This window comes from Tribolium castaneum, chromosome 1 (assembly GCF_031307605.1).
Source record: "Tribolium castaneum strain GA2 chromosome 1, icTriCast1.1, whole genome shotgun sequence".
NCBI classification, from domain to species: domain Eukaryota; kingdom Metazoa; phylum Arthropoda; class Insecta; order Coleoptera; family Tenebrionidae; genus Tribolium; species Tribolium castaneum.
In genome coordinates this window covers 2,023,559-2,146,565 of record NC_087394.1, presented here as the reverse complement: position 1 = coordinate 2,146,565, position 123,007 = coordinate 2,023,559, and the positions used below count along the sequence as shown (strand labels likewise).

Below are 123,007 nucleotides of genomic sequence, written 5' to 3'. Positions count from 1 at the left end.
AAATAAAATTATGGCCTTTTAGTTGTCGGAACAATGTTAAAAAAATTTATCTTGTCCAGCTCCGCAAATGCACTATTGCAGTTTTCGCCCCATTTCACCCCGAAATCGGTTTTGTCACACAATGCCCTTTTGACCACCAATTCAACAATAAAAAAGACGTTTTTCAAAAATAAAATTATGGCCTTTTAGTTGTCGGAACAATGTTAAAAAAATTTATCTTGTCCAGCTCCGCAAATGCACTATTGCAGTTTTCGCCCAATTTCACCCCGAAATCGGTTTTGTCACACAATGCCCTTTTGACCACCAATTCAACAATAAAAAAGACGTTTTTCAAAAATAAAATTATGGCCTTTTAGTTGTCGGAACAATGTTAAAAAAATTTATCTTGTCCAGCTCCGCAAATGCACTATTGCAGTTTTCGCCCCATTTCACCCCGAAATCGGTTTTGTCACACAATGCCCTTTTGACCACCAATTCAACAATAAAAAAGACGTTTTTCAAAAATAAAATTATGGCCTTTTAGTTGTCGGAACAATGTTAAAAAAATTTATCTTGTCCAGCTCCGCAAATGCACTATTGCAGTTTTCGCCACATTTCACCCCGAAATCGGTTTTGTCACACAATGCCCTTTTGACCACCAATTCAACAATAAAAAAGACGTTTTTCAAAAATAAAATTATGGCCTTTTAGTTGTCGGAACAAAAAAATTTATCTTGTCCAGCTCCGCAAATGCACTATTGCAGTTTTCGCCCCATTTCACCCCGAAATCGGTTTTGTCACACAATGCCCTTTTGACCACCAATTCAACAATAAAAAAGACGTTTTTCAAAAATAAAATTATGGCCTTTTAGTTGTCGGAACAAAAAAATTTATCTTGTCCAGCTCCGCAAATGCACTATTGCAGTTTTCGCCCCATTTCACCCCGAAATCGGTTTTGTCACACAATGCCCTTTTGACCACCAATTCAACAATAAAAAAGACGTTTTTCAAAAATAAAATTATGGCCTTTTAGTTGTCGGAACAAAAAAATTTATCTTGTCCAGCTCCGCAAATGCACTATTGCAGTTTTCGCCCCATTTCACCCCGAAATCGGTTTTGTCACACAATGCCCTTTTGACCACCAATTCAACAATAAAAAAGACGTTTTTCAAAAATAAAATTATGGCCTTTTAGTTGTCGGAACAATGTTAAAAAAATTTATCTTTTCCAGCTCCGCAAATGCACTATTGCAGTTTTCGCCCCATTTCACCCCGAAATCGGTTTTGTCACACAATTCCCTTTTGACCACCAATTCAACAATAAAAAAGATGTTTTTTTTTAGAGTTTAGTTTATTCCCAAATAACTCGAGAACGGTACAGTTTGACGACATGAAGCAAGAGTACCTTTTTTATTAAAAAATAATTGGCCTTTTGATTTTTGACATCAAAAATACGTGTTTATAGGCCGAAAAATTGAGTTATCACCTAAAAACTGGAAGGGCCCCCTTGTCACCGGAAATGTATAGCATTTACAAGATTTCCGTTTACACCATATCAAAGAGCGTCTTTGTGTCTCTTGACATGCAAAATTTCATAATAATCGCATGAACGGTAACAAAAATATTTTCAAAAAACCATTTTTTCTACAGCCGTCAAAAAATCGTGACATTTATGCATGGTTACCTATGCGCGAAGTTTGACGTTTTTTCACTGTGAAAAAATATTATTTTTTCACGGTTTCACAGTGAAAAAATAATATTTTTTAACTGTGCAGGCAACTCGATTTTTCAGATCATTTTGTTCCAACTTATTTCTGTTACAATTTTAGTAACACGAAAAGACATCAACAGCAACCGAAATGAAGAGACGGATCGATAATGAGAGGTAGTTTTAAAGGTTTTATAATTATACAGAACAATATTACAAAACAATAATAATAGATATTTACTTTGACATATGAAAATTAAATGTGCATGACGAAAACGTGCCCCCGTTTATCCCCAGAGGCCTGAGTGAAGACGCTTGTAAATGAAAGTTATTTTCGCCATTAAAAGAAGCCGATGTAGAAGGTTGAGTGATTTTGTTTTCTTCTGTGGAGGAAGAAGGTTGAATTTTATTGGCAATTTCAATTTTATTATTCAAAGAGTCCTCGATGTAACTTTCTGCCACTGTGCTGCTTCTCCAGCCCCCATGACGTTTAATTGAAATTAGATCACCTCCAGCATTCGCCAAAAGAGTGGCAGAGCTTCTTCTGAAGCAGTGACCAGTATATTTTTTAGGTTCGTCTTTGTTAAGCCACTTTGCAATCAAACTTGGTATCTCTCCGATTTTGTTAATTCCAACATTTTGATTCACACATTTTCCGTTGGTATACTTTAAAAATAAACGGTCACTAGTCGCCCGTGGAGGCCGCAAAGCTCTATATTTTCTGACAATTTCTATATTTTCTAAATTTGAAACAGTAAATATTCGTTCGCAGTGGGTTTTTGTATCAGGCACCTTCACAATTAAGACAGACTGTTTATCTTCTATGTCAGTTAGCTTCATTTTAACTAATTCTTCACGTCGAAGGGCTCCCGATATACCCAAAATTAGCACAGTCTATAAATAAAACGAGTTGTTTTGATTTGTATTACACTAATATGATAAGTTTACCTTCATCAGTAAATATATCTTGTCATCTGCTTCATTAATAAACTTGCTAATGTCTTCTTTGTCTAAAATTTGCGACTTCTTGCTTCTGTAACCTACGCTTTTGCTTTTCAGGTAGGGCACTAACTTCGGAAACTTACGTGTATCGATATTCTCTTTAACGTTTAAGGTGGCTTTCAACATCGCATAAAGGGCCCAGAGTGTTGGTGGCTTTAAGGTGGTAGACTTTTCTTCCAAATACGCCAACAAAACATTTTCCGTTACTTGATCAATCTTTTTCATAGAACACCACTGCCGAAACTGAAGATACGTTTTTTCGTACTGCGGTCTTGATTTAGCAGGCAAAAGATTCGACACTGCCGCGCTTGCAATTGCATCTATTTCGTTTTCGCTGCTAAAATCCATCACACTTCTTCAACAAAAATACCTATTGTGACAAATTTTTCGCAACTATCACTTTTATTTATCATCGTAACCATGCAAGCAACTCGATTTATCAGACCATTTTGTTCCAACTAATTTCTGTTACTTTTTTCTTCATCTGGAGGCTGTAGAAAAAACGTTGTTTGTATTTCGTGGCGAAATTCATGTTTTAATGGCGCCTTCGAATGTCTTTTAGGTCTCGACCTGGCGGTCTCGACTAAAATAACATTCTCAGGCGCCATTAAAAAAACACTCATTTCGCGCACTTAATACAAAAATTACTATTTCCATACCAATTTTTGAAAAATTGTAATTTTCCAATTTTTTGTGGTGGGTCAGTAAATACTATCCTATCTATTCTTAATTGTAGAGGGGTATTCGTGGTTAAAATTATGCCACATATTTTTGAATCACCCGATATTATCAAGTTATTATCTAACCAAGTTTCAGTGAATGTGTGTAGAACAAAAGAATTATCTAGATTTATCTACAGGCTGCTCAAAAACTGGCGCACCAACGCAGTGGTACGTTGTTGAGAAGCACGTGTAGATCACGGGAAAAATGTTAAAAAAATTCCTAAAGTCATATTTTAAAAAATCTTGAGCTACAAACTTATTGTGTTAACTTCTTTAGTTATCATTATTTTTTTATATTTCTATGTTTCATTACCAGGTAATCGTTCCGTAACAAAACGATGAATAATTATTTTTAAATTTACTATCAGATTTTAGCAGTTTTTTTAATTTAAAAAAATTAAAATTCATCCAAAAAATCACAATGTGTAGATGTGCAAACACTGGGAATTATTTCCTAGGAAACCGTTTCAAAAATAATTTATTTTTATTGTTGATCAAATTCTATTGCGATCATGACTGTTAGACAACGTTGCCACATATCATTTATCTAAAATTAGTTATTTATCAATAACTTTAATTCAAAGAATTTTTTTACTATTTTTACCTTTATATGTAACCAGTTCTCTACCACACACCAATGAGTTGGTGCGCCAGTTTTTGAGCACGCTGTATACTGACTGTTTAAATTTAAAGATCTACCTTTTTAATGAAAATAGCAACAGCGGATTTGCATTTTTTTTTATTGAAATAGGGCACAAAGGTAGACTTTATAGTTATAGTAAGTTATAGTTATAACTAATGGACCCAGAAACCCAGAAATTAAGAAAAAATTTTTTGCTTAAGATTATTAGAAACCATTTACAAATTTCATTATGTAAGTAATTTAGTTTTGATAAAAAGAATGTTGTTTGCGCTTTGCATTGATCTGAGACACTTTTATTTTTGTATATATATAAATATATATATATATATATATATATATATATATATATATATATATATATATCTAAAGGCCATTAAGTTAATTTGCAACAACTAACAAATTAGCAAATTTGATTTGATTTGCGTTGTTAACTTTTAACACCGAATTAAATTTTAACAAACCATTTTATAAACGGGCCCCAAACATTATATTAAATAATCACACTAACAAGAAGTAATAAATAATAATTAACACGAAAGTATTTGAATGGCATTAGTCGGACCATTAATTCAAAAATATGTACGATATAAAATAATTGAGAAATTTTTTATTCAGTAATTTGTTAAAATCGGGTAATTAATTATGAAGTCGCAATTTATGGCACTTTTTACACATTTCTAAAAAAATTATTGATGAAACTAATTTTTATCGAGGATTAATTTTTTATTCGTTTTTACTTTTGTTAGCTCTTTTGTAACAACTAATAATAATAGACAAAAGTCTTGTATCACTCAAGGATGAAATATCACGGGATTAAACTATTGAAGCTGGATTTTTAACCACTAAACAAATATTTGAAGACGTAATCCGTTAAAACACTGGATTAAAAGAGAATTAGGACAAATTGAATCAGCAGATTAGACTGTTGTTTATCCACCACGTTTATAAAAGAGATTCTGCTCTCGATACCTCAGTAGATATCGCAATGAAAGTGCCAGTACTGATAGTACTAGCCCTCGTGGGCTTGTCTAGTGCCAAATACGAGGGCTCAACAATCTTGAGTTTAGCATTGAAATCGAAAATGTTGGAACCGCCATTCAGGCTGAAAAACACTACCACAAATCGAGACAAGCTTTAGGTTTGGGAAAAATTACTTTTGACCAATATTTACGCCACGTTGAGGTAACACTTGGAAAAAATAACTCCCGTTTTTAGTTATTGTTTTAAAGATTAATGCTTATTTGGCCCAACTGGCTAAAGACTACCCCGACACTGTCACTCTAGAAACAATCGGACAGTCGTACGAAAAACATTCCCTGACTACAATCCGATCTATTCTTACAGCATCTCCTCTTTCACGACAGCTTATACCGTTTATAGGTATGTGTCTATCGAGGAGAATCATCGGCACGACCATCAATCCTGAACACCCCGAAATATTGTGGATTTCATTTCCTGATCAAGCTGGTTTGGGTAACTGAACCGTTAAAACCCATCAGACCGGCTTCCAATTATTAAAGTCCAATATCAAAAAGGAGTCTTTGCATTTCTACTAAAACAATATAAACTTTGTAATTCATGTTTTATTATAACTATATATATATAAATGTGAAATATGAAATGAAACAGATTTAGTTGATCGAAACTGAAATTAACATGCCGCGTTGAACTTAAAAATAGCTACTTTAAATTCAAACAAAAACTGAACCGCAGCTTTTGGTTTCTCTGGTATGTTAAGAGACAAGAATTGCTCTTGCGTAACAACTGTTAATGAAACGTTCACCCATAGAATTAACAGCTATCTCAATGCGACCTTCTAGCGATGACTCTCTAGCGTCAAGTTGCAGATCATCCAGAACGTGAATAACATCCTTGCGTTGCAGGCACATCACAGATCCTTTCTTGTCAGAATCCACATGCATTGCCATAACAAAAGAAAGAGAAGGAGATTTCTTACGTTCATCAAAATACTTCTTATTTGTGAAAACATTGTAGTACCAATTTTGAAAGATTTGTTTAAATGCGTCTTGTACAGTATTTGCACCACATTTTAATTCCATTATTATCCCAGATTTATCATTAAACAGTACTATATCAACTTTGGTGTTATGAATTGGAATTGTTATTTCGTTTCCGAAGAGAAATCCTGCTTTACTACATGTCAATGTAATTATACTCTGTAAAGCTGCCTCATTCAATGGATCGATAAGTGTTGAACGTTGAAGTAGACAGGTTATACTATTTTGAAAATTTGCTAATTCTTCTTTGAACTTTGCTAATGAATCACCTTCATCACAGAGAATGGTTAGCTTAGAAAATGATGCTGAACAAGCGTTAGCCAATTCACTGTTAATACCAAATCTTTCAAAAAAATAAGCTCGTAGCAGCTTCGTAAATTCATCAATTAGCTCAGCGTTAGGTATTTGGAGTTTGTGATCATCAAATGAATATGTTAAGTATCCTAGAGATACAAGAAATCGAACAACTATTTCTTCGCAACAAGTCAAATTTTGATTAACTAATATGTTATGCAAAGATTTCAGATCGCTTAAGTCTAACGGTGCTAACGTGAATTGAAAATCTTCTTTAACACCTTGTAGAAGTTCATACAACAACGTTCTCACGTTGCCCTCTTCAAATAGTTTAGACATATTGTGAATGTAACCAGATTCTTGCCAATAATTTTTTAAAGCACCTTCTCCCAGAGATAAATTTTTCAAAAACTGCACAATCGTTTGAGGATTATATAGGCATTGTTTCGAGCCATTTAAATACCCATTATATTTAGCCTTCGCTTTTTCTCTCAATTCCTTCTTTACTGCAAACCGATCAAATAGAGTACAAACTTCATCTTCAGTGAATCCATAGAAATCTTGGCACGGATTGTTGGTTCCGAATTGCCATCGCAATACATTACCCAATAGGGTGGAAATCGCTACACCACCCACATCCAAAATTCCGGTAATAAACGCTCCTTTAAAGATCTCAGGAAATGTTTTTAGAGCATATCCAATTACTTCAATTGGGAATGAGGCAGCTTTCTCTAGCTCTTTAAGCTCAGTCTCTGGATCAGCGTTCTGCACATCATACAACGCTTTTGAAATGATCGAGTCGTACTCGTCAACGAGTAGAAAAACCTTTCTTTTATGAAACTTATTCAGATAATCTGCCAAGCATCCCAACCCCTCGATTACTTCGTCATCTGGAATTCCTTTGTAGGTAAATTTGCCACACCATTGTTCGCAATCCTCTTTTTCATCGTCTTTCAACGGTGACAATTTGGATTCGTAAAGGTATCTGTGTTGCTTAAAAGCCCGCGATATAGCTCTTCTACACACATTCACTGCATCAGATTTGCTTGTCACGTTAGCAGAACAGAGAAAATTTATTTCGATTATCGGATATTGTCCGAAATGAGTTTTTACAAACTTCTTATTCTCCATGACTTTTAAGTTGAACCTTGCTGAACTGAACAGTTTGTAATTGTCTTTGTCTTCCAAAACCGTTGCTTTCTCCTTTCCATTTTCATCAACTTCCAACTCCAAGAATCGTTGCATCATGGTTAAGTTTACAGTTTTGCCAAATCGGCGCGGTGCGGTACACAATACCATAGGTTTTTTGTCCGTTTCAAAAACTGCTGACATCAACGCACTTTTATCAACAAAAGTATCGGATTCCAAGACATCTTCAAAATCCGGTGAAAGGGTAGATTTTAAACGTTTCGCCGGATTATCCTCCATAATAAACAAACTGCCTGTAACAATGAATGAAAACCACGAATTAATGTTTGCACAATAAATCGAAAAATACTACAAAGAAATGGGAAGCATGATAGACAAACCTTGAGTGAGTTTAACAAACGTTGAATTTTGAATTAACCCTTTAACTTATAATTTATGCAATAATTACGTAAGTTTGAGTATGTACAATATGCACCTTTTACGGACATTGTAAGTCAATGGATTAATGACAAAATTCAAAATAGAATTTGTAATAGCTCTAAGCTCTTTATGCAATAAGCTGCAAAAAACAAAGGCATTTTGCAACGTATTGCATACTAGTATTTTTTACGAATCAGTCACGAAAAGCAACCATTTTGATATGAGTGATTCTGAAGATTCTTAAAATCAAAGAAATTATACGAGTCTGCTTATAAAAACGGATGTTTCTCCAAGAGGATATAATAAATTTGATTCCTTGAATATATTAATGATATTCTACAGAGTGGAAAAAAAATGATTTTCATCAAGTCTCGTTTGGATTACTGATGTAAAAATACGTAGTCCCGCTATACGCAAATAAGGACGGCAGTACTCTAACCAAAAAGAATTGAATATTGCCATTCTCGATTTACCTTATGTGTCCAGGTCGGATGTACGCCTCTAAAATGTAGGACAGTAGGTATTTTCTTACAAACTGTACATGGAAAGTGTGTGTTACTACAGTTCCGAAAATTGTAATAATTTGTAATTGTCAATTTTATTGATTGATGACATTTATTGACAGAAATCCCAATGAAGCGGCACAGGAAACATTTCCATGAGAAAAAATCTCACAAGCAACTAGATGAAAATCATTTTTTTCCACTGTACTTTTAAACAATAATTATAAAATAATGTTATTTTTTAACACTAGTGACATATCAAAATACCTGTTTTTCATTACTAAATTGTAAAAAATAAAGCAAGCAAGATTGACCCATAGTATTAACTACACACTGTTAACAAGCACACCAACAATTCAAAAACAGTTTTAAATCTTTTATACGGAACAGAAAAAAATAAACAGGTATACCCTTGTAAGTTAACCTTTATAAGTTAATCTTTACCCAAACTCTGAATAGATGTCTTATACTTTCTTTGTGAGTATAAAATTAGTCTCGAAAAAATTGACCTCCACAAATGGTGTGAGTTTGGTGGCTTATACTCTAGCAGGTGTAAAAAACAAGCATTTTTTTGTTGTCATGTACCTAATTAATAATCAGATAAATTTTCTAAAATAAATTAAAAAATGGCAAATACTAAAGAAAGTAAAATTGTAGCAGAATATTATACACCATTAAAAATAAGACAACAATCTGACCTCCAGCAATTTAAAAATAGTTACAAATCTTTTACTCAAGATAAAAAACTAAATATACCAAAAAATATCAAAGAAGTAACTCAAATGAGAAATCGTAATTTTGCTATAGAATATCTCAATTCGACCGTAAATAAAAAACTAACAAAGACAGATTTTTGCAAATCTAAAAGTATTTCCAGAAATTCCCTTAATATGGGACTAAATTCAGTTGGAATTAAGATTGCATGTAAAACGAGAACAAACGGGAACAAATCAGAGCAATCCGGAACAAAAGAGAACAAATCGGAACAATTGGGAACAAAAGAGAGAAAAAGTAAAATAAAAAATAAAAAAATATTCGATAATGTAGAACATAAAGCAGGTAGTCGTAAAAATACAAGTTTAGATGAAGAAGCAGACGAATTAATTAGTAAATCTTTGTAAACTTTTTAGAAATAGACAGATTAGAAGATGGAGCAAAAATAGTTGGTTTCAAACAAGAAGTTGTAGATAAATATATTGCAAGAAAAGCAGTTAATTTATTCCTTGAACAATTAATTATGACTGATTGTGAGCTAGAGTCCGCTAATAATAAAATAGATGAATTGGAATATAAATTAGATAACTACAATAATTACGATCCTAAGAAACTAGCAGAATTAAGAAGCAAAACAGTAGTAATACCATCAAACATCGATGATGTAAAGAAAAGGACTTTGAAAATATTTGAAAGACATACTAAAAATATGAGAGCAATAAATGAAAAGATTCAAAAATTGTAAATTAAATGGAAAGTACTGTATTCAAGAATTTAAATATATTCAATGAAGAATATCCAAAATTCCGAAAAAAGTTTTCAAGTCTCATTCAACAAGTTAATAAATTAAAAATTATTATTTTTGTTCTTATGCTTATTATCGTAATTGTAATTATTGTTTTCTTAATTTATTACTTCAACACTAATAAAAAATAGCGATTATGTTATGTTATATTATGATGATACTAATACGTGTCCATAAGCTAATGTATCTGTAGAATTAGGTAAAAGGTATCTTTTATCATCTTTCCAACTTAGAGACTTTTTCTTTACTTCTTCAGTAAATATATCATGTTTATGACTCCTGATCACTTTCTGCCTATGAAAGTATTCTTTTTGATTAAACAAGCAATTTTTGTAATCTTCAAAACTTATTTCTTTCTTCAATACTGCTTTTTTGATACCTTTTAATTTTTTCGAAACAGACGTTTCAGTTCTGTAACTGTACATTTTTGACCTTAAACCTATGCATTCTAATATCTTAATACCATTCAATTCATCTTTGAACTTCCCTATTACTTTCTTATTTTTATCCGAATATAATGGATGATCCTTTGGATAATCAGCTGTATCAAAATAGTTGGGATTGTTTTTCATAAATTCATAGAAATCGGCATTTTTAATCTCATATATAAGCTATCAGTGTCTCCATAAAGAAGTTTTACGTTTTCATTAAATTCTTTTTTAATTACATTGTAATGGAAGTTATACATTAACAATTTCGATAAATCTAATACAGCTTGTCCAATATAAATTGGTTTATTAAACAATACTTTTGTTTTAAAATTGTGAACTGCTGCCAGGTGTTTGCTAAATATAGTTCTGTGTTTAAAATTAGGTTTGTTTATCGCTTTTTGTAATTTTTCTTCATCACAATATAATTTAATATTTTGTTGGTTTCTAACAGATTGCATAGACTTACCATATGGGGCATTAACCATTAATTTCCAGAAATCTTCTGCATTCGGGTGCTTTTGATATATTTTCCACATATGTCACATTTGACTTTACTAACTCTCTTTTTCCTTGGTTCAGCAAATAAATCATCATCAAATGAAAATATTTCTGAATTCGCTTCGCTCATGAGGACTCTGTCCGAATTCCGCAAAGGAGGCATAACTGATTTTTTTCCGTTTTTTATTTCCTTATGTAATTGCTCTTCAGCTTTAATAATAGCTTTTATTAAGTCTGCTTTATTATATTTTCTAATATATTTGATGTCTAATGATTTTGCAATATTAAACAGTTCAGATAAACGAAGATTACTTAAGTTCCTTCGTTCCATTTATTATAGAAAAAAATCTAACAAACAATTTTTAGTAAATAAATAAATCCATTTTTATGCAAATCTGTTTTTATATGCCTTTTAAAATTAGTTCTAGTGTAATATCTACCACAATCACATAATAAACGAGTAGAATTAACTGCTTTTTTACATTGTTTACATGTTTTTTCATATTTATTTCTATAGTTATAAAAATCATCTGGACATTTTAATTCCAAACAAATGAAGCAAAGACTTGTCATTTATTAGAAAATTTATTCATCAAAGACTTCAAGATTACGAAAGTGTATTTTAAGAAAATCTTATATTATATATACTTCTCATATCGTTTAACCTTTTCTGAAACATTTGTCGTGCTTCTTGGTCATCGTTATGTGAGCAATTCATTTAATTTATTACATTTTTTTCATAAGAAATTATCTATAAACAGTGCATGATAAAACACACTGTCCCTTTTGAGGTAAACTTGTGATAAGCCTCGAGATTCAAAAAAATATGTGTGGTATAGGGAGGAGGTGATCAATTTAATGTTTATTTAATTAATTGTCAAAAAAATAAATACTTGTAATAAAAGGGATCTAGTACAATATGCGAGGCAATATGGGACCTACGTATTATAAAAAATAAAATAAATAAAACTATTAGATGTAATTATATGATGAAGACAAATAACGTATGGAAAGAATTTTATCTTCCAAGAAAGAAGAAGCGAAAAATTAAAAATTAAATTATTGACATAGATAATACTGTTACTTGAAAGTTTATGATCAAGACGTATTTTTCATATTAGACAATGATAATCAACCTTTGTTTAAAGGTAAAGATTTAGCAGAAATATTGGGTTATGAAAAATCAACAAATGCTATAAGTAAAGACGTAGGTAGGTGTTGATTTTAAGAGAAAATTGATAGTCGTATTTTTTTGGAAATATGTTGTTTTTGCAGAAAAAGAAAAATATTAATCACAAATAATTTGCTTCAATTCATGGGATTTATTGAAGAAATAACGCGATTTTAAGAACTTTTTAAAGGACTAGGAAATCTCATACGAAGAAATAGATTATAAAAATGCTAAAGCAAATTTGTATAAATATATACAAAATGATTAAAAATTTTAAAGAATTAATAATGATGTTGAATAACAATAAGGCAAAAAAAGTTAGGAAATATCATTTTAAATTAGAAGAATTGCTAGATAAATAGGAAACTAACGTTAACGAATATAATCTTTTAAGGCAATACATAATTATGAAATTAATGCAAAGTTTTATTTGAATATAGGAGAATCACTCGAAAAGATAGTCAGATAAAGCAAATTGAAACGATAATTGAAATTAAGAGAGATGATTAAAAATATTATCAAGTTAACCAAAGAGCATATAATAAATAGTATAATAGTTTTATAGCAAAGATTCGGTAATAAACAATATAACAACAATTGTGGTAAAGACATGTTTTCATTATAATTTAATCGATGATGATAATGTAAACAGATAACTCATCTTTGATAACCTAAGCACAACAAATTGTGCTTAAAAAAATACAACTTTTAGATTACTTCAATATATATATATATATATATATATATATATATATATATATATATTTTTTTTTGGAATGCAACTAACTTTGAGAGAAATTGTGTTGTTGATAGAATGAGTAGGTAAGGTTATTAAGGCTTCAAGGTACCGAAGCGATTGTTGAGAATTGGTGTACTACAAGTTGCATACTTTTTTAGACCTGTTTTCAGTGACAGCTGTCAATCATCAGATAGGCATCCGACCATCAGATAGGCATCCGACCTTCGCCTCGGGGTGTCTTGTCCCTTCTCATAAAATGCAAATAATGTAAACAAACTGAATTCCACTATCGCCCACGATAGTTTCTCTTATTTCAGAGATTCAAGCAACATACAGCGAAAAATACGTTTTTTATTTTGTTAAAAAAATTTGATACTAAAGAATAATAAAATACTAGCATAGTTTTGTAAAAAATAATACACCATTACACCATTTATTTATTAGGTTTTATGTTTTAATTAACCGAATTCTGCTCGCTATATTATCTGTCATGTGCATTTCTAATTGGATCACTTGCATTGAAAAAATATAAAATAAAATTAATTGGTGAAAACAGTTTAACTTTAAAAAAGTTACTAGGAATATCTCATTAAAATGATGAAAACTTCTTTAAACCCGCTTTTTCGTCTGATAATTTTATCCAGGTAATAAATTCTGAAAAATACATTGTTGTAAAAATTTATTGTAACTATACTCAGTAATAATTATAGTACAAATAACGTATCGAGAGATTGTAAGATCCAGTCTTAGGGATATAATTTGTTTACGTTACGCATAGTAAAATAAATGATACTTTTATAATTATGTATTATTTTAGAATTTAGGAATTATTTCTCGTTTTTTTATTAAATTTATACAATTTTTCTATAACTAGCTTGCGAAGATATAGCTGCGTTACTCTTACATTATATAAATTTTGTGTATTTCTTTAAAATATAAGTAAACATTGCTAAAGATCGGGTACCTGAAATTGAAATCACATGTAAACAAAAATGTTTATTAGAAAGTTTAGAAAGTTTTTCATAAGCTCATGAGTCATAAGACTTGTATTTAGTGGAGGGTTTAGGGTGGTGGTTGGTACTTATATATAATCAAAACATATAGTTCTACAACTTCTTTACTCTCGGTGTCGGTGCAAGGACTAAAAAAATTTTATACGTGGGAGTTAAAAATAAAAATTGTAAAAAATGTATGTATTATAAGAAAAAAAACCAAACGACGCCCCCTCATAAATGTTTTAAAAATTGGAAAAACACTTCAACTTCAATGGAAGCAGCAATTATTTTGGATGGATTTAAAAAATCAGTAGACATGCATAACGTAAGATTTAAAAACCTCATAGGAGATGGTGATAGTAGCGTCTACAAAAAAATTCGTAATGCAAGACCATACGGGCCTAATTATTTTATTAAAAAAATTGAATGCCGAAATCATATACTACGAAATTTTTGTACTAAAATTAGAGAAATCGCTAAAACTCCTCGTTCTGACATAAATATAAAAACTTTTTTGCGCAACAATTATTTGAAATTTAGAACCGCAATTGTTTCAGCGATAAAATACAGAAAAAACGAAAACTGTACTTTCGATCAAAAAGCAGAAAACCTGAAAAATGATATTTTAAATGGACCTGCACATATTTTTGGTAATCATTCAAAGTGCGCTACGTATTTTTGTAAAACAGTTGGTCAAATAACAAATGCAGTTGCATATTCTGACTTTAAAAATAGTTACTTGTTTGATTTGTTCATGCAGGCATTAAAACGAGTTGCAAATTTATCTTCAAGTCTATTGTATGATGTCGATAATAATTCTGTTGAGTCATTTAATTCAGTAGTTAACAAACTTGTTGGGGGTAAAAGAATAAATTTTTCAGAACGCGGTTCTTATCATGGCAGATGCTTTGCGGCAGTCGTAAATGTAAATAACAAAAACAAATTTGTGTTTAAAATTATGGAGAAAATATCAGGGAATAGTGGCATTTACACCACAAAATTTTCAAATCGCTTATTAAAAACCAAAGAACTTCAAGCTACAAAATTAAATAAAAGAAAAATTCGTATTCAAAGTGCAGATTCGGATTATGGTGCGACTAATGACATAATAGACATGCCAACAGAAACATATGACAAAATAAAAAATGAGTTCTTGAATGATTTGGCTGCTTGCGATATTTTAAAAATTCCTTTGTTAACAATTGGTCAACGTAATAATGAGCATATTAATATGAAATGTACGACCAATACAGCGAATGCTGTAAAAGATATCTTGTATCGTGTGGGATTATCTAAATTTAAAAAATTACCCGAACCACTACAGTGGGAAATTGATAATGATGAGAAAGCAAAGGAGAAGTTTGAACAGACCACAGGTATAAAGGTAGATTCATGCGGCTTTTTTGTTGATAAAGAAAAAATTTTTTTAGGTGTAACACCAGATGGGTTAGTGGGTTCAAATGCTATTGTTGAAATTAAATGTCCACTTAGCGCAAGAAACACAAATATTAAAACTGCCATAGAACAAAAATTGATTAAATACTTAGAAATAGATTCTCAAGATGATAGTAAAATAGTTTTAAAAGAAAAAGATAATTACATGTATCAAGTACAAGGTCAGCTCCACATTACTAATCGCCAAACTTGTTATTTTATAGTATACACCTGTACAGATTTAAAATATTGTATTATTGAGAAAGACGATAGTAAATATTGGAACGGAAGAATGATAGATTGTCTTGAAAATTTTTATATGAATGCCATGTTACCAGAAATAATTGATTCAAGACATAGTCGCAATTTACCATTAGGCAGCATAATAAAAAAGGTTTTGTAAATAATATTTCAAGTTTAGTTTTAGAGATTTTTACATAAATACATAATATGATGATAAGCATTTTAATAATAATTATAATTTTTAATTTGAACAATAAAAGTAAAAAAAAACTTCCTCAGTGGGTTGACACCTTGTCGTGGTGAGGGAGCTCAGTAGTTCTATCGCAAAACCTGTGCAGAACGAAACTAAGTACAACCAAAGTTTTAATCATCTTTTTTTATACTTTTTTTAAAACAGGAATAATTTTATTGTTAAAAGTATTCAAAAAAATAGCGAGCGTGATTACTCGTATTTCAAAATCTCATAAGATACGTTGATAGCAGTGTCTACAAAAAAAACGTAATGCAAATCTATAGGTACCTAATTATTTTGTTAAAAAAATTAATTCCGAAATCATGTGCTTTAATTTTATACCACTATTAGAGAAATCGCTAAAATTCCTATTTGTGCCGATACATTTCTCTGTCTTGAACAAATGCAATAAAATTATTATCTTGTGGGTCACCCCAATGGTGGTTACCTCCAGCGGTGCGTCCTAAACCTTCTTCCAGCTAGCTACGCATTCGAAGAAGGATGCATTAAAAGTTGCCTACTTACAATTTAATTTTTGCTTTATATCTAACAATTAAGAACAGTTAACAAAAATCTAAAATATCTCAGGTCTGTATTTTTAAATTTCCTATAAAATGTTTTTTTTAAATTCTCAATACAATGCACCGTTATCAAAAATTCGTATCAACTTCATTAACAGACATTTTATTTAATAAAAAAATATCTAGGCATTTATTTCAATCAAAAATGACTCTTCGACCTACATTTACTTATAAAGAAACACTGCAAATGTCAAGAAACTCTTCAAGTCTAAATTTGCGGCTAAAAACAGTGAAAACAGTTTACACGTAAAACGTATGCGCCAGCTCCCAGAGGGTCTAGAGCCTTAATGGTCAAGCTTATTTGCCTGTAAAGTATGCTATTATAAAGTAACTGCGAAAGGCAATTAGTTAACTTTAACAAACTAGTTGAGTTTAATGAATAATTGGTATTCTGAATATAGAAACAACTTACAGTACGAGTCAGCGTTAAGCAGACATTTTCTCTGCGATATGTAAAAACCTTTTTGGCCTCCAGTACTGTAAAACGTGAATGACAGTTGCCCATTCATGAAAGGTAACTTGACCTTTAAACACGATGCTGTAAACTGGTAGCAAACAATTAGGTAAAGTAACCACAAAACACTGGACGATTAGACATGTTTAAGATACAAACCGTGCTTACCATAATTAAGTTCGTATAACGAAATACTTCTTACCTATAATTATTTAATTCAATCGACCATGGTGTATATTTAATTAGTGAAAATATAAATCCCCCGGAACAGCGCCACCTATACATACGTTTGGGAACCACAAATGTCATTGATTCAACCAAACCAATTCGAAATTTTACACAAGTTTATCATTCGGCGTATTATTAAAATATTTGGATAAAATGTCTGTAACATGGTATGTGAGCCTTGCTAGGATATTTAAGCTTCGTTCAGTCATAAAATTTATGAAATTTAATTCGTATGTTCGTGGATAAGTCAACGTTAACCTCAATATAAATATCAATATAAAGCTTGTCGGCCAAAAAGTTTTATACAAATCTCATGCGTTAAGTCATTTTACAGCGCTTCAACTAATAAGGCACTCGCCTTTCAGGCTCGTGCCTCAAACAAAGTTGTCGCGCTGTAAAATGTGACTTACCGCATTCGAGTGTAAATAGCTATTACAAAAACACAAATTCAGATAAGCAATTTTGCCTACCGTACAACACGTGTTACAACTTCCTAGTGATAACAGTTATTATGTAATTACTGCCATGTTTTGGACGCGAAAACAATTACAATATAAAAACCAGTGGTCGTGGGTCAGGATTCAGTTATTTGATTTACTTTAATTTTAGACACAATCGTTGAAAATAAACATAATGTCAGACGAATTACATTTTACTTATAACATTTAATAAATATCAAGACAATCAAGACTTACCTGTTAATCGATGCACAACACGCTCACGACGCTCACACGCTGCTACAAGGTGTCAACCATAGAATAAGAGAGAGGAAGAAGCGAATCTCTCTGTCTACCCCTCGTTTTTCGCGAAAGCGCCACCTAACCCTGAGAGAACGAACTAATTCGATAATAGCGGGAAATTCAAACAGGACATTTTATTTATTTTCCAAATTTAAAGAATTATAAATGTTAAATGTTTCTGTACTCATGCACTGTTACGAGACATTTTAATAAAAAAGCATCTGTAACAGTTGCAATAGCACAAAAACATTTAACATCGCTTAATAAAATGAAACAAAGTCTTTTCAATAAAAATTTATTAAAAAAATAATAACGTGCTGGAATGTATAGGCAAAATTAATTTAACTCGAATTGTTCTTCATAAACATACTCAGATGTAATAATATATGTAAATACATTGTCTAAATATACACAATGATCCAGAGAAACTGAGTATGTTGGCATCAGATTAAATTATTGAATTGCTACCTGAAAGTGTACACTATTGGTATCCTTTAAAATTTAAATTCAGATTGCTAACAGACACAGTATTTCGGGATCAGTCTGTATAAATACATCAGTTTTGTTGGTTTGATTACTTGTCTACAGACTGTTCAGAAAAGCAAAAAAATATCAAAATTTTGCTTGTAACCTTTAACAATAGTCCAATTTTTAAGTCCCTTAAGGCTAAACTTAAACAACTATTTTTCGAAATTTATTCACGGTTATAAGGTTTACGGACGTTTGTAAAAGCGGCCCTAACACGTACTTTAACAGTTTGATGTCAAAGTTCTTGATAAATTTTGAAATTTTTTAAAAGTAATCTCGATTGCATCATAGTTATTAGTAAATTACTCAAACACAAGGGAATTACAAGTGTGCTAAAATTATTTTAAATAAAAAGCCACATATCTGATATACATAACTATAACTGGAAGTTAACTGATTAAAACTACCATGTAATCATTTAAATTTATAATAATAGTAGGCTTTAATATTGATTAACTTGTATGATACTTGTAGAATACGTTTTTTCGCTTAGTTTCTAAATTAAGCAATCACAAAAAGGACAAACCTTGTTTTTTTAACAGGCATAGGCGTTATAACATTGTGTAAAACAACATAAAAGATTAAGACATAGAGGGACATGGCGAATTTGAAAACCTTGAACCATAGCAAGTCCTAAACTCCCTGCTTTCACAAAATACTAGCTTCGCAACTACAATAAATTTATTTATTATTATGATATACCTATTAATTACTGCACATTATATTTAACTCGTCTTCATGGGATTTTCAATTACATCCCAAGAACCGTTATCATCTCCAAGGACGGTCTTCATCTCCTAAACATCAAGAAATTCCCTTATTAGAGAAGTTTGTGTGATCCTTCTTGGTGTAATATGATTATATTAATATCTAGAAATCGCAATTAATTGTTGTATAGACACCTTTCAATAACGTTTACCTTAATTTGCCTTAAGTTGATTCATCCTTCATTAAAACACTGTCATTCACACTATACACTAGATTCAAATAAAAGATCCATATAAAAGTAGAGATGTTTGATCACAAAAACATCCAAAAAATCACGTTAAATCGTTTTCTGAAGTCTTTAAAACACATTAAAACAAAATGTCGCCAAAAACCGCAACGACAGCAAAATAATCGGCTGTTGATAAATCAAAGAATTAAAAAGAGAAGTGTGCGCACGTCGATTATTTTTAAGTGAACCTTCTTTACTTTTAGCAAAATGTGTGACAGATTCCTTTAAATTTACAGATTTCTTTGCAACTGACGCGACCTCTAAGTTGGAGCACACGAACTATTTTAGCCGTTTCCCCCCTTTGCCCCACCCCTCCCGGTGAACACATAATTTGTATACACTTTCAGGGGCCTGGTGTCAACCAGAGACTTGGAATGTGTACTTCGGAGTGACAGACCGGGCAGAAATGCAACGGCGCAATCGTAATGGCTGCGGGTGCGTGCTGGGTTGACTCCGGACCGCCCGCCGATGAGCTGGGGAGTTTAGGGCGCGCCTCACAGGTGGCGACAGGTAGATACAGGGGTGGGCCAATCGCAGGCATGGGTTTGCGCGGCTATTTTTCGATGTTGAATTTACAGGGATCGCTAATCACGGGTTGGTATTCTCAAATAAAACAAATTGATCAACCCTTAAGCCCTAATCATACTCCTAATTGGGAAATTCAAACGAATTTTTAATTAATTATAATTAATTAATTAACTAAACCGTTTTACCCGAAAAACTAAATTTTGGTCCGGTGCTACTTTAATGGCGGAGTGTTAGTAACTTGTTTTTCATTGGCTGGAAATACTAGATTAGATCGAAAATGGCATTATTTTTGTGTTTTTGCGATTGTTTTGGCACGTTTTACAAACAGAAATGCAGTTATTTTGCAAAATTTTGGTAAAAACAACTTGGAAATGCACTAAATTGTGTAAAAAATTTTGGTGTTTTTTTTAAACTTTTCTTTCTGAAAAAATACCAAATTAGACTAAATTTGAGCTTGATTTAGCTTGTTTTTGAATAAACTTTTGCCAAAAAAAAACAGACAAAAAACACAAAATTTGCTCGAAAATAGTATATTTTAGATTTTTTTTGAGTATTTTTTTTGGAAATTGCTGTAATAGACACAAAATTTTGTTTTTTTGAAACATGTGTTTGAAATTTTTTCGAAATTTTTTTAAAATTAGCTGAAAAATTACTTAAACCGCAAAATTTGGGCTAAATTATGACTATTTCGTTCAATTTGGCTTGTTTTGAGCCAATTTGCGTCAAGAATAAGCCGAAAATACAACGTTATGTTTTTTTATTTTTTTTGAGCGTTTTTAGCACGTTTTTGAACTATTATTACAGTGTTTTTGCGAGATTTTGCTATAACATAATAATAATAATATAAAAAAATACTTTTGTCGATAATAGTAGATACATTGTTTTTGCGTTTTTTTATTGTTTTGGCACGTTTTACAGACAGAAATGCAGTTATTCCGCAAAATTTCGGTAGAAACTACAAGGTGTCAACTGTCAACCACAGAACAGTAAGGGTTAAGAAGTGATAATCACAAATCACACACTATAGATTGGAAACTTAAATGAGATGACCTTGAATACAATTTAGCTGTGATTCAAACCAGTTGTAATTTCAGCAAACATGCGTTGGAAGGCGCTAATTGTGGCCAACTGAACGTAACCGATAACTACAATTTCTGTTAGTTCGGTTGAACTATGTTGCAGCCGCAAGGTTTAAGGGTGGTTAGGGTCTTTTTTGGTCTTTTTCGTTGTGACTCCTGAAGAGGCCACACGTGCGTTTCGAGGTTAGCTTAGCTTTTCCACGTTTTTCTAAATTATAAAATTAAGTCATATTATAAGTAAGTTCGCGCATTTACGTGTATAAAATAATTCGTGGTCGCGCTTTTGTTGCTACTGCAGTAATTGATGGAGCCTTCTTCTTCAAAAGTGTATAAAATTAAGTGCTGTGTACCAGGTTGTAATGATACAACCAGTAAGCGACATCGTTTTCCTAAAGACGTCGATTTGTGCAATTCTTGGGTACAAAATATTGGTTGTCCGAAACTATCCACTTTATCAACAGCAGAGCTTTACAACAAGTTTGTGTGTGATATACATTTTGAAGAGTATTACCGGGTACCTGGTACGAAGAGGGGGCTACGGAAGGACGCCATTCCAAGCCTGCAATTATCTAGTGAGTTGCAAATCTAATTAATGAGCTTTATTTATCCTGGGTTAATTTTGGCCATTATTTTAACATTAGTTTTGTTAATTGCAACTATGCTTGAGCATGCCTGTTACGATTATCAATTAACCCCGAAAATACAATGTTTGTCATGATTAGAGCTAAGAAAATTTTAGATGTTTGAAAACTATAAAAACGCCAACGTCGCATTTTCTCTCATAATTAGGGCTGGGCAAGGAGGTGGAGGTGAGCTTGTCAGCTGTTATGGTAGAGCCTTTGCCTGGGACTTCAAAAGATCTAGATTCTACACAAGTTGTTCTGCAAGGTGAAAAAATTGTTACAATAGCGGCTGTGACTATATTCAATATTCAATATAAATTTATCACTAGATGTCCAATCGTCCACGTCAGGTACATCTCCAGCCACAAGAGAAGAAGTTTTTACTCCTCCTAATCTTCCAACGAAATCTTCAGGTAAAATTTTAATGTTACCTGTTGTAGGTATTTATATTATATATGGATAAATGTTATTTCAGATGGTAGAAAGCGGCATGGGATATTACAAGCTGTAGGTGCAAGGCGAGCCAAGGATTTAACTCCAAGGTGCAAAAAGTTTTATGCGCTCGTTGGCAAGTGGGCTCGGCAAACTGCTGTAAAACAACACAGGATACGCAACTTAACGAACCGATTGCGAGAAGCGGAAAAAGTTGAAAAAAACTATGGCCAATGTGAAGAATGTGTCAAGATGCTGACACATTCTGATGGTGACATTCCGATGGCAGTAATTGAAGCCAGACAGTACCGCCTGTCAACTTTCACAAAGCCTGGAAGCTATTTGTATTTCGTCACATCAGAATGTGTCAGTAGATTGTTATTTTATATTCCTAGAATATGCTATAAACAGTTCATTTCTGTCCTTTTACGGGAACTTCTAAATAGTGAACTTGACTTTAATGTTTTAAATTGTAACATACATCCTACTTTGGGCAATAGTGTTGTTGAATTTCAAATTAGAGTTATGTTATTTTATTGGGCGAAACAAATAAATTTGATTTTAAAAGGGAACAGAAACGAATTTTTAAAAAATAAAACTTCACGTGCGACGGACCCTATCAAAGTTCATGCCCACAATATGTACCTTAAAAGAAAAAAACGGAATATTTAACTTATTGTTTTATCATGTAAGTTTTATTGATTTAATAATACATACATATTCAGAAGTGTCTTTTTTTTCCACAATTTCTAACCTTGCAGGTGCAGTGCAAAAGGCTTTTTGAAGTTAATGGAATGAATATTTTTAAAGCAATTGCTACAAAACATTTGTTTTAATATATTCATTCTGTTTTCTTCTACTAGCCTTTTCACTTGCATTTAAAGTTTTTAGACAATGAATAAAGTTTATTTATTAAAGTTCGCGCCCTTCACCCTATAGTACTGCAAACAAACGTTGTAGGGCGCTGACATTCAGTTTCGTTCAAATGCATTACAGTTAGCCATCTATAGTGTGTGATTTGTGGTGATAATTCCCTAGTAAATCACTGGCAACACGAGAATCCAGCGCCTCTGGTGCTGAAGTGCGTTACTACCACGGTAAAGCGTCACGTTTGAATAAATTCCTTTTATATTGTTTTTTATTATTTTTATCTTACAAGTTTCATTGCAAATTGTTTAAAATAAAAAAATATATTTTCATTTTAAACAAAATGAAAACGTTTTATACTTATTTTAAACAAAATTTGCAATGAAACTTACAAAAAAAGTTGTTTTGGGGTAATAAAACACAGACTTTGTTAACATTTTTATTGTACACTTGAGTAACATAACAAATTAAATTTTTCAAAAAATTAAAGTATTGTATTATTTCTTAATTATACAAAAGTTATCAAAAAATTAAATCAGTCAGTGTTGGCATGTTTTGCCTGTCTGCTCGAGACTTAAAACAAAATAAGGTCTGCTTTGCAATGACTTTTACCTTGTCTGTCAGCAAACAGTTGCCCACGCTACGACCACGAGGAGGTACATGCAGTGCACTGACACACTCGAGCGCAAATAAGAAACTTAAAAGTAAATTCTGAAATACCCTAAATAGAGAAAACGCCAAAATTTTCAACTTACAGGATCCTCAATTTTGCAGGCATTCCTCCACAATTCTTGAAGCTTTGGATTCTTAGGGAAGGTGAAGAAATGCTTATTGGACTGTCCTTTGTTGGGAACATAACCACTGGTGCATCCGGGGTATTTGCAGGAATATTTGCGATAACCAGCCATGACTAAAGTTCGCTTGAGTAGTAGAAATCAAAAATCCGTCACTCCAGCCCAGAGACCAATGCCTTTAAAATAGAAAGAAACACCAATCAAAAAGATGAGGTTATATTAACAAAAGAAGAGATACTTATCTTTTTGGTCGGCGCTCAACACCAGGAATTGACTCACTAACGAACTGTAATCAGAATTTTTGCTTTGATTAAACGATTAAACAAATAATTGCTACATACTTCCGGTAACACGTTGAACGATGAGTGACAAAACAACACTGTTGTCATTGTTACGTCCACATTTGTGTGAAGACAGCTCCCCAAACCAGCTCCGCGAATTTACGAAGAAACCCGAATATGAAGCCAGTTTCACACTAGCAAAATAAGTTTCAGTTTGCGTAGATGTGTGTTTGGTTGTCAGCTTTGAAACCGTTTAATAAAATAAAAATCCGAAAAAACACTAAACACCCTCTTAAAAATGACATTTTAAGAAAGTCACGTTGCTAATAGCGAAAAACTCAATTATTTACCTCAAACTGCTTTTTAATTTTTCCCACTTTTTCACCTAATTTCAATATTTATAGCTCCGCAAATGCACTATTTCAGTTTTCGCCCCATTTCACCCCGAAATCGGTTTTGTCACACAATGCCCTTTTGACCACCAATTCAACAATAAAAAAGACGTTTTTTAAAGATAAAATCACGGCCTTTTAGTTGTCGGAACAATGTTAAAAATTGTTATGTTGTCCAGCTCCGCAAATGCACTATTTCAGTTTTCGCCCCATTTCACCCCGAAATCGGTTTTGTCACACAATGCCCTTTTGACCACCAATTCAACAATAAAAAAGACGTTTTTTAAAGATAAAATCACGGCCTTTTAGTTGTCGGAACAATGTTAAAAATTGTTATGTTGTCCAGCTCCGCAAATGCACTATTTCAGTTTTCGCCCCATTTCACCCCGAAATCGGTTTTGTCACACAATGCCCTTTTGACCACCAATTCAACAATAAAAAAGACGTTTTTTAAAAAGAAAATTATGGCCTTTTAGTTGTCGGAACAATGTTAAAAATTGTTATGTTGTCCAGCTCCGCAAATGCACTATTGCAGTTTTCGCCCCATTTCACCCCGAAATCGGTTTTGTCACACAATGCCCTTTTGACCACCAATTCAACAATAAAAAAGACGTTTTTTAAAAAGAAAAGTGCATTTGCGGAGCTGGACAAGATAAATTTTTTTAACATTGTTCCGACAACTAAAAGGCCATAATTTTATTTTTAAAAAACGTCTTTTTTATTGTTGAATTGGTGGTCAAAAGGGCATTGTGTGACAAAACCGATTTCGGGGTGAAGTGGGGCGAAAACTGCAATAGTGCATTTGCGGAGCTATAAATATTGAAATTAGGTGAAAAAGTGGGAAAAATTAAGAAGCAATTTGTGGTAAATAATTGAGTTTTTCGCTATTAGCAAAGTGACCAGGCATGCCGAACTGATATAGCCAAATCGAACCCTCACTGAAATAGGTTTTACTGATGATGCGGATAGATGGCCTTAGTGTTTTACGGGAAAAAGAAGTCCTATTGGCGGATTTAAAATTTCAGATTATTGAAGAAAAACGTGGTACCGATGCGCGGCTGACAAGTAAAAATTTCACAAACGTCAACAAAATTTGAGTTTATTTTTTATAATTTCACGTTAATTTTTCAAAGTTTTATTAAGATAGTGGTTCAAGGTGTCGTGTTTGGGTTAGACTATTGCCTACTATCGGTTAGGAACAACATGATCTCCAAAAATATAACGTAGTAATGAGCTCCAGAAGGTTTTCGTAGATAGGTGCGTTTTTCCCAAAAGTGAGTTTTTTGAGACCGAACCGCAAGTGAGTCACACTGCGAGGTGACTCCCATAGACGGAAGTTACAAACATAAGGTGCCAGTTTGGCTGATTGCAAGTATGTCTTTATCATCGATACGGTCACGACTATTTTGTTTTGTAAACATAATGGATTTAATAAATATCTTTAATATAAAATGTGATCGTGTCATGTTGGGTAAAATTCTTCCATCTGTGCTGTCTGTGTATCCACCTTTTCAAATACAATTAGAAAATTTTCATAATAATTGTATTTGATAAGGTTTTGACATCATTTTGACGTGAGCAAAAATTAAAAAAATACAAAGTAATCGGGATTATTTTAAATTCGCGCCATTTTTAGTACGTGATGATGCGGCTAGATGGCTCCAGCTAGGAATTCATTACCAACCATTATGTTCCGCTTCTATAAAAGTATTATTCTAGGAAAGTGACTTTCTTAAAATGTCATTTTTAAGAGGGTGTTTAGTGTTTTTTCGGATTTTTATTCTATTCAACCAAACATACATCTACGCAAATTGAAACGTATTTTGCTAGTGTGAAACTGGCTTCATGTTCGGGTTTCTTCGGAATTTCGAGGAGCTGGTTTGGGGAGCTGTCTTCACACAAATTCGCAGCGCCACCTACATAACCCGGTGGTGTTGGTTTATTATTAATTATAATTATTTAAAAAATGTTTAATAGAACAAACTTAGTCTCGCAATATAAAGCCTTCGCTAGGTCCCTCAAGGGGGCACAGGTAAAAAACGTTGCCTTGCTTCCTTGCGGAATTAATTGGCCAAAACGCAAAAATGTGAGGTTGTCTATTTTTAATTTTCCGTTTTTTTAGAAAATTAAACCCAAGTATGGGGCCACAACAGTTGAAAAACTCGACAATTCTAGTGCGCCCCCTTCATCAACCCCCACCTACTTCGAAAAAAACAAAGTAAAAAAAGTTAGGTTATGTCACCGATAAAATCACCCATAATTTAATTACAGGGGCTTGTAGCTAGGTCCCACTTGATTAAAACATGGACCACGACAATTTCCTCAATTCAGGACAAGTTTATTAACAAGGTTTGTGAATTTCGTGCGAAATTGTAAACATAACCGCACTTTCCAGAGGAACGTATTTTGGGCTTCCAGTGGTGTGGCAGCGTCGTCAGTGGTCGTAGAGCCGATCCCTGAGCCCCCACCGGTGCCCCCCGAAGCCGCAGAGACAGTTTCGGAAATAGTCAGTCAAGTGAATGCGTTAGGTGAGCCCACTTTTGCCTCCTTGGGGCTGGGGGGCAAGACACCGGTCGGGATCGCACAGACGTGCTTCGAGTACCTCCATATAAATCTGGGGGTGCCGTGGTGGGAGGCAATAGTCATAGGAACGCTAGTTATTCGCATTTGTTTGTTTCCTTTGGTTATAATAGCGCAGAGAAATGCGGCTAAAATGAACAATTACATGCCACAGCTGCAGGCAATTCAGCTGAAGATGACCGAAGCTAGACAGTCAGGGAATCAGTTGGAGGTGGCGAGATATTCGCAAGAGTTGATGATTTTTATGAAGGAGAAACAGTTGAATCCGCTTAAAAATATGATAGTGCCTCTAGCACAGGTACGTTGACTGTGGGTGCTGTAGAAAAAACTGAATTTTGGGCAGATATTTTGGGATAAATCAATGAAATAATTTTTAGATGCCCGTTTTCGTGTCATTTTTCATGGCTTTGAGGGAGATGTCCAATGTCCCGATTGAGAGCTTGAGGACAGGGGGGCTGTGGTGGTTTACTGATTTGACAGTTCCTGATCAGTATTTTTTGATGCCTCTGATCACAAGTGCCACACTTTTTGCCACAATTGAGGTACACTTAATTTTTCATTATTATTATTTTTATTTAATTTAATTTTTTAGTTGGGTACAGATACAGCGAAACTGTCATCACAGAATTTGCAAACGATGAAATACGTGTTGAGGGCCGTTCCTGTAATTGTCCTTCCCTTCACAATTAATTTTCCGGGGGCTATTTTGTGCTATTGGGTGTCTTCGAATTTTATTTCGTTGCTCCAAGTTGGATTTTTGAAAATTCCAAAAGTGAGGAATTTTTTCAAAATTGAGCCAATGGTCACGCATAAGAATTTGCCAATGAAGCCCAAAGGGTTCACGGAGGGCTTGAAGGATTGTAAGTTTGAAAATTAATTTCTTTTCTTATCATTGAATATTTTTTTAATAATAATATTACTTAGAACTCGGTCGAGAATAATGACATTGTTCCCTTTTTAAGTGCTAAAGTATGATTCTTTTTCCCCTAAAAATTCGCAATATTTTCGTAATTGAATAGTTTTTTTAAATTTTTACATAATTTATAGTTTTGAGGTTTTGGACAAAAAAAATTATCTTTATGTCGAAAACAATTTTACCTTTAAACTCGATCTTAGGCGAGAATTGATTCAGGAGATTATTTTTTGCTATATTTCCTTATATCACGTATTAAACCAACTTTTTTCGCTAAAAACTAGCTTAGTTTGCTATATTTCACTCGAACAAAGTGGTTATTTCTGTAAAAATGACGTTATTTCACTATTTTTCGAGCTAAAAACCAAACTTTTTCGTGGAATTGTTTTCAAAGTGGCCAAGAAATCGCCGATTTAAGTTTAAAATTATATTACTTTTCAAAATTTTTGTTATAAATTTGCACAAACTGGTGAAAAATAATTTTTCCTAAGCCAAAAATACTACACTTTGACGTTAAATTTAAATTATTATTATTGTTACTACTATAATTTTGCTGGATTTCACTCGAATAAACTAAAAAATTGTATATTTCAGTAAAGAATGCCATTCATTTTCTTTTTTTTTTTCGAACTAAACACCAATTTGTTTCCAGTTTTGTTCAAACTGAAGGAAAAATCACACATTTCTGTTGAAAAGTATGTTATTTTTTATTCCTTTTGAGTACTTAAGCAAGATCTTTTCGAATGTTATTTTTAACCATGTTTCTAAGCTAATTATTCACTTTTTTGTCAAAACTTCGCCGTTTTGTGACGAAATTTTGTATAAACACGCTAATAAATCATGTATTTAACTCTAAAATGAAGTAATTTTTCCCATTTGTTGAGCAAAACGTGAGCTAAAAATTCATACTTTCCGGTAGGTTTTGCCCGAAAAAATTAAAATTAAAAAGAACACTTTTTAAACTTGCTTTTGAGCAAAAAAAACCAAAAAAACACTCATTTTGCTGGATTTGACTTAAATACATTGAAAAATAGCATATTTCTGTAAAGAATAGCATAATTTTTACTATTTTTCGAGTTAAGAAGCAATTTTTTCGCCAGCTTGTTTATCGAATTTTAATTCGTTTGAGCGTTTAAATAAGTGTTTTTAGTATAAATTCGATATTTTTATTTTATTTTCATTCTTAACTACGTTTCTAAAGACCGGTCAAAAATGGTGTTACAATTTTCTTTTTTCGAGATTAAAAAATCATTTATTTTACTAAATTTAACTCAAAGAAACCGAAAAATTGCATATTTCTGAAAAGAATGTTATCATTTTTACCATTTTTTGAGCTAAAAACCAATTTTTTTTCGCGCAGGTTTTCTTAAACTGGTATTTTTATTCATCAATTGAATGTTTAAGCTGTTTTATATAGAAAGTGATTATTTTCACGTGTTACTTTTTAATTTGTGTTTTACAGCGTGGACTAACTTAAAAATCACACGCGAATTGGAGGAACGTCAAAGAATAGACGAAATGCAATTTCAAAAAGCTGGACGTGGCCCCATTGTCAAGACTTACAAATACGACCCAACAAAACAGACTTCATCGGCGATTAGTGCCAAAAAACGGTAAAATTTGTTACGGATTTAGGTAAACAAATAAATAATTTAGTTTTATGAACATTCTCAACTTATATTTAAAATAATAATAATTAAAAACTAACCCAAATGAAAGAATAAATGTACACATAAAATGGCAAAAAACAGTCTAGAAAAAAACACAAAACAGTGTTTAGTCTAATCTTAAATAAAAATCACAATTATTGACTACTCTTCTCCTCTGTGTGCGAGACAATCCACGGATGTTTCATCACTTGACTCAGCTCAAGCCTTTCATTTGGATTAACTACAAGCAATTTCCTAATCAAATCTTGCGCCCCCTCGGAGACATACGGCGGAAACTTGTAGTAGGCCTTGCTGATATTCCGGTACGTCTCCTCGAACGTGGGCGCTTCAAATGGGGGCTTCCCTGTCAGAAATTCAAAACACAAAACGCCCAAACTCCACAAATCCACTTTTTCGTTGTGTGTTTGCCCCACGACCATTTCAGGCGGGAGGTAATCAAGGGTGCCACAGAGAGTAGTCCTACGGGAGGAGGGGGCGTGTACAGACCACCCAAAATCAGCGATTTTGATTTGGCCTTGGGCACAAAGTAGCAAGTTCTCCGGTTTTATGTCTCTGTGAATGACTTTCTTCGTGTGGCAGTAACTGAGAGCGTCCGCAATTTGGCGGATGTAGCGGGCGCATGTCTCCTCCGGGAAGCGCCTGTTGGGGGCTGCTTGCAGCGCCTTGTAGCATGTGCCTAAACAGGGGGGTTATCAAGGTGGAAAGTGGGGGCACAGTGGTCCAAAGTGGGGAAAACACCCCCGAAATGTTCTTTTAATTTAATTAATTGATTTCTAAAACAACGATGCAAAAAATTCCTAAAAAAACTGTATTGGAACAAAAATACCGCGATGTTTTTCTTCAAAAAAATTGGAAGACAACGTAATTTTTTTAGCGATATTTTGTTCAAACTGGCTAGAAAATCACCCACAGGTATTTATGTTGAAAACTACATTATTCTTGAGTTCTTTTGAATGTTTAAGCATGTTCTATGCGCTCAAACTTACAAAAAACAAAAAAGATGGTAATTTTTTAATCACGTTTCTATGGTAAAAATTTACCTTTTTGTCTAAAATTCTGTATGTTTAAAATCACGTAATTTTTTTATTTTTTTTAACGATTAATTTTTTATTTTTTTGTTGTGAATTCGCTTTAACTGGCGGACAATTAAAAAAATGAACATTATTTAATTTTAATTAGTTTTTTATCAACAAATTTAAAATTCTTCGTTTTTAGGAAAACATGAAGCACGTCTTCGACCAGAAAAAATTAGGTCAAAAAAATGTTCTTTTTCACTTTTTTTTAACTAAAAACTCGAAATTTTAATTTTAATTGAAAAAAAATATTTGTGTTAAAAGGTCCCTTTTTTCGTTAGATTTTGATAAATGCCAAAAAACAGACTATTTAAATTCTAAATAGCGCAGCCACCTTGATTTTTTTCAAACCCAAAATAATAGTAAGAATAATAACAATATATAGCTAACAAAAATAGATTTAGTAATAAAAAAGTGAAAAATGAATCTGCTTTTATACACAATATTACACATTTAAATACAACAAATAAATAATATGTCAAAAAACTCATAAATATAAATTTTTCATTCAACTTTGTAGTCTAAACCATTTTTTTTGTTTTTTTTATAAAATCACAAAAACGTCGAGCTTAGGTGTTTCTGTTGTCATTCCATAGATTTTTTATCAATGAAAATATTGATTCGAATGAATGGAGAAAACTAGTTTTTTAATTCATTTTTTAAAGAAAACTTCAGTGCTATTCAAAATAAAATTTATTTATCAAATATTTTACAAAAACAAACCTTTATTAAAAAAATTGTTAGTACAAAAAAAATTCGAGGACGATTTTTTAAAAATTCTGTTTTCAACTTTGTTGAATTTCATTCGTCAAACTTTTCGCCAAGACGTCTCAAAATGTTCATTAGTTTGAAAAATTAAAACTATTATATAATATTAACACTGAAAAAACTTGAGAATTATCAACCTTAGCATAAAAATAGCAGAAAAAACGCTTTTTGGCATAAAAGCATAGTTTTTTAGCCAAACTGACAAATAAAAGTTAAGAAAATTGGTTCATTTGAAAAAGAAAAGCTTAATTAGCAAAATGCTAGGAATCCGAACTTTAGTAATAACTTTCAATATAATAATTTCTCGTATATATGACATGACTTTTTTTACCGATTTACAAAGTTTTATCAAAATAAATTTCGTAAAAAAAAGTATAAAAATTAAATCTACTTTCATATAATATAATATTACAAAACAATGCGAAATAGTTTTACTGACATAACAAATAAACAGTGAAAATACATTTTCATTTAATTTGGTAACAAAAACCAACATTTTTTTGCCTTCAAATTCAGTGCACCATAAATTAAAAATTTTAGTTTAAAGTCTTCTTAACACTGATAATTCAAAGCTTACTCTCGTCATTCCAGATTTTTCAACATTGAAAATATTTTTTTTTGGGAATGGAAAAAACAAATTTTATTGTTTTAAATTGTTTTTATTTAGTTTATAATAGTCAGCCACTTTTCCGTATCCAATGTATTGACCTCAAGACGTTTTTTTAAAATAGTAGTTAATGGTTTTATTTTAGTTAAGACAGCTTTTAGTAGTAACTTTGTTCCCCATTTAACTTAATGTAATAACTAACCCACAAATTTTATAAATCTTTCTCAACCATTTACTGAAATCATTCAAAAATGCTTAGTTTGCAACTTTCAGAAGGCTCTTCTTTTAGAAGATTTTTCCGAATAACTCTTGTTTTTCATTCATTGTTTATTGAGCCCCAATTTAAATGTGTTTTTTTGTTAATAAAACACATGAAATTTAATGATTTCACCAATTTCTGGCGGGTTTTGAGCAGTTTGGACCACTGTACGTGGGGGCTTACCATTGGGGGCGTATTCCAGTATTATGTAGACCCTCGACTCGTCGTGAAAATAGCCATACATTCGCAGAATATTGTTGTGTCTCAAGTGCGACTGAATCTCGATTTCCCTCCGCACTTGGTGCTCGTTATTGAAGTCTTTGATCGCACTTTTGAACAGCACTTTAAGCGCAACGACAAATTTCGACTGTTTTTCGCGAGCTAAGTACACGTTTCCGAATTTACCACGCCCGAGGGGCTTCCCGATATCGAAGTCCGCCAAGGTCCAACGCCGCCCCTTCGAACTCTCCTGAGCCGTGTCACTTGCAGCCCCCTTCTGGGCCTTGTTCTCGGAGAGAGCCCCCTTTTGCGCCGGGGGGCCCTTTTTCGCCGCGGCGCGCGGAACGTTGTTCTCCTTGTTTTGGCACACGGGGGCCTTCCTTTGGGACATATTTACAACAAAAACACTTCACTCCGACTTAACACTTTTGCACAATTTCAACTTGTGATAAGTTCGAATTTGAATTGTCACTTCGTAAGTCAACGGTTTTTCAACTGCCAACACTCCAACACGAAAAACCCAAAACAAATTTGTGTGAAGACAGCTCCCCAAACCAGCTCCTCGAAATTCCGAAGAAACCCGAACATGAAGCCAGTTTCACACTAGCAAAATACGTTTCAATTTGCGTAGATGTATGTTTGGTTGTCAGCTTTGAAACCGTTTAATAAAATAAAAATCCGAAAAAACACTAAACACCCTCTTAAAAATGACATTTTAAGAAAGTCACTTTGCTAATAGCGAAAAACTCAATTATTTACCACAAATTGCTTCTTAATTTTTCCCACTTTTTCACCTAATTTCAATATTTATAGCTCCGCAAATGCACTATCGCCCCATTTCACCCCGAAATCGGTTTTGTCACACAATGCCCTTTTGACCACCAATTCAACAATAAAAAAGACATTTTTCAAAAATAAAATTATGGCCTTTTAGTTGTCGGAACAATGTTAAAAAATATATCCGAAATTGAATTAAAATCGGAAATAAATCAGGCTGAATTACCGGGCCTGCTAACAGATTATCATTTATACTCAATTTATTAGAGCTTTACATGAACAGTCAGACTACAATCAACTTGGTACTATCACTGTTTTCATTAATTATAATTACACAACTGTGTGATAAGTGAAAAGAATTTTCGGTAGAATCGTTTACTACGAGTTCCAATTTTAAATAATTTTTCATGAACGAAATGTACGTACCCCTCATTTAGTTTATGATCCCTAGCTCTCCTTTTCTCCACCGACAACAAACGGTTTAAAGCTATTTTGCGCATCAGGCGGCGTTTGCTTAAAAGGACCGTAAACCATAAACCATAAACCGCCCATGTGTTTTGTTAAAATGTTTTTCACAAGAATTCTGTGAAGGGTGTCCAGTAAATTATCATTTATTGCATCTTTATTTTCTATTTCCCAAAATCGGACAATATTATTACCAAAACAGGCGAGTTATGATAACAGGCGTGCATAAATTGGGCACTATTGAATCCCCAAATACCGGGCACCCTCTCTTTACGTGTTCGAGTCCTAGAAATTCGGCACCGCATCTTATCAGGTCAAAACGGATTATTACCTGATCACCCCTTTTCGGACATCACAGAAAAAATAGGCGAAAAAGACAACTTTACCAAAAAAATTTATTAAAGGTGTGAACATCTAAAAACAAGTTATTTTGTTTTCTTGTAATACAAATTTACGTAGTTTGTGCCATTCTGATACAATATACCTAGATGGCATTGCCACATCAGCGACCCCACTTGGTGCCTATTTCCAAGTCCCTGTACCACTTATCACTGATTTTTTTCCCTAATCGGGACAACAAAGCACATTTGTTGGATATTATCGCAAATTACGTAATCCTACCAGCTGTTCGATAAACTTGCGGAAAGTGCGCCAGGGCACAACCCGGCAACGCCGCCCTACAGTGTGGCCAAGTTGCGTTTTTGAAAATTGGTCCCAAAATCGAATCAAATTATACAAACCAGGCGTTCTTCGCCCGATAACGAGGGGCAACAGCTGGGCGAGCACGTCTTTTTCCAGTCCCCGACCTTAGGGTTAGGGTCGTACTGCAAGCGCCTAACTTCGACTTTGGGTTTTTCATTTTTAACGTCCGAATCTCGTACTTTGGGGTACCCGAACTTCTTCTCCTCACTTTTGGTTAGAGGATTTTCCATCTTATGAGAAAACGAACCGATCTTTAGCACTTATTTTCTCGCATTGTGACTATGACATTTGTTTTGGAAAAAAAGACAAGTACGAAACGTCACTTGATTTATTGTTGCCAAGTTCCGGTTGTTTTTCCCGGAAATTTTCATTTCCCCGGATTTGGGACCGGGTTAGGGTTTTTGCGTGCGACCGTTGGCAGCGGTTTGAACTAACCCTTGTTCTGTGGTTGACAGTTGACACCTTGTAGCAGCGTGTGAGCGTCGTGAGCGTGTTGTGCATCGATTAACAGGTAAGTCTTGATTGTCTTGATATTTATTAAATGTTATAAGTAAAATGTAATTCGTCTGACATTATGTTTATTTTCAACGATTGTGTCTAAAATTAAAGTAAATCAAATAACTGAATCCTGACCCACGACCAGGGTTAGTCAAGCGGCATAGGAGAAATGGTTTATTAAATCATACTATCAACATGCGGCGCCACGTGCGTTATCTATGCAGATTTCTGTAAATTTGGGGTACGTGGCACGGTCGTTAATAGAAACTACTTATGCCATCTTTTGGTAGTGTGATTTCAAATTAAATCCACGAATTTATCCAAAAATCCAAAATATTAAGCAACCTTTGGCGAGCAATGTCACACTGCATTCAACGATGTCAAAAAGTTTTTTCAATTTTAAATGTTTCAATATCCAATTTGAATTATTCTGCTACGTGTTGTGTTCGTGGTTTTCTCTTTTTATTCTTATTTGAATTCGTTTGTTGGTGTTATCTACTCCTAAAGTAATCTCAAAAACATTTAAGTTTAGACCTTTTGAAGGCTAAAATTTGGTAAGTCGGGATTTTTTTGCCATCAAAAATACTATGTAATACATCTCCAGCTCTGGTGTGGACCTATTATACACTTAAAAGGCAACCTACAACGTTTATTAAACAACTTCTGGCTGGCTGGAACACATGATTCTGGAAACAGTGCATCTCCAAAAATAACTTCGAGAATTTAAACCAAATTTCATTTTTTGAGTGGACATATATGATGGACACCGTTTAAGACTTCTCCCTTGCACATAGTGTCTTTTATTTAATACACTCGTTCATTCATTCATTTGTACAAAAGCCACAAAAACGTATCTTGAACTCCCTCCTTTTTACCGTTAAGTTTCAATGTAAGGACTCCACCAAAGTGGAGTCCTTACATTAAAATCAGAAAAACCTCTTACTCATAATAAGTTCATATAAGTAAATTTGTTGTAAAGTCATCTACGTGGGTCTACAACCAACACGAAAACATACAAGAAACGTTTGCACAAACTATTAAAAACACTACTTTTCTGTGAAAATTGAATTGGGCACATGTCTAAAACTCCAATGGTACCTTATTGGAGTCCGTATTTACTTATTTAGTTCTTTAATTTTTTTCCAAGTTTCAAAATAATGTTAAATAACCGGTTTTTGAGGGTGAGGAAGTCGCCAAATTAATATATGGAAGCCAAACACGACATTTATTTCTTATAATTCATGTTTTCATAATTTGTGAAACGTTAATTCATTAATAAATTATTTTCATTCATTGTATTTATTTTTTCTTTATATTTATAATACTAACAAAATTTTGCAATTAAACACATTTAACCGATTTTCAATAAAATCGGTTATGTGTGTTTAAATTGTAAAAAAATAAAAAAATTAAATTAATTGTATAAATAATAAAATATTTAAATTTGCCGCCAATTTTAGTTCCTCATACTACCAAGATATGGCGCTATTATCGAAATTTTGACAACCAGTGAATTACGTGTTACTTGATTTTCTATAACTACTATATTCTATGCCCACGACCACTGGTTTTTATATTGTAATTGTTTTCGCGTCCAAAACATGGCAGTAATTACATAATAACTAGAATAATTATATTTATTATACTGTTATCACTAGGAAGTTGTAACACGTGTTGTACGGTAGGCAAAATTGCTTATCTGAATTTGTGTTTTTGTAAAGGTTTTTAAATATCGCAGAGAAAATGTCTGCTTAAGGCATTACGGTGACGAAGCACTTTGGAAAGAGCTAGCACCATGAAATTTCCAGCGGACCAGTCAAATCACGGATGTGCGTTTTCAGCACTTTGCGACGTTGCCACGTTTCTCACAAATTATAAGAAAATAAATTATTTACTCATTTTCTTTTAAAATTCAAGTGTATTGTTATTAAAAAAAATAAAGTAAATGCAATTTCAAACTTGTTGTATCTTTGAAAGCAATGGGGGATGTTTACTAGATAGTTTACTAGTTGACACAAAAAGGTGAAACCGCCTAATAAAGGCAAAACAAAAACGAGGAGGGCATGCTACCCAATTATTTAGGGGGCAGATTCCACCTAAATAAGATAATTATTCGTTAATTTCTTCTTCAAAAACATTATTTAAAAAAAAAGTTAATAGAACGACATACTAATTCAAACAGATAATATTATTTATTAATAATATTAAATATTTTTTTCTAGTACTATTTCTTTTTGTCGACGCATTTAACCCATTCCACATGAAAGCCCATTAAATACTCTACCTTTCCTGAAAATTTCAACCCTGTAAAAGTTTGGGAAGACATCCAACCCTTAGTTTGAAATATGTCAACATTTTATTAATAATATTAAATATTTTTTTCTAGTACTTTTTCTTTTTGTCGACGCATTTAACCCATTCCACATGAAAGCCCATTAAATACTCTACCTTTCCTGAAAATTTCAACCCTGTAAAAGTTTGGGAAGACATCCAACCCTTAGTTTGAAATTTGTCAACATTTTATTAATAATATTAAATATTTTTTTCTAGTACTATTTCTTTTTGTCGACGCATTTAACCCATTCCACATGAAAGCCCATTAAATACTCTACCTTTCCTGAAAATTTCAACCCTGTAAAAGTTTGGGAAGACATCCAACCCTTAGTTTGAAATATGTCAACATTTTATTAATAATATTAAATATTTTTTTCTAGTACTATTTCTTTTTGTCGACGCATTTAACCCATTCCACATGAAAGCCCATTAAATACTCTACCTTTCCTGAAAATTTCAACCCTGTAAAAGTTTGGGAAGACATCCAACCCTTAGTTTGAAATATGTCAACATTTTATTAATAATATTAAATATTTTTTTCTAGTACTATTTGTTTTTGTCGACGCATTTAACCCATTCCACATGAAAGCCCATTAAATACTCTACCTTTCCTGAAAATTTCAACCCTGTAAAAGTTTGGGAAGACATCCAACCCTTAGTTTGAAATATGTCAACCTTTTATTAATAATATTAAATATTTTTTTCTAGTACTATTTCTTTTTGTCGACGCATTTAACCCATTCCACATGAAAGCCCATTAAATACTCTACCTTTCCTGAAAATTTCAACCCTGTAAAAGTTTGGGAAGACATCCAACCCTTAGTTTGAAATATGTCAACATTTTATTAATAATATTAAATATTTTTTTCTAGTACTATTTCTTTTTGTCGACGCATTTAACCCATTCCACATGAAAGCCCATTAAATACTCTACCTTTCCTGAAAATTTCAACCCTGTAAAAGTTTGGGAAGACATCCAACCCTTAGTTTGAAATATGTCAACATTTTATTAATAATATTAAATATTTTTTTCTAGTACTATTTCTTTTTGTCGACGCATTTAACCCATTCCACATGAAAGCCCATTAAATACTCTACCTTTCCTGAAAATTTCAACCCTGTAAAAGTTTGGGAAGACATCCAACCCTTAGTTTGAAATATGTCAACATTTTATTAATAATATTAAATATTTTTTTCTAGTACTATTTCTTTTTGTCGACGCATTTAACCCATTCCACATGAAAGCCCATTAAATACTCTACCTTTCCTGAAAATTTCAACCCTGTAAAAGTTTGGGAAGACATCCAACCCTTAGTTTGAAATATGTCAACATTTTATTAATAATATTAAATATTTTTTTCTAGTACTATTTCTTTTTGTCGACGCATTTAACCCATTCCACATGAAAGCCCATTAAATACTCTACCTTTCCTGAAAATTTCAACCCTGTAAAAGTTTGGGAAGACATCCAACCCTTAGTTTGAAATATGTCAACATTTTATTAATAATATTAAATATTTTTTTCTAGTACTATTTCTTTTTGTCGACGCATTTAACCCATTCCACATGAAAGCCCATTAAATACTCTACCTTTCCTGAAAATTTCAACCCTGTAAAAGTTTGGGAAGACATCCAACCCTTAGTTTGAAATATGTCAACATTTTATTAATAATATTAAATATTTTTTTCTAGTACTATTTCTTTTTGTCGACGCATTTAACCCATTCCACATGAAAGCCCATTAAATACTCTACCTTTCCTGAAAATTTCAACCCTGTAAAAGTTTGGGAAGACATCCAACCCTTAGTTTGAAATATGTCAACCTTTTATTAATAATATTAAATATTTTTTTCTAGTACTATTTCTTTTTGTCGACGCATTTAACCCATTCCACATGAAAGCCCATTAAATACTCTACCTTTCCTGAAAATTTCAACCCTGTAAAAGTTTGGGAAGACATCCAACCCTTAGTTTGAAATATGTCAACATTTTATTAATAATATTAAATATTTTTTTCTAGTACTTTTTCTTTTTGTCGACGCATTTAACCCATTCCACATGAAAGCCCATTAAATACTCTACCTTTCCTGAAAATTTCAACCCTGTAAAAGTTTGGGAAGACATCCAACCCTTAGTTTGAAATTTGTCAACATTTTATTAATAATATTAAATATTTTTTTCTAGTACTATTTCTTTTTGTCGACGCATTTAACCCATTCCACATGAAAGCCCATTAAATACTCTACCTTTCCTGAAAATTTCAACCCTGTAAAAGTTTGGGAAGACATCCAACCCTTAGTTTGAAATATGTCAACATTTTATTAATAATATTAAATATTTTTTTCTAGTACTATTTCTTTTTGTCGACGCATTTAACCCATTCCACATGAAAGCCCATTAAATACTCTACCTTTCCTGAAAATTTCAACCCTGTAAAAGTTTGGGAAGACATCCAACCCTTAGTTTGAAATTTGTCAACATTTTATTAATAATATTAAATATTTTTTTCTAGTACTATTTCTTTTTGTCGACGCATTTAACCCATTCCACATGAAAGCCCATTAAATACTCTACCTTTCCTGAAAATTTCAACCCTCTAAAAGTTTGGGAAGACATCCAACCCTTAGTTTGAAATATGTCAACATTTTATTAATAATATTAAATATTTTTTTCTAGTACTATTTGTTTTTGTCGACGCATTTAACCCATTCCACATGAAAGCCCATTAAATACTCTACCTTTCCTGAAAATTTCAACCCTGTAAAAGTTTGGGAAGACATCCAACCCTTAGTTTGAAATATGTCAACATTTTATTAATAATATTAAATATTTTTTTCTAGTACTATTTCTTTTTGTCGACGCATTTAACCCATTCCACATGAAAGCCCATTAAATACTCTACCTTTCCTGAAAATTTCAACCCTCTAAAAGTTTGGGAAGACATCCAACCCTTAGTTTGAAATATGTCAACATTTTATTAATAATATTAAATATTTTTTTCTAGTACTATTTCTTTTTGTCGACGCATTTAACCCATTCCACATGAAAGCCCATTAAATACTCTACCTTTCCTGAAAATTTCAACCCTGTAAAAGTTTGGGAAGACATCCAACCCTTAGTTTGAAATATGTCAACGTTTTATTAATAATATTAAATATTTTTTTCTAGTACTATTTCTTTTTGTCGACGCATTTAACCCATTCCACATGAAAGCCCATTAAATACTCTACCTTTCCTGAAAATTTCAACCCTGTAAAAGTTTGGGAAGACATCCAACCCTTAGTTTGAAATATGTCAACATTTTATTAATAATATTAAATATTTTTTTCTAGTACTTTTTCTTTTTGTCGACGCATTTAACCCATTCCACATGAAAGCCCATTAAATACTCTACCTTTCCTGAAAATTTCAACCCTGTAAAAGTTTGGGAAGACATCCAACCCTTAGTTTGAAATTTGTCAACATTTTATTAATAATATTAAATATTTTTTTCTAGTACTATTTCTTTTTGTCGACGCATTTAACCCATTCCACATGAAAGCCCATTAAATACTCTACCTTTCCTGAAAATTTCAACCCTGTAAAAGTTTGGGAAGACATCCAACCCTTAGTTTGAAATATGTCAACATTTTATTAATAATATTAAATATTTTTTTCTAGTACTATTTCTTTTTGTCGACGCATTTAACCCATTCCACATGAAAGCCCATTAAATACTCTACCTTTCCTGAAAATTTCAACCCTGTAAAAGTTTGGGAAGACATCCAACCCTTAGTTTGAAATATGTCAACATTTTATTAATAATATTAAATATTTTTTTCTAGTACTATTTCTTTTTGTCGACGCATTTAACCCATTCCACATGAAAGCCCATTAAATACTCTACCTTTCCTGAAAATTTCAACCCTGTAAAAGTTTGGGAAGACATCCAACCCTTAGTTTGAAATATGTCAACATTTTATTAATAATATTAAATATTTTTTTCTAGTACTATTTCTTTTTGTCGACGCATTTAACCCATTCCACATGAAAGCCCATTAAATACTCTACCTTTCCTGAAAATTTCAACCCTGTAAAAGTTTGGGAAGACATCCAACCCTTAGTTTGAAATATGTCAACGTTTTATTAATAATATTAAATATTTTTTTCTAGTATTATTTCTTTTTGTCGACGCATTTAACCCATTCCACATGAAAGCCCATTAAATACTCTACCTTTCCTGAAAATTTCAACCCTCTAAAAGTTTGGGAAGACATCTAACCCTCTGTTTGAATTAGTATGTCGTTCTATTAACTTTTTTTTCAAATAATGTTTTTGAAGAAGAAATTAACGAATAATTATCTTATTTAGGTGGAATCTGCCCCCTAAATAATTGGGTAGCATGCCCTCCTCGTTTTTGTTTTGCCTTTATTAGGCGGTTTCACCTTTTTGTGTCAACTAGTAAACTATCTAGTAATCATCCCCCATTGCTTTCAAAGATACAACAAGTTTGAAATTGCATTTACTTTATTTTTTTTAATAACAATACACTTGAATTTTAAAAGAAAATGAGTAAATAATTTATTTTCTTATAATTTGTGAGAAACGTGGCAACGTCGCAAAGTGCTGAAAACGCACATCCGTGATTTGACTGGTCCGCTGGAAATTTCATGGTGCTAGCTCTTTCCAAAGTGCTATCGTCACCGTAATGCTTAACGCTGACTCGTACTGTAAGTTGTTTCTATTGTTGTAATGTACAACTTTCACTTTCCTGTTAAATGTGCAACCCTCAATCCTTAACCGCTCGTGACGCCCCCCTTCTGGGAGCATGTAGTTTTTCCTTCTTAAAAAGGACCGTCACAAAAATGAGGGAAGGAGACGCGATGTAGAGCTAAAAGTAAATTGTTGTAACGTTGTAAGTTGTTGGAAGTTTGTAGAGAATAAATCTGTTGAATTTTACACCGAGTATATTAATATTTCCCCTTTCTGAAGTAGCACGAAATCGTGGATACAACACTATTCTTAGGTCCAAATCGCACAATAGGTATTTTTTTTTATACTTGGAAGTAAGTAAATAATCTCATTTATCGGAAGAAAGGCATACCTATATTCAGAATACCAATTATTCATTAAACTCAACTAGTTTGTTAAAGTTAACTAATTGCCTTTCGCAGTTACTTTATAATAGCATACTTTACAGGCAAATAAGCTTGACCATTAAGGCTCTAGACCCTCTGGGAGCTGGCGCATACGTTTTACGTGTAAACTGTTTTCACTGTTTTTAGCCGCAAATTTAGACTTGAAGAGTTTCTTGACATTTGCAGTGTTTCTTTATAAGTAAATGTAGGTCGAAGAGTCATTTTTGATTGAAATAAATGCCTAGATATTTTTTTATTAAATAAAATGTCTGTTAATGAAGTTGATACGAATTTTTGATAACGGTGCATTGTATTGAGAATTTAAAAAAACCATTTTATAGGAAATTTAAAAATACAGACCTGAGATATTTTAGATTTTTGTTAACTGTTCTTAATTGTTAGATATAAAGCAAAAATTAAATTGTAAGTAGGCAACTTTTAATGCATCCTTCTTCGAATGCGTAGCTAGCTGGAAGAAGATTTATGACGGGTTTAGGACGCACCGCTGGAGGTAACCACCATTGGGGTGACCCACAAGATAATAATTTTATTGCATTTGTTCAAGACAGAGAAATGTATCGGCACAAATAGGAATTTTAGCGATTTCTCTAATAGTGGTATAAAATTAAAGCACATGATTTCGGAATTAATTTTTTTAACAAAATAATTAGGTACCTATAGATTTGCATTACGTTTTTTTTTGTAGACACTGCTATCAACGTATCTTATGAGATTTTGAAATACGAGTAATCACACTCGCTATTTTTTTGAATACTTTTAACAATAAAATTATTCCTGTTTTAAAAAAAGTATAAAAAAAGATGATTAAAACTTTGGTTGTACTTAGCTTCGTTCTGCACAGGTTTTGTGATAGAACTACTGAGCTCCCTCACCACGACAAGGTGTCAACCCACTGAGGAAGTTTTTTTTATAATTTAATTTTTAATTTTTCGCTTCTTCTTTCTTGGATGATAAAATTCTTTCCATACGTTATTTGTCTTCATCATATAATTACATCTAATAGTTTTATTTATTTTATTTTTTATAATACGTAGGTCCCATATTGCCTCGCATATTGTACTAGATCCCTTTTATTACAAGTATTTATTTTTTTGACAATTAATTAAATAAACATTAAATTGATCACCTCCTCCCTATACCACACATATTTTTTTGAATCTCGAGGCTTATCACAAGTTTACCTCAAAAGGGACAGCGTGTTTTATCATGCACTGTTTATAGATAATTTCTTATGAAAAAAATGTAATAAATTAAATGAATTGCTCACATAACGATGACCAAGAAGCACGACAAATGTTTCAGAAAAAATGATAATAACGTATTAACCTTGGCAAAACTAGATTTTCTTAAAATACACTTTCGTAATCTTGAAGTCTTTGATGAATAAATTTTCTAATAAATGACAAGTCTTTGCTCCATTTGTTTGGAATTAAAATGTCCAGATGATTTTTATAACTATAGAAATAAATATGAAAAAACATGTAAACAATGTAAAAAAGCAGTTAATTCTACTCGTTTATTATGTGATTGTGGTAGATATTACACTAGAACTAATTTTAAAAGGCATATAAAAACAGATTTGCATAAAAATGGATTGAATTTATTTATTTACTAAAAATTGTTTGTTAGATTTTTTCCTATAATAAATGGAACGAAGGAACTTAAGTAATCTTCGTTTATCTGAACTGTTTAATATTGCAAAATCATTAGACATCAAATATATTAGAAAATATAATAAAGCAGACTTAATAAAAGCTATTATTAAAGCTGAAGAGCAATTACATAAGGAAATAAAAAACGGAAAAAAATCAGTTATGCCTCCTTTGCGGAATTCGGACAGAGTCCTCATGAGCGAAGCGAATTCAGAAATATTTTCATTTGATGATGATTTATTTGCTGAACCAAGGAAAAAGAGAGTTAGTAAAATCAAATGTGACATATGTGGAAAATATATCAAAAGCACCCGAATGCACCTCCATAAAAAAAAGATTTCTGGAAATTAATGGTTAATGCCCCATATGGTAAGTCTATGCAATTTGTTAGAAACCAACAAAATATTAAATTATATTGTGATGAAGAAAAATTACAAAAAGCGATAAACAAACCTAATTTTAAACACAGAACTATATTTAGCAAACACCTGGCAGCAGTTCACAATTTTAAAACAAAAGTATTGTTTAATAAGCTGTATTAGATTTATCGAAATTGTTAATGTATAACTTCCATTACAATGTAATTAAAAAAGAATTTAATGAAAACGTAAAACTTCTTTATGGAGACACTGATAGCTTTATATATGAGATTAAAAATGTCGATTTCTATGAATTTATGAAAAACAATCCCGACTATTTTGATACAGCTGATTATCCAAAGGATCATCCATTATATTCGGATAAAAATAAGAAAGTAATAGGGAAGTTCAAAGATGAATTGAATGGTATTAAGATATTAGAATGCATAGGTTTAAGGTCAAAAATGTACAGTTACAGAACTGAAACGTCTGTTTCGAAAAAATTAAAAGGTATCAAAAAAGCAGTATTGAAGAAAGAAATAAGTTTTGAAGATTACAAAAATTGCTTGTTTAATCAAAAAGAATACTTTCATAGGCAGAAAGTGATCAGGAGTCATAAACATGATATATTTACTGAAGAAGTAAAGAAAAAGTCTCTAAGTTGGAAAGATGATAAAAGATACCTTTTACCTAATTCTACAGATACATTAGCTTATGGACACGTATTAGTATCATCATAATATAACATAACATAATCGCTATTTTTTATTAGTGTTGAAGTAATAAATTAAGAAAACAATAATTACAATTACGATAATAAACATAAGAACAAAAATAATAATTTTTAATTTATTAACTTGTTGAATGAGACTTGAAAACTTTTTTCGGAATTTTGGATGTTCTTCATTGAATATATTTAAATTCTTGAATACAGTACTTTCCATTTATTTTACAATTTTTGAATCTTTTCATTTATTGCTCTCATATTTTTAGTATGTCTTTCAAATATTTTCAAAGTTCTTTTACATCATCGATGTTTGATGGTATTACTACTGTTTTGCTTCTTAATTCTGCTAGTTTCTTAGGATCGTAATTATTGTAGTTATCTAATTTATATTCCAATTCATCTATTTTATTATTAGCGGACTCTAGCTCACAATCAGTCATAATTAATTGTTCAAGGAATAAATTAGCTGCTTTTCTTGCAATATATTTATCTACAACTTCTTGTTTGAAACCAACTATTTTTGCTCCATCTTCTAATCTGTCTATTTCAGTAATAATAGGTTTTAAATCTTTTTTCCATTTTTCAAGACAAACTAGTTTGTCCATTTATGACTGAAAAGTTTCTAAAGATTTACTAATTAATTCGTCTGCTTCTTCATCTAAACTTGTATTTTTACGACTACCTGCTTTATGTTCTACATTATCGAATATTTTTTTATTTTACTTTTTCTCTCTTTTGTTCCCAATTGTTCCGATTTGTTCTCTTTTGTTCCGGATTGCTCTGGTTTGTTCCCGTTTGTTCTCGTTTTACATGCAATCTTAATTCCAACTGAATTTAGTCCCATATTAAGGGAATTTCTGGAAATACTTTTAGATTTGCAAAAATCTGTCTTTGTTAGTTTTTTATTTACGGTCGAATTGAGATATTCTATAGCAAAATTACGATTTCTCATTTGAGTTACTTCTTTGATATTTTTTGGTATATTTAGTTTTTTATCTTGAGTAAAAGATTTGTAACTATTTTTAAATTGCTGGAGGTCAGATTGTTGTCTTATTTTTAATGGTGTATAATATTCTGCTACAATTTTACTTTCTTTAGTATTTGCCATTTTTTAATTTATTTTAGAAAATTTATCTGATTATTAATTAGGTACATGACAACAAAAAAATGCTTGTTTTTTACACCTGCTAGAGTATAAGCCACCAAACTCACACCATTTGTGGAGGTCAATTTTTTCGAGACTAATTTTATACTCACAAAGAAAGTATAAGACATCTATTCAGAGTTTGGGTAAAGATTAACTTATAAAGGTTAACTTACAAGGGTATACCTGTTTATTTTTTTCTGTTCCGTATAAAAGATTTAAAACTGTTTTTGAATTGTTGGTGTGCTTGTTAACAGTGTGTAGTTAATACTATGGGTCAATCTTGCTTGCTTTATTTTTTACAATTTAGTAATGAAAAACAGGTATTTTGATATGTCATTTGAGTTGTCAAACGCCCTTCATTTTATCACTAGTGTTAAAAAATAACATTATTTTATAATTATTGTTTAAAAGTACAGTGGAAAAAAATGATTTTCATCTAGTTGCTTGTGAGATTTTTTCTCATGGAATGTTTCCTGTGCCGCTTCATTGGGATTTCTGTCAATAAATGTCATCAATCAATAAAATTGACAATTACAAATTATTACAATTTTCGGAACTGTAGTAACACACACTTTCCATGTACAGTTTGTAAGAAAATACCTACTGTCCTACATTTTAGAGGCGTACATCCGACCTGGACACATAAGGTAAATCGAGAATGGCAATATTCAATTCTTTTTGGTTAGAGTACTGCCGTCCTTATTTGCGTATAGCGGGACTACGTATTTTTACATCAGTAATCCAAACGAGACTTGATGAAAATCATTTTTTTTCCACTCTGTAGAATATCATTAATATATTCAAGGAATCAAATTTATTATATCCTCTTGGAGAAACATCCGTTTTTATAAGCAGACTCGTATAATTTCTTTGATTTTAAGAATCTTCAGAATCACTCAAATCAAAATGATTGCTTTTCGTGACTGATTCGTAAAAAATACTAGTATGCAATACGTTGCAAAATGCCTTTGTGTTTTGCAGCTTATTGCATAAAGAGCTTAGAGCTATTACAAATTCTATTTTGAATTTTGTCATTAATCCATTGACTTACAATGTCCGTAAAAGGTGCATATTGTACATACTCAAACTTACGTAATTATTGCATAAATTATAAGTTAAAGGGTTAATTCAAAATTCAATGTTTGTTAAACTCACTCAAGATTTGTCTATCATGCTTCCCATTTCTTTGTAGTATTTTTCGATTTATTGTGCAAACATTAATTTATGGTTTTCATTCATTGTTACAGGCAGTTTGTTTATTATGGAGGATAATCCGGCCAATTGTTTATCATCTACCCTTTCACCGGATTTTGAAAAAGTCTTGAAATCCGATACTTTTGTTGATAAAAGTGGGTTGATGTTAGCAGTTTTTGAAACGGACGTTCAACCTATGGTATTGTGTACCGCACCGCGCCGATTTGGCAAAACTGTAAACTTATCCATGATGCAACGATTCTTGGAGTTGGAAGTAGATGAAAATGGAGAGGAGAAAACAACGGTTTTGGAAGAAAAAGACAATTACAAACTCTTCAGTTCAGCAAGGTTCAACTTAAAAGTCATGGAGAATAAGAAGTTTGTAGAAACTCATTTCGGACAATATCCGATAATCAAAATAACTTTTCTCTGTTGTGTTAACGTGAAAAGCCAATCTGATGCAGTGAATGTGTGTAGAAGCGCTATATCGCGGGCTTTTAGGCAATACAGTTACCTTTACAAATCCAAATTGTCACCGTTGGAAGACGATGAAAAAGAGGTTTGCGAAAAATGGTGTGACGAATTTACCTACACAGGAATTCCAGATGACAAAGTAATCGAGGGGTTGGGATGCTTGGCAGTTTATCTGAACAAGTTTCATAAAAGAATGGTTTTTCTACTCGTTGACGAGTACGACTCGATCATTTCAAATGCGTTGTATAATGTGCAGAACGCTGATCCAAAGGCTGAGCTCAAAGAGCTAGAGGAAGCTGCCTCACTCCCAATTCAAGTAATTGGATATGCTTTAAAAGGATTTCCTGAGATCTTTAAAGGAGCGTTTATTACCGGAATTTTGGATGTGGGTGGTGTAGCGACTTCCACCCTATTGGGTAATGTATTGCGACGGCAATTCGGAACCAACAATCTGTGCCAAGATTTCTATGGATTCACTGAAGATGAAGTTTGTACTCTATTTAATCGGTTTGCAGTAAAGGAGGAATTGAGAGAAAAAGCGAAGGCTAAATATAATGGGTATTTCAATGGCTCGAAACAATGCCTATATAATCCTCAATCGATTGTGCAGTTCTTGGGAAATTTATCTCTGGGAGAAGGTGCTTTAAAAAATTATTGGCAAGAATCTGGTTACATTCACAATATGTATAAACTATTTGAAGAGGGTAGCGTGAGAACGTTGTTGTATGAACTTCTACAAGGTGTTAAAGAAGATTTTCAATTCAAGTTAAGACCGTTAGACTTAAGAGATCTGAAATCTTTGCATAACATATTAGTTAATCAAAATTTGACTTGTCGCGAAGAAATAGTTGTTCGATTTCTTGTATCTCTAGGATACTTAACATATTCATTTCATGATCGCAAACTCCAAATACCTAACGCTGAGCTAATTGATGAAATTATGGAGCTGCTACGAGATTATTTTTTTGAAAGATTTGGTATTAACAGTGAATTGGCTAAAGCTTGTTCAGCATCATTTTCTGAGCTAACCATTCTCTGTGATGAAGGTGATTCATTAGCAATGTTCAAAGAAGAATTAGCAAATTTTCAAAATAGTATAACCTGTCTACTTCAACGTTCAACACTTATCGATCCATTGAATGAGGCAACTTTACAGAGTATAATTACATTGACATGTAGTCAAGCAGGATTTCTCTTCGGAAACGAAATAATAATTCCAAATCATAGAACCAAAGTTGATATAGTACTGTTTAATGATAAATCTGGGATAATAATGGAATTAAAATGTGATCCAAATACTGTACAAGACGCATTTAAAGAAATCTTTCAAAAGCGGTACTACAATGTTTTCACAAATAAGAAGTATTTTGATGAACGTAAGAAATCTCCTTCTCTTTCTTTTGTTATGGCAATGCATGTGGATTCTGACAACAAAGGATCTGTGATGTGCCTGCGACGCGAGGATGTTATTCACGTTCTGGATGATCTGCAAGTTGACGCTAGAAAGTCATCGCTAGAAGATCGCATTGAGATAGCTGTTAATTCTATGGGTGAACGTTTCATTAACAGTTGTTGCGAAAAAGCAATTCTTGTCTCTTAACATACCAGAGAAACCGGTTCAGTTTTTGTTTAAATTTAAAGTAGCTATTTATATATAGTTATAATAAAACATGAATTACAAAGTTTATATTGTTTTAGTAGAAATGCAAAGACTCCTTTTTGATATTGGACTTTAATAATTGGAAGCCGGTCTGATGGGTTTTAACGGTTCAGTTACCCAAACCAGCTTGATCAGGAAATGAAATCCACAATATTTCGGGGTATTCAGGATTGATGGTCGTGCCGATGATTCTCCTCGATAGACACATACCTATAAACGGTATAAGCTGTCGTGAAAGAGGAGATGCTGTAAGAATAGATCGGATTGTAGTCGGGGAATGTTTTTCGTACGACTGTCCGATTGTTTCTAGAGTGACAGTTTCGGGGTAGTCTTTAGCCAGTTGGGCCAAATAAGCATTAATCTTTAAAACAATAACTAAAAACGGGAGTTATTTTTTCCAAGTGTTACCTCAACGTGGCGTAAGTAATTTTTCCCAAACCTAAAGCTTGTCTCGATTTGTGGTAGTGTTTTTCAGCCTGAATGGCGGTTCCAACATTTTCGATTTCAATGCTAAACTCAAGATTGTTGAGCCCTCGTATTTGGCACTAGACAAGCCCACGAGGGCTAGTACTATCAGTACTGGCACTTTCATTGCGATATCTACTGAGGTATCGAGAGCAGAATCTCTTTTATAAACGTGGTGGATAAACAACAGTCTAATCTGCTGATTCTTCGATAAAATTGAATTGAATTTGTCCTAATTCTCTTTTAATCCAGTGTTTTAACGGATTACGTCTTCAAATATTTGTTTAGTGGTTAAAAATCCAGCTTCAATAGTTTAATCCCGTGATATTTCATCCTTGAGTGATACAAGACTTTTGTCTATTATTATTAGTTGTTACAAAAGAGCTAACAAAAGTAAAAACGAATAAAAAATTAATCCTCGATAAAAATTAGTTTCATCAATAATTTTTTTAGAAATGTGTAAAAAGTGCCATAAATTGCGACTTCATAATTAATTACCCGATTTTAACAAATTACTGAATAAAAAATTTCTCAATTATTTTATATCGTACATATTTTTGAATTAATGGTCCGACTAATGCCATTCAAATACTTTCGTGTTAATTATTATTTATTACTTCTTGTTAGTGTGATTATTTAATATAACGTCTGGGGCCCGTTTATAAAATGGTTTGTTAAAATTTAATTCGTTGTTAAAAGTTAACAACGCAAATCAAATCAAATTTGCTAATTTGTTAGTTGCAAATTAACTTAATGGCCCTTAGATATATATATATATATATATATATATATATATATATATATATATATATATATATATATATATATATATATATATACAAAAATAAAAGTGTCTCAGATCAATGCAAAGCGCAAACAACATTCTTTTTATCAAAACTAAATTACTTACATAATGAAATTTGTAAATGGTTTCTAATAATCTTAAGCAAAAAAATTTTTCTTAATTTCTGGGTTTCTGGGTCCATTAGTTATAACTATAACTTACTATAACTATAAAGTCTACCTTTGTGCCCTATTTCAATAAAAAAAATGCAAATCCGCTGTTGCTATTTTCATTAAAAAGGTAGATGTTTAAATTTAAACAGTCAGTATACAGCGTGCTCAAAAACTGGCGCACCAACTCATTGGTGTGTGGTAGAGAACTGGTTACATATAAAGGTAAAAATAGTAAAAAAATTCTTTGAATTAAAGTTATTGATAAATAACTAATTTTAGATAAATGATATGTGGCAACGTTGTCTAACAGTCATGATCGCAATAGAATTTGATCAACAATAATCTACACATTGTGATTTTTTGGATGAATTTTAATTTTTTTTAATTAAAAAAACTGCTAAAACCTGATAGTAAATTTAAAAATAATTATTCATCGTTTTGTTACGGAACGATTACCTGGTATGAAACATAGAAATATAAAAAAATAATGATAACTAAAGAAGTTAACACAATAAGTTTGTAGCTCAAGATTTTTTAAAATATGACTTTAGGAATTTTTTTAACATTTTTCCCGTGATCTACACGTGCTTCTCAACAACGTACCACTGCGTTGGTGCGCCAGTTTTTGAGCAGCCTGTAGATAAATCTAGATAATTCTTTTGTTCTACACACATTCACTGAAACTTGGTTAGATAATAACTTGATAATATCGGGTGATTCAAAAATGAGTGGCATAATTTTAACCACGAATACCCCTCTACAATTAAGAATAGATAGGATAGTATTTACTGACCCACCACAAAAAATTGGAAAATTACAATTTTTCAAAAATTGGTATGGAAAAATGGTTTTTGAAAATATTTTTGTTACCGTTCATGCGATTATTATGAAATTTTGCATGCCAAGAGACACAAAGACGCCCTTTGATATGGTGTAAATGGAAATCTTGTAAAAGCTATACATTTCCGGTGACAAGGGGGCCCTTCCAGTTTTTAGGTGATAACTCAATTTTTCGGCCTATAAACACGTATTTTTGATGTCAAAAATCAAAAGCCCAATTATTTTTTAATAAAAAAGGTACTCTTGCTTCATGTCGTCAAACTGTACCGTTCTCGAGTTATTTGGGATTAAACTAAACTCTAAAAAAAACGTCTTTTTTATTGTTGAATTGGTGGTCAAAAGGACATTGTGTGACAAAACCGATTTCGGGGTGAAATGGGGCGAAAACTGCAATAGTGCATTTGCGGAGCTATAAATATTGAAATTAGGTGAAAAAGTGGGAAAAATTAAGAAGCAATTTGTGGTAAATAATTGAGTTTTTCGCTATTAGCAAAGTGACTTTCTTAAAATGTCATTTTTAAGAGGGTGTTTAGTGTTTTTTCGGATTTTTATTTTATTAAACGGTTTCAAAGCTGACAACCAAACATACATCTACGCAAATTGAAACGTATTTTGCTAGTGTGAAACTGGCTTCATGTTCGGGTTTCTTCGGAATTTCGAGGAGCTGGTTTGGGGAGCTGTCTTCACACAAATCCAAAACAAGCCAATTCAAACACAGAAAGGATTGTTTTTAATTATTCTGGGACGCAAAATAATTAATCACAAGAAGCTTTCTAGCCCCTTTAATTGAAAAACACAAGAAATAAACTGCTAGGTGCGGAAACACGTGGGGAATTTTCTTTCGTGTGGTTGCCGACCAGAACTTAACCTCGAAATTGGTCAGAATTTTCGATTTTTCTCCCTGAAATGGCACTCCTCGGCCACCTGCGGGGCCTTTGTGTCGTTGGGACCCACCTCCGGGTCAGTCTGGTGCGGCTGCACGTGTTGTCAAGGCCCCCACGGTACAGCCCCCCGACCGGGGGCCGTTCCCTCTACTTGTGGACGAAGCCTTCGCAGCGTGACTTGAAGATCGCGGACGACATCCCGGACACCTACGACCTGATTTACCGCAACACTATGGGTAGATACGTCCTGGGGGCCCAAATAATCACACTTTTGGCCGGAGGCGCCGTGTTGTTGGGGTACGCCTTATTGTCCGAGTATGAACACTTTGAGGGCGAGGTCACGAAGTGGAGCCCCACGTCTCGGGCTACCGATGACCAGGAAGTGATTTATGCCGCGTTTTTTGTACTGTTTGCGATTTCGATTCAAACAATGATCAGACGTGTCCCCATCAGGATTTACAAAGTGCCACAAACGCCCAAATATATTTCCATCAATTATGGCCCCTTTGGGAAACAAAGGTTCAGTTTTAAGAGGGGCGAAGTCTTTCACGGGAAGGAGACTGGGTTTTTGCCATGGAAGGAAAACAGATACGTTGTTCAGACGAAAAAAGTCAAGCGGAATTTAATTATGCTTGAGACTTATTTCAGAAAACCGGCTGATATGAACATCATGTTGGGGGAACAAAAGGATCCAGATCTTGAAGAGACGTCCAGTAGAAACATTTAAAGCGTTTTATTTTTATTAACTTTAACAAGATGACTGTTAATATATAAAATGTACAGCTTTCTTGATCAAGTTGGCCAAACTCTACTGTTTCCTTAATTGATCAAGGAAGCTGTGATATAATTTATTGCAATAAATGTAAAAATGTCGCACCAGTCTTAAGTCTAGGCCTGTAACAATGAATGGCGGCTAAAATAACATTGTAATAAAATTATTTGGCTTAATAGACGATTATTTGCATCATACGGAGGACTAAAAATCAGCTAATGCCAGGTCAAATCAAACGACCCGCCCTTTTTTGTTAGTTCCATGACGGCCACCAGGTGGCGCAATTCCTAGGCCGTCCACAAAAAATTAACAAATTGCAAGTATTCACCAATTTGTGTTCGATTTTGGGTAACACTGTAGCGATTTTTTCCAATTGTAATTCATCGTAAATTTATTTTAGGTGTGGTGACATTTAGTGATGTTTGGTCGTACGGTTGGTAATGAAACAATTGGCGGCTCATCAAACGCGTAATGGCCGCTTTGCCGGTAAATAAAATTCGGAAAAACGGTGTTAATTCGCTAAATTCGTACGAGTTTTAGTGCACAAGTGTGAAAAGACGGTTTGTGCTTCACTTTGGAGTGGTCGGACTCGAGGAAAATCGCAATTTTTACGAGTGAGTACCACTTGGGTTATCGGTGGAGGTGCGTTCGGAAAGTCGGTTTTTGCGTTCAAATACCAATAAAAACGCATTACGGGTGTTAAAACTGTTTAAAAGTAGTGAATTTGTGGATTTTTGCCGGTTTTTGGAGTCCATTGACCCCAAATTAGAAAAGCAAAGCCTTCTAGCGCATTTCGACTTTTTCTAGACGCTTTGATGATCGTGACGTCATCAACCATGCGACTAGATTGTATTTAATCAGCATTTGACAAATAAATTAATTTTTAAAACGGAACAGCAATCATTTTATGTTAAACAATGAAATAATAACCTCTCTTTTGACATTTTCGCTAAGTTTTTAATCCTCCGTAAAAACAAAACGAGGCCGCATATCCGAAAATAGATTCATCTCATACAAAAAATACATCTCTGTCCTAAAAATGATATGACTTGGAAGGTACATAATCTCGATGATATGTATGAGGCGATCGAAAAATTGTGGAAGTCTTTTAACAAGTGTCTGATATTGTCATGTTCTGTTTTCAAAGCGTTCGCTTTACTTATGCTTATGACGGACTCACGGAAGTTCGCTTGATACTGATGTGGATTAAGAGAGAGGCCAATTCGAGGTCTTCACTGTAGGCGTTTTTGAGCCAAACGCTGCGATAACCAGTTCTGAGACAAGTTACCTTTAAAAATAATTTTAATAGTTGGATAATTGGGGGTTTGTTATTAAATGGGAGCACTTACAGGGTAAGTAGCTTGCCCTATAAAGTTAGGTTCGCCGAAAACGTCCTCGTCCTGAACCACGAACCTCAAGAGAGCAAAGTAAGGGTTGTAGACGGGGAATTCGATCACTTCTTCCATCCATCGCGGGTTGAACCCGTTATCAGCTGCAAGAAATATTTTTTTTTGCAAAAAATAACAAATTTTTATTTTTTTTTTATTTTCTCAAATACGGCAAATCTTTTCGAGAAAGTGAACATGTTGATTCTAGCTTATGTAAAATGACCCGGGGAATCGATTGCCGTCGAGAAAATTGTCAAATTCCCAATAGTTTTTTAGTTATGAATTTTTGAGTATATGATCTAATTTTTGCTTTTATTTGCATTTTCTCGAAAACTATAAGTAACTAAAACTATAATAATAATCTTTTTTGCAAATGATAGAACATTAAAAGAGCTTTCCAAAGATAGTACACATCATAGGGTTATCTCTAATAGTTCCGGAGTTATTGCTTAATAATATGGACTTTTTTTTGACTTTTAACAACTGTAGACGAATGTAAGGGCATATAAAAGTCCAAAAACCTACGATAGAACGAGTTTTACATAAATTTAATTTTTTCATCTTTTTGAAGGTAAGTGTATTACTCAGGAAGTTTTAGCACAAAAATTCAAAATTTTAAATCTCGTGAAAAGTTGGTATAATAGAGAAAATGAGCCGCTGATTTCACTGGAACAAACCGCATTGCTCTACGACTTTTAGTTTTTGAGTTATGAATTTTTTTGTTGAAAAATTATTACGCAAAAAAATTTAAAAATTTTTAATTCTTGTGAAAAATTGATTTAATATGTAAAATGAGCCGTAGAATTCAATAGAACAAACCGCATTGCTCTACGGCTTTTAGTTTTTTTTTATGAATTTTTTTAGTGTAAAACTTTCATCGCTTCTGTAGCCGGAACCATTGCCCGGAGCGGCACCGGATTTAATCGAGAAAATAGACAAAATTAAACACTATTAGATGATTTTTTGTTTGTTGCTCTAAGTCTTTTAGTTTCCGAGGAAAACGCAAAAAATTGTTTCCATTTTCACTGTTTTTCAATTTTTATTCGCCAATTACGGCGAAACTATTAGGAGTTATCGAAAAAGGGAAAAATCGAGAAAAAGCGGAATAAAAAACTCTACAAAATGGCATAGGACTCAAGGCGATATCTCGCAAAATTCAATTTTCAAACGCCGATTACGGCCAAACTAAGAGAGCTAGGAGAAAACGCTTTTTTCCATCGTAAAGAGCACCTCAAAATCTATCAGACAAGATGGTTTTTAACTGATTTTGAGACACTTTTAAAATTGGCCATTGGAGGGTGTTAACTTTTTATTTTTTTTATTTTCTTAATTACGGCTAAACTATTCAAAAAATTGGACCTATTTTAATCCTTACCTATGCAAAATGATCCGGGGAATCTATTGGCATCGAGAAAATTGCTAAATTCCCAATAGTTTTTTAGTTATGATTTTTTTAAAGTTTTACTTGTTCTTGATTTTATTTGCAATTTTCTCGAAAAATATTAGTTGGAGAACAATGATCTTTTTTGAAAAAGATAGATAATTCAAAGAGCTTTCCAACGATAATAAACTTCATAGGGTTATCTCTAATAGTTCCGGAGTTATTTCTCGATAAATGTTCCGGGTACCCGGAATCAAAAATTGAAAAAATCAAACATCGAAAAAATTTTTGGTCTTTTAACAACACTAGTGGGTTGTAAAGGCATCTAAAACTCCATAAAACTTTGCTACAGTGAGTTTAATTTTTTTTTTTAATTTTTTTGATGAATGAAATTATTTTGTGACGTGACATTATTTAATTTTTTAATTATCTACCACCTTTCGGTTCTCGAAATAAGTTACCTTTAAACTGCAATAACTTGGCCTTTTCATTACGTACGGAAGAAAAATGAAATTTCTAGCTTTTTGAAAATGTCTGAATGAAGGCAATGAAAAACCGACGTTTGGATTCGAATTTAGCAGAAAATTTTGCATAAGAATTAGATTCTTGAATCGATTTACTAGTTTTACTTACTAACTGGTTTGGTGGATAGTTTCGTCCCCGAATCAAACGGCGCTCCAATCACTTCAACCTCAACAAACGGACTCGCTGTTCCCTTTTTCGGCCTAAACAAATGCCTGGCTGCTATTATCCTCAAAGTTACAATCCAGGGCTCCACCCCCACCAATGTATTCCTATCAGCTGGATCAAAATCATCCCGAAACATAAAATCAGGCTTCAACAAGTAGCCACAATTCCCATTATCTCTAAATTTGGCTTGATTTAATTGCATTGGTTTATCCCCAGTTTGGTAATTCAAAGCGACCATTTGTGATCCAATATTCCACATATTAATCGGATTGTAATTGGACGAATCGACTCGTTGACCTTTCGGATAAACTCGTGAGAATTGGTGCTGGTGGTATTTCACGAAAAACTTTTTTTCTTGTTGACACATGAGTTTTTCGGCTTTTGTCTCCGGAAACGAGGACATTTCGTAGAAAATGAAACCTTGTTGGCGGGCGCGTTCAATGTTGAACGTGATCGAACGACAGTAAATTATCAAATTGGACATTTCTTTGGCTATACGAAAAGTGCGCTCCATCTCGCGGTGGTGGTTTTCGAGGGCGCAGGCTCTTTGAGCCACCTCTTTTATGGCCAACATCCATTCCACTGCCTGTTATTATAATATATTAAAAAAATTGGGGAAAAAAAACAACAAGTTACCATTTCTCGCGATTGTAGCGCCACCTCTAAGGGGGTGCAAGCTGTCGAAGTGACAATTTTCACCACCCATTCGAGACCTGGACGTTCCGGATGATGAATCAAATCGACGACGGCACCATTCATATCTAGCTGGCCTTGAAGCATCGATTCACCAGACTGTTGCGTAAAATTAATAGTTAAATTAAAAAATTCATATCTTTCTTATTATAAAAAAAGAATTTAATAATGTTATCGGCGATTTTTTTAATTATTTGTTTAGCTGTAATAACATAAAGTTGTATTTTTAAAATGAGAATCATAGTTGGCTATGACATTTTCGAAAACCTTATTTTTTCTGAACTCAAAACAATATAAATATAGTTTGATATTTTTATATATTTTTCATAAAAAATATATTTAAAATATTTGAAAGTAGTTGGCCATGGAAAAATTATTTCACATAAAAGGTGTGAATAATCTAGAAATTTTGTGAACGGTTATTAAAGTAAAAAATGTGAAATTATAAAAATGTTATTTTCAATTGAACGATCGTTGTAAATTTTAGATACATAAAAAATGTGCAGATTTTTTATTATTATTTAGTAAAGTGCTATGGAGGTGACGTTGATAATGTTGTGTATTTTTTACCTCAGATGGAATTTGATTTTGGTGTTTGGATTGACATTTTTTGTAAAATAAAATTTTATTGATACGCAATCATACAATTAATAAGATTTTTCTTCTTCCGATAATTCATATTTAAAATTGTAAAATAGCCATTTTAAATATAAAAACAAATAATTTTTATTAATTGCAAAAATTTTATCTAAAAAAATTTATTATGCCGTTTTTGAATTAATTAGTGTTTAAAAAATCATTAAATTGTAAATACTTGTTGGGTAATACGATTTTCATAGTTTTAATTAAAAATCCAAAATTTTTTCATGGCCTACTATAAAGAAAAAGTGAAATGTTTTGTTTTTTCTTAAATATTTAAAATTAATGTATTCCACAAATACACATATCAAATCATAAAAAAATAAGTTTTTCGAAAATGTCATAGCCAACTATGATTCCCATTTAAAAAAATACAACTTTATGTTATTACATCAGTATTAAAAGCTACATACAAAAATGCAAAAAATATAGCATATTCCATTAAAAAAACATAAGTATGTGTTGTAGCTCATTTGGGAAAATTATTTTAGGTGAGTCATGGGCTTAGTATGTACAACTTTCGTAAAAAAAAGATAAATTTTCTAACATTTAAAAGTCAATAATGGACTTTTTCACATCGCTGGGACACCTGTATAATCGATAGATTATAAAAAAAAGAATTACCCCGTCGTCACTGCCGTCTTGACTCTCCATTCTGTCCAATTCCATGACGTAGTTGGCTGGGAAAAAATGTTGTTTCATGCCTCCGTAATCGCCTCGCCACCAACCGGGACTGTTTTCTGGTTTAGTGACGTTTGTTATGATTGCATGTTTACAAAAAGAGAGTTCGTCGGGTTGTTGGGCCCGATAATCGTAGAGGGCTTTGACGGTGATTTTTGGGGGTGTAAATGCACTGGGGTCCATGTAGGAGGGGCTACTGTTGTAGCCGACGTTGTCGTCTTGCTCCTAGATTTCGAAAAATATAAAAAAATTTTTTTTGAAAAATTTAAACAAAATCGCAAAAATTATTTTCTGACAGAATCGGTTATTTCAGCTGTTTTGGGAATGTTTTTAAGAATTTTTTTACCGAAAAACACACAAAATTTTACTCGTGTTTTAACAAAATGTCCATAAAACTTTGCTAGAACGAAAAAAAATCTAGTAATCTAATTAGAATATTAATTATGAAAGTGAGTTAAATTTCCTGAAGACGGTGAATAAATTTTTCGCTTCCTGCTCTTACAAGAATTAATAATTAAATCAGCTCATTAAAAACGCAAGTTTTAACTGTGGTAACACCCCTTTGCCATCACCATAACAATAACGCCCCCTTCCCTCAACCCGTCCACATAAATAATTTATAATCCTCTCCTACAACGTTTCACCCACCCTATTAACTCACCTCCTCATCTCCATATCTCTCCGACACCACAAAAGAATTTTTTTTCCTTGAGCAACAAAAAATTATTACATTATCTGCTGCTTGTGAACATTCCGAGTTCTTCGACCCACTGACTGACTCACGAAAACATTTAAAATAATCCGATAATTAAAGACGACTAGAAACGCGTATCGAAAGAAGAACCTGTTCTTCGTTTCGTCTTCACCCCGATGCAGTCAATTGTGGGGAAAAAGAGAAAGATATATATTTTAGACGAGGTGCTGCATTCCAAACGAAGGGTTAAAAAACCACGAAGGGAGTCACAGACAGTGATTTTCGGTTTCATTGTCCCAGTGCAAGGTGTTTCGAGTAACAGGTCGATGGTGGTTGTTTAGCTGTCAAGATGCACGAAATAGAGCTGTTTTGATTAGTAGTTGGTTGAGCTTTTGAAAATGAGTGGGGTCTTGACGGTGTTCTTGCTGGTAAGCTCACCCAGATTTATTGATTTCAAGAATTGTATTTAATTGAAAAAAATGCCAATTTCATTTTTGGAATAATAAAATTAACAATTTTCAAGTTAAGCAGGCAATGTTTTAATTTTTTTATTATTATTGACACCATTTTAGTTTTTTTTAAGAAATTCACAAAATTTCAACAATTTCGGTAAAAACTAAAAATTTTTTTAGTTAGATTCAGAATATTTTAAAGAGAAACATTCATTTTTAAAAATCTTGCCAAAAACAAGGCATGATGTTCCAAAAATTTTTCTAGAATTTCACTAAATCCGAGATATTTCTTGATCAAAGCAGAAAATTTGCGAACTTTGTTGTGAAATGCATAGTTTTTTTGCTTGTTTTGCTCGATTCGGAAAAAATACTAGATTTAGAAGATTTTATTCGAATAAAGCACGTAGTTGTAAAATTAGTCTTGAAATGCCTTATTTTCAGCTATTTTGCTCAGTTCTTTCACCAAGAAATTCACATAACAAAAAAATGTAACATTAGAAATAGTTTTGCTTGTTTTATTGCTTACCAAAGAAAAGAATAACTCGAGAAATAAATGTGAAAGTTTTAACTAAAAACTAAACGTAATATTTGTTTTAAAATGCATTAATCTTTACCTGTGTGTGTAAAGCCTTTTGTTTAAATAAAAACAAGAAATCGCAAAATTAGGTTCGAAAAATTCGCCAAGCAACTGAGAAAATTTAGAATTTTTTTTTCAAACAGATGATTTGTAAAGTTTTTAAAACAGAAAAATTCTATTATTCGAATTAATCAATTTTTTATTCGTCATAAACATTACTGTTTTTAAATATTAAATTAAATAAATAAATCAAAACAATTTCAATATTATTGATAAAAAATCATAAAAAAAACATAAAATCATAAAAATTAGGTTTGAACTGCGCAATTTTTGCGACCAAAATTTTTTGGAACGACCTAAATTAGAAAAATTGGCCAAACCAAGGCAAACTATTTAAAATTCTCGTTGAAATGAGTTAGTTGTGTTTGCCTTGTACGATTTTTGAAGTATTTAACAAAGAAAAACTCTACTTTTTCAATGATTTCTTTTTCGTATCTGTTCCTAATGGATAATTTTTTCTACTTTCGTACGAATTTAGGGTATTTTTTAACCCCGAAGTTCAATTAATTAGAACAATTTCAGTAAAAACAAAGCAGATAATTTATAAAAAAATATTTGAAATACATTGTATTTACGTCTGTTTTGCTAAATTTTAAAGTTTTTAAAATTACAAAGTAGGTTCGACATTTTTGCCTATTTCACTCGATTTAGAAAAAAACAGAGCAGAAAAAATTAGAGTCTTCTTTGTAGCGAGATTTTTAAAGTATTTAAAGCTGAAAACTTTTCAATTTTTCAAATAAAAAAGACAATATTTTTCGATTTTTCATTCACTTACCTTTTAACTTTTTTAACTTTTAAAAGGTGAAAGTTTATGTAATTTTTTATATTTATTTTTTTAATTTATGTTAGAAGGCACTGTTTTTATACAATCCTATTAAGAAAATCTTTGAGCAAGAAACAGTAGCGTATCTAATTCTTTTGCGATTTTTTAAATTTATTTTTTTAATTTGTTAAAAGGCACAGTTTTTATACTTAAAAAATTAATAGCTTGTCTGTTTTGGTCGATTTTATAGTTTTTCACAAAAAATAAAATCACAAAAGTAGGTTTGAACTGCGATATTTTTGCACACTTCACTCGATTTAGAAATTTTTTAATACAGAAACTTACCAAATACGAGAAATTTCGCCAAACAAAAGCAGATAATGCGTAAAATTTGCTTTAAAGTGCGTTACTTTTGTTTGTTTTACTCGATTTTTGAAAAATTTTAGCGGAGAACTCACTAATTTTAATAATATAAAATTTTCTCAAATTCTGTAGCTTTCTAATATCTTTTGTATTCTTTTAAGATAATTTCTGAGCAAGAAAAATAGCATAATCTAATTGTTTTGCGATTTTTTTAATTTTCATTTTTTTAACGAATTAATAATAATAATAACAATATTAATAAAAAAGGGCTTTTATTAAATAATTAAAAAACAATACGCAGATGAGGAAGCGAAGTCTAGCTTGGAGCTATTCAACGTAACTTCGAAAGAAAAATAATAGAAAATAAAATAATAATAATAATAAAAATAAAAAAGTTAAATAAAAAAATATTTTTTTACAGCTTGCAGCTCTGTCAAACACCCTTTCTTACCCCACCTCCCACCCCTTACCCGACCGCGTTTTCACCCCCACCACCACCCCCAACAAAACCGTCTCCGACCTCGTCCAACGCCAAACCGACACAATAAAACAAATTATTTCAAACCACAATCGTGACTATCCCATCATTACCAAATACCCTGCTGATGACAAACAAAAAAAACCCGAAACGTCATTAGAAGACCTCAAAATCAAATGCCAACACTTGGCCCGTCTCGCCACCACGCCACCGCCCCGTAACACCACCCCCAGCGGCCATTACATCACCGCCGACGGTGTCACCATCCCCAAAGCCGCCCCCGTTAAATACATCAAACTCGAGCCTGTTATTTTACAAAAGACGATAATGAGCGACGGACGCACGGTTTACTATTGGCATAAAAGTATCCCGAGTCAGATTGCTCCCGCCCCCACAACGACGCCGCCCCCGACGACAAGCGCCGTCCCCGGTGGTTATAATTTTCGTAATTTTTTTCCGTCGTTTTACCCGATTGGAGGCTCTGAATCGGTTAGTCAGACTACAACAGAGAAAACGACAACCACGGAAAAACCGCCCCCAGAAGAAGGGGTGCACTTGTACCAACAACAATTGAAATTTGTGGTTCCGGTGCCGTATTCACCACCGGAAGAACAAACAGTGAGGAAACCGTGGGATTTTGACCAGTTTGCCTATTATCCGAAACCGCTTCAACCGGAAAATGTTAATTTGCAAGTGCCTTATGTGCCCACCTTTCATGTGATCAAGGCAGTGGCAATCCCTGATCAATATGAAGGGGGCGAAGACGTCTGATCAACTGATTTGGTCACAACTTTTTAATTAAAAAGACTGATTATTGTAATGTATATTTTTTAATTCATTATTTTATTGGCTTAAAAATTATGTATGTTACTCGTGTTCTTATAGGTTTAGAGTTTAAAAAAGTATACTATATCTGATTTTTTTATTATTATTATGTAGTGGGGTCGGTTTCGTGCAATTAAATGTACAAAAAATTGTCTTTCGAATAAAGTTTTTTTGAACTTACCATAGTCATTCTTTTGACGGCCTCCTCGCTGATTGGATAACTCAATTTGACGCGTCGATAAAGTGGGTGATTTTCGTAATAGTTGATTAATTCGACTAAACTTTCGAATTCGACGTTGCCAATGGTGTAGAGACGACCTTCCAGTTTGATTCGACAGTGTTTGATTTTTTTATCCGCTCTGAAATATTTTTTTTTGCTATATTTTACGAAGAAACTTCGCCAGTTCACAAAAACAAAGCGGAAAATTTAGTTATCAAAATCACTAAAATCCCAAAAATCTCGTAAAATTAATGAAAGAGATTGTAAAATTCCGTCTAAAATAATTTTTTACAAGAAATGAAGACAGAAAAATGAATAAGTTGAAATGGTTTTTCATTCATAAAGTTAAATGAATTTCAGACACTTCGCCAAAATAAAAATAAAATCGCAAAATTCGTTTTAAAATGCATTAATTTCGCTCGTTTAATTTTCAACTTTGTTAAACCGTTTTTCTTTGAGAAACTCAATAAATTTTGACAAAAAAACGGACAAAAAATGAGTTATTTTTGTGAGTTTTGTTCGATTTGGTCAATTTTTTACCAAAAAAAAACATTTTATCCAAAAACAAGCATAAATTTAGTCTTTTTCTCTTGATTTAAATGGTGTTTCATTGATAAAGTTAAATAAATTTCAGACACTTCGCCAAAATAAGAAATAAAATCGCGCTAAATTCGTTAATTTCGCTCGTTTAATTTCCAATTTCGTTAAAGCATTTTTTCGAAAAACTTATTGAATTTTGTTTTGTTCGATTTGGTCAGTTTTTTATTGAAAAAATCTAATTAACTCAAAACTTTTTATCCAAAAACAAGCACAAATTTAGTCTTTTTCGCTCGATTTAAATAGTTTTTCATTGATAAAGCTAAATAAATTTCAGACACTTCGCCAAAATAAGAAATAAAATCGCAAAACTTTACGCTTTATTACAGCGTTTTTCGTCAAGATACTCATTGAACATTGACAAAAAAAATAGGACAGAAAAATGTGTTATTTTTGCGTTCTTTTTTTCAATTTCAACAAGACTAAAAATTGTTAAGTTTACACTATACACTAAATATGTAATTTTTTTTTGCTCGGTTTCCATGTTTTTCATTAATACATTCGTTACAACTTTCTCAAAACAAGCCTAAAATGTTTACTTCGTTTGGTCTGCATGTTTTGCTCTAAAAAACTAACTGAATTCAAGAGATTTTATTAAAAAAGTGTACAAAATTTCTAACAATTTTTTTTTTTTGGCCATAGTTTCTCTCAATGGAGCATTTTTATAGAGATGATTTTACTACAATGCTAAAAAACCTTCACAATAAATTATTTTTGCCCGTTTTTTGGCGACAAATTAAATTCCAAAAGTTTCCATTAAAAACAAGGTCGAAAATTTGAAAAGTTGGGTCTGAAATTGGTTTCGTTGGTATAAAGTATTTTTTACAAAGATAGGGAAAAAACTCGTAAAACTTGCGTTGAAAACATTTTTCACCGAGAAACTCGTCAAAAAATCTTGTTTTTTTTTGGCCAATTTCTCCTAATTACAGTATTTTTATCGAGATCATTGCATTAAACTTTGCTTAAAAACCTTCACAATATATTACTTTTGCCCGTTTTTTGGCGACAAATTAAATAAATTCCAAAAGATTTTATCTAAAACAAGGTCGAAAATTTGAAAAGTTAGGTCTGAAATTGGTTTCGTTGGTTTCACTCGAGGATTTTTTACAAAGTTATTTAATAAATTTGAAAAACTTCGGTAAGAATAGGCAAAAAAAACTCGAAAACTTGCCTTGAAAACATTTTTCACCAACAAACTCGTCGAAAAATCTTATTTTTTTGGCCAGTTTCTCCTAATTACAGTATTTTCATCGAGATGATTGTATTAAAAAAACTTTGCTTAAAAACCCTCACAATATATTATTTTTGCCCGTTTTTTGGCGACAAATTAAATAAATTCCGAAAGATTTTATCAAAAACAAGGTTGAAAATTTGAAAAGTTGGGTCTGAAATTGGTTTCGTTGGCTTCACTCGAGTATTTTTTACAAAGTTATTCAATAAATTTGAAAAAACTCGGTAAAAATAGGCAAAAAACTCGTAACACTGGCGTAAAAAACATTTTTCACCAAGAGTATTTTTTACAAAGACATTCAATGAATTTTAAAAAACTTCACTAAAAAGAGGCAAAAAATTCGTAAAACTAGAAAACTCAATAAATTCAAATAAATTCATTAAATCGAGGCGGAAAATCAAGTTTGGAGATTTATTAGACTTTTTAAAACTCTTCAAATTATTGTTAAAATAATATGGTTGGAAATTAATTAATAAAATCATAATTTTTGGTTTTCCTCAATTTCGCCGAAATAATGCAAAAAATCACAAAATTATCAGTAAAGTGCATTATTTTTGCATTTGTTGCACGTTGTAGAACGTTCTTCAAATGAAAAATGCCAAGTATAGATTTTTTTTAAACTCACTAAATCAAGATACAAACACACCATTAGGTGTAAAAATATCGTTTTCGGTTGTTTCTGTTCAATGTAGAGCAGTTTTCATAAGAAATTCAATAAAATAAAGGCAACAAAACACAAAATTTATTTAATCTCTCTCTTTTTTGAGATTAGAAAAATTTTGCCAAAAAAGGCAGAAAATAGCACAATTAGATTTGTATGCGTTCTTTTCGATTAGCTGGAGCTCCAAGTGTATTTTTTTGCCGTTTTTGTATTTATTTTTCAATCCCGACTTACCTAAAACTAATCGTGTAGCAATTGGCATCATTTTCACTCGGCCTAACCAAAAACGCCCCTTCCATCTTCACCCTCCTCAAAATTTCATCAGCTTGCATCTTCCCCGTATGTTTATGATACCATTCTTCCGTCTCATGTTTCTTCGGCTGGGGCACCGGCTCTTGCAAAGTAATGGAAAATTCAGCAGTGACTAGAGGACAATTCCTATAATGCGTAATCAAACTGTACAAACTATCGAAATATTTCGCATCGGTTAGATAATATCTAGTGTGTTGTTTATCCGGCTTCGACCTAATCCGACAATGATTCACTTGTCCATTCCGCCAAAACGACAAACAATACTCCCCAACAAACGTCACACTTGCCCTCACTAGAAACGTCCCATCCCCCAAATGCGAGTAGGCTTTGAGCAGCTGCTCGGCCTCCTCGCGTCCATTCGCCAACTTGCCATGAAACCACTTCTCGCTAAAATGCAACTCTTCGTTGGGAACATCCGATTTCGAGCGATGGAAGGCGGCAGCACTGTCGTCTTCGTCTTCGCTGCGTTCCGATTCCTGGTCGGGCTTGTAACTGTCCGTGTAGAAGAGCTTGTTTTCGGTGAGGACGAAAAAGTGGGGATTCCATTCCTTGTCGACGGGGTCCTCCAGGTACATGATGCCGTTACGAAACGAACTGCGCAAGTCCATTTCGCTGCCTTCGTGACGGATGAGGATCGAGGAGGATTCGTCTTGGCCTTCGGGGAGTTTTTTGTGCTTGAGGATGATTCGACGACGGAGTTGGTAGGGGGAAGGGAGTTGTTTCTCGTTTTTTTCCACGGGGTGGGTGAGCAAAGACTCGCCGAAGACTTCCTACAGGGGAAAATGCTAGTTTTTGACTTCAAATACGCAAAATTTTTATTTCATTGCTACTTTTTAATGAACGTACGGTTAACATCTGATTTCTTGTTGCTACATATTTTTTATCAATTTTCTATAATTGTCGGAGATCCTACGCTCAAATAAAGTTATTCACTGGTTTGGGAAAATCGGTATAACGTTGTGAGGCCAGAAATCGATTTAATTTCAGCGAAATGTTCGCATAAATCTTTGAAAATCAACGGCTTTCACCAAAGCGAATAAAAAAATGTAGTTTTCGCTCGATTTGAGTTATTGTCAAGCGATTTTGTTCGTTTTTAACTCATTTGTTCACAGAGAAGTTCACAAAATTTAAAATATTTCGCCAAAAAAATGCCTAGGTGTATTAGTTTCGCTTGTTTTATCCGATAAATATTCGATAATTCAGTCGTTTTGACAAAGAAATAATAGCTAATGTCCGCCGAAACCGAAACCGAAAATGAAATCAGAAATCTCGAATTTCACAGAAAAAGACACTAAATTTGAAATATTTGGTCAAAACAAAGTAAAAAAATCCAAAAACTGTGGCACTAAATTTTCATATTTTTCATAAATATTTCATATTAAGTGTCTCAGGTTTTTTTCCAGGGGTTGGTGAGCAAAGACTCGCTAAATACTTCCTAAAGAGGAAAATATGATTTTTGGCTTCAAATACGCGAGATTTTTATTTAAAATATCGAAGAAAAGTTGCTAATTTTGTGAATCTGATTTACATTTCTTTTTAATAGTTTTTTTAAAACCTGTTCCATTATTTCAGATTTAATTGCTTGTTGCTACATATTTTTTATCAATTTTCTATAATTGTCGGAGATCCTACGCTCAAATAAAGTTATTCACTGGTTTGGGAAAATCGGTATAACGTTGTGAGGCCAGAAATAGATTTAATTTCAGCGAAATGTTCGCATAAATCTTTGAAAATCAACGGCTTTCACCAAAGCGAATAAAAAAATGTAGTTTTCGCTCGATTTGAGTTATTGTCAAGCGATTTTGTTCGTTTTTAACTCATTTGTTCACAGAGAAGTTCACAAAATTTAAAATATTTCGCCAAAAAATGCCTAGGTGTATTAGTTTCGCTTGTTTTATCCGATAAATATTCGATAATTCAGTCGTTTTGACAAAGAAATAATAGCTAATGTCCGCCGAAACCGAAACCGAAAATGAAATCAGAAATCTCGAATTTCACAGAAAAAGACACTAAATTTGAAATATTTGGTCAAAAAAAGTAAAAAAATCCAAAATCTGTGGCACTAAATGTTTCATATTTTTCATAAATATTTCATATTAAGTGTCTTAGTTTTTTTCCAGGGGTGGGTGAGCAAAGACTCGCTAAATACTTTCTAAACAGGAAAATATAATTTTTGGCTTCAAATACGCGAGGTTTTTATTTAAAATATCGAAGAAAAGTTGCTAATTTTGTGAATCTGATTTACATTTCTTTTTAATAGTTTTTTTAAAACCTGTTCCATTATTTCAGATTTAATTGCTTGTTGCTACATATTTTTTATCAATTTTCTATAATTGTCGGAGATCCTACGCTCAAATAAAGTTATTCACTGGTTTGGGAAAATCGGTATTACGTTGTGAGGCCAGAAATCGATTTAATTTCAGCGAAATGTTCGCATAAATCTTTGAAAATCAACGACTTTCACAAAAACGAATGAAAAAAATGTAGTTTTCGCTCGATTTGAGTTATTGTCAAGCGATTTTGTTCGTTTTTAACTCATTTGTTCACAGAGAAGTTCACAAAATTTAAAATATTTCGCCAAAAAATGCCTAGGTGTATTAGTTTCGCTTGTTTTATCCGATAAATATTCGATAATTCAGTCGTTTTGACAAAGAAATAATAGCTAATGTCCGCCGAAACCGAAAATGAAATCAGAAATCTCGAATTTCACAGAAAAAGTCACTAAATTTGAAATATTTGGTCAAAACAAAGTAAAAAAATCCAAAAACTGTGGCACTAAATTTTCATATTTTTCATAAATATTTCATATTAAGTGTCTCAGGTTTTTTTCCAGGGGTTGGTGAGCAAAGACTCGCTAAATACTTCCTAAAGAGGAAAATATGATTTTTGGCTTCAAATACGCGAGATTTTTATTTAAAATATCGAAGAAAAGTTGCTAATTTTGTGAATCTGATTTACATTTCTTTTTAATAGTTTTTTTAAAACCTGTTCCATTATTTCAGATTTAATTGCTTGTTGCTACATATTTTTTATCAATTTTCTATAATTGTCGGAGATCCTACGCTCAAATAAAGTTATTCACTGGTTTGGGAAAATCGGTATAACGTTGTGAGGCCAGAAATAGATTTAATTTCAGCGAAATGTTCGCATAAATCTTTGAAAATCAACGGCTTTCACCAAAGCGAATAAAAAAATGTAGTTTTCGCTCGATTTGAGTTATTGTCAAGCGATTTTGTTCGTTTTTAACTCATTTGTTCACAGAGAAGTTCACAAAATTTAAAATATTTCGCCAAAAAAATGCCTAGGTGTATTAGTTTCGCCTGTTTTATTCGATAAATATTCGATAATTCAGTCGTTTTGACAAAGAAATAATAGCTAATGTCAGCCGAAACCGAAGCTGAAAATGAAATCAGAAATCTCGAATTTCACCGAAAAAGTCACTAAATTTGAAATATTTGGTGAAAACAAAGTAAAAAAATCCAAAATCTGTGGCACTAAATGTTTCATATTTTTCATAAATATTTCATATTAAGTGTCTCAGTTTTTTTTCCAGGGGTGGGTGAGCAAAGACTCGCTAAATACTTTCTAAAGAGGAAAATATAATTTTTGGCTTCAAATACGCGAGATTTTTATTTAAAATATCGAAGAAAAGTTGCTAATTTTGTGAATCTGATTTACATTTCTTTTTAATAGTTTTTTTAAAACCTGTTCCATTATTTCTGATTTAATTGCTTGTTGCTACATATTTTTTATCAATGTTCTCTAATTGTCGGAGATCCTACGCTCAAATAAAGTTGTTCACTGGTTTGGGAAAATCGGTATAACGTTGGGAGGCCAGAAATCGATTTAATTTCAGCGAAATGTTCGCATAAATCTTTGAAAATCAACGGCTTTCACCAAAGCGAATGAAAAAAATGTAGTTTTCGCTCGATTTGATTTATTGATTTATTGATTTTGTTCGTTTTTAACTCATTTGTTCACAGAGAAGTTCACAAAATTTAAAATATTCCGCCAAAAAAATGCCTAGATGTATTAGTTTCGCTTGTTTAATTCGATAAATATTCGACAATTCAGAGTCGTTTTGGCAAAGAAATAATAGCTAATGTCAGCCGAAACCGAAGCCGAAAATGAAATCAGAAATCTCGAATTTCACAGAAAAAGTCACTAAATTTGAAATATTTGGTCAAAAAAAGTAAAAAAATCCAAAATCTGTGGCACTAAATGTTTCTTATTTTTCATAAATATTTCATATTAAGTGTCTCAGTTTTTTTTCCAGGGGTGGGTGAGCAAAGACTCGCTAAATACTTTCTAAAGAGGAAAATATAATTTTTGGCTTCAAATACGCGAGATTTTTATTTAAAATATCGAAGAAAAGTTGCTAATTTTGTGAATCTGATTTACATTTCTTTTTAATAGTTTTTTTAAAACCTGTTCCATTATTTCTGATTTAATTGCTTGTTGCTACATATTTTTTATCAATGTTCTCTAATTGTCGGAGATCCTACGCTCAAATAAAGTTATTCACTGGTTTGGGAAAATCGGTATTACGTTGTGAGGCCAGAAATCGATTTAATTTCAGCGAAATGTTCGCATAAATCTTTAAAAATCAACGGCTTTCACCAAAGCGAATAAAAAAATGTAGTTTTCGCTCGATTTGAGTTATTGTCAAGCGATTTTGTTCGTTTTTAACTCATTTGTTCACAGAGAAGTTCACAAAATTTAAAATATTTCGCCAAAAAAATGCCTAGGTGTATTAGTTTCGCTTGTTTTATCCGATAAATATTCGATAATTCAGTCGTTTTGACAAAGAAATAATAGCTAATGTCCGCCGAAACCGAAACCGAAAATGAAATCAGAAATCTCGAATTTCACAGAAAAAGTCACTAAATTTGAAATATTTGGTCAAAAAAAGTAAAAAAATCCAAAATCTGTGGCACTAAATGTTTCTTATTTTTCATAAATATTTCATATTAAGTGTCTCAGTTTTTTTCCAGGGATGGGTGAGCAAAGACTCGTTAAATACTTCCTAAAGAGGAAAATATAATTTTTGGCTTCAAATACGCGAGATTTTTATTTAAAATATCGAAGAAAAGTTGCTAATTTTGTGAATCTGATGTACATTTCTTTTTAATAGTTTTTTCAAAACCTGTTCCATTATTTCTGATTTAATTGCTTGTTGCTACATATTTTTTATCAATTTTCTATGATTGTACAAACAATGCCGGAGATTCTGCGCTCAAATAAAGTTATTCGCTGGTTTGGAAAAATCGGTATAACGTTGTGAGCCCAGAAATCGATTTAATTTCAGCGAAATGTTCGCATAAATATTTGAAAATCAACGGCTTTCACCAAAGTGAATAAAAAAAGTGTAGTTTTCGCTCAAAATAAGACGGTTAACACTTATTTCATTATTTCTGATTATCTGCTTGATGCTAAATATTTTCATCAATTTTCTATAGTTTCTTTATCAACCAACAATTTGTTAATCTTATATTTGAACAGAATTTCAACAAAAATTAATCTGAGGATTATATGGGTTAAATTGTCTTTAGTAAAATAATGATTATACTACAAAAAATGTAGAAAAAAAAGAATAAAAAAGTAAATAACAAAATGCGAAAAAAATTGCCTAATCATCTGTTTGCTCGTTTTGAAGGGTTTTTGGTTCAGTTTTGCCAAAACAAGCCAAAAAGTCGCTAAATTAGGATTGAATTGAATTATTTCGTGTCTATTTCACAAAGAAAAATTCAACAGATTTCACCAAAAAAAGCAGAAAAACGCTTAGATGTATTATTTTCGCTTATTTTATTCAATAAATAATTACTAATGTCAGTCGAAACCAAGCTGAAAATTACAAAATAAAATCAGAAATCTCAAATTTCACCGAAAAAGTCACTAAAATTGAAATATTTGGTCAAAACAAAGTAAAAAAAAAATCAAAAATCTGTGGCTTTAAATGCTTCATATTTTTACACATTAAGTAATACGTTCTATTATTCAATCTAGAAATTTTTTTCTAGTTTAACTGCGAGAAAAAATTGACAAAGTTATGTTCAAAACGTGTTATTTTCGGTTGATTTAGACTGTTTTTCACCGAGAAACGTGTTTAAAAGTCTAAAAAAAATTCCAAATAAAAGTTCAAGCTCGTTAAGTAATAAAATTTTCCTAAAACAGTTACAAAAATATAGTCCAAAATATATTTCACTAATTAACTAAGTAAATTCAAGAGATGTAGTAAAAAAACTCAATCGATTTGGAGCTTTTGTTTTAGGTAAAAACTCATTAATTCTCATTAATAAATTATGTCAAAAATGCACACTTTCGCTCAATCTAGAACATTTTTTCGCTTATAAACAAGAGGGAAAAAAGCAAAAACTGCATCAGAATTTCCTACTGATTTCACTCGTTCAATAAATTCAACATATTTCGCCAAAACAAAGCAAATAAAGGCAAAAAACGGAAAAAAATCACAATTTCGCTTGATTCAAAGTAGGTTTTACTGAGAAACTTACTAAATTTAAGAAATATTGGCAAAAAACAAACGTAAAAACACGATCTGAAATACAATATTCTCGCATATTTCGCTCGATTTAGAACAGACTTCACCGAAAAGTATACTAAATTTAGGAAATTTTGCCAAAACAATCAGAAAATCTACAATTTTTCGCATATTTTCGGCAAAAATTGACTAAATCCACAACAAAACAGAAAACTTTATTTCAATAAATTCGCCACAACCGACAAAAAAAGGCAGAAAATCGCAAAGATTCAGTGTAGAACAGTTTACTTTTACCTAGTTTGTTTGCTTTAGAGCTGCTTTCAAAAACTATTTACTTTTTGTTGTCCAAAGCACGATAACACATTCGTTGTAAAAAGTTCAATATACATTATTTTCGTCTATTTCTCTCGATTTAGAGCAAAAAAAATACAAAAAACCTAATTTTTACGTTTTACCGAGAGACACGTATAAATTAAGGTGTTTTTGTTGAAACAGAGCAGAAAATCGCAAGAATTGTCTCAAGAAAACATTTTATAACACAATTTTTCGTGTTACTGTTCCGAAGCAGAAAATTTCAATTTTCAATTGAAAAAAAAGGGAGATTTTTTTTCTTGTATTAGTAAAAATTGCATAATTTTTACTCAATCACTCGAAGGTTTCCATTAAAACAGGCCAAAAATTAGGACAGAAAAGCATTATTGTCTTTTCGTTTGCAAAATTCTTTCGTTTTCTTGAGAAAACAATCAGAGAAATTGTTTCTCTAATTAGCAAACAATTCCAAATTCAACAAAACGTTTATTCTGACATCAATCGAAAAATCAAATTATTTATTCAAATATTAAGTTTATAGTGTTTATAGTTTTGAAACAGCTAATAACTAGTCTTAAAAAATTGAATAAAATAAAAAGAATTTAGACAGAACAGAAATAACAGTTCAGCTTTGTTTTTGTATTTTTTATTTATAAAATAATTTATAAATGAATGATTGGCCTCGATTTCTCGCGATAAATAATTTCCACAATCTAATAAATCAAATGTGTGCATTAATGAACCGATAAATTCGCCACTCGACTCAATTATTTATCTAACGAATGGATTACCTGCATTGCTGTTGCCATTTTCCTTTGTTGCGGCAACGAACAGTTATCTTCAATTGATAAAATGACTGGATACTCGGATGTGGCAAACGCATGCTCCTTTATCGTTTTAATCACATCCATAAATTTAATTTTTGTGGTAAACGTATGCCCATGATAAATGAACGGCATCCCATCTGGACCATCCCAACAATCCAGTTCGATACAACGACAACCCATACGCAAACAACGGGCGTACGCTTCAACGGAAGACTCACTTGATAATTGATCACCTGTTAGATATCTACCGAAAAAAAAATCAAAATTTTTCGTAATTATTTTATTACGTATTATGTGAAGACGCGATCCAATAGTGTGACAAAGGCTTTGACATGTCCTGATGGACTGAATCCTTGTTAGGGTCCCACAGATCATTCTGTTTCGAAAATAAATAATCGAGAAATTCACTAATTGTGAAATGAGGTTCTTGTACCTCCCTTTGAGGGTCCTAAAACCGGTCTTACAGTTTTCAAATCCACAAAAAATATTTTTTTACTTTCAAAAAATCACAGATAAATCGCGAAACGGCCCGATCGTCATTACTCAAATCATCGTTCTGTTCCTTGGCTAGAAAACTCTGAACTTCCTGCAAGCTCACACTTTTCAAATTCGACGAATACAGTGCGAGTTTATCGAAAATTTCGGCGCCGTTCTGCAAAAAGTACGCAAAAATAACGCATTTTGTAAAATGTGACGCTTAAAAATACTTTACACTTTCGTCAAAAATGATTTTCTGGTAGAGAACAGCGAAGTCGTCAAAGCCGATTTCGGCACGTTTGCGTGTATCGACTTCGTTGAATAATTCGCGGAGTTTGTTTGTGGGGATTTTGTAGTTGATTCGAGGTAGGAACGCTTTCAAGTCTTTAATATTTATGGTTTCGGTGGGGTTTTCCATGGCGTAGAACTCACGCCTGAGCCAAACTTGCACCTGGAGAGGGTAGGGAACGTTGATTGTATCCTTGACCAAGTAGCGCAAGCCTTTCACCCACAATTCGCACTCTTTTTCCGATAGAGCTGAAAATTATTGATGAACAAACTAAGTTGCAAAGCTTCAATAAAATAATTATTTTTTATTAGAAAATAATAATCATTGATTTTGCAAAATTGTGTTCTTTGAATCCATTGGTTTATTATTATTATTTTTGTCTTATTATTATCTTATGATAGTTATTTGGGCTGGAGTTACGCTATTTCGCTATTTTTCACATTCTATTGCTACTTTTTCTTTATTTATTGTATTCATTCATTCATTCACTCGCTCTCTTTTATCTTTTTTCTATTTAATTTTTTATCATTATTTATCTGTATTATTTACAAAAAACACTACATCCAAGATTTCGTTAAAATAACGATGAAAACTGAAAAAAAATATTTTCGTCAATTTATGTTAGTTCGTCCCATTTTTGTCCGATAAATAAAAAAAAACAACGTTAGTTTTTAAAGTTAGTTAAAGACCTCTTTACCGAAAAACTTAATAAAATTAAGTATATTCCACAAGAAAATTAAATAATCTTTTTTAGAAAAAACTAACAGCTAAACTCGAAAATCAAAAACTTTAAGTCTGAAAATAGAAGAATTTCAAAAGCAATACTTTTTAAGAAAAAACACCTTACGTATTTATACTAAATTCAAGAAAAAAACACACAAAAATCAAGTCTGAAATTATTATTTTTTGAATCTGGCTTTATTTAAAACGTTTTTTTTTTCGTAACCTCACTAATTTTCAAGGGAGTTCGCCAAAACAAGTAAAAATCTAACTAAGATTAAAAACAAGACAGAATAAGTCTGAAATATGTTTTTTTAGAGGTCCTTTTTGTCTGTTACTACTACTCATCGTCATATCATTAAATTTTTGTCTTTTTCACCGAAAAACTCGCTAATAAATCTGAAACATTTCGTCAAACTATATTCCGAAATGTTTTTCTTTCACCTATTTCGTGCAATTTATAACATTTAAATAATTCTAAGTAATAATTCTCCAGATTTTAATGAATTCGAGAAAACAAAACCAAAAATTGTAAAAATGTCCAAAATTTGTTCTTTCAATTCAATAAATTGCAGTCTTTTCCAAAAAAAAATTCCAAAACGTTTCGTCACAACAAGGTAACAAATCAGAAATAGCCTTAAATAATTTCTAAAATTCTAAAAACTTTTTTGTAAAAAAAATTAACAGCGAAATTCGAAAATCAAAAATTTTAATTCTGAAAATAGAAAGATTTCGATAAGACAAAACTGAAAATGCCAGAAAACTCACGAAATTTATGTTTCAAAAAATTATGTCAAATTATTTCGCTTGACTTAAAGCCCTTTTCACTTAATAACTTGCTAATTAAAAAAAAACAAAACACCTTACGTATTTATACTAAATTCAAGAAAAAAAACACAAAAATCAAGTCTGAAATTATAATTTTTTTAATCTGGCTTGATTTAAAGCGTTTTTTTTTTCGAAACCTCACTACTTTCCAATGGATTTCGCCAAAACAAGGCAAACATCATAGACAATTTTTGAAATGATCACTGTTACTCAATTTAAAGCGGTTTTCACCAAAAAAACCACTTAAAATTTTTTCAATTTATTCGATTGAAAGTGTTTTACATAAAACATTCATTAAATTCGCTAAACATTTCGTCAGAACAAACACAAAAATTGCAAAAATTAAGTCCAAAGTAGATTATTTTCGCATTTCTCCGCAACTATAAAACTTCACCAAATATTGTATAATTATTATGTGGTTTTTGCCAGATTTGTTCGCTTGATTTGGAGGTTTTACAACAAAATAATTCATTAAATTCCAAACATTTTGTCAGAACCAAAAATTTAATTAAAAACTCACTTAAACCATCATTTAAGATAATAATAAATTTTAAGTTAAAACTGACTAAACACCAAAAAGAAAAAAAATTAAACACAACGTATTTTTAGGATAAAATTTGTTTATTATTATGAATTTAGTTTTTTTCAGTATTTTAGAATAATTACGTGTAGACACAGATTGTGTAGGTGATGTTAGTTTATTTTTTTTTTATTAAAACTGTCATTGCTGGGAAAATTGTTTATTTTTCCTTACTGGAAAACGATGTACTCGCAAATAACTATTTCCACACTAATTCTATCTTGTTTATTTTTTAAGTCTTCCACCATAAAACTTTATATTTTGTTTGCAATTTTTAGTATTGTTTATAATTTGCTGTAGTAGATTTTTCATTTTTAATTACCTTTATGTTTCTTCATTATTATTTCTGTATAATAATTCATGCATTTTCTTTCAAAGTTAGTTGCTACTGTAGTTTCAGTAACAGATTTAATGAGCAACAAGTATTACTTTACACATTATTTAAAAAAAATGTTTGCTAAAATACGATGTTGGCAATCACTGTTTTTATTGCTTCCATTCAATTAATGAATTAATGAAAGAATTACCCGCAATACTGAGGACCCTCAGCTTAAATTCCGATCCATAATAAACGACAAAACACTTGAGATTTTCGATTTTCTTGGAATCATCGGCCCACTTATCAAAATCCTTGGAGCTTTTCCCCAGTCTAATTTCCTTAATTTTCCTGAGATCAACAGCCCCATCATGCACCGGCTTCGAATTCGTCGCAGGTCTTGTCCACACAATCTGTCTCGTTTCCCTCCTGATAGCCAACGTCTTGTGTTCTGCCTTCTTCCTCAGCGAGTACTTCATGACAAGGGTGCCCCTCTCCAGCTGGCTGATAATCTGCTCCATCTCCGGGATGTAGCCCGAGCCCGGAGAGGGCGAAAAAGCCCCATTAAACATCCCGAACATCACCCTGATCCGCTCCTGGTCAAAGCTGGAAAAATGCTGCTTGTTGGTTCGGAACACCATCATTTCGGGCCCGATTTCGCGAATTATTCGGCCATCGTTTAGAGCACGAGAGTGCGTCCATACTGAGGGTTATAAATAACCACCAAATACAAGGAACTGATAGATAAGCGAATGATTATTATCTGGACGCGCGCAAACTGGCGGTAATTACGATATTGGGCCCATATTGAAATGATTCGGATTAGTGTGCTATTTTTGGGTACCTGCTGAGAGAACAGGAAGTGGGGCTTATTTGTGGCAAGGCATGCCGTTGGTGAGTGGGTGGATGGTTGGGTCGTCAACAGGATGTTGCACTTTCACGTGTTTGGATATCTAACATTGTCACATTGGCTGATAACGTGAATTAATTTGTTTGACTGATTTAATCCGCATTGATAATAAATGCACTTAGAAATTGACAGATGACAGGAGTTTGACAAGAGACAAGGTCACGACCATAGAGAGAGAGGCACAATAAAAATGGCGTAGCGACATCAATTATGCAACCAGCAATACATAACAGTACTTTGAGCAAAAAAACTGATGAGATGACATATTTTTTTGTGGTAAAAATATTCGAAAAAGTGGAACTATTTTTATACTAGACTATGTACAATGATTCGGAGAATCGATTGGCGTTGAGAAAATTAACAAATTGTCAACAGTTCCTTTGTTATAAATTTTTTAAAATGTCACTTATATCTCGAAAACTATTAATCGGAGAACAATGATCTTTTTTGAAAAAGATAGATAATTTAAAGAGCTTTGCAACGATAATAAGGCTCATGGAGTTATCTCTAATAGTTTCGGAGTTATTGCTCGGTAAATGTTCCGGGTGACGGAAATCAAATACAAAAAATCGAACATATGAACTTTATTTCGACTTTTGAACACTCTAAACGGATGTAAAGGCATATAAAAGTCACAAAACTATGAAAATTTGTTTTAGCAAAAAAAATTAAAATTTTCAATCTCGTGAAAATTGGTATAATACAGAAAATGAGCCGCTGAATTCACTGGAACAAACCGCATTGCTCTACGACTTCTAGTTTTTGAGTTATGATTTTTTTTGTTGAAAAATTATTACTCAAAAAATTAAAAAAAAATTATTCTTGTGAAAAATTGATATAATATGTAAAATGAGCCGAAAAATTCAATGGAACAAACCGCGTTGCTCTACAACTTTTAGTTTTTTTTTATCAATTTTTTTAGTGAAAAACTTTGATCGCCTCTGTAGCAGGAACCGTTGCCCGGAGCGGCTCCGAGTTTGGACAAAAAAATAGATAAAAATAAGCGCTATCAGATGGATTTTTGTTCGTTGCTCTAAGTCTTACAGTTTCCGAGAAAAACGCAAAAAAAGGTTTCCATTTTCACTTTTTTTCAACTTTTGACTGCCGATTACGGCGAAACTATTAGAGTTATCGAGAAACGGAAAAATGGAGGACAACCGGAATAAAAAAACTCTACAAAATGGCATAGGACTCAAGGTGATATCTCGCAAAAAATTTTTCAATATTCAATCGCCGATTACGGCCAAACTGAAAGAGCTAAGAGAAAACTCTTTTTTCCATCGTAAAGAGCACATCAAAATCTATAAGATAAAATAAGTTTCATTCGATTCTGAGACACTTTTAAAATTGACCATTTTGTAGGGGGGGGGGGGGTGTTAAGTTTTTTTCAATTTTTTTTTATTTATTACGACTAAACTATTCGAAAATGTGGAACTGTTTTGATCCATACATATGCAAAATGATCCGGGGAATCGATTGGCATCAAAAAAATTACCAAATTCCCAATAGTTTTTTAGTTATGAATTTTTTAAAATTTTACCAATTTTTGCATTTATCTGCAATTTGCTCAAAAACTGTTAGTCGGAGAACAATAATTTTTTTTGAGAAAAATAGATAATTCAAAGAGCTTTCCAACGATAAACTTCATAGGGTTATCTCTGATAGTTCCGGAGCTATTGCTCAACAAATGTTTCGGGTACCTAAAATCGACAAAAATTGCGACGAAAATTGAAAAAATCAAACATCAAAAAATCGAAAATATGGACTTTTTTGGACTTTTAACAACTCTAGAGAGTTGTAAAAACATATATAAATACGAAAAAGTATGATAGAACAAATTAAAAAAAAAATAATTTTTTCACTTTCTTGAAGGTAAGTGTTTATTACTCAGGAAATTTTAGCAAAAAACATCAAATTTTTAAATCTCATGAAAAGTTTGTATAATACAGAAAATGAGCCGCTGAATTCAATGGAACAAACCGCATTGCTCTACGAATTTTAGTTTTTGAGTTATGAATTTTTTTATTGGATATAATTTTCCACTATGACACATGGCTACCCTAAATTTAGGCAAAAAATTTTAAATTTTTAATTCTTGTAAAAAATTGATATAATATGTAAAATGAGCCGTAGAATTCAATCGAACAAACCGCAATGCTCTACGGCTTTTAGTTTCTTTATTATGAATTTTTTTAGTGTAAAACTTTGATCGCTTCTGTAGCCGGAACCGTTGCCCGGAGCGGCTCCGGGTTTAATCGAAAAAATAGAGAAAATTAAGCGCTATCAGATAGTTTTTTGTTCGTTGCTCTAAGTCTTACAGTTTCCGAGAAAAACGCAAAAAAAGGTTTCCATTTTCACTTTTTTTCAATTTTCAATCGCTAATTACGGCGAAACTATTAGAGCTAACGAGAAACGGGAAAATGGAGGATAACCGGAATAAAAAACTCTACAAAATGGCATAGGACTCAAGGCGATATCTCGCAAAAAAAATTTTAATTTTCAAACGCCGATTACGGCCAAACTAATAGAGCTAGGAGAAAACGCTTTTTTAGATCGGAAAGAGCACATCAAAATCTATAAGATAGAATCGGTTTCATTTGATTTTGAGACACTTTAAAAATTGACCGATTTCTAACGGGGGGGTGTTAAATTTTTTTTAATTTTTTTTATTTTCTTATTTACGGCTAAACTATTCTAAAAAGTGGAACTATTTTGATTCATTCCTATGCAAAATGATCCGGGAAATCGATTGGCATCAAGAAAATTGCCTAATTCCCAATAGTTTTTTAGTTATGAATTTTTGAGCATATGATCTAATTTTCGCTTTTATTTGCATTTTCTCGAAAACTATAAGTCGGCCAACAATAATTTTTTTTAAAAAAGATAGATAATTTAAAGAGCTTTCTAACGATAGTACACTTCATGGGGTTATCTCTCATAGTTCCGGAGCTATTGCTCGAGAAATGTTCCGGGTACCCAAAATTGACAAAAACTGCGACGAAAATTGAAAAATCAAACTTCTAAAAATCGGACATATGGACTTTTTGTGGACTAAAAACAACTTTTGTGGGTTGTTAAGACATATAGAAGTCCATAAAAAAAGTCGTCGAGTGAGGTGGTGTTGCAAAAATGGCGGTGTAATACAGAAAATGAGCCGCTGAATTCAATGGAACAAACCGCATTGCTCTACGACTTTTAGTTTTTGAGTTATAATTTTTTAAATTATTATTTCGGCGCATTCACCATTTTTCAAGTTAATAAATAAATTTTTTACCAAGTCGTCGAGTGAGGTGGTGTTGCAAAAATGGCGGTGTAATACAGAAAATGAGCCGCTGAATTCAATGGAACAAACCGCATTGCTCTACGACTTTTAGTTTTTGAGTTAGAATTTTTTAAATTATTATTTCGGCGCATTCACCATTTTTCAAGTTAATAAATAAATTTCTTACCAAGTCGTCGAGTGAAGTGGTGTTGCAAAAAAGGCGGTGTAATACAGAAAATGAGCCGCTGAATTCAATGGAACAAACCGCATTGCTCTACGACTTTTAGTTTTTGAGTTAGAATTTTTTAAATTATTACTTCGGCGCATTCACCATTTTTCAAGTTAATAAATAAATTTCTTACCAAGTCGTCGAGTGAAGTGGTGTTGCAAAAAAGGCGGTGTAATACAGAAAATGAGCCGCTGAATTCAATGGAACAAACCGCATTGCTCTACGACTTTTAGTTTTTGAGTTAGAATTTTTTAAATTATTACTTCGGCGCATTCACCATTTTTCAAGTTAATAAATAAATTTCCTACTAAGTCGTCGAGTGAAGTGGTGTTGCAAAAAAGGCGGTGTAATACAGAAAATGAGCCGCTGAATTCAATGGAACAAACCGCATTGCTCTACGACTTTTAGTTTTTGAGTTAGAATTTTTTAAATTATTATTTCGGCGCATTCACCATTTTTCAAGTTAATAAATAAATTTCTTACCAAGTCGTCGAGTGAAGTGGTGTTGCAAAAAAGGCGGTGTAATACAGAAAATGAGCCGCTGAATTCAATGGAACAAACCGCATTGCTCTACGACTTTTAGTTTTTGAGTTAGAATTTTTTAAATTATTACTTCGGCGCATTCACCATTTTTCAAGTTAATAAATAAATTTCCTACTAAGTCGTCGAGTGAAGTGGTGTTGCAAAAAAGGCGGTGTAATACAGAAAATGAGCCGCTGAATTCAATGGAACAAACCGCATTGCTCTACGACTTTTAGTTTTTGAGTTAGAATTTTTTAAATTATTACTTCGGCGCATTCACCATTTTTCAAGTTAATAAATAAATTTCCTACTAAGTCGTCGAGTGAGGTGGTGTTGCAAAAAAGGCGGTGTAATACAGAAAATGAGCCGCTGAATTCAATGGAACAAACTGCATTGCTCTACGATTTTTAGTTTTTGAGATATAATTTTTTAAATTATTATTTCGGCGCATTCACCATTTTTCAAGTTAATAAATAAATTTCTTACCAAGTCGTGGAGTGAGGTGGTGTTGCAAAAATGGCGGTGTAATACAGAAAATGAGCCGCTGAATTCAATGGAACAAACCGCATTGCTCTACGACTTTTAGTTTTTGAGTTATAATTTTTTAAATTATTATTTCGGCGCATCCACCATTTTTCAAGTTAAGAAATAAATTTCCTACTAAGTCGTCGAGTGAGGTGGTGTTGCAAAAATGGCGGTGTAATACAGAAAATGAGCCGCTGAATTCAATGGAACAAACCGCATTGCTCTACGACTTTTAGTTTTTGAGTTATAATTTTTTAAATTATTATTTCGGCGCATCCACCATTTTTCAAGTTAAGAAATAAATTTCCTACTAAGTCGTCGAGTGAGGTGGTGTTGCAAAAATGGCGGTGTAATACAGAAAATGAGCCGCTGAATTCAATGGAACAAACCGCATTGCTCTACGACTTTTAGTTTTTGAGTTATAATTTTTTAAATTATTATTTCGGCGCATCCACCATTTTTCAAGTTAATAAATAAATTTCCTACTAAGTCATCGAGTGAGGTGGTGTTGCTAAAATGGCGGTGTAATACAGAAAATGAGCCGCTGAATTCAATGGAACAAACCGCATTGCTCTACGACTTTTAGTTTTTGAGTTATAATTTTTTAAATTATTATTTCGTCGCATCCACCATTTTTCAAGTTAATAAATAAATTTCCTACTAAGTCATCGAGTGAGGTGGTGTTGCAAAAATGGCGGTGTAATACAGAAAATGAGCCGCTGAATTCAATGGAACAAACCGCATTGCTCTACGACTTTTAGTTTTTGAGTTATAATTTTTTAAATTATTATTTCGGCGCATCCACCATTTTTCAAGTTAATAAATAAATTTCCTACTAAGTCGTCGAGTGAGGTGGTGTTGCAAAAATGGCGGTGTAATACAGAAAATGAGCCACTGAGTTCAATGGAACAAACCGCATTGCTCTACGACTTTTAGTTTTTGAGTTATAATTTTTTAAATTATTATTTCGGCGCATCCACCATTTTTCAAGTTAATGAATAAATTTCCTACTAAGTCGTCGAGTGAGGTGGTGTTGCAAAAATGGCGGTGTAATACAGAAAATGAGCCGCTGAATTCAATGGAACAAACCGCATTGCTCTACGACTTTTAGTTTTTGAGTTATAATTTTTTAAATTATTATTTCGGCGCATCCACCATTTTTCAAGTTAATGAATAAATTTACTACTAAGTCGTCGAGTGAGGTGGTGTTGCAAAAATGGCGGTGTAATACAGAAAATGAGCCGCTGAATTCAATGGAACAAACCGCATTGCTCTACGACTTTTAGTTTTTGAGTTATAATTTTTTAAATTATTATTTCGGCGCATCCACCATTTTTCAAGTTAATGAATAAATTTACTACTAAGTCGTCGAGTGAGGTGGTGTTGCAAAAATGGCGGTGTAATACAGAAAATGAGCCGCTGAATTCAATGGAACAAACCGCATTGCTCTACGACTTTTAGTTTTTGAGTTATAATTTTTTAAATTATTTTTTCGGCGCATCCACCATTTTTCAAGTTAATAAATAAATTTCTTACCAAGTCGTCGAGTGAGGTGGTGTTGCAAAAATGGCCGTGTAATACAGAAAATGAGCCGCTGAATTCAATGGAACAAACCGCATTGCTCTACGACTTTTAGTTTTTGAGTTATAATTTTTTAAATTATTTTTTCGGCGCATCCACCATTTTTCAAGTTAATAAATAAATTTCTTACCAAGTCGTCGCGTGAGGTGGTGTTGCAAAAATGGCGGTGTAATACAGAAAATGAGCCGCTGAGTTCAATGGAACAAACCGCATTGCTCTACGACTTTTAGTTTTTGAGTTATAATTTTTTAAATTATTTTTTCGGCGCATCCACCATTTTTCAAGTTAATAAATAAATTTTTTACCAAGTCGTCGAGTGAGGTGGTGTTGCAAAAATGGCGGTGTAATACAGAAAATGAGCCGCTGAATTCAATGGAACAAACCGCATTGCTCTACGACTTTTAGTTTTTGAGTTATAATTTTTTAAATTATTATTTCGTCGCATCCACCATTTTTCAAGTTAATAAATAAATTTCCTACTAAGTCATCGAGTGAGGTGGTGTTGCAAAAATGGCGGTGTAATACAGAAAATGAGCCGCTGAATTCAATGGAACAAACCGCATTGCTCTACGACTTTTAGTTTTTGAGTTATAATTTTTTAAATTATTATTTCGTCGCATCCACCATTTTTCAAGTTAATAAATAAATTTCCTACTAAGTCATCGAGTGAGGTGGTGTTGCAAAAATGGCGGTGTAATACAGAAAATGAGCCGCTGAATTCAATGGAACAAACCGCATTGCTCTACGACTTTTAGTTTTTGAGTTATAATTTTTTAAATTATTTTTTCGGCGCATCCACCATTTTTCAAGTTAATAAATAAATTTTTTACCAAGTCGTCGAGTGAGGTGGTGTTGCAAAAATGGCGGTGTAATACAGAAAATGAGCCGCTGAATTCAATGGAACAAACCGCATTGCTCTACGACTTTTAGTTTTTGAGTTATAATTTTTTAAATTATTATTTCGTCGCATCCACCATTTTTCAAGTTAATAAATAAATTTCCTACTAAGTCATCGAGTGAGGTGGTGTTGCAAAAATGGCGGTGTAATACAGAAAATGAGCCGCTGAATTCAATGGAACAAACCGCATTGCTCTACGACTTTTAGTTTTTGAGTTATAATTTTTTAAATTATTATTTCGGCGCATCCACCATTTTTCAAGTTAATAAATAAATTTCCTACTAAGTCGTCGAGTGAGGTGGTGTTGCAAAAATGGCGGTGTAATACAGAAAATGAGCCACTGAGTTCAATGGAACAAACCGCATTGCTCTACGACTTTTAGTTTTTGAGTTATAATTTTTTAAATTATTTTTTCGGCGCATCCACCATTTTTCAAGTTAATAAATAAATTTTTTACCAAGTCGTCGAGTGAGGTGGTGTTGCAAAAATGGCGGTGTAATACAGAAAATGAGCCGCTGAATTCAATGGAACAAACCGCATTGCTCTACGACTTTTAGTTTTTGAGTTATAATTTTTTAAATTATTATTTCGTCGCATCCACCATTTTTCAAGTTAATAAATAAATTTCCTACTAAGTCATCGAGTGAGGTGGTGTTGCAAAAATGGCGGTGTAATACAGAAAATGAGCCGCTGAATTCAATGGAACAAACCGCATTGCTCTACGACTTTTAGTTTTTGAGTTATAATTTTTTAAATTATTATTTCGGCGCATCCACCATTTTTCAAGTTAATAAATAAATTTCCTACTAAGTCGTCGAGTGAGGTGGTGTTGCAAAAATGGCGGTGTAATACAGAAAATGAGCCACTGAGTTCAATGGAACAAACCGCATTGCTCTACGACTTTTAGTTTTTGAGTTATAATTTTTTAAATTATTATTTCGGCGCATCCACCATTTTTCAAGTTAATGAATAAATTTCCTACTAAGTCGTCGAGTGAGGTGGTGTTGCAAAAATGGCGGTGTAATACAGAAAATGAGCCGCTGAATTCAATGGAACAAACCGCATTGCTCTACGACTTTTAGTTTTTGAGTTATAATTTTTTAAATTATTATTTCGGCGCATCCACCATTTTTCAAGTTAATGAATAAATTTACTACTAAGTCGTCGAGTGAGGTGGTGTTGCAAAAATGGCGGTGTAATACAGAAAATGAGCCGCTGAATTCAATGGAACAAACCGCATTGCTCTACGACTTTTAGTTTTTGAGTTATAATTTTTTAAATTATTATTTCGGCGCATCCACCATTTTTCAAGTTAATGAATAAATTTACTACTAAGTCGTCGAGTGAGGTGGTGTTGCAAAAATGGCGGTGTAATACAGAAAATGAGCCGCTGAATTCAATGGAACAAACCGCATTGCTCTACGACTTTTAGTTTTTGAGTTATAATTTTTTAAATTATTTTTTCGGCGCATCCACCATTTTTCAAGTTAATAAATAAATTTCTTACCAAGTCGTCGAGTGAGGTGGTGTTGCAAAAATGGCGGTGTAATACAGAAAATGAGCCGCTGAATTCAATGGAACAAACCGCATTGCTCTACGACTTTTAGTTTTTGAGTTATAATTTTTTAAATTATTTTTTCGGCGCATCCACCATTTTTCAAGTTAATAAATAAATTTCTTACCAAGTCGTCGCGTGAGGTGGTGTTGCAAAAATGGCGGTGTAATACAGAAAATGAGCCGCTGAGTTCAATGGAACAAACCGCATTGCTCTACGACTTTTAGTTTTTGAGTTATAATTTTTTAAATTATTTTTTCGGCGCATCCACCATTTTTCAAGTTAATAAATAAATTTTTTACCAAGTCGTCGAGTGAGGTGGTGTTGCAAAAATGGCGGTGTAATACAGAAAATGAGCCGCTGAATTCAATGGAACAAACCGCATTGCTCTACGACTTTTAGTTTTTGAGTTATAATTTTTTAAATTATTTTTTCGGCGCATCCACCATTTTTCAAGTTAATAAATAAATTTCTTACCAAGTCGTCGAGTGAGGTGGTGTTGCAAAAATGGCGGTGTAATACAGAAAATGAGCCGCTGAATTCAATGGAACAAACCGCATTGCTCTACGACTTTTAGTTTTTGAGTTATAATTTTTTAAATTATTATTTCGTCGCATCCACCATTTTTCAAGTTAATAAATAAATTTCCTACTAAGTCATCGAGTGAGGTGGTGTTGCAAAAATGGCGGTGTAATACAGAAAATGAGCCGCTGAATTCAATGGAACAAACCGCATTGCTCTACGACTTTTAGTTTTTGAGTTATAATTTTTTAAATTATTATTTCGGCGCATCCACCATTTTTCAAGTTAATAAATAAATTTCCTACTAAGTCGTCGAGTGAGGTGGTGTTGCAAAAATGGCGGTGTAATACAGAAAATGAGCCACTGAGTTCAATGGAACAAACCGCATTGCTCTACGACTTTTAGTTTTTGAGTTATAATTTTTTAAATTATTATTTCGGCGCATCCACCATTTTTCAAGTTAATGAATAAATTTCCTACTAAGTCGTCGAGTGAGGTGGTGTTGCAAAAATGGCGGTGTAATACAGAAAATGAGCCGCTGAATTCAATGGAACAAACCGCATTGCTCTACGACTTTTAGTTTTTGAGTTATAATTTTTTAAATTATTATTTCGGCGCATCCACCATTTTTCAAGTTAATGAATAAATTTACTACTAAGTCGTCGAGTGAGGTGGTGTTGCAAAAATGGCGGTGTAATACAGAAAATGAGCCGCTGAATTCAATGGAACAAACCGCATTGCTCTACGACTTTTAGTTTTTGAGTTATAATTTTTTAAATTATTATTTCGGCGCATCCACCATTTTTCAAGTTAATGAATAAATTTACTACTAAGTCGTCGAGTGAGGTGGTGTTGCAAAAATGGCGGTGTAATACAGAAAATGAGCCGCTGAATTCAATGGAACAAACCGCATTGCTCTACGACTTTTAGTTTTTGAGTTATAATTTTTTAAATTATTTTTTCGGCGCATCCACCATTTTTCAAGTTAATAAATAAATTTCCTACTAAGTCGTCGAGTGAGGTGGTGTTGCAAAAATGGCGGTGTAATACAGAAAATGAGCCGCTGAATTCAATGGAACAAACCGCATTGCTCTACGACTTTTAGTTTTTGAGTTATAATTTTTTAAATTATTTTTTCGGCGCATCCACCATTTTTCAAGTTAATAAATAAATTTCTTACCAAGTCATCGAGTGAGGTGGTGTTGCAAAAATGGCGGTGTAATACAGAAAATGAGCCGCTGAATTCAATGGAACAAACCGCATTGCTCTACGACTTTTAGTTTTTGAGTTATAATTTTTTAAATTATTATTTCGTCGCATCCACCATTTTTCAAGTTAATAAATAAATTTCCTACTAAGTCATCGAGTGAGGTGGTGTTGCAAAAATGGCGGTGTAATACAGAAAATGAGCCGCTGAATTCAATGGAACAAACCGCATTGCTCTACGACTTTTAGTTTTTGAGTTATAATTTTTTAAATTATTTTTTCGGCGCATCCACCATTTTTCAAGTTAATAAATAAATTTTTTACCAAGTCGTCGAGTGAGGTGGTGTTGCAAAAATGGCGGTGTAATACAGAAAATGAGCCGCTGAATTCAATGGAACAAACCGCATTGCTCTACGACTTTTAGTTTTTGAGTTATAATTTTTTAAATTATTATTTCGTCGCATCCACCATTTTTCAAGTTAATAAATAAATTTCCTACTAAGTCATCGAGTGAGGTGGTGTTGCAAAAATGGCGGTGTAATACAGAAAATGAGCCGCTGAATTCAATGGAACAAACCGCATTGCTCTACGACTTTTAGTTTTTGAGTTATAATTTTTTAAATTATTATTTCGGCGCATCCACCATTTTTCAAGTTAATAAATAAATTTCCTACTAAGTCGTCGAGTGAGGTGGTGTTGCAAAAATGGCGGTGTAATACAGAAAATGAGCCACTGAGTTCAATGGAACAAACCGCATTGCTCTACGACTTTTAGTTTTTGAGTTATAATTTTTTAAATTATTTTTTCGGCGCATCCACCATTTTTCAAGTTAATAAATAAATTTTTTACCAAGTCGTCGAGTGAGGTGGTGTTGCAAAAATGGCGGTGTAATACAGAAAATGAGCCGCTGAATTCAATGGAACAAACCGCATTGCTCTACGACTTTTAGTTTTTGAGTTATAATTTTTTAAATTATTATTTCGTCGCATCCACCATTTTTCAAGTTAATAAATAAATTTCCTACTAAGTCATCGAGTGAGGTGGTGTTGCAAAAATGGCGGTGTAATACAGAAAATGAGCCGCTGAATTCAATGGAACAAACCGCATTGCTCTACGACTTTTAGTTTTTGAGTTATAATTTTTTAAATTATTATTTCGGCGCATCCACCATTTTTCAAGTTAATAAATAAATTTCCTACTAAGTCGTCGAGTGAGGTGGTGTTGCAAAAATGGCGGTGTAATACAGAAAATGAGCCACTGAGTTCAATGGAACAAACCGCATTGCTCTACGACTTTTAGTTTTTGAGTTATAATTTTTTAAATTATTTTTTCGGCGCATCCACCATTTTTCAAGTTAATAAATAAATTTTTTACCAAGTCGTCGAGTGAGGTGGTGTTGCAAAAATGGCGGTGTAATACAGAAAATGAGCCGCTGAATTCAATGGAACAAACCGCATTGCTCTACGACTTTTAGTTTTTGAGTTATAATTTTTTAAATTATTTTTTCGGCGCATCCACCATTTTTCAAGTTAATAAATAAATTTCTTACCAAGTCGTCGAGTGAGGTGGTGTTGCAAAAATGGCGGTGTAATACAGAAAATGAGCCGCTGAATTCAATGGAACAAACCGCATTGCTCTACGACTTTTAGTTTTTGAGTTATAATTTTTTAAATTATTATTTCGTCGCATCCACCATTTTTCAAGTTAATAAATAAATTTCCTACTAAGTCATCGAGTGAGGTGGTGTTGCAAAAATGGCGGTGTAATACAGAAAATGAGCCGCTGAATTCAATGGAACAAACCGCATTGCTCTTCGACTTTTAGTTTTTGAGTTATAATTTTTTAAATTATTATTTCGGCGCATCCACCATTTTTCAAGTTAATAAATAAATTTCCTACTAAGTCGTCGAGTGAGGTGGTGTTGCAAAAATGGCGGTGTAATACAGAAAATGAGCCACTGAGTTCAATGGAACAAACCGCATTGCTCTACGACTTTTAGTTTTTGAGTTATAATTTTTTAAATTATTATTTCGGCGCATCCACCATTTTTCAAGTTAATGAATAAATTTCCTACTAAGTCGTCGAGTGAGGTGGTGTTGCAAAAATGGCGGTGTAATACAGAAAATGAGCCGCTGAATTCAATGGAACAAACCGCATTGCTCTACGACTTTTAGTTTTTGAGTTATAATTTTTTAAATTATTATTTCGGCGCATCCACCATTTTTCAAGTTAATGAATAAATTTACTACTAAGTCGTCGAGTGAGGTGGTGTTGCAAAAATGGCGGTGTAATACAGAAAATGAGCCGCTGAATTCAATGGAACAAACCGCATTGCTCTACGACTTTTAGTTTTTGAGTTATAATTTTTTAAATTATTATTTCGGCGCATCCACCATTTTTCAAGTTAATGAATAAATTTACTACTAAGTCGTCGAGTGAGGTGGTGTTGCAAAAATGGCGGTGTAATACAGAAAATGAGCCGCTGAATTCAATGGAACAAACCGCATTGCTCTACGACTTTTAGTTTTTGAGTTATAATTTTTTAAATTATTTTTTCGGCGCATCCACCATTTTTCAAGTTAATAAATAAATTTTTTACCAAGTCGTCGAGTGAGGTGGTGTTGCAAAAATGGCGGTGTAATACAGAAAATGAGCCGCTGAATTCAATGGAACAAACCGCATTGCTCTACGACTTTTAGTTTTTGAGTTATAATTTTTTAAATTATTATTTCGTCGCATCCACCATTTTTCAAGTTAATAAATAAATTTCCTACTAAGTCATCGAGTGAGGTGGTGTTGCAAAAATGGCGGTGTAATACAGAAAATGAGCCGCTGAATTCAATGGAACAAACCGCATTGCTCTACGACTTTTAGTTTTTGAGTTATAATTTTTTAAATTATTATTTCGTCGCATCCACCATTTTTCAAGTTAATAAATAAATTTCCTACTAAGTCATCGAGTGAGGTGGTGTTGCAAAAATGGCGGTGTAATACAGAAAATGAGCCGCTGAATTCAATGGAACAAACCGCATTGCTCTACGACTTTTAGTTTTTGAGTTATAATTTTTTAAATTATTTTTTCGGCGCATCCACCATTTTTCAAGTTAATAAATAAATTTTTTACCAAGTCGTCGAGTGAGGTGGTGTTGCAAAAATGGCGGTGTAATACAGAAAATGAGCCGCTGAATTCAATGGAACAAACCGCATTGCTCTACGACTTTTAGTTTTTGAGTTATAATTTTTTAAATTATTATTTCGTCGCATCCACCATTTTTCAAGTTAATAAATAAATTTCCTACTAAGTCATCGAGTGAGGTGGTGTTGCAAAAATGGCGGTGTAATACAGAAAATGAGCCGCTGAATTCAATGGAACAAACCGCATTGCTCTACGACTTTTAGTTTTTGAGTTATAATTTTTTAAATTATTATTTCGGCGCATCCACCATTTTTCAAGTTAATAAATAAATTTCCTACTAAGTCGTCGAGTGAGGTGGTGTTGCAAAAATGGCGGTGTAATACAGAAAATGAGCCACTGAGTTCAATGGAACAAACCGCATTGCTCTACGACTTTTAGTTTTTGAGTTATAATTTTTTAAATTATTTTTTCGGCGCATCCACCATTTTTCAAGTTAATAAATAAATTTTTTACCAAGTCGTCGAGTGAGGTGGTGTTGCAAAAATGGCGGTGTAATACAGAAAATGAGCCGCTGAATTCAATGGAACAAACCGCATTGCTCTACGACTTTTAGTTTTTGAGTTATAATTTTTTAAATTATTATTTCGTCGCATCCACCATTTTTCAAGTTAATAAATAAATTTCCTACTAAGTCATCGAGTGAGGTGGTGTTGCAAAAATGGCGGTGTAATACAGAAAATGAGCCGCTGAATTCAATGGAACAAACCGCATTGCTCTACGACTTTTAGTTTTTGAGTTATAATTTTTTAAATTATTATTTCGGCGCATCCACCATTTTTCAAGTTAATAAATAAATTTCCTACTAAGTCGTCGAGTGAGGTGGTGTTGCAAAAATGGCGGTGTAATACAGAAAATGAGCCACTGAGTTCAATGGAACAAACCGCATTGCTCTACGACTTTTAGTTTTTGAGTTATAATTTTTTAAATTATTATTTCGGCGCATCCACCATTTTTCAAGTTAATGAATAAATTTCCTACTAAGTCGTCGAGTGAGGTGGTGTTGCAAAAATGGCGGTGTAATACAGAAAATGAGCCGCTGAATTCAATGGAACAAACCGCATTGCTCTACGACTTTTAGTTTTTGAGTTATAATTTTTTAAATTATTATTTCGGCGCATCCACCATTTTTCAAGTTAATGAATAAATTTACTACTAAGTCGTCGAGTGAGGTGGTGTTGCAAAAATGGCGGTGTAATACAGAAAATGAGCCGCTGAATTCAATGGAACAAACCGCATTGCTCTACGACTTTTAGTTTTTGAGTTATAATTTTTTAAATTATTATTTCGGCGCATCCACCATTTTTCAAGTTAATGAATAAATTTACTACTAAGTCGTCGAGTGAGGTGGTGTTGCAAAAATGGCGGTGTAATACAGAAAATGAGCCGCTGAATTCAATGGAACAAACCGCATTGCTCTACGACTTTTAGTTTTTGAGTTATAATTTTTTAAATTATTTTTTCGGCGCATCCACCATTTTTCAAGTTAATAAATAAATTTCTTACCAAGTCGTCGAGTGAGGTGGTGTTGCAAAAATGGCGGTGTAATACAGAAAATGAGCCGCTGAATTCAATGGAACAAACCGCATTGCTCTACGACTTTTAGTTTTTGAGTTATAATTTTTTAAATTATTTTTTCGGCGCATCCACCATTTTTCAAGTTAATAAATAAATTTCTTACCAAGTCGTCGCGTGAGGTGGTGTTGCAAAAATGGCGGTGTAATACAGAAAATGAGCCGCTGAGTTCAATGGAACAAACCGCATTGCTCTACGACTTTTAGTTTTTGAGTTATAATTTTTTAAATTATTTTTTCGGCGCATCCACCATTTTTCAAGTTAATAAATAAATTTTTTACCAAGTCGTCGAGTGAGGTGGTGTTGCAAAAATGGCGGTGTAATACAGAAAATGAGCCGCTGAATTCAATGGAACAAACCGCATTGCTCTACGACTTTTAGTTTTTGAGTTATAATTTTTTAAATTATTTTTTCGGCGCATCCACCATTTTTCAAGTTAATAAATAAATTTTTTACCAAGTCGTCGAGTGAGGTGGTGTTGCAAAAATGGCGGTGTAATACAGAAAATGAGCCGCTGAATTCAATGGAACAAACCGCATTGCTCTACGACTTTTAGTTTTTGAGTTATAATTTTTTAAATTATTATTTCGTCGCATCCACCATTTTTCAAGTTAATAAATAAATTTCCTACTAAGTCATCGAGTGAGGTGGTGTTGCAAAAATGGCGGTGTAATACAGAAAATGAGCCGCTGAATTCAATGGAACAAACCGCATTGCTCTACGACTTTTAGTTTTTGAGTTATAATTTTTTAAATTATTATTTCGGCGCATCCACCATTTTTCAAGTTAATGAATAAATTTACTACTAAGTCGTCGAGTGAGGTGGTGTTGCAAAAATGGCGGTGTAATACAGAAAATGAGCCGCTGAATTCAATGGAACAAACCGCATTGCTCTACGACTTTTAGTTTTTGAGTTATAATTTTTTAAATTATTATTTCGGCGCATCCACCATTTTTCAAGTTAATGAATAAATTTACTACTAAGTCGTCGAGTGAGGTGGTGTTGCAAAAATGGCGGTGTAATACAGAAAATGAGCCGCTGAATTCAATGGAACAAACCGCATTGCTCTACGACTTTTAGTTTTTGAGTTATAATTTTTTAAATTATTTTTTCGGCGCATCCACCATTTTTCAAGTTAATAAATAAATTTCTTACCAAGTCGTCGAGTGAGGTGGTGTTGCAAAAATGGCGGTGTAATACAGAAAATGAGCCGCTGAATTCAATGGAACAAACCGCATTGCTCTACGACTTTTAGTTTTTGAGTTATAATTTTTTAAATTATTTTTTCGGCGCATCCACCATTTTTCAAGTTAATAAATAAATTTCTTACCAAGTCGTCGAGTGAGGTGGTGTTGCAAAAATGGCGGTGTAATACAGAAAATGAGCCGCTGAGTTCAATGGAACAAACCGCATTGCTCTACGACTTTTAGTTTTTGAGTTATAATTTTTTAAATTATTTTTTCGGCGCATCCACCATTTTTCAAGTTAATAAATAAATTTCTTACCAAGTCGTCGAGTGAGGTGGTGTTGCAAAAATGGCGGTGTAATACAGAAAATGAGCCGCTGAATTCAATGGAACAAACCGCATTGCTCTACGACTTTTAGTTTTTGAGTTATAATTTTTTAAATTATTATTTCGGCGCATCCACCATTTTTCAAGTTATTAAATAAATTTGTTACCAAGTCGTCGAGTACGGTGGTGTTGCAAAAATGGCGGTGTAATACAGAAAATGAGCCGCTAAATTCAATGGAACAAACCGCATTGCTCTACGACTTTTAGTTTTTGAGTTATACTTTTTTAAATTATTTTTTCGGCGCATCCACCATTTTTCAAGTTAATAAATAAATTTCTTACCAAGTCGTCGAGTGAGGTGGTGTTGCAAAAATGGCGGTGTAATACAGAAAATGAGCCGCTGAGTTCAATGGAACAAACCGCATTGCTCTACGACTTTTAGTTTTTGAGTTATAATGTTTTAAATTATTATTTCGGCGCATCCACCATTTTTCAAGTTAATGAATAAATTTCCTACTAAGTCGTCGCGTGAGGTGGTGTTGCAAAAATGGCGGTGTAATACAGAAAATGAGCCGCTGAATTCAATGGAACAAACCGCATTGCTCTACGACTTTTAGTTTTTGAGTTATAATTTTTTAAATTATTTTTTCGGCGCATCCACCATTTTTCAAGTTAATAAATAAATTTCTTACCAAGTCGTCGAGTGAGGTGGTGTTGCAAAAATGGCGGTGTAATACAGAAAATGAGCCGCTGAGTTCAATGGAACAAACCGCATTGCTCTACGACTTTTAGTTTTTGAGTTATAATGTTTTAAATTATTATTTCGGCGCATCCACCATTTTTCAAGTTAATGAATAAATTTCCTACTAAGTCGTCGCGTGAGGTGGTGTTGCAAAAATGGCGGTGTAATACAGAAAATGAGCCGCTGAATTCAATGGAACAAACCGCATTGCTCTACGACTTTTAGTTTTTGAGTTATATTTTTTTAAATTATTATTTCGGCGCATCCACCATTTTTCAAGTTAATAAATAAATTTCTTACCAAGTCGTCGAGTGAGGTGGTGTTGCAAAAATGGCGGTGTAATACAGAAAATGAGCCGCTGAATTCAATGGAACAAACCGCATTGCTCTACGACTTTTAGTTTTTGAGTTATAATTTTTTAAATTATTTTTTCGGCGCATCCACCATTTTTCAAGTTAATAAATAAATTTCTTACCAAGTCGTCGAGTGAGGTGGTGTTGCAAAAATGGCGGTGTAATACAGAAAATGAGCCGCTGAGTTCAATGGAACAAACCGCATTGCTCTACGACTTTTAGTTTTTGAGTTATAATTTTTTAAATTATTATTTCTGCGCATCCACCATTTTTCAAGTTAATAAATAAATTTCCTACTAAGTCGTCGAGTGAGGTGGTGTTGCAAAAATGGCGGTGTAATACAGAAAATGAGCCGCTGAATTCAATGGAACAAACCGCATTGCTCTACGACTTTTAGTTTTTGAGTTATAATTTTTTAAATTATTATTTCGGCGCATCCACCATTTTTCAAGTTAATAAATAAATTTTCTACTAAGTCATCGAGTGAGGTGGTGTTGCAAAAATGGCGGTGTAATACAGAAAATGAGCCGCTGAATTCAATGGAACAAACCGCATTGCTCTACGACTTTTAGTTTTTGAGTTATAATTTTTTAAATTATTATTTCGGCGCATCCACCATTTTTCAAGTTAATAAATAAATTTCTTACCAAGTCGTCGAGTGAGGTGGTGTTGCAAAAATGGCGGTGTAATACAGAAAATGAGCCGCTGAATTCAATGGAACAAACCGCATTGCTCTACGACTTTTAGTTTTTGAGTTATAATTTTTTAAATTATTTTTTCGGCGCATCCACCATTTTTCAAGTTAATAAATAAATTTCTTACCAAGTCGTCGAGTGAGGTGGTGTTGCAAAAATGGCGGTGTAATACAGAAAATGAGCCGCTGAGTTCAATGGAACAAACCGCATTGCTCTACGACTTTTAGTTTTTGAGTTATAATTTTTTAAATTATTATTTCTGCGCATCCACCATTTTTCAAGTTAATAAATAAATTTCCTACTAAGTCGTCGAGTGAGGTGGTGTTGCAAAAATGGCGGTGTAATACAGAAAATGAGCCGCTGAATTCAATGGAACAAACCGCATTGCTCTACGACTTTTAGTTTTTGAGTTATAATTTTTTAAATTATTATTTCGGCGCATCCACCATTTTTCAAGTTAATAAATAAATTTTCTACTAAGTCATCGAGTGAGGTGGTGTTGCAAAAATGGCGGTGTAATACAGAAAATGAGCCGCTGAGTTCAATGGAACAAACCGCATTGCTCTACGACTTTTAGTTTTTGAGTTATAATTTTTTAAATTATTTTTTCGGCGCATCCACCATTTTTCAAGTTAATAAATAAATTTCCTACTAAGTCGTCGCGTGAGGTGGTGTTGCAAAAATGGCGGTGTAATACAGAAAATGAGCCGCTGAATTCAATGGAACAAACCGCATTGCTCTACGACTTTTAGTTTTTGAGTTATATTTTTTTAAATTATTATTTCGGCGCATCCACCATTTTTCAAGTTAATAAATAAATTTCTTACCAAGTCGTCGAGTGAGGTGGTGTTGCAAAAATGGCGGTGTAATACAGAAAATGAGCCGCTGAATTCAATGGAACAAACCGCATTGCTCTACGACTTTTAGTTTTTGAGTTATAATTTTTTAAATTATTTTTTCGGCGCATCCACCATTTTTCAAGTTAATAAATAAATTTCTTACCAAGTCGTCGAGTGAGGTGGTGTTGCAAAAATGGCGGTGTAATACAGAAAATGAGCCGCTGAGTTCAATGGAACAAACCGCAGTGCTCTACGACTTTTAGTTTTTGAGTTATAATTTTTTAAATTATTATTTCTGCGCATCCACCATTTTTCAAGTTAATAAATAAATTTCCTACTAAGTCGTCGAGTGAGGTGGTGTTGCAAAAATGGCGGTGTAATACAGAAAATGAGCCGCTGAATTCAATGGAACAAACCGCATTGCTCTACGACTTTTAGTTTTTGAGTTATAATTTTTTAAATTATTATTTCGGCGCATCCACCATTTTTCAAGTTAATAAATAAATTTTCTACTAAGTCATCGAGTGAGGTGGTGTTGCAAAAATGGCGGTGTAATACAGAAAATGAGCCGCTGAATTCAATGGAACAAACCGCATTGCTCTACGACTTTTAGTTTTTGAGTTATAATTTTTTAAATTATTATTTCGGCGCATCCACCATTTTTCAAGTTAATAAATAAATTTCTTACCAAGTCGTCGAGTGAGGTGGTGTTGCAAAAATGGCGGTGTAATACAGAAAATGAGCCGCTGAATTCAATGGAACAAACCGCATTGCTCTACGACTTTTAGTTTTTGAGTTATAATTTTTTAAATTATTTTTTCGGCGCATCCACCATTTTTCAAGTTAATAAATAAATTTCTTACCAAGTCGTCGAGTGAGGTGGTGTTGCAAAAATGGCGGTGTAATACAGAAAATGAGCCGCTGAGTTCAATGGAACAAACCGCATTGCTCTACGACTTTTAGTTTTTGAGTTATAATTTTTTAAATTATTATTTCTGCGCATCCACCATTTTTCAAGTTAATAAATAAATTTCCTACTAAGTCGTCGAGTGAGGTGGTGTTGCAAAAATGGCGGTGTAATACAGAAAATGAGCCGCTGAATTCAATGGAACAAACCGCATTGCTCTACGACTTTTAGTTTTTGAGTTATAATTTTTTAAATTATTATTTCGGCGCATCCACCATTTTTCAAGTTAATAAATAAATTTTCTACTAAGTCATCGAGTGAGGTGGTGTTGCAAAAATGGCGGTGTAATACAGAAAATGAGCCGCTGAATTCAATGGAACAAACCGCATTGCTCTACGACTTTTAGTTTTTGAGTTATAATTTTTTAAATTATTATTTCGGCGCATCCACCATTTTTTAAGTTAATAAATAAATTTCTTACCAAGTCGTGGAGTGAGGTGGTGTTGCAAAAATGGCGGTGTAATACAGAAAATGAGCCGCTGAATTCAATGGAACAAACCGCATTGCTCTACGACTTTTAGTTTTTGAGTTATAATTTTTTAAATTATTATTTCGGCGCCATCACCATTTTTCAAGTTAATAAATAAATTTCCTACTAAGTCGTCGAGTGAGGTGGTGTTGCAAAAATGGCGGTGTAATACAGAAAATGAGCCGCTGAATTCAATGGAACAAACCGCATTGCTCTACGACTTTTAGTTTTTGAGTTATAATTTTTAAAATTATTATTTCGGCGCATCCACCATTTTTCAAGTTAATAAATAAATTTCCTACTAAGTCGTCGAGTGAGGTGGTGTTGCAAAAATGGCGGTGTAATACAGAAAATGAGCCGCTGAATTCAATGGAACAAACCGCATTGCTCTACGACTTTTAGTTTTTGAGTTATAATTTTTTAAATTATTATTTTGGCGCATCCACCATTTTTCAAGTTAATAAATAAATTTCCTACTAAGTCGTCGAGTGAGGTGGTGTTGCAAAAATGGCGGTGTAATACAGAAAATGAGCCGCTGAATTCAATGGAACAAACCGCATTGCTCTACGACTTTTAGTTTTTGAGTTATAATTTTTTAAATTATTATTTCGGCGCATTCACCATTTTTCAAGTTAATAAATAAATTTCCTACTAAGTCGTCGAGTGAGGTGGTGTTGCAAAAATGGCGGTGTAATACAGAAAATGAGCCGCTGAATTCAATGGAACAAACCGCATTGCTCTACGACTTTTAGTTTTTGAGTTATAATTTTTTAAATTATTATTTCGGCGCATCCACCATTTTTCAAGTTAATAAATAAATTTCCTACTAAGTCGTCGAGTGAGGTGGTGTTGCAAAAATGGCGGTGTAATACAGAAAATGAGCCGCTGAGTTCAATGGAACAAACCGCATTGCTCTACGACTTTTAGTTTTTGAGTTATAATTTTTTAAATTATTATTTCGGCGCATCCACCATTTTTCAAGTTAATAAATAAATTTGCTACTAAGTCGTCGAGTGAGGTGGTGTTGCAAAAATTGCGGTGTAATACAGAAAATGAGCCGCTGAATTCAATGGAACAAACCGCATTGCTCTACGACTTTTAGTTTTTGAGTTATAATTTTTTAAATTATTATTTCGGCGCATCCACCATTTTTCAAGTTAATAAATAAATTTCTTACCAAGTCGTCGAGTGAGGTTATGTTGCAAAAATGGCGGTGTAATACAGAAAATGAGCCGCTGATTTCAATGGAACAAACCGCATTGCTCTACGACTTTTAGTTTTTGAGTTATAATTTTTTAAATTATTATTTCGGCGCATCCACCATTTTTCAAGTTAATAAATAAATTTGCTACTAAGTCGTCGAGTGAGGTGGTGTTGCAAAAATGGCGGTGTAATACAGAAAATGAGCCGCTGAGTTCAATGGAACAAACCGCATTGCTCTACGACTTTTAGTTTTTGAGTTATAATTTTTTAAATTATTTTTTCGGCGCATCCACCATTTTTCAAGTTAATAAATAAATTTCTTACCAAGTCGTCGAGTGAGGTGGTGTTGCAAAAATGGCGGTGTAATACAGAAAATGAGCCGCTGAATTCAATGGAACAAACCGCATTGCTCTACGACTTTTAGTTTTTGAGTTATAATTTTTTAAATTATTTTTTCGGCGCATCCACCATTTTTCAAGTTAATAAATAAATTTCTTACCAAGTCGTCGAGTGAGGTGGTGTTGCAAAAATGGCGGTGTAATACAGAAAATGAGCCGCTGAATTCAATGGAACAAACCGCATTGCTCTACGACTTTTAGTTTTTGAGTTATAATTTTTTAAATTATTATTTCGGCGCATCCACCATTTTCCAAGTTAATAAATAAATTTCTTACCAAGTCGTCGAGTGAGGTGGTGTTGCAAAAATGGCGGTGTAATACAGAAAATGAGCCGCTGAATTCAATGGAACAAACCGCATTGCTCTACGACTTTTAGTTTTTGAGTTATAATTTTTTAAATTATTTTTTCGGCGCATCCACCATTTTTCAAGTTAATAAATAAATTTCTTACCAAGTCGTCGAGTGAGGTGGTGTTGCAAAAATGGCGGTGTAATACAGAAAATGAGCCGCTGAGTTCAATGGAACAAACCGCATTGCTCTACGACTTTTAGTTTTTGAGTTATAATTTTTTAAATTATTATTTCGGCGCATTCACCATTTTTCAAGTTAATAAATAAATTTCTTACCAAGTCGTCGAGTGAGGTGGTGTTGCAAAAATGGCGGTGTAATACAGAAAATGAACCGCTGAGTTCAATGGAACAAACCGCATTGCTCTACGACTTTTAGTTTTTGAGTTATAATTTTTTAAATTATTATTTCTGCGCATCCACCATTTTTCAAGTTAATAAATAAATTTCCTACTAAGTCGTCGAGTGAGGTGGTGTTGCAAAAATGGCGGTGTAATACAGAAAATGAGCCGCTGAATTCAATGGAACAAACCGCATTGCTCTACGACTTTTAGTTTTTGAGTTATAATTTTTTAAATTATTATTTCGGCGCATCCACCATTTTTCAAGTTAATAAATAAATTTTCTACTAAGTCATCGAGTGAGGTGGTGTTGCAAAAATGGCGGTGTAATACAGAAAATGAGCCGCTGAATTCAATGGAACAAACCGCATTGCTCTACGACTTTTAGTTTTTGAGTTATAATTTTTTAAATTATTATTTCGGCGCATCCACCATTTTTCAAGTTAATAAATAAATTTTTTACCAAGTCGTGGAGTTAGGTGGTGTTGCAAAAATGGCGGTGTAATACAGAAAATGAGCCGCTGAATTCAATGGAACAAACCGCATTGCTCTACGACTTTTAGTTTTTGAGTTATAATTTTTTAAATTATTATTTCGGCGCATCCACCATTTTTCAAGTTAATAAATAAATTTCCTACTAAGTCGTCGAGTGAGGTGGTGTTGCAAAAATGGCGGTGTAATACAGAAAATGAGCCGCTGAATTCAATGGAACAAACCGCATTGCTCTACGACTTTTAGTTTTTGAGTTATAATTTTTTAAATTATTATTTCGGCGCATTCACCATTTTTTAAGTTAATAAATAAATTTCCTACTAAGTCGTCGAGTGAGGTGGTGTTGCAAAAATGGCGGTGTAATACAGAAAATGAGCCGCTGAATTCAATGGAACAAACCGCATTGCTCTACGACTTTTAGTTTTTGAGTTATAATTTTTTAAATTATTATTTCGGCGCATCCACCATTTTTCAAGTTAATAAATAAATTTCCTACTAAGTCGTCGAGTGAGGTGGTGTTGCAAAAATGGCGGTGTAATACAGAAAATGAGCCGCTGAATTCAATGGAACAAACCGCATTGCTCTACGACTTTTAGTTTTTGAGTTATAATTTTTTAAATTATTATTTCGGCGCATCCACCATTTTTCAAGTTAATAAATAAATTTCTTACCAAGTCGTCGAGTGAGGTGGTGTTGCAAAAATGGCGGTGTAATACAGAAAATGAGCCGCTGAATTCAATGGAACAAACCGCATTGCTCTACGACTTTTAGTTTTTGAGTTATAATTTTTTAAATTATTATTTCGGCGCATCCACCATTTTTCAAGTTAATAAATAAATTTCCTACTAAGTCGTCGAGTGAGGTGGTGTTGCAAAAATGGCGGTGTAATACAGAAAATGAGCCGCTGAATTCAATGGAACAAACCGCATTGCTCTACGACTTTTAGTTTTTGAGTTATAATTTTTTAAATTATTATTTCGGCGCATCCACCATTTTTCAAGTTAATAAATAAATTTCTTACCAAGTCGTCGAGTGAGGTGGTGTTGCAAAAATGGCGGTGTAATACAGAAAATGAGCCGCTGAGTTCAATGGAACAAACCGCATTGCTCTACGACTTTTAGTTTTTGAGTTATAATTTTTTAAATTATTTTTTCGGCGCATCCACCATTTTTCAAGTTAATAAATAAATTTCTTACCAAGTCGTCGAGTGAGGTGGTGTTGCAAAAATGGCGGTGTAATACAGAAAATGAGCCGCTGAATTCAATGGAACAAACCGCATTGCTCTACGACTTTTAGTTTTTGAGTTATAATTTTTTAAATTATTATTTCGGCGCATCCACCATTTTTCAAGTTAATAAATAAATTTGCTACTAAGTCGTCGAGTGAGGTGGTGTTGCAAAAATGGCGGTGTAATACAGAAAATGAGCCGCTAAGTTCAATGGAACAAACCGCATTGCTCTACGACTTTTAGTTTTTGAGTTATAATTTTTTAAATTATTATTTCGGCGCATCCACCATTTTTCAAGTTAATAAATAAATTTCTTACCAAGTCGTCGAGTGAGGTGGTGTTGCAAAAATGGCGGTGTAATACAGAAAATGAGCCGCTGAATTCAATGGAACAAACCGCATTGCTCTACGACTTTTAGTTTTTGAGTTATAATTTTTTAAATTATTATTTCGGCGCATCCACCATTTTTCAAGTTAATAAATAAATTTCTTACCAAGTCGTCGAGTGAGGTGGTGTTGCAAAAATGGCGGTGTAATACAGAAAATGAGCCGCTAAGTTCAATGGAACAAACCGCATTGCTCTACGACTTTTAGTTTTTGAGTTATAATTTTTTAAATTATTATTTCGGCGCATCCACCATTTTTCAAGTTAATAAATAAATTTCTTACCAAGTCGTCGAGTGAGGTGGTGTTGCAAAAATGGCGGTGTAATACAGAAAATGAGCCGCTGAGTTCAATGGAACAAACCGCATTGCTCTACGACTTTTAGTTTTTGAGTTATAATTTTTTAAATTATTTTTTCGGCGCATCCACCATTTTTCAAGTTAATAAATAAATTTCTTACCAAGTCGTCGAGTGAGGTGGTGTTGCAAAAATGGCGGTGTAATACAGAAAATGAGCCGCTGAGTTCAATGGAACAAACCGCATTGCTCTACGACTTTTAGTTTTTGAGTTATAATTTTTTAAATTATTTTTTCGGCGCATCCACCATTTTTTAAGTTAATAAATAAATTTCTTACCAAGTCGTCGAGTGAGGTGGTGTTGCAAAAATGGCGGTGTAATACAGAAAATGAGCCGCTGAGTTCAATGGAACAAACCGCATTGCTCTACGACTTTTAGTTTTTGAGTTATAATTTTTTAAATTATTTTTTCGGCGCATCCACCATTTTTCAAGTTAATAAATAAATTTCTTACCAAGTCGTCGAGTGAGGTGGTGTTGCAAAAATGGCGGTGTAATACAGAAAATGAGCCGCTGAATTCAATGGAACAAACCGCATTGCTCTACGACTTTTAGTTTTTGAGTTATAATTTTTTAAATTATTTTTTCGGCGCATCCACCATTTTTCAAGTTAATAAATAAATTTCTTACCAAGTCGTCGAGTGAGGTGGTGTTGCAAAAATGGCGGTGTAATACAGAAAATGAGCCGCTGAGTTCAATGGAACAAACCGCATTGCTCTACGACTTTTAGTTTTTGAGTTATAATTTTTTAAATTATTTTTTCGGCGCATCCACCATTTTTCAAGTTAATAAATAAATTTCTTACCAAGTCGTCGAGTGAGGTGGTGTTGCAAAAATGGCGGTGTAATACAGAAAATGAGCCGCTGAGTTCAATGGAACAAACCGCATTGCTCTACGACTTTTAGTTTTTGAGTTATAATTTTTTAAATTATTTTTTCGGCGCATCCACCATTTTTCAAGTTAATAAATAAATTTCTTACCAAGTCGTCGAGTGAGGTGGTGTTGCAAAAATGGCGGTGTAATACAGAAAATGAGCCGCTGAGTTCAATGGAACAAACCGCATTGCTCTACGACTTTTAGTTTTTGAGTTATAATTTTTTAAATTATTATTTCGGCGCATCCACCATTTTTCAAGTTAATAAATAAATTTCTTACCAAGTCGTCGAGTGAGGTGGTGTTGCAAAAATGGCGGTGTAATACAGAAAATGAGCCGCTGAATTCAATGGAACAAACCGCATTGCTCTACGACTTTTAGTTTTTGAGTTATAATTTTTTAAATTATTTTTTCGGCGCATCCACCATTTTTCAAGTTAATAAATAAATTTCTTACCAAGTCGTCGAGTGAGGTGGTGTTGCAAAAATGGCGGTGTAATACAGAAAATGAGCCGCTGAGTTCAATGGAACAAACCGCATTGCTCTACGACTTTTAGTTTTTGAGTTATAATTTTTTAAATTATTATTTCGGCGCATCCACCATTTTTCAAGTTAATAAATAAATTTCTTACCAAGTCGTCGAGTGGGGTGGTGTTGCAAAAATGGCGGTGTAATACAGAAAATGAGCCGCTGAATTCAATGGAACAAACCGCATTGCTCTACGACTTTTAGTTTTTGAGTTATAATTTTTTAAATTATTATTTCGGCGCATCCACCATTTTTCAAGTTAATAAATAAATTTCTTACCAAGTCGTCGAGTGAGGTGGTGCTGCAAAAATGGCGGTGTAATACAGAAAATGAGCCGCTGAATTCAATGGAACAAACCGCATTGCTCTACGACTTTTAGTTTTTGAGTTATAATTTTTTAAATTATTATTTCGGCGCATCCACCATTTTTCAAGTTAATAAATAAATTTCTTACCAAGTCGTCGAGTGAGGTGGTGTTGCAAAAATGGCGGTGTAATACAGAAAATGAGCCGCTGAATTCAATGGAACAAACCGCATTGCTCTACGACTTTTAGTTTTTGAGTTATAATTTTTTAAATTATTATTTCGGCGCATCCACCATTTTTTAAGTTAATAAATAAATTTCTTACCAAGTCGTCGAGTGAGGTGGTGTTGCAAAAATGGCGGTGTAATACAGAAAATGAGCCGCTGAGTTCAATGGAACAAACCGCATTGCTCTACGACTTTTAGTTTTTGAGTTATAATTTTTTAAATTATTATTTCGGCGCATCCACCATTTCTCAAGTTAATAAATAAATTTCTTACCAAGTCGTCGAGTGAGGTGGTGTTGCAAAAATGGCGGTGTAATACAGAAAATGAGCCGCTGAATTCAATGGAACAAACCGCATTGCTCTACGACTTTTAGTTTTTGAGTTATAATTTTTTAAATTATTATTTCGGCGCATCCACCATTTTTCAAGTTAATAAATAAATTTCTTACCAAGTCGTCGAGTGAGGTGGTGTTGCAAAAATGGCGGTGTAATACAGAAAATGAGCCGCTGAGTTCAATGGAACAAACCGCATTGCTCTACGACTTTTAGTTTTTGAGTTATAATTTTTTAAATTATTATTTCGGCGCATCCACCATTTTTCAAGTTAATAAATAAATTTCTTACCAAGTCGTCGAGTGAGGTGGTGTTGCAAAAATGGCGGTGTAATACAGAAAATGAGCCGCTGAGTTCAATGGAACAAACCGCATTGCTCTACGACTTTTAGTTTTTGAGTTATAATTTTTTAAATTATTATTTCGGCGCATCCACCATTTTTCAAGTTAATAAATAAATTTCTTACCAAGTCGTCGAGTGAGGTGGTGTTGCAAAAATGGCGGTGTAATACAGAAAATGAGCCGCTGAATTCAATGGAACAAACCGCATTGCTCTACGACTTTTAGTTTTTGAGTTATAATTTTTTAAATTATTTTTTCGGCGCATCCACCATTTTTCAAGTTAATAAATAAATTTCTTACCAAGTCGTCGAGTGAGGTGGTGTTGCAAAAATGGCGGTGTAATACAGAAAATGAGCCGCTGAATTCAATGGAACAAACCGCATTGCTCTACGACTTTTAGTTTTTGAGTTATAATTTTTTAAATTATTTTTTCGGCGCATCCACCATTTTTCAAGTTAATAAATAAATTTCTTACCAAGTCGTCGAGTGAGGTGGTGTTGCAAAAATGGCGGTGTAATACAGAAAATGAGCCGCTGAATTCAATGGAACAAACCGCATTGCTCTACGACTTTTAGTTTTTGAGTTATAATTTTTTAAATTATTATTTCGGCGCATCCACCATTTTTCAAGTTAATAAATAAATTTGCTACTAAGTCGTCGAGTGAGGTGGTGTTGCAAAAATGGCGGTGTAATACAGAAAATGAGCCGCTGAGTTCAATGGAACAAACCGCATTGCTCTACGACTTTTAGTTTTTGAGTTATAATTTTTTAAATTATTATTTCGGCGCATCCACCATTTTTCAAGTTAATAAATAAATTTCTTACCAAGTCGTCGAGTGAGGTGGTGTTGCAAAAATGGCGGTGTAATACAGAAAATGAGCCGCTGAATTCAATGGAACAAACCGCATTGCTCTACGACTTTTAGTTTTTGAGTTATAATTTTTTAAATTATTATTTCGGCGCATCCACCATTTTTCAAGTTAATAAATAAATTTCCTACTAAGTCGTCGAGTGAGGTGGTGTTGCAAAAATGGCGGTGTAATACAGAAAATGAGCCGCTGAATTCAATGGAACAAACCGCATTGCTCTACGACTTTTAGTTTTTGAGTTATAATTTTTTAAATTATTATTTCGGCGCATCCACCATTTTTCAAGTTAATAAATAAATTTCCTACTAAGTCGTCGAGTGAGGTGGTGTTGCAAAAATAGCGGTGTAATACAGAAAATGAGCCGCTGAATTCAATGGAACAAACCGCATTGCTCTACGACTTTTAGTTTTTGAGTTATAATTTTTTAAATTATTATTTCGGCGCATCCACCATTTTTCAAGTTAATAAATAAATTTCTTACCAAGTCGTCGAGTGAGGTGGTGTTGCAAAAATGGCGGTGTAATACAGAAAATGAGCCGCTGAATTCAATGGAACAAACCGCATTGCTCTACGACTTTTAGTTTTTGAGTTATAATTTTTTAAATTATTATTTCGGCGCATCCACCATTTTTCAAGTTAATAAATAAATTTCTTACCAAGTCGTCGAGTGAGGTGGTGTTGCAAAAATGGCGGTGTAATACAGAAAATGAGCCGCTGAATTCAATGGAACAAACCGCATTGCTCTACGACTTTTAGTTTTTGAGTTATAATTTTTTAAATTATTATTTCGGCGCATTCACCATTTTTCAAGTTAATAAATAAATTTCCTACTAAGTCGTCGAGTGAGGTGGTGTTGCAAAAATAGCGGTGTAATACAGAAAATGAGCCGCTGAATTCAATGGAACAAACCGCATTGCTCTACGACTTTTAGTTTTTGAGTTATAATTTTTTAAATTATTATTTCGGCGCATCCACCATTTTTCAAGTTAATAAATAAATTTCCTACTAAGTCGTCGAGTGAGGTGGTGTTGCAAAAATAGCGGTGTAATACAGAAAATGAGCCGCTGAATTCAATGGAACAAACCGCATTGCTCTACGACTTTTAGTTTTTGAGTTATAATTTTTTAAATTATTATTTCGGCGCATCCACCATTTTTCAAGTTAATAAATAAATTTCCTACTAAGTCGTCGAGTGAGGTGGTGTTGCAAAAATGGCGGTGTAATACAGAAAATGAGCCGCTGAATTCAATGGAACAAACCGCATTGCTCTACGACTTTTAGTTTTTGAGTTATAATTTTTTAAATTATTATTTCGGCGCATCCACCATTTTTCAAGTTAATAAATAAATTTCTTACCAAGTCGTCGAGTGAGGTGGTGTTGCAAAAATGGCGGTGTAATACAGAAAATGAGCCGCTGAATTCAATGGAACAAACCGCATTGCTCTACGACTTTTAGTTTTTGAGTTAGAATTTTTTAAATAATTATTTTGGCGCATCCACCATTTTTCAAGTTAATAAATAAATTTCTTACCAAGTCGTCGAGTGAGGTGGTGTTGCAAAAATGGCGGTGTAATACAGAAAATGAGCCGCTGAATTCAATGGAACAAACCGCATTGCTCTACGACTTTTAGTTTTTGAGTTATAATTTTTTAAATTATTATTTCGGCGCATCCACCATTTTTCAAGTTAATAAATAAATTTCCTACTAAGTCGTCGAGTGAGGTGGTGTTGCAAAAATAGCGGTGTAATACAGAAAATGAGCCGCTGAATTCAATGGAACAAACCGCATTGCTCTACGACTTTTAGTTTTTGAGTTATAATTTTTTAAATTATTATTTCGGCGCATCCACCATTTTTCAAGTTAATAAATAAATTTCCTACTAAGTCGTCGAGTGAAGTGGTGTTGCAAAAATAGCGGTGTAATACAGAAAATGAGCCGCTGAATTCAATGGAACAAACCGCATTGCTCTACGACTATTAGTTTTTGAGTTATAATTTTTAAATTATTATTTCGGCGCATCCACCATTTTTCAAGTTAATAAATAAATTTCTTACCAAGTCGTCGAGTGAGGTGGTGTTGCAAAAATGGCGGTGTAATACAGAAAATGAGCCGCTGAATTCAATGGAACAAACCGCATTGCTCTACGACTTTTAGTTTTTGAGTTATAATTTTTTAAATTATTATTTCGGCGCATCCACCATTTTTCAAGTTAATAAATAAATTTCTTACCAAGTCGTCGAGTGAGGTGGTGTTGCAAAAATGGCGGTGTAATACAGAAAATGAGCCGCTGAATTCAATGGAACAAACCGCATTTCTCTACGACTTTTAGTTTTTGAGTTATAATTTTTTAAATTATTATTTCGGCGCATCCACCATTTTTCAAGTTAATAAATAAATTTCTTACCAAGTCGTCGAGTGAGGTGGTGTTGCAAAAATGGCGGTGTAATACAGAAAATGAGCCGCTGAATTCAATGGAACAAACCGCATTGCTCTACGACTTTTAGTTTTTGAGTTATAATTTTTTAAATTATTATTTCGGCGCATCCACCATTTTTCAAGTTAATAAATAAATTTCCTACTAAGTCGTCGAGTGAGGTGGTGTTGCAAAAATAGCGGTGTAATACAGAAAATGAGCCGCTGAATTCAATGGAACAAACCGCATTGCTCTACGACTTTTAGTTTTTGAGTTATAATTTTTTAAATTATTATTTCGGCGCATCCACCATTTTTCAAGTTAATAAATAAATTTCCTACTAAGTCGTCGAGTGAAGTGGTGTTGCAAAAATAGCGGTGTAATACAGAAAATGAGCCGCTGAATTCAATGGAACAAACCGCATTGCTCTACGACTATTAGTTTTTGAGTTATAATTTTTAAATTATTATTTCGGCGCATCCACCATTTTTCAAGTTAATAAATAAATTTCTTACCAAGTCGTCGAGTGAGGTGGTGTTGCAAAAATGGCGGTGTAATACAGAAAATGAGCCGCTGAATTCAATGGAACAAACCGCATTGCTCTACGACTTTTAGTTTTTGAGTTATAATTTTTTAAATTATTATTTCGGCGCATCCACCATTTTTCAAGTTAATAAATAAATTTCCTACTAAGTCGTCGAGTGAAGTGGTGTTGCAAAAATAGCGGTGTAATACAGAAAATGAGCCGCTGAATTCAATGGAACAAACCGCATTGCTCTACGACTTTTAGTTTTTGAGTTATAATTTTTTAAATTATTATTTCGGCGCATCCACCATTTTTCAAGTTAATAAATAAATTTCTTACCAAGTCGTCGAGTGAGGTGGTGTTGCAAAAATGGCGGTGTAATACAGAAAATGAGCCGCTGAATTCAATGGAACAAACCGCATTGCTCTACGACTTTTAGTTTTTGAGTTATAATTTTTTAAATTATTATTTCGGCGCATCCACCATTTTTCAAGTTAATAAATAAATTTCTTACCAAGTCGTCGAGTGAGGTGGTGTTGCAAAAATGGCGGTGTAATACAGAAAATGAGCCGCTGAATTCAATGGAACAAACCGCATTGCTCTACGACTTTTAGTTTTTGAGTTAGAATTTTTTAAATAATTATTTTGGCGCATCCACCATTTTTCAAGTTAATAAATAAATTTCTTACCAAGTCGTCCAGTGAGGTGGTGTTGCAAAAATGGCGGTGTAATACAGAAAATGAGCCGCTGAATTCAATGGAACAAACCGCATTGCTCTACGACTTTTAGTTTTTGAGTTATAATTTTTTAAATTATTATTTCGGCGCATTCACCATTTTTCAAGTTAATAAATAAATTTCCTACTAAGTCGTCGAGTGAGGTGGTGTTGCAAAAATGGCGGTGTTATACAGAAAATGAGCCGCTGAATTCAATGGAACAAACCGCATTGGTCTACGACTTTTAGTTTTTGAGTTATAATTTTTTAAATTATTATTTCGGCGCATCCACCATTTTTCAAGTTAATAAATAAATTTCTTACCAAGTCGTCGAGTGAGGTGGTGTTGCAAAAATGGCGGTGTAATACAGAAAATGAGCCGCTGAATTCAATGGAACAAACCGCATTGCTCTACGACTTTTAGTTTTTGAGTTATAATTTTTTAAATTATTATTTCGGCGCATCCACCATTTTTCAATTTAATAAATAAATTTCTTACCAAGTCGTCGAGTGAGGTGGTGTTGCAAAAATGGCGGTGTAATACAGAAAATGAGCCGCTGAATTCAATGGAACAAACCGCATTGCTCTACGACTTTTAGTTTTTGAGTTAGAATTTTTTAAATAATTATTTTGGCGCATCTACCATTTTTCAAGTTAATAAATAAATTTCTTACCAAGTCGTCGAGTGAGGTGGTGTTGCAAAAATGGCGGTGTAATACAGAAAATGAGCCGCTGAATTCAATGGAACAAACCGCATTGCTCTACGACTTTTAGTTTTTGAGTTATAATTTTTTAAATTATTATTTCGGCGCATCCACCATTTTTCAATTTAATAAATAAATTTCTTACCAAGTCGTCGAGTGAAGTGGTGTTGCAAAAATGGCGGTGTAATACAGAAAATGAGCCGCTGAATTCAATGGAACAAACCGCATTGCTCTACGACTTTTAGTTTTTGAGTTAGAATTTTTTAAATAATTATTTTGGCGCATCCACCATTTTTCAAGTTAATAAATAAATTTCTTACCAAGTCGTCGAGTGAGGTGGTGTTGCAAAAATGGCGGTGTAATACAGAAAATGAGCCGCTGAATTCAATGGAACAAACCGCATTGCTCTACGACTTTTAGTTTTTGAGTTATAATTTTTTAAATTATTATTTCGGCGCATCCACCATTTTTCAAGTTAATAAATAAATTTCTTACCAAGTCGTCGAGTGAGGTAATGTTGCAAAAATGGCGGTGTAATACAGAAAATGAGCCGCTGAATTCAATGGAACAAACCGCATTGCTCTACGACTTTTAGTTTTTGAGTTATAATTTTTTAAATTATTATTTCGGCGCATCCACCATTTTTCAATTTAATAAATAAATTTCTTACCAAGTCGTCGAGTGAGGTAATGTTGCAAAAATGGCGGTGTAATACAGAAAATGAGCCGCTGAATTCAATGGAACAAACCGCATTGCTCTACGACTTTTAGTTTTTGAGTTATAATTTTTTAAATTATTATTTCGGCGCATCCACCATTTTTCAAGTTAATAAATAAATTTCCTACTAAGTCGTCGAGTGAGGTAGTGTTGCAAAAATGGCGGTGTAATACAGAAAATGAGCCGCTGAATTCAATGGAACAAACCGCATTGCTCTACGACTTTTAGTTTTTGAGTTATAATTTTTTAAATTATTATTTCGGCGCATCCACCATTTTTCAATTTAATAAATAAATTTCTTACCAAGTCGTCGAGTGAGGTGGTGTTGCAAAAATGGCGGTGTAATACAGAAAATGAGCCGCTGAATTCAATGGAACAAACCGCATTGCTCTACGACTTTTAGTTTTTGAGTTAGAATTTTTTAAATAATTATTTTGGCGCATCCACCATTTTTCAAGTTAATAAATAAATTTCTTACCAAGTCGTCGAGTGAGGTGGTGTTGCAAAAATGGCGGTGTAATACAGAAAATGAGCCGCTGAATTCAATGGAACAAACCGCATTGCTCTACGACTTTTAGTTTTTGAGTTAGAATTTTTTAAATAATTATTTTGGCGCATCCACCATTTTTCAAGTTAATAAATAAATTTCTTACCAAGTCGTCGAGTGAGGTGGTGTTGCAAAAATGGCGGTGTAATACAGAAAATGAGCCGCTGAATTCAATGGAACAAACCGCATTGCTCTACGACTTTTAGTTTTTGAGTTAGAATTTTTTAAATAATTATTTTGGCGCATCCACCATTTTTCAAGTTAATAAATAAATTTCTTACCAAGTCGTCGAGTGAGGTGGTGTTGCAAAAATGGCGGTGTAATACAGAAAATGAGCCGCTGAATTCAATGGAACAAACCGCATTGCTCTACGACTTTTAGTTTTTGAGTTAGAATTTTTTAAATAATTATTTTGGCGCATCCACCATTTTTCAAGTTAATAAATAAATTTCTTACCAAGTCGTCGAGTGAGGTGGTGTTGCAAAAATGGCGGTGTAATACAGAAAATGAGCCGCTGAATTCAATGGAACAAACCGCATTGCTCTACGACTTTTAGTTTTTGAGTTAGAATTTTTTAAATAATTATTTTGGCGCATCCACCATTTTTCAAGTTAATAAATAAATTTCTTACCAAGTCGTCGAGTGAGGTGGTGTTGCAAAAATGGCGGTGTAATACAGAAAATGAGCCGCTGAATTCAATGGAACAAACCGCATTGCTCTACGACTTTTAGTTTTTGAGTTAGAATTTTTTAAATAATTATTTTGGCGCATCCACCATTTTTCAAGTTAATAAATAAATTTCTTACCAAGTCGTCGAGTGAGGTGGTGTTGCAAAAATGGCGGTGTAATACAGAAAATGAGCCGCTGAATTCAATGGAACAAACCGCATTGCTCTACGACTTTTAGTTTTTGAGTTATAATTTTTTAAATTATTATTTCGGCGCATCCACCATTTTTCAATTTAATAAATAAATTTCTTACCAAGTCGTCGAGTGAGGTGGTGTTGCAAAAATGGCGGTGTAATACAGAAAATGAGCCGCTGAATTCAATGGAACAAACCGCATTGCTCTACGACTTTTAGTTTTTGAGTTAGAATTTTTTAAATAATTATTTTGGCGCATCCACCATTTTTCAAGTTAATAAATAAATTTCTTACCAAGTCGTCGAGTGAGGTGGTGTTGCAAAAATGGCGGTGTAATACAGAAAATGAGCCGCTGAATTCAATGGAACAAACCGCATTGCTCTACGACTTTTAGTTTTTGAGTTAGAATTTTTTAAATAATTATTTTGGCGCATCCACCATTTTTCAAGTTAATAAATAAATTTCTTACCAAGTCGTCGAGTGAGGTGGTGTTGCAAAAATGGCGGTGTAATACAGAAAATGAGCCGCTGAATTCAATGGAACAAACCGCATTGCTCTACGACTTTTAGTTTTTGAGTTATAATTTTTTAAATTATTATTTCGGCGCATCCACCATTTTTCAATTTAATAAATAAATTTCTTACCAAGTCGTCGAGTGAGGTGGTGTTGCAAAAATGGCGGTGTAATACAGAAAATGAGCCGCTGAATTCAATGGAACAAACCGCATTGCTCTACGACTTTTAGTTTTTGAGTTAGAATTTTTTAAATAATTATTTTGGCGCATCCACCATTTTTCAAGTTAATAAATAAATTTCTTACCAAGTCGTCGAGTGAGGTGGTGTTGCAAAAATGGCGGTGTAATACAGAAAATGAGCCGCTGAATTCAATGGAACAAACCGCATTGCTCTACGACTTTTAGTTTTTGAGTTATAATTTTTTAAATTATTATTTCGGCGCATCCACCATTTTTCAAGTTAATAAATAAATTTCTTACTAAGTCGTCGAGTGAGGTGGTGTTGCAAAAATGGCGGTGTAATACAGAAAATGAGCCGCTGAATTCAATGGAACAAACCGCATTGCTCTACGACTTTTAGTTTTTGAGTTATAATTTTTTAAATTATTATTTCGGCGCATCCACCATTTTTCAAGTTAATAAATAAATTTCTTACCAAGTTGTCGAGTGAGGTGGTGTTGCAAAAATGGCGGTGTAATACAGAAAATGAGCCGCTGAATTCAATGGAACAAACCGCATTGCTCTACGACTTTTAGTTTTTGAGTTATAATTTTTTAAATTATTATTTCGGCGCATCCACCATTTTTCAATTTAATAAATAAATTTCTTACCAAGTCGTCGAGTGAGGTAATGTTGCAAAAATGGCGGTGTAATACAGAAAATGAGCCGCTGAATTCAATGGAACAAACCGCATTGCTCTACGACTTTTAGTTTTTGAGTTATAATTTTTTAAATTATTATTTCGGCGCATCCACCATTTTTCAAGTTAATAAATAAATTTCCTACTAAGTCGTCGAGTGAGGTGGTGTTGCAAAAATGGCGGTGTAATACAGAAAATGAGCCGCTGAATTCAATGGAACAAACCGCATTGCTCTACGACTTTTAGTTTTTGAGTTATAATTTTTTAAATTATTATTTCGGCGCATCCACCATTTTTCAAGTTAATAAATAAATTTCTTACTAAGTCGTCGAGTGAGGTGGTGTTGCAAAAATGGCGGTGTAATACAGAAAATGAGCCGCTGAATTCAATGGAACAAACCGCATTGCTCTACGACTTTTAGTTTTTGAGTTATAATTTTTTAAATTATTATTTCGGCGCATCCACCATTTTTCAAGTTAATAAATAAATTTCTTACTAAGTCGTCGAGTGAGGTGGTGTTGCAAAAATGGCGGTGTAATACAGAAAATGAGCCGCTGAATTCAATGGAACAAACCGCATTGCTCTACGACTTTTAGTTTTTGAGTTATAATTTTTTAAATTATTATTTCGGCGCATCCACCATTTTTCAAGTTAATAAATAAATTTCTTACCAAGTTGTCGAGTGAGGTGGTGTTGCAAAAATGGCGGTGTAATACAGAAAATGAGCCGCTGAATTCAATGGAACAAACCGCATTGCTCTACGACTTTTAGTTTTTGAGTTATAATTTTTTAAATTATTATTTCGGCGCATCCACCATTTTTCAAGTTAATAAATAAATTTCTTACTAAGTCGTCGAGTGAGGTGGTGTTGCAAAAATGGCGGTGTAATACAGAAAATGAGCCGCTGAATTCAATGGAACAAACCGCATTGCTCTACGACTTTTAGTTTTTGAGTTATAATTTTTTAAATTATTATTTCGGCGCATCCACCATTTTTCAAGTTAATAAATAAATTTCTTACTAAGTCGTCGAGTGAGGTGGTGTTGCAAAAATGGCGGTGTAATACAGAAAATGAGCCGCTGAATTCAATGGAACAAACCGCATTGCTCTACGACTTTTAGTTTTTGAGTTATAATTTTTTAAATTATTATTTCGGCGCATCCACCATTTTTCAAGTTAATAAATAAATTTCTTACTAAGTCGTCGAGTGAGGTGGTGTTGCAAAAATGGCGGTGTAATACAGAAAATGAGCCGCTGAATTCAATGGAACAAACCGCATTGCTTTACGACTTTTAGTTTTTGAGTTATAATTTTTTAAATTATTATTTCGGCGCATCCACCATTTTTCAATTTAATAAATAAATTTCTTACCAAGTCGTCGAGTGAGGTGGTGTTGCAAAAATGGCGGTGTAATACAGAAAATGAGCCGCTGAATTCAATGGAACAAACCGCATTGCTCTACGACTTTTAGTTTTTGAGTTAGAATTTTTTAAATAATTATTTTGGCGCATCCACCATTTTTCAAGTTAATAAATAAATTTCTTACCAAGTCGTCGAGTGAGGTGGTGTTGCAAAAATGGCGGTGTAATACAGAAAATGAGCCGCTGAATTCAATGGAACAAACCGCATTGCTCTACGACTTTTAGTTTTTGAGTTATAATTTTTTAAATTATTATTTCGGCGCATCCACCATTTTTCAAGTTAATAAATAAATTTCCTACTAAGTCGTCGAGTGAGGTGGTGTTGCAAAAATGGCGGTGTAATACAGAAAATGAGCCGCTGAATTCAATGGAACAAACCGCATTGCTCTACGACTTTTAGTTTTTGAGTTATAATTTTTTAAATTATTATTTCGGCGCATCCACCATTTTTCAAGTTAATAAATAAATTTCTTACTAAGTCGTCGAGTGAGGTGGTGTTGCAAAAATGGCGGTGTAATACAGAAAACGAGCCGCTGAATTCAATGGAACAAACCGCATTGCTCTACGACTTTTAGTTTTTGAGTTATAATTTTTTAAATTATTATTTCGGCGCATCCACCATTTTTCAAGTTAATAAATAAATTTCTTACCAAGTTGTCGAGTGAGGTGGTGTTGCAAAAATGGCGGTGTAATACAGAAAATGAGCCGCTGAATTCAATGGAACAAACCGCATTGCTCTACGACTTTTAGTTTTTGAGTTATAATTTTTTAAATTATTATTTCGGCGCATCCACCATTTTTCAATTTAATAAATAAATTTCTTACCAAGTCGTCGAGTGAGGTAATGTTGCAAAAATGGCGGTGTAATACAGAAAATGAGCCGCTGAATTCAATGGAACAAACCGCATTGCTCTACGACTTTTAGTTTTTGAGTTATAATTTTTTAAATTATTATTTCGGCGCATCCACCATTTTTCAAGTTAATAAATAAATTTCCTACTAAGTCGTCGAGTGAGGTGGTGTTGCAAAAATGGCGGTGTAATACAGAAAATGAGCCGCTGAATTCAATGGAACAAACCGCATTGCTCTACGACTTTTAGTTTTTGAGTTATAATTTTTTAAATTATTATTTCGGCGCATCCACCATTTTTCAAGTTAATAAATAAATTTCTTACTAAGTCGTCGAGTGAGGTGGTGTTGCAAAAATGGCGGTGTAATACAGAAAATGAGCCGCTGAATTCAATGGAACAAACCGCATTGCTCTACGACTTTTAGTTTTTGAGTTATAATTTTTTAAATTATTATTTCGGCGCATCCACCATTTTTCAAGTTAATAAATAAATTTCTTACTAAGTCGTCGAGTGAGGTGGTGTTGCAAAAATGGCGGTGTAATACAGAAAATGAGCCGCTGAATTCAATGGAACAAACCGCATTGCTCTACGACTTTTAGTTTTTGAGTTATAATTTTTTAAATTATTATTTCGGCGCATCCACCATTTTTCAAGTTAATAAATAAATTTCTTACTAAGTCGTCGAGTGAGGTGGTGTTGCAAAAATGGCGGTGTAATACAGAAAATGAGCCGCTGAATTCAATGGAACAAACCGCATTGCTCTACGACTTTTAGTTTTTGAGTTATAATTTTTTAAATTATTATTTCGGCGCATCCACCATTTTTCAATTTAATAAATAAATTTCTTACCAAGTCGTCGAGTGAGGTGGTGTTGCAAAAATGGCGGTGTAATACAGAAAATGAGCCGCTGAATTCAATGGAACAAACCGCATTGCTCTACGACTTTTAGTTTTTGAGTTAGAATTTTTTAAATAATTATTTTGGCGCATCCACCATTTTTCAAGTTAATAAATAAATTTCTTACCAAGTCGTCGAGTGAGGTGGTGTTGCAAAAATGGCGGTGTAATACAGAAAATGAGCCGCTGAATTCAATGGAACAAACCGCATTGCTCTACGACTTTTAGTTTTTGAGTTAGAATTTTTTAAATAATTATTTTGGCGCATCCACCATTTTTCAAGTTAATAAATAAATTTCTTACCAAGTCGTCGAGTGAGGTGGTGTTGCAAAAATGGCGGTGTAATACAGAAAATGAGCCGCTGAATTCAATGGAACAAACCGCATTGCTCTACGACTTTTAGTTTTTGAGTTATAATTTTTTAAATTATTATTTCGGCGCATCCACCATTTTTCAAGTTAATAAATAAATTTCTTACTAAGTCGTCGAGTGAGGTGGTGTTGCAAAAATGGCGGTGTAATACAGAAAACGAGCCGCTGAATTCAATGGAACAAACCGCATTGCTCTACGACTTTTAGTTTTTGAGTTATAATTTTTTAAATTATTATTTCGGCGCATCCACCATTTTTCAAGTTAATAAATAAATTTCTTACCAAGTTGTCGAGTGAGGTGGTGTTGCAAAAATGGCGGTGTAATACAGAAAATGAGCCGCTGAATTCAATGGAACAAACCGCATTGCTCTACGACTTTTAGTTTTTGAGTTATAATTTTTTAAATTATTATTTCGGCGCATCCACCATTTTTCAATTTAATAAATAAATTTCTTACCAAGTCGTCGAGTGAGGTAATGTTGCAAAAATGGCGGTGTAATACAGAAAATGAGCCGCTGAATTCAATGGAACAAACCGCATTGCTCTACGACTTTTAGTTTTTGAGTTATAATTTTTTAAATTATTATTTCGGCGCATCCACCATTTTTCAAGTTAATAAATAAATTTCCTACTAAGTCGTCGAGTGAGGTGGTGTTGCAAAAATGGCGGTGTAATACAGAAAATGAGCCGCTGAATTCAATGGAACAAACCGCATTGCTCTACGACTTTTAGTTTTTGAGTTATAATTTTTTAAATTATTATTTCGGCGCATCCACCATTTTTCAAGTTAATAAATAAATTTCTTACTAAGTCGTCGAGTGAGGTGGTGTTGCAAAAATGGCGGTGTAATACAGAAAATGAGCCGCTGAATTCAATGGAACAAACCGCATTGCTCTACGACTTTTAGTTTTTGAGTTATAATTTTTTAAATTATTATTTCGGCGCATCCACCATTTTTCAATTTAATAAATAAATTTCTTACCAAGTCGTCGAGTGAGGTGGTGTTGCAAAAATGGCGGTGTAATACAGAAAATGAGCCGCTGAATTCAATGGAACAAACCGCATTGCTCTACGACTTTTAGTTTTTGAGTTAGAATTTTTTAAATAATTATTTTGGCGCATCCACCATTTTTCAAGTTAATAAATAAATTTCTTACCAAGTCGTCGAGTGAGGTGGTGTTGCAAAAATGGCGGTGTAATACAGAAAATGAGCCGCTGAATTCAATGGAACAAACCGCATTGCTCTACGACTTTTAGTTTTTGAGTTATAATTTTTTAAATTATTATTTCGGCGCATCCACCATTTTTCAAGTTAATAAATAAATTTCTTACCAAGTTGTCGAGTGAGGTGGTGTTGCAAAAATGGCGGTGTAATACAGAAAATGAGCCGCTGAATTCAATGGAACAAACCGCATTGCTCTACGACTTTTAGTTTTTGAGTTATAATTTTTTAAATTATTATTTCGGCGCATCCACCATTTTTCAAGTTAATAAATAAATTTCTTACCAAGTCGTCGAGTGAGGTGGTGTTGCAAAAATGGCGGTGTAATACAGAAAATGAGCCGCTGAATTCAATGGAACAAACCGCATTGCTCTACGACTTTTAGTTTTTGAGTTATAATTTTTTAAATTATTATTTCGGCGCATCCACCATTTTTCAAGTTAATAAATAAATTTCTTACCAAGTCGTCGAGTGAGGTGGTGTTGCAAAAATGGCGGTGTAATACAGAAAATGAGCCGCTGAATTCAATGGAACAAACCGCATTGCTCTACGACTTTTAGTTTTTGAGTTATAATTTTTTAAATTATTATTTCGGCGCATCCACCATTTTTCAAGTTAATAAATAAATTTCTTACCAAGTCGTCGAGTGAGGTGGTGTTGCAAAAATGGCGGTGTAATACAGAAAATGAGCCGCTGAATTCAATGGAACAAACCGCATTGCTCTACGACTTTTAGTTTTTGAGTTATAATTTTTTAAATTATTATTTCGGCGCATCCACCATTTTTCAAGTTAATAAATAAATTTCTTACCAAGTCGTCGAGTGAGGTGGTGTTGCAAAAATGGCGGTGTAATACAGAAAATGAGCCGCTGAATTCAATGGAACAAACCGCATTGCTCTACGACTTTTAGTTTTTGAGTTATAATTTTTTAAATTATTATTTCGGCGCATCCACCATTTTTCAATTTAATAAATAAATTTCTTACCAAGTCGTTGAGTGAGGTGGTGTTGCAAAAATGGCGGTGTAATACAGAAAATGAGCCGCTGAATTCAATGGAACAAACCGCATTGCTCTACGACTTTTAGTTTTTGAGTTAGAATTTTTTAAATAATTATTTTGGCGCATCCACCATTTTTCAAGTTAATAAATAAATTTCCTACTAAGTCGTCGAGTGAGGTGGTGTTGCAAAAATGGCGGTGCAATACAGAAAATGAGCCGCTGAATTCAATGGAACAAACCGCATTGCTCTACGACTTTTAGTTTTTGAGTTATAATTTTTTAAATTATTATTTCGGCGCATCCACCATTTTTCAAGTTAATAAATAAATTTCCTACTAAGTCGTCGAGTGAGGTGGTGTTGCAAAAATGGCGGTGTAATACAGAAAATGAGCCGCTGAATTCAATGGAACAAACCGCATTGCTCTACGACTTTTAGTTTTTGAGTTATAATTTTTTAAATTATTATTTCGGCGCATCCACCATTTTTCAAGTTAATAAATAAATTTCTTACCAAGTCGTCGAGTGAGGTGGTGTTGCAAAAATGGCGGTGTAATACAGAAAATGAGCCGCTGAATTCAATGGAACAAACCGCATTGCTCTACGACTTTTAGTTTTTGAGTTAGAATTTTTTAAATAATTATTTTGGCGCATCCACCATTTTTCAAGTTAATAAATAAATTTCTTACCAAGTCGTCGAGTGAGGTGGTGTTGCAAAAATGGCGGTGTAATACAGAAAATGAGCCGCTGAATTCAATGGAACAAACCGCATTGCTCTACGACTTTTAGTTTTTGAGTTATAATTTTTTAAATTATTATTTCGGCGCATCCACCATTTTTCAATTTAATAAATAAATTTCTTACCAAGTCGTTGAGTGAGGTGGTGTTGCAAAAATGGCGGTGTAATACAGAAAATGAGCCGCTGAATTCAATGGAACAAACCGCATTGCTCTACGACTTTTAGTTTTTGAGTTATAATTTTTTAAATTATTATTTCGGCGCATCCACCATTTTTCAAGTTAATAAATAAATTTCCTACTAAGTCGTCGAGTGAGGTGGTGTTGCAAAAATGGCGGTGTAATACAGAAAATGAGCCGCTGAATTCAATGGAACAAACCGCATTGCTCTACGACTTTTAGTTTTTGAGTTATAATTTTTTAAATTATTATTTCGGCGCATTCACCATTTTTCAAGTTAATAAATAAATTTCTTACCAAGTCGTCGAGTGAGGTGGTGTTGCAAAAATGGCGGTGTAATACAGAAAATGAGCCGCTGAATTCAATGGAACAAACCGCATTTCTCTACGACTTTTAGTTTTTGAGTTATAATTTTTTAAATTATTTTTTCGGCGCATCCACCATTTTTCAATTTAATAAATAAATTTCTTACCAAGTCGTCGAGTGAGGTGGTGTTGCAAAAATGGCGGTGTAATACAGAAAATGAGCCGCTGAATTCAATGGAACAAACCGCATTGCTCTACGACTTTTAGTTTTTGAGTTATAATTTTTTAAATTATTATTTCGGCGCATTCACCATTTTTCAAGTTAATAAATAAATTTCCTACTAAGTCGTCGAGTGAGGTGGTGTTGCAAAAATGGCGGTGTAATACAGAAAATGAGCCGCTGAATTCAATGGAACAAACCGCATTGCTCTACGACTTTTAGTTTTTGAGTTATAATTTTTTAAATTATTTTTTCGGCGCATCCACCATTTTTCAATTTAATAAATAAATTTCTTACCAAGTCGTCGAGTGAGGTGGTGTTGCAAAAATGGCGGTGTTATACAGAAAATGAGCCGCTGAATTCAATGGAACAAACCGCATTGCTCTACGACTTTTAGTTTTTGAGTTATAATTTTTTAAATTATTATTTCGGCGCATCCACCATTTTTTAAGTTAATAAATAAATTTCCTACTAAGTCGTCGAGTGAGGTAGTGTTGCAAAAATGGCGGTGTAATACAGAAAATGAGCCGCTGAATAATGGAACAAACCGCATTGCTCTACGACTTTTAGTTTTTGAGTTATAATTTTTTAAATTATTATTTCGGCGCATTCACCGTTTTTCAAGTTAATAAATAAATTTCCTACTAAGTCGTCGAGTGAGGTGGTGTTGCAAAAATGGCGGTGTTATACAGAAAATGAGCCGCTGAATTCAATGGAACAAACCGCATTGCTCTACGACTTTTAGTTTTTGAGTTATAATTTTTTAAATTATTATTTCGGCGCATCCACCATTTTTCAAGTTAATAAATAAATTTCTTACCAAGTCGTCGAGTGAGGTGGTGTTGCAAAAATGGCGGTGTAATACAGAAAATGAGCCGCTGAATTCAATGGAACAAACCGCATTGCTCTACGACTTTTAGTTTTTGAGTTATAATTTTTTAAATTATTATTTCGGCGCATCCACTATTTTTCAAGTTAATAAATAAATTTCCTACTAAGTCGTCGAGTGAGGTGGTGTTGCAAAAATGGCGGTGTAATACAGAAAATGAGCCGCTGAATTCAATGGAACAAACCGCATTGCTCTACGACTTTTAGTTTTTGAGTTATAATTTTTTAAATTATTATTTCGGCGCATCCACCATTTTTCAAGTTAATAAATAAATTTCTTACCAAGTCGTCGAGTGAGGTGGTGTTGCAAAAATGGCGGTGTAATACAGAAAATGAGCCGCTGAATTCAATGGAACAAACCGCATTGCTCTACGACT

At 33.0% G+C, this 123,007-nt stretch overlaps 6 protein-coding genes and 3 long non-coding RNA genes across 19 annotated transcripts; 3 read left to right on the top strand and 6 right to left on the bottom strand.

Annotated features, from left to right (window-relative positions):
* Positions 1–1,864: 1,864 nt before the first annotated feature.
* On the bottom strand, positions 1,865–8,587 carry LOC135266328 (uncharacterized). 3 transcript variants are annotated; one of them, XR_010334306.1, is made up of 3 exons: positions 8,408–8,587; positions 2,635–7,807; positions 1,865–2,580 (listed from the first exon to the last, which is right to left on the bottom strand). XR_010334306.1 is itself a non-coding variant. In XM_064356868.1 (3 exons), exons 1-3 carry the CDS (start codon positions 3,034–3,036, stop codon positions 1,924–1,926), a joined length of 1,014 nt encoding a protein of 337 aa, XP_064212938.1. In that variant the 5' UTR covers positions 3,037–4,361; the 3' UTR covers positions 1,865–1,923. The 3 variants fall into 3 exon arrangements, 2 of the variants coding, with proteins under 2 accessions (XP_064212938.1, XP_064212937.1); XM_064356868.1 differs by lacking the exon at positions 8,408–8,587 and having other exon boundaries at positions 2,635–2,726; positions 2,772–4,361; XM_064356867.1 differs by lacking the exon at positions 8,408–8,587 and having other exon boundaries at positions 2,635–4,360.
* A 10,054-nt stretch (positions 8,588–18,641) lies between these two features.
* Positions 18,642–19,487, bottom strand: LOC135266331 (uncharacterized). Its single transcript, XR_010334310.1, has 2 exons — positions 19,150–19,487; positions 18,642–19,100 (listed from the first exon to the last, which is right to left on the bottom strand). It is a non-coding gene; the product is annotated as an uncharacterized LOC135266331 (long non-coding RNA).
* A 131-nt stretch (positions 19,488–19,618) lies between these two features.
* Positions 19,619–23,880, top strand: LOC107398865 (uncharacterized). 5 transcript variants are annotated; one of them, XR_010334304.1, is made up of 7 exons: positions 19,619–19,737; positions 20,674–21,017; positions 21,188–21,406; positions 21,624–21,722; positions 21,787–21,870; positions 21,933–22,986; positions 23,531–23,880. XR_010334304.1 is itself a non-coding variant. In XM_064356857.1 (6 exons), exons 2-5 carry the CDS (start codon positions 21,139–21,141, stop codon positions 22,559–22,561), a joined length of 1,080 nt encoding a protein of 359 aa, XP_064212927.1. In that variant the 5' UTR covers positions 20,787–21,017; positions 21,133–21,138; the 3' UTR covers positions 22,562–22,986; positions 23,531–23,880. The 5 variants fall into 5 exon arrangements, 2 of the variants coding, with proteins under 2 accessions (XP_064212928.1, XP_064212927.1); XR_010334303.1 differs by having other exon boundaries at positions 20,674–21,406; positions 21,574–21,722; XM_064356857.1 differs by lacking the exon at positions 19,619–19,737 and having other exon boundaries at positions 20,787–21,017; positions 21,133–21,406.
* LOC135266332 (uncharacterized) lies at positions 23,182–24,284 on the bottom strand. The gene is made up of 2 exons (XR_010334311.1): positions 23,892–24,284; positions 23,182–23,836 (listed from the first exon to the last, which is right to left on the bottom strand). It is a non-coding gene; the product is annotated as an uncharacterized LOC135266332 (long non-coding RNA).
* Positions 24,285–26,101: 1,817 nt separating this feature from the next.
* OXA1L (OXA1L mitochondrial inner membrane protein) lies at positions 26,102–29,381 on the top strand. The gene is made up of 7 exons (XM_963320.4): positions 26,102–26,255; positions 26,346–26,441; positions 26,495–26,572; positions 26,619–27,101; positions 27,181–27,345; positions 27,396–27,663; positions 29,179–29,381. The coding sequence occupies exons 1-7, from the start codon at positions 26,190–26,192 to the stop codon at positions 29,331–29,333; spliced, it is 1,311 nt and encodes a 436-aa protein (XP_968413.1). The 5' UTR covers positions 26,102–26,189; the 3' UTR covers positions 29,334–29,381.
* aurA (aurora A) lies at positions 29,368–34,842 on the bottom strand. 5 transcript variants are annotated; one of them, XM_064357138.1, is made up of 5 exons: positions 34,039–34,842; positions 33,886–33,968; positions 33,516–33,839; positions 32,277–33,467; positions 29,368–30,062 (listed from the first exon to the last, which is right to left on the bottom strand). In XM_064357138.1, the coding sequence occupies exons 4-5, from the start codon at positions 32,701–32,703 to the stop codon at positions 29,521–29,523; spliced, it is 969 nt and encodes a 322-aa protein (XP_064213208.1). In that variant the 5' UTR covers positions 32,704–33,467; positions 33,516–33,839; positions 33,886–33,968; positions 34,039–34,842; the 3' UTR covers positions 29,368–29,520. The 5 variants fall into 5 exon arrangements, with proteins under 5 accessions (XP_064213208.1, XP_064213196.1, XP_064213174.1 ...); XM_064357126.1 differs by having other exon boundaries at positions 33,516–33,822; XM_064357104.1 differs by having other exon boundaries at positions 33,516–34,231; positions 34,295–34,842.
* A 13,463-nt stretch (positions 34,843–48,305) lies between these two features.
* Positions 48,306–50,271, bottom strand: LOC135266333 (uncharacterized). The gene is made up of 2 exons (XR_010334313.1): positions 49,848–50,271; positions 48,306–49,800 (listed from the first exon to the last, which is right to left on the bottom strand). It is a non-coding gene; the product is annotated as an uncharacterized LOC135266333 (long non-coding RNA).
* Positions 50,272–53,303: 3,032 nt separating this feature from the next.
* On the bottom strand, positions 53,304–78,005 carry sl (small wing). Its single transcript, XM_008193365.3, has 13 exons — positions 77,752–78,005; positions 77,119–77,513; positions 74,410–74,711; positions 74,194–74,349; positions 73,985–74,145; positions 73,662–73,941; positions 65,985–66,832; positions 63,223–63,400; positions 58,773–59,054; positions 57,453–57,608; positions 56,760–57,402; positions 54,707–54,849; positions 53,304–54,645 (listed from the first exon to the last, which is right to left on the bottom strand). The coding sequence occupies exons 2-13, from the start codon at positions 77,486–77,488 to the stop codon at positions 54,523–54,525; spliced, it is 3,642 nt and encodes a 1,213-aa protein (XP_008191587.1). The 5' UTR covers positions 77,489–77,513; positions 77,752–78,005; the 3' UTR covers positions 53,304–54,522.
* Positions 59,087–63,216, top strand: LOC135266330 (uncharacterized). The gene is made up of 2 exons (XM_064356879.1): positions 59,087–59,951; positions 62,160–63,216. The coding sequence occupies exons 1-2, from the start codon at positions 59,922–59,924 to the stop codon at positions 62,985–62,987; spliced, it is 858 nt and encodes a 285-aa protein (XP_064212949.1). The 5' UTR covers positions 59,087–59,921; the 3' UTR covers positions 62,988–63,216.
* Positions 78,006–123,007: the final 45,002 nt, after the last annotated feature.

Bases quoted from the DNA above. Each gene is read 5' to 3' on its own strand.
- LOC135266328 (XM_064356867.1), bottom strand. From the start codon at position 3,036: ATGGATTTTAGCAGCGAAAACGAAATAGATGCAATTGCAAGCGCGGCA. The intron at 2,581-2,634 runs GTAAACTTATCA...TTTTATTTATAG, and splicing joins AGATATATTTACTGATGAAG to ACTGTGCTAATTTTGGGTAT.
- LOC107398865 (XM_064356857.1), top strand. From the start codon at position 21,139: ATGGAGCCTTCTTCTTCAAAAGTGTATAAAATTAAGTGCTGTGTACCA. The intron at 21,723-21,786 runs GTGAAAAAATTG...ATTTATCACTAG, and splicing joins TACACAAGTTGTTCTGCAAG to ATGTCCAATCGTCCACGTCA. The intron at 21,871-21,932 runs GTAAAATTTTAA...ATGTTATTTCAG, and splicing joins TCTTCCAACGAAATCTTCAG to ATGGTAGAAAGCGGCATGGG.
- OXA1L (XM_963320.4), top strand. From the start codon at position 26,190: ATGTTTAATAGAACAAACTTAGTCTCGCAATATAAAGCCTTCGCTAGG. The intron at 26,442-26,494 runs GTAAAAAAAGTT...ATTTAATTACAG, and splicing joins CCTACTTCGAAAAAAACAAA to GGGCTTGTAGCTAGGTCCCA. The intron at 27,102-27,180 runs GTACGTTGACTG...AATAATTTTTAG, and splicing joins TGATAGTGCCTCTAGCACAG to ATGCCCGTTTTCGTGTCATT.
- aurA (XM_064357082.1), bottom strand. From the start codon at position 32,703: ATGTCCCAAAGGAAGGCCCCCGTGTGCCAAAACAAGGAGAACAACGTT. The intron at 30,063-32,276 runs GTAAGCCCCCAC...CCCCCTGTTTAG, and splicing joins ACTGGAATACGCCCCCAATG to GCACATGCTACAAGGCGCTG.
- LOC135266330 (XM_064356879.1), top strand. From the start codon at position 59,922: ATGAGTGGGGTCTTGACGGTGTTCTTGCTG. The intron at 59,952-62,159 runs GTAAGCTCACCC...ATTTTTTTACAG, and splicing joins TCTTGACGGTGTTCTTGCTG to CTTGCAGCTCTGTCAAACAC.
- sl (XM_008193365.3), bottom strand. From the start codon at position 77,488: ATGTTCGGGATGTTTAATGGGGCTTTTTCGCCCTCTCCGGGCTCGGGC. The intron at 74,350-74,409 runs GTAAAGTATTTT...TACTTTTTGCAG, and splicing joins AAATCATTTTTGACGAAAGT to AACGGCGCCGAAATTTTCGA. The intron at 74,146-74,193 runs GTAAAAAAATAT...GACCGGTTTTAG, and splicing joins TTATCTGTGATTTTTTGAAA to GACCCTCAAAGGGAGGTACA.